The sequence below is a fragment of the Natrix helvetica genome (assembly GCF_964273705.1).
Source record: "Natrix helvetica genome assembly, chromosome: 9".
Classification (NCBI taxonomy): domain Eukaryota; kingdom Metazoa; phylum Chordata; class Lepidosauria; order Squamata; family Natricidae; genus Natrix; species Natrix helvetica.
Genome location: NC_138560.1, coordinates 26,241,111 through 26,364,623, shown reverse-complemented (window position 1 = coordinate 26,364,623; position 123,513 = coordinate 26,241,111). Strand labels below are relative to the sequence as shown.

Below are 123,513 nucleotides of genomic sequence, written 5' to 3'. Positions count from 1 at the left end.
GCCGTGTCTTGAATGAAAAAGCCTACATAAGGAGTCAAGCTGGACAATTTCAGTTTGGATTTTGTTTTGCATTATGCCATATCATGGTTTGTTAATTTAGAATGTGTTGAGAAAACTATAATTGGCTGGCCTTGCACAATACTTTAAGCCACAGACCATGATTAACAAAAAACAATTGCTAGGTTCAATTCACATATCATCCTAAAACCTAAATCAAAACCAAATCGCATCATGGCTTAGCATAATATATATGGCTTCCTGCCCACCTGCTTCAATTTAGAAAAGTCCATTTTATGTGTTTGGCCCTGAGGCTAAATGAATTATGCAGTTTCTGGAATTTTGACTATGTTGAGCAATTTGGGGGGCAACATTACATTTATTTTAAGACTTGCTATATACTCTTTTACGACAGATGCTGATATTTGCTGGCAAATATCAGCACACAACAGCTTTCTGCTGAGAGCTTTAGGACATCTCTTGACCCTAGACAGAAATAAGCCCTTCTCTGTTTAAGTAGTGCTTCTAGATAACTAGTAGCAGGGCAATCTCACAAACAAAGTATTGGCTTTGGGTCTATGACACTAGTAAAACTGTAGTTTGAAGCAATCTTGTCACCTAAATCTAAGACTTCTAAGGAAAGAGGAGGAGTCCTGCCTATTCATCAACGTCTTCCCTGCGCCAAAAAAGAGCTTTGAATGGATCCTGTTTGTGGAATTTTAGGAAGCACAGCAACCATCTTTGTCTTCTTTCTGGACTAAAAACCTACACTTTAGACACTGAATGTGAAAGATAAGGCCATCTCTTGACTGCATATGACAAAATATGCATTGCACAATCCCACTTCCAAGGAGTGGCTGCAATCGACTAGAACCTCCACTTTCCCAAGTACATTGCTCGCTTCAAGTGAAAATTCTGCAGTTGCCAATAGCAACTCAAAAGGCTATGTGGCTCTTCCCACAGAAAGGCTGTTAATTGCAAATCATTCTTGATGAAAGAGAAAATTGCTTTGCTATACGTGCAAAGGGAGCAATCAGAAATTAAAATTGAATTTTTAACATGGGATGTATCACCAGACAAGCTTGTTGCCTTCTGTCCTATGTGGAGGAGGAAAGACAAAGGGGCCATGAAGGAACCCTGAACAGGCAGGCAGGTTCTGGCCTGCAATCTCTGCCTTCTGGCAGGAAGCAAGGAGGGAAAGGGGCTCAGGATTCAATGCTACCCCCCTCTTTGCTCTTGCAAGTTGCTGCTTGCATTTGGCAAATATTGCTCATGTCAAAAAGAGTAGCATATTTTTCTGGGAAGTGAAAGGGAAATGGGGTGTTTCCTTGGGGGAAATGAAGAACAGAACTTTGGTCTATCATATGCGGCCCCACTTCTCTTCGGGCCACCATGTTGGTTGCCATGGGGAAATAGGTAACCTATCAAGCCGGCCTACCTCAGCAACCAAGAAAGAAACCACTTAACTCCATTTTGCAGAATTAAGAGTACTTTTACTGGTTATGAAAAGATAGTAACTGAGTAAAGCAAGATCTGAGGCAAAAGCGCGCGAAATCATACATATCAATTTGTGACCAGCCCCCTCCCTCTGGTAACCCTCATCCCATTGTCCAATCTGTAAATCCCTTAGGTGTCATGTGAGTTCCATCTTCAAGGAGCATCATCAGGTTGGTATGCAGGACGGTTGGCCTTGACCAACACCAAGCACTAATCTCCAGCATGCGCAGTAGACGGTGAGACCAAAACTCCCTTTTTACAATCTCTCCTGTACTAAAACTTCCCCTCCCAAATACCAGCGCCCCCTTCCCATTTCAATGGCAGCCAAAAGCAAATAGCAAAACAGAGGCTGACATGATGCACTTGCTCAATTGCACATTAAGGTGAACACCTGTCAAGGGAGAAAGGTCAACAATGCCACAGGGATGCCAGTGGGGAAAGCCATTCCTGGGACCCCAGACTGGACCTGCATTGCTGCAATCCAGCTAGGAGGCAACGGCTTCCAAGTGGGTTTTATCTTCCTCCTGTAGGCAGCTTGGTGGATGAGGGAAGCCATAGGACAAGAAGTTAAGGGAAGATGATCTAGTTGGTCTCAAAACAACCCTTTCCCCTTTTTTGTTTTGGTGCCTTCAAGTTGCTATTGACCCCTGGCAACTGCCTGAACAAGTCCCGGCAGTTTTCTTGGCAAGATTTCAAAAGAAATTTGCCATTGTCTGTTTCCTAAGGCTGATAAAGAGTGACTGGCATAGGATCCCCTGACTGGCTTTGTGCTTTGTGCTAAAGTGGATCTAGAACTTTTGGTCTCCCAATTTCTAGCTTGGTGCTTTAACCACCAGGAACCCTTTGCATTCTTAAAAATGAATGAAGGCCCCAAAGAGATTTGGTTTATGTTGATTGTATCTAGCGCTATTTACTCTATTAGAAATGAAAACTGAGCAATTTAAAAATATTTATTTTTTTGACTTGAGTCCACACTTTGAGAAGCACTGATCTAGGTAATAATAGTAATGCAGCCTTGTGAATGGTTTGACAGTGGTGAGAGAATTATTTGTTTAGCAGAGTGATGGCATTCGGGGGAAAAACTGTCCTTGTGTCTAGTTGCTCTGGGGTGCAGTGCTCCATAGCGTCGTTTTGAGGGTAGGAGTTGAAACAATTTATGTCCAGGATGTGAGGGGTCTGTAGATATTTTCCCAGCCCTCTTTTTGACTCGTACAGTATACAGGTCATCAGTGGAGGGCAGGTTAGTAGCCATTGCTTTTTCTGGGCCCTCTGAAGTCTCCGTCTGCCTTGTTGGGTTGCAGAGCCAAAACAGACAGTCATGGAGGTGCAGATGAGAGACTCAATGATTCCTCTGTAGAACAGAATCAGCAGCTCCTTGGGCAGTTTGAGCTTCCCGAGTTGGCACAGAAACAACATTCTTTGTTGTGCTTTTTTGATGACGCTTTTGATGTTAGGTGTCCATTTTAGGTCTTTTTTTTTCAATCAAATTTTTATTTTTTATATTCTTTATACATATCACTGCATGAATAGTGTGATAACTGGGTAACATACATTTCAGTACAAATAAACATAGTCTTAAATATTATATTTTATTTCCATTGTTTCATATTATACATGTCTTTTATTATCATCGTTCCTTCCTGAACCGTCTTTCTATCCTTTTGTATATCTTAATATCTTAATATATAATTATTATTTTTCCCAACTATTTTCTAGCCCTATTTCAACTCCCCCCCCTTTCATATCGCTATAATATTCAAAGATGTATTTTCCACCTATTTTGTTCATATTTCCTTAGTTAAATCAAAGTTCCATCCTTCATTCTCCCATTTTTTAATATCTCCTTATACAGGTTTTAGTATCAATCACAATCATTTATACATTTAGGGTATTTCTATTTATATTCTTTCCAGTTATTCAATACATATACTTCTATTAATACACATGTTTAGATTAATATATATATTTTAGGTCTTGAGATATGATAGAACCTAGAAATTTGAAGGTCTCTACTGTTGATCCTGGGTTGTCTAGTATTGTAAGAGGTGCTAGTATGGGAGGGTTTCTCCTAAAGTCTACCACCATTTCTACGGCTTTAGGTGTGTTCAGTTTCCAGATTGTTCCAGTTGCACCACGAGGCTAGTTGTTCAACCTCCCATCTGTATGCGGTTTCATTGTTGTCTCGATTGAGACCAATCACTGGTGTGGCCAATGAAAGCAGAACGTTTATTGCCTGTGATTTGGAAACTATTAGCTTAACATGGAATTCAGTTTTTTGGCAACTGTTATCACCTCTTGGCTCAGCTCCACAGTTCTTTCAAAAGTTGCCACTAAATTGTTCTGATCATAACTGGCATCAAAGTGGCGCAACCATCAGCTTTAAAATAAAAAGATCCTGTTAATTAAAACTGTAACTAAACAAAGTAGGTGGTGTTCTTGGCTAAGATAATGACATCAGGGCGAGGACTTTACCATAAGATACTGGACTGAAAAGTATATTTTTACCTTACTGTTGGATAACCTTGGAAAACAGCTGGCTTAAATATCATTACTTGAGTTCTGATATTTTTTCTGAATTAAGACCAGAGGTTTTTTTGATGAAGGGGCAGCGATTTGGTTCACTACTTCTTAAATCATAAGCGACACAGTACAGGACAGACTATAGTTACTGCAGTAACAGACTGGGCTAAACCAAAAACTATACAAATCCAACTATGGCTTGTTGTAATATATAAATTCACAGTCATTTTTACAGTTCAACTTTTGACAGCACTGTAAACTTTCTTGGGACAGACAGATAAGCAGGATTAAAAAAAAATATAATAATAAATTATAGTAAATTAACCATGCACATTTAACTGCTTGTAGAAATTCCAGTCTTTGGTAGAAGGACAAGGTCCCTGAACATGAACAGAATGCGCTCCCCTCCCACTGAGTAGTTAGGGTTCTCTGATTATTAAAATGTTCCTTATCAAATGATTAAAAAGAAGAAGAACAGAAAGAAGGAAGGGCTGCTGAAACATGCTTTCCAATTCAGGTTCAGTGTATAAGTATAAGTGTAATCTTTATTGTCATTGTACTTAAATACAACGAAATTGGTTTTAACCTCATTGGTGCAAAATTATAACAGAAACAAAAAAAGAAAGAAAAAGAAAAAAAAATAGCGTGTGCATGGAGTGATTGTGGTTGTATTTAAAAGTCTCACAGGCCAAGAACAGAAACTATCTTTAAACCTCTTTGTTCGGCTGGCTGTACTTTGGTGCAGTTCTGAAATGGCTTCTGTTGAAATGTCATAATACAAGTACTCCTCGACTTACAGCACTTGTTTAGCAACTGTTTGAAGTTACAGCAGCACTGAAAAAGTGACACAACCAGTCCTCGCACTTATGACCATTGTGGCATTCCCATGGTCATGTGATTAAAATTCAAGCATTTGTCAACTGGCATGTACTATGACAGGCTTTTTTGTAAATTGTTTTTTATTTTATTAACAGACAAAACAAAAAAATATAAAACCATCTTCCATTGCAAAGTGTGTGTCGGTTGGTTACAAGATTTCTGTGCAACCTTTCCATAGTCATCACTTACAATTCATATCAAATCACTTCTTTTTAAATCAAATATATTTATGTAACAAGTTCTCATGTCATCAATCCAGTATATATATATATATATATATATATATATATATATATATATATATATATATATATATATATATATATATATATATATATATATATATATATATATAGTGTTGTATTTGTACTGATAAATAAATAAAGGGAGACTAGGATAGATCTATTTCGAGCTAATTAGCTCTCATCAGCTAGCCATACCCTTACTGGGATTAGAACCCGGGGTGTATATATCTTAGGCAGGAGTCTTAACCACTAAGCCACGGGTTCTCTTCCTTATCAGTTGAGCCAGGGAAATAAGTATATATTTGTGTTACAACCCCTGGTATGCCTAAATAATTATAGTCAAATGAGGGTTTAATAATTATAAAAATATTATATATATATATATATATATATATATATATATATATATATATATATATATATATATATATATATATATATATATATATATATATATATATATATATAATATTTTTATAATTATTAAACCCTCATTTGACTATAATTGTTTTACATCCTTTTATATGAAATGTTCTAGATTTAAAGTAAAACTATGTAATCCTCCTAAAATCATCCAATAACATATCTTTATAACATGTTCTGAATAAAAATTAATTGTATTTAATAACAAAACTTTTAAACCTCCTCTCATAATCCTCATTTGCAGTTTACATAAAATTTCATATTATCAAACATTATATATATATATATATATATATATATATATATATATATATATATATATATATATATATATATATATACACACACACACACACACACACACACACATATATTATCATTATTAATCATTTATTTGACTATAACTATTATCACACCTTTTTATACATAATACTCTAAATTTAACTAAGTTTAATTTAATTTTATTATAAACTTTCATTTCATCAACCTGTATCTTTCCAGTAGTATTACAGTCTTATGTCTCTTGCCATTTGTAGCATTAGTATTCTGGTTACTTTCTTGGTAAGTCTTGTATGGACTTCTCTTTGCATGTTGCTCATTTGGTATCTTATGGAAAATCAAAACCTTTCCATCAGCTTGACTTTGGTTATCACTGGTGCTTCTGTCAAGATTTCTCTCCTTACTTCCATCAAGTTTTCTCTCTTTTCTTCTTCTATGCTTTGAAATCTGAGGTAGCATTCCAGTCCATCTATGTGCCCTTTCCATATTCCACTCTTGCCATTTCCAACCATGCTCAGTTTACTGTCAGTATCAACAATTTTCTTATCTCTTTGCTCATTTTTTTCTTCAATTTTAAGAACCGTATCCTCCACTTTCTTCATTTGATAAACATCCTCAATTTTTCCATCTATTTTTACTGTTCCGCTTTCTATATATTCCATTCTCTTCTCAATTTTCTCTGTTACTATTAATATTTTTTGAATTTCAGACATAATCATTTGCAATATTGAGATTTCTTTTTCATGTTGCGCCATTCTTCCAACTTGTAAACACTGCCAGTATGGCGTTCAAGGCTTTTTATTAGATTTCAAGCAAGTTCATTATAATCTTTCAAGTCAAGGCTTTGTCACTCCAGCCCAGCTGCTGATAATGCTCCCGAAGAGCACCTGTGTAAACAACCTGTGCTCTTCCCATTACAACTCTTCAGTAAACAAGCTGAAAAGCCTTGAAATGTAAATCAAACGATCAAAGAGAAAGAAGGAAAAAACAATGTTTCCAAGCCTCCAGCCTATAAGTGACAGTGTTATTTATTTTCCCTCTGTTGTTACAGCCCTCTTTATATTCCTCTTTATATTCCAAATTTAAGAAGAAAAATTCTTGAATAAAAAGAAAAACAGTCCAATCAAGCGTTGTAAAAAAAAGAATTTTTTAATTCTTAGGTATATAAAAAAATAAAAAGTAGAAGAAGAAAAACAAATCCGTCCAATTTAAAAAATAGGAAACATTTGTAAAAGTTCCATCCATAAAAAGAAAAATTAAAAAAAGATAACACACTGTTTAATATGACTTAATTTCGCTGCTTACTCTCTTCTGTCTTCAATTTTAATTTAGCTTTGATTTTTTTGGGGTAATCTCTTTTCTAATAATAAAATTTCCTCACCAATTCGACACACTTTCTCTTTCCGCTTTCCTTCCGTTCCGGAGCTGTCCCAACTGCAGCAGCTTCAATGGCTGTGTTTCTGTCATCAGAAAAAAGAGCTTCTCCTGGATCAATCAGGGACTTTGTGGTGTCCCTGAGATCAGCAGGACATACTCTTTTCTATCACCGTCTCTGCAGGACAGTTTAGGTCCAAAAGGACCATCCAGAAGCAGGAATATCGACTGTGAACTTGGAGCTCCAAGATCGTACGTCGTATCGTCGCGACATCAGCTCCTCCCCCTCATACTTATGACAGTTGAACCATCTCGGGATCATGTGATCCCCATTTATGACTTTCCCAGCTGGCTTTGGACAAGCAAAGTCAATGGGGGGAGCTGGACTTATTGAAACCCAGTGATTCACTTAACAACTGCAGTGATTTGCTTAACCATGACAAAGAGGTTGTAGAATCAGGTGTGATTCTCTTAACAACTGTTTCCCTAGCAATGAAAATTATGGTTCCAACTGTACTTGTAAGTCGAGGACTATCTATACAGTTTGTAGGTGTTGCCCATTGGGATCAATGGCGGGAAGGAGAATAAGGGCCCCTCTCTCTCGCTGTATCCAGCTCCGCTCCACTCTGAATGCTTGCATGGACAAGGTGACCTGGCTAATTAAAAACCCAGCAAGGGGGTTCAGCTAATATCCCAGAAGACAGCAAGGACATCAAAATCAAAATGACTGTGGTAGGATGGAAAACTCAGCCTGAACCTTAAATTTAGCCAAGATCAATGCATGGTTGCATATTTCTTTTTAAAAGTCAGAATTCAATATTCAAGGTTATACAATTGGAAATGCTTAGCTTGGGACAGCAGCTGAACATGAGTCATGAACCAAACATCTGATACTATCTTTAACCAAGCTAAGTTTTAAAAAGCTATTATGAGCCTTTTCAGGCCCTGGAATCAGCAAAGTTATGTGAATGGTGGAAAAAAGGCAGTGCAATTTTGCAATTTTAGCATGCATTACTGGAACCATAATGTTCACGTCCTAAGAAGTTATAGTTCCACTTTATTACGCATGAATGTGATTTCATAGGGAAAGTTGTTGGGTCCAATTTTCACTTCAAGAAGGGTGCAGACAGGTTGGAAGGGGTTCGGAGGAAGAGAAGACAGGTGCTTAGTCTTCTCAAATGAAATATGTATACAGCAGTGTTTCTCAACCTTGGCAGCTGTCAAGGCTGGCTGGTGAATCCTGGGAGTTGAAGTCGACACAGCTTAAAACTGTCAAGCCTGAGAAACACCTGGAGAAGAAATGGTTCTCCTTATGAGTACTCTTATGTAAAGGCTGATTTAGAGATGCTCACAACTGCACATAGGTGTTGCCGCACACTTATACTGAGAATGGGCTGATGGGCAAGCGTAGGTTGCAGATGGCTGCATTGGAACGTGAATGATAACATTTCAGAGAGTCGTCTCCACCAGAGAGCTGAGTAAAAAATGCAGGTGGGGGTTTCTAGGGGCACACTGACATTCTGCCTGAATCACCCTCTCTCATCGACTCTGGTTGCAGCCAGTTAGGAGATGGCTCAAGCAGCAGAACAACTGCACACAATTCCACCAGGACCCTGGATGTTGTTTCTGCAATTATGTGGGTTGAGGAAACCATTGCTAATAATCCAGATTAAACATCTGGCTGACTGTGCAATGAACTATAAGAAAGCAAAGATAGCAACAGTAGGGTGGAATGGTGAAACTCTGGAGCAGTGCTTGGACACCTTCAGCATTGACAAAATTCCCATCCGTCAGTTGCAAAAGGCAGCTTTACTGGAACAGCTTGGAACATCCCACAATAAGACCTTTAACACCATCAAACATCTGCTCATTAGCGTTACTAGGGAAAGACTTGATAGGTGGATAATACACAGTACTGGAATGTAAAGCCACCCAGCTCTAAAAAAAGGCTGTGTAGCTTGCAATATTTAAAAAGCAAACATGACCATCCAGACAAAACTGTCAATAAAACTGTAACAAAAGAGTCAACAAGAGCTGCCAGGGGAACTGAGCTAGCTCTTCCAGAGACCTCTGTCTGAAGGGTGGAAAGCACACATCTCTGTATCTCTCTCTCTCCTCCAATGGTAGGGGTGTGATGATGTGTGTATGCAAACTTCACTATCTTGTTCTTCCAGATATTTGACTAGGCTGCCATATTTAGATAAAGGCAGTGTTTGCACAGCAAGCCCAGGACTAATTTAACCATTTGGGTCTAATGATTAGAAGACACACACTGAATTCTAAAGAAATTACAAGTTGAGTTTGCACAACATCCTACACTAAAAGATACATTGTTGCTCACAATGTAGGGTGAGTACAGTGCAAAGGGAGGCAGAACTGTACATATTAGGTGTGTGTGTGTGTGAACTTTATCTGGGGAGAACCTAAAAGGGGAATTCCAGGGAATGTTGAGCACATCCCAAGCCAATTTTTTTAAAAAAAGGAAAACGTTGTAGGGGAAGAGAGGTAAATATTGTTAGGAATTGGAGTAGCAGTACCAGAATCGGAGAGCTGGAAGGGACCTCGGAGGTCTTCCAGTCCAACCTTCCGCACAAGCAGGAGACCCGCGACCGATCCAGACCAAGGGCTCCCTCCTCTCTTCCCTTCATCGCAAAGGGACCCGGAGCGCCGCACTCCAAAACCAACCATCCATCGCTGGACACGCACTCCTCCCACTCAACCACGCCCCCTTTCCTTTCCCGGCTGCCCAAGCAGCCCAGAGACACGGACAGGCACCAAGCGCTTCGGCTAACGTCACACGCATGCGCAAACCGCCCCACGGGTCAATCTCCCCGAGCCCTCCTCCGGGGCGAGCGCCTTGCCAGAAGGGCGGCCTGCTGGGCGGAGGAGGAGGGCGGTGCCGCGCTGTTTGCGCAGGCGTCGCGGCAGTTGGGCATCTCCGGCGAGGGCCGCTCCGCGCAGGCGCCGCGCCCGCTCCTTCCCGGCTCCCCTTTTCGTCAGAGGCGGCGCCGCTCAGGGCAGGAGAGCCGCAGCCGCCGCCGTTGCCGCGATGGGCTCGGAGAAGGACTCGGAGTCTCCGCGCCCGGCCTCCCTTCATGCTGCCGCGCCGCCGGCTAAGTGCCCGAAGGGCGGCGGCGGGGCCTCGGGGCCCGGAGGCGGCCGGGGCCGCCGCCGCCGCCTCCGCCTCCTAAGCTTCCAGAGCGTCTTCTCGGCCGCCGCCTCCGCCGCCTCGTCCTCCGGCGCAGGGGTCCGCCGCCGCCACCGCGCCAAAGCCAAGCCGGAGCCGCCGCCCGAGACGGGGCTGGAGGAGCGCGAGGCGGCGTCGGCGTCCGAGGAAGGCCTCCCGCCGCCAGCGCCGCCGCCCGCCTCGCCCACCGGCCCCGCCGCCGCCGCCGCCGCCTGCCCGGCGGAGAGCGACAGCGAGCCCGGGGCGGCGGGGCCCGAGGAGGACGGGGGGGCGCCGCCGCCGTCGGAGCTGGAGTGCCCGCTGTGCCTGGTGCGGCAGCCGGCGGGGAACGCGCCCCGCCTGCTCTCCTGCCCGCACCGCTCGTGCCATTCGTGCCTCCGGCAGTACCTGCGCATCGAGATCACCGAGTCGCGCGTCAACATCAGCTGCCCCGAGTGCAGCGAGCGGCTCAACCCGGCGGACATCCGCCTGCTGCTGCGCGACTCGCCCCAGCTGGTGGCCAAGTACGAGGAGTTCATGCTCCGCCGCTGCCTGGCCGCCGACCCGGACTGCCGCTGGTGCCCGGCCCCGGACTGCGGGTGAGGCTGCCGCCGGGGCGGGGAGGCTGGGAAGGGGCGGCGGTGGGCTAACCGGTGGGCCGTCTGCAGCAGCTGCGCACTGAGGTGAGCTGCCCGGTCTGGGTCCGCTTCATCTTCTGCTCTGGGGCGTCGCCTGATTTCCCAGCCTAGAAATTGAACTGAAAACGGGCGTTTCCAAGAAGTTTTATTAGTGTGGCTGCGTTTGTTTTCTTCCCGTGCAAAAGAGCGGTAGGAGCTCCTCTTTAAGGGATACGCGATTAAGCGCCGTTATTGTTTCTGTGTAGGCGGACAGAAATACTCTAGTAGTCGCTCCTTAAATCCCAGCTCTTTCCTTCTAGCCCTTTAAAGCGCCGGGAGTGGGTGGGTGTTGCTGCTGCTGCTGCCGCTTTTACCTGACAGAATTCTCCCTGAGGTGTGTAGTCATTGCCTCCAGCATTGACGCATCTGTGTATGGGCTCTCAGTGGCTTTCCCCAGTATCAGTCACTAAGGGAAGAGATGCTCGAGTGTGGGCTCTTTAATGTAGCCTAGTTAAAATAGTTACAATTTTGAAAGGGTTCTGTTTACTTGAACATTTCATCATTAGATATATGAACCGCAGTGCTTTATATATAAACCTGGTTTGCCCTTTTTGCTGGTGTTTAATTGGAGGAAAGGTAAGTATATCAAGTGACTCTTCAGAGTTGCTGAGATCAACCTAGGTTAGCAACATGATAGTTCCCACTAAGTAAGATAAATCCCTAAGAGATCTCATTATGGCAGCTTCCTTCCTTCCAGTGCCTATGATTTAAGTTGTTGGGGGGACTACATGGTAGTACTGAGACTGTGTACACAGAGATCCCATTAACAGACCAGGCGGTGTGGAATAATGTTTTAAGAGAAAGGTTGGGGAACTGGTGGTAGCTAGTGCCGAGGGATACTGTCTGATCATTATCCCAAAGATTTTTATCATTTAACAGCAAAGCCTATCTTAGAGGAATTGATGAACTAGGTCTTCAAGGGGGTAGGGATGCTATGTGGGATGAATAAGAATGGGCAGCCTTTTGGGGGGAGGAGGAGGAGGAGGAGATAAGTGAGAATTTCAGTGGATAGATAGGGTAAAGATGCCAAATGATTCTCAGCATGTCCTGTTTAGGGCGAGTTTGATGTTTTTTCCCTGCTTTGCTTTTAACACTAAAAAGGTAAAGGTTCCCCTCACACATATGTGCTAGTCGTTCCCCACTCTAGGGGGTGGTGCTCATCTCAGTTTCAAAGCCAAAGAGCCAGCGCTGTTCGAAGACATCTCATGTGGTCATGTGGCCGGCATGACTAAACATTGAGGGCAGATGGAATTTACCTTCCCACCAAAGGTTTTTCTACTTGCATTTGTTACGTGCTTTCGGACTGGTTGGCAGAAGCTGGACAAGTAATGGGAGCTACTCGGTTACGTGATGCTAGGGATTCGAACTGCCAAACTGCTGACGTTTCTGATCAACAAGCTCCGCGTCTTAGCCACTGAGCCACCAGGTCCCCCTGGTTTTAGGATTATGCTTAGTTAATTTTAATTTATCTATGGATTTGGTGTGCCCGTCTTCAAAATGGCTGGATATGAAGCCACTGATTTGCAGCTATTACTGTAGAAGGAAGGGATCTGAAAGGGGGGACTGTGGACTCTGGTTCTGTGTATCACCCATCCCTCATGTAAAGCTTAGTGCTTCCTTGTATAGAATTAGTTTTCAGCAAGCTCTTGATCAATTCGTTTATTGGTAAAATGGGTTTTATGAGGATTTTGTTTGAATTCTAGTGAAGAAAGGTATAAAATTGATGATTTAGAAGTGAAAGAGGACATGATGCTCAGTCAAAAGTGAGAAATTGCAATTAAATAAATAGAGTCATAATAGAACAAATGTTGTAAAACTGCTAGCAGACCAGAATGTGAATCATTGTGATTTGGTCAGTCCCAGAGTTGGAGAGTGAGAAATAGTCTACTCTTGGCACATTGTCAGAATGAAATCAACAAGGAGACTTTTGCTTTCAGTTCTGTTTTCTTTTAAATCAGCCTCCTTAGAGTTTCTCTGATGCAGAATTGAGGAAGTTCTTTGAGCTGAAGTTTCTTTGGGGGTTTCCTTTAAACTATGCAACTTAGTAGAAAGGATGAGGAGTTATTATTGTAATAAATAATAAATTACATTGCTAAATATAAATTATTAACTTAGATTCTGTAGGTTTCTGTCAAATTTACTCATGTTTTGTGAGCAGCATGGTTTAATAGCCAAAATTTACATTGCTTTTGGAAAAGTTTTGCTATCTAAATAATTCTAAGGTATTGAAGTTTTTCTTTGTTAAATTCTGTGGAATTTTGTAATCACTGTTTCCCGGATGTTCCTGAAATTGATGTTGAAATATCTGCAAACACTGTTTCCTTTATAGAAAATTTGAGGGATTTTACTAAATTCATACTTAATAGTGGTAATAGATTTCATGTTATACTACTGTAAAACAATATTTCTCCTAGTTGCAGGGATGTACTCTGAAGAAATGGCACCTGTTCCTTCATTCAGATGTTTATCTTTATATATTATCTTTATTTTTGGTCAAATCAAGGTAGCGTACATACAAAAGTCCCCTATCTCCTCTCTTCCCCACAGCCACCAACTTGGGAAATAGTTGGGACTGAAAGAGAATGTCAGGCCCAAATCATACCTATACTTCTGCAGTCCAAAATACATGGAGATAGTACTTATCATATTTTAAGTCAGAGTTTTGGAATAATGTATGGCAGCAATCCTAATATGCCGGTTCCATGAACATGGTATGCTGGTTAGCCTGGTGGTATGTGTGCATATATTTGTACGCTTTGAAGAGTAGCCTATGTGTGAAGGTGACAGTACATTGTCAGGGTCTCTGCTGCCTGAAGTATTAAGGTCTGTTTGTGTTGTTGCTGGGTTCCAGAAAATGCATCTGGTTTCTTCTCTGCTTATATATTTTATACAAAATCTTTGTTCCCAAGTTTCAGAAACTAGTTTCTCTCTGAATTACAGTGTAAACATATCCCAAGAAATACAGTATGGGGCAAACTGATGGCTTCTGCATTCCATCTTTGCTGTAAGCATCTTCATAAATTGGCAGACTTAGCCATTCTGCCTGGGAAGGTAAATTGCAGACCTAATGGCAAGAGTGTGTTTCCATGGCAATGCCGTCTTCTGCTGCACAGTGAGATCTGCATACAAATCTAAAAGTAGGTTTTTCTTTGTGGTCAGCTTGTATTACTGTCTAGTATTTATTGGGCTTTCCTTGCCAGAAATATGGACAATGTTCAGGGCACCAGAATAACATCTGCATTATTGCAGTTAAATGAGAAGAGCAGAACGTGGTGAGGCATAGATTATTCAGAAAGCTTGAAAAAAATGTAAGACTTTGTGAAGGAACACAAATTCAGAAAACAACCTCCACTCCCAGTACATGTAGGGATCCAGAATGGCAATATGCAGAATTGAGTTTCCTTTATCGACCTGGAATGCTAGCTGCTAGCGGGGTGAGAGAATAGAAATTAGATGGGAGAATGGAACAGACATATGGGTGGGGTGGGGTCTCCTGAATACGCGTTTCTTTGCAAAGTTTGAAATTTCTTTATGCCTTCTGATTTCTCTCTAATGTGAGCAGATGCTATTTTGGTTACATATCAGTCAGAAAAAGTGTTCCCTGTTAACATACAGAATTGCTCTTGTATTGCTTTAAGCTAGCAAGCTGGTTGTCTTTCAGTGCTACTGAGAGCTGAATGATCCATGCCTCCTCACCTTATTCGTATTCTCTTCTTCTTATTCATTATTTAGCTATTCTTAAACAAGACTGTTCTGAACTACTGTATTTTGTGTCCCAATTGTGCATTCTGTTCTAAAACCCGCAGTTCATAAAAAAGAATAAAAAAAACATATTGAGGTCTGCAGTATGGATCTGAAGCGGATGTGATAGAGACACAACTGAAATGTGTAATTTGGGCTATGTATGTGTTTAGCTGTTGAAATCCTACGGTAATATGGATCATCTGATCATAGGCAAGGTATGAGCAGTTAAATAATCCCTTTTTTATTCCTGAAAAAGCTAGAAAGTACGTCGTTTGTATAATACTCTGCCAATACAGTATACGCTGTCCACTGAACTCTGATTCTGAAATTCAAGACTTGTGAGGTAGTCATTGTTCTTCATACCTTAATGGCCTGAGATGACTAGAAGGGGATTAATTCTGTAACAGGGATTCTGGTGATAAGGTTTGGAGTATTTGTGCTGTTGTCTGTCTGTATCTGTTGAGAGATTAATGAGATTTGTGAAAAGGCTGTACAGAAGCCAGTCTGGATTCCAAACAACTGCTTACACAATATAGCTTTTTAAAAATGTTATTTTATTGAGGAATGGGATAGATATATTAAAAAAATGAGAATCCTGAATTTAAACAAGGTATGTAGAAGACACACTGCCAATACTTTCCCCTGTATTCCTAGTGCAATTTCAAGGATTTCCCTTTTGACTCGGGTAGGAGAAAGGCATTTTATGGTAAAGACCAAGTGTTTTTCTGAAATGTGTTTTATAATTTTTTAGATCTCTCCTAATGGTTTTTCTAGGGTGTGAACTCCCTGGATGCAATATCCAGATATAATTTGGGAGTGTCCCTTAAGATCAGAAAGCATATTCCATTTAATAACTTGCTTTTTGCCCTCATGCTTTACTAGTGTTGAGCTTCCTTGCCTATTAGAAATTCTAAGCCCTGCTTCATTTCTGCCTTTCTGCAAGCGTCTTGACAGGTCAATATGTGATGCTTAGCTTTAATGATTCTATGGGCAGGTTTCAGTTGCTTGAACTCCTACAGGATATGAGTCATATGGAATGTTGGGTTTTGTTGAAAGGTTGAAATGTTTGGGTTTTTTTGTCTGAGAGACCATAGTATGATCTGAATTACATGAGTGTTAATAATCGGAAGAATGAAGAACGTACCACTTGTGAGGTCTTGATCTTCTCACATGGATGCAGTTATAAGTGTATTAGCAGTTCTTCAAATAAGGCACAAAGCATTTTAATCAGCACCTTGATTTAGATTCACAAGTGTATTAATAACCAAGTCATACTAAGTCTGCGTAGTATGTCTCCAGCACTGCGTAAGTGGCTGCATTCTGGTTTAGATTTCTGATTACTTTTCAGTGTTAGTCACATATAACAGATATTGTGTGATATGGAGAAATTGTTAAGCTGGGATGTGGAGAGGCTGAGAACAATGGTGTGTTTTTTTTTGCTAGATAGCTGAGCACTTTAAACCGATAAAGGATGGTCTTAGCTGTCTTTTTTGCTGTGAGAAGCAGTCCCATTTAAAGGGTGTCAGTTGAAGATTAATGCCTCCAGAGCAGTGGTCCCCAACCTTTCTGGCACCAGGGACCAGTTTCTCATAGAAGACAATTTTCCCACGGATCAGGGGAGGGGATGGTTCTGTGTGCAACTAGATCCAGCACACATGCAGATGAAGCTTCAGTCACTCATCCTCTGGTTCCAAACAGACCACGGACTGGTATTGGTCTGCCTGCTGGCTGGGACCCATGCCCTAGAAGGCTGATTGATTACGTGCGATCAAATCAATTGTAGTTCTTAGCAATCACATAAGTAGATTTGGTCCTTCGGGTCTTCCAATGGTGCACCATTGCCACAACCATTGAGTAATAATTCACCTTGTGGCTGGTTGTTCTCCCCTTTCCTTCCACTTTCCCAGCATTAGAGCCTTCACCAGTGAGCCTGGCCTTGCAAGTGTGTCCAGAGTAAGAGAAGCAGGGCCATTTGTGCCTTGAGTGAGAACTCTGGGTTATTTGCTTGAAGATCTGTCTGCTTCAGTGGTGGGATTCAAAAATGTTTACTACTGGTTCTGTGGGTGTGGCTTTGTGGGCGTGGCAGGGGAAGGATACTGCAAAATCCCCATTCCCTCCCTATCAGCTGGGACTCGGGAGGCGGAGAATAGATGGGGGTGGGGCCATTTCTTCTACCTGGTTCTCCAGAACTGGTCAGGACCTGCTGAATCCCACCTCTGGTCTGCTTGTTCTCTTGGTTGTCCATGCTATTCTCAGGAGTCTTCTCCAACATCAAAGTTCAGAAGGGTCAATAGGTTTTCTTGGCATTTCATGTTTTCTCTGAGTCTCTTTCAAGTAGAATTCATGATGCCTACCGCTATCAGAATGCAACACATGTTCACTCTTGAAGAAGTAGCAGTGCTGAATTAGGTTACATTACTTGATTCTTGAAATGGCTGAGATACTTTTTCTGCCTCATTTTGCTAAAACCAAATTTGGTTTCACTAGTTTGTATAATTTCATGGTACAACTTATTGGGAATAAAGTCCACGGTACTGTAATCTCATAGCAGCTTCTAAAACTAACCAGTTTATCAATGTATCAGTTTTTATAGATCCCTCAATTGGAAACTCAATACATGCACACATGCATCCAACTTATAAATATTTTGATAGAAATGTAAACAATGAAATCAAGCCATAAAATACAGAAACATTTTAGCATAAAAATGTGCTAAATTGATATTTTAGAAAGCCAGTATCTATGTTTGATGAAAGCGGTAATATGATTGGTTGAATTAAAGGCAAAATTATATAGCATTCCCTCAATACATTAAATTTTAAAAGCTCTGTAGAAGGGATCAGCTTAATTTACTTCTAAATAGGCAATAACATCAGAGCTAGTCTTGTGTCTTAGACAAGGCCATTTATTTATTTATTTTATTTATTTCTTAGATTTTTAAACCGCCCCCTCTCCCAAAAAGGGACTCGGGGCGGTGTACAGTCAGTGCATAAAATACAGACATAACAATAAAATACATTTAAAATACATTAGAGGGGGAGATAGACTGTACAAGAAATAAATACCTAAAAACATCCCAATTAAAACCCCAAACCCAATTAAAATAAATCCCCGGGAGGTAAAACTAAGAAAGTGCCAAGCCAGCTGATTGAAATAGGTGAGTCTTTAACTTTTGACGGAAGGAACGGAGGTCAGTGGTAGTTCGAATATCAGGGGGGAGGTCGTTCCAGAGGGTTGGGCCCATCACAGAGAAGGACCTACTCCTAGGTGTCGCCCGCTGGCATTGCCTAGCGGACGGCACCAGGAGGAGCCCCTCCCTGTGTGAGCGGATAGGTCGCAGGGACGAGTGTGGTAGGATGCGATCCTGCAGATAACTAGGTCCTGTGCCATGGAGCGCTTTAAAGATGGTGATCAATACCTTGAAACGCACCCGGAAGGCCACAGGTAGCCAGTGCAGCTCGCGCAGGAGAGGTGTTACATGGGAGTAACGTGTACTCCCCATAATAACCCGCGCGGCTGCGTTCTGAACTAGCTGCAGTCTCCGGATGCGTCCCAAGGGAAGCCCCATGTAGAGAGCATTGCAGTAGTCCAGGCGAGACGTCACCAGCGCATGAGTGACCATGCGCAGGGCACTCCGGTCCAGTAGGGGGCGCAATTGGTGCACCAGGCGAACCTGGTGGAACGCCCCCCTTGCCACGGCTGCCACATGATCCTCCATTGACAGCCGGGCATCAAGGAGGACGCCCAAATTGCGCGCCCGCTCCACAGGGGACAGTTGTTCGCCCCCTATGGCCAGCGATGGAGTCAGCTGGCTGAACCGAGGTGCCGGTACCCACAGCCACTCTGTCTTGGAGGGGTTGAGTTTGAGTCTGTTGTCCCCCATCCAGACCCCGACGGCTTCCAAACACCGGGACATCACTTCGACAGCCTCGTTGGGGTGGTTTGGGGTTGAAATGTACAGCTGAGTATCATCAGCGTACAGGTGGTACTCAACCCCAAAACCACGGATGATCTCACCCAGCGGCTTCACATATGCGTTGAACAGGAGGGGCGAGAGGACCGACCCCTGCGGCACCCCACAAGTGAGTGGCCTCAGGGACGACCTCTGCCCCCCTGTCAACACACATTGCTTCCGGTCGGAGAGGTAGGAGCCGAACCACCGCAAAACGCTGCCTCCGACTCCCATCCCCTCCAACCGGCGCAATAGGATACCATGGTCGATGGTATCAAAAGCCGCCGAGAGGTCTAATAGGACCAGGATAGAGGAACAACCCCTATCTCTGGCCCTCCAGAGATCATCGACCAACGCGACCAAGGCCGTCTCAGTGCTGTGCCCGGGTCGGAAGCCGGACTGGCGTGGGTCTAGATAGTCGGATTCGTCCAGGTGTCGTGGAAATTGCTGCGCCACCACATTCTCAACAACCTTCGCCAAGAAGGGGAGGTTGGAGACTGGACGATAATTAGCTAGCTCCATTGGGTCGAGCGAAGGCCTCTTGAGCAAGGGTCTCACCACCGCCTCTTTCAAGGTGGTTGGTAAGTATCCCTCACCCAGTGAGGCGTTCACCAGGCCCAGGAGCCAGCCTCGTGTCACCTCCCAGGCTGCCAGCACCAGCCAGGAGGGGCACGGGTCCATTAAACATGTGGAGGGTCGCAGCCGTCCACGCAACCTGTCCAAATCCTCGGGGGCAACAGAGTCAAACTCCTCCCAGAATGGTCTCTCAAGACTCGCTGTTGGCGGCTCGTCTGGTCCACTGACGGAGGTCCACCCGCTCCGGATCTGATCGATTTTGTCCTGAAGATATTCCCCAAACTCCTCTGCTCTACCCTGTAAGGGTGTCTCCCGCCCCCCCTGTGACAAAAGGGAGCGGGTCACCCGAAACAGGGCGGCAGGGCGGTTATCCGCGGACGCAATACGGGCAGCACAATATCTACGTTTGGCCGCTCTTATTGCCACAAGGTAAGTCCGCAAATAGGCTCTTACCTGTGTTCGGTCAGATTCGGAGCGTGAGGACCTCCACCTGCTCTCTAGACGTCTCCTGTGGCGCTTCATCACCCTAAGCTCCTCAGTGAACCAAGGAGCCCGGGTGGGTCGATGCCGCAGGAGAGGTCGCAAAGGCGCAACCCGGTCCAAGGCCCCAGTCGTCGCCCTATTCCAGGCAGTCACTAGGTCCTCGGAGCGGGAGCGGGACAAGGCTACAGGTATTGGCCCAAGCTCCGTCTGGAATCTATCCGATTCCATCAGGCGCCTGGGGCGGTACCAGTTTATAGAGTCTGGTTCCGCCTCCTCGTGGTGGGGGATAGCGCCAGGGAAGTCCAGCCGGAGGGATGAGTGGTCTGACCATGACAGGGGCGTGATGACTAAATCCCCTATTCCCAGATCACTCGTCCACTGCTCAGATACAAAAATGAGGTCCAGTGTGTGGCCCCCTTCGTGAGTGGGGCCCTGCACTAATTGGGTCAGGTCCATGGTCGTCATGGAAGCCATGAACTCCCGCGCCACCTCAGAAGCCGCTCCCGCCGACGGCAAATTGAAGTCCCCCATGACCAGAAGTCTGGGAGTCTCAATTGCCGTCAATGAGATTAGCTCGAGGAGCTCGGGCAGGGCTGCTGATGCATAGCGAGGAGCCAAGTATACAATCAGCAAGCCCCACTGCCTCCCTGGGCCCCAGTTCACACCAAGGGACTCACACCCGGGTATCTGAGGGACAGTGAACTCCCTCGGCTCTAAACATTCCCGAATAACCACCGCCACCCCACCACCCTTACCCAGGGCCCGGGGCTGATGGAATGCCCGGAAACCTGGTGGGCACATTTCCACGAGGGGTAAACCACCCTCGTGGCCCAACCAGGTCTCTGTTATCCCCGCAAGGTCTAGCTCCCCCTCTGAGATCAACTCATTAATGAGGGGGGCCTTGTTGGTAACAGACCTTGCGTTGCAAAGCATCAGCCGCAGGCCCTGGCTCTGTAGCACCTGTCCACCTAGACTGCAGGGGTTGGTACAAGCGACCGGGCATAACCAGCAGCCATTGTTGTTCCATATTATGGAAGCAATTACTGAAAAAAATCTAGCCTCAATTTCCCCAACTTCTTGGTAATGGGGAAACTGCAAATAATTTTGTTCAAGATTCTCTTATTGATTCAAGTCATATAAAACATTATAGGTTAAAACCAGTATTACTTTAAATGGAATAAAATGTATTGGTAACCAGCATGAAGCCTATAGGACTGGTATAATGACAGTATGCTTATGGTGCCTAATTCCAATTAACATATTTACTTGTATCCCGTCTTTATTAATTTTACAAAATAACTCAAGGTAGTGAACCTTCGTCTTCCTATTTGCCGTATAATAACAACCTTCTGGGGATAGTTGGATTGAGAGCGAGTGACTGGCCCAAAGTCACACAGCTGACTTTCATGGCTAAGGCGGAAGTAGAACTCCTGGTCTCCCACTTTCTAGCCTGGTGCCCTAACTTCTAGACTAGGTGTGTCCAATCACTGGCCCATGGGCCACCTGCAGTCTTGGGCAGCTAGCAATGTGGCCTCACAATAAAATATTTAAATATTTACAATAAACAAATATTTTAAAAAGGAAGTTTGTTATTTATATAAATTAACTATATTATATATTTTATATATAATATACAATGACAACAATTTGCCTTAATGATGTTAAAGTGGAAATCAACATAGAACGAGGTGTATGATAAGGCGATACAATATCACCTATCCCAGTCATGGCTAACCTTTTTGTCCTTGCGTGCTGAAAGCGCGCGCACATGCCCACACCCATAATGCAATGTGCCCCACTGTGCATGCATTTGTGACACCAGGTGCATGCGTGCAACTCCCTGCATTCCCCCGCCCCCCACTCATGCACACAACCCCCCTCCCCCAGTGCTCTGTTTTCTGCGTAGCAACAGGCCTCCCTGAAGCCTTCTGCAACCAAAAACAGGCCTGTGTCATGCCCCTCCCCCTGTGCTCCCCCTTCACATGCACGTGCATCTCCCACATGTGTGGCACAGACCCGAAAATCAGCTGGTCGGCAGGAGGCGCATGTGAGCTGAAGGCTTCGTGTGCCACAGGTTCACCATCACGGACCTATCCTTTTCTCAGCCTCCCTTGAAGAAAAATTATGCAAACTAGACTGGGCAAAAGATGCAATAAAAACCAGTGGCACCTTTTGCAGATGATCACTTAAGATTTGCAGATGACGATGTTCTCTTCTCACAAGACCAAGAAGAGCTACAAAGACACAAGAACTGCACAAAGCAGGAGAACCATTTGGATTAAAAATAAACCTGTAAAAGAGTCAGGTTATGTTTCATAAATTTCCCAAAGAAAGAAAAACGTTTATATCTGGAGAAGTAGTCATAGTAGTCCGCTACACATACCTTGGTCTATGGATCTCAGTGGAAGGTGATACAATAAAGAAAATTAAACTGTGTGTTAAATGTGGTTGGTGGGTATTCAGCAAGCTGAGCGTGATTTTCAAGAACAACCTGCCTCCCCCTATGCCTGAAGAGAAAAGTTTTTGATCGGTGTGTGCTACCTGCTCTAACAGGCCAATGAAACATGGACACTAAAACCTCGCAATACAAAAGCTACGAGTGGTGCAAAGAGCCATGGAAAGAGCCATGCTCAGCATCACAAGACAAGATAGAAAGACATGCACATGGATTAGAAAACAAACCAAAGTACTGTATTTTTCCATGTATAAGATGCTATTTTTTCTTAAAAACATTTACTTGAAAATGGAGGGGCGTCTTATACACAGGAGGACGAGTGAAGGCATGGCCCATCCTGTCCTCCAGCTCTGCCTGGTGAGCTTCAACCTTATATGCAGCTCTATCATTCCTCTCTATTGTAGTTGTTTCCTGTATCACATTGCCACTCTAGGTTTCATCTCTATTGTTCCTGTGATGCATTTCCTGTTCTTGTATCACTCACTCTCTAATAAGATGGCTTCGGTACAGTGGTGGCTTGTAGTGTGCTTATTTACTCTACATGAAACATGGGGGTGTCCTACACATGGGGGTGTCTTAAAGATGGAAAAATACAGCATACAATATAATCGAGAGTCAAAGAATTGAAATGGAAATGGGCTGGTCACCTAGCAAGAAGAACGGATGGCAGGTGGACCAAGGCAGTCATAGAATGGATCCCACTTGATCAAAAGCATCCACGAAAGAGACCTAAAACAAGATGGATTGACAATATCAGCAAGTATTTATTGAGAGCTCAACTGAAGAAGGCTCAGGACCGCATTGGTTGGAAACAGGCAGAAGAGATCTGGTGATGAAAGTGTGAATTATTGTTGCAAGGTCCCTCTAGTCCAGGTAGGTCTGCACCTGGTGTACTAACTGGACAAAACTGAACAAAAGCCAGTGCCTCCATCTTCCCATCCACAGTTGCTGTGAATCCAGGAACACATGGCTTAATCTCTTGTGGATAGCATAGAACATAATGGTGATGAGCTGTTGGGAGTCCCTCATGATACCTTACCCTGAGCCAATAGATGACCTCTGCAAGGGTTGACAGTTACTGGGAAGAGAACTTTGGCACTCCATCCATAAAAGGCCATCCAAGAACAGGGGAACTCATACCATAGGCTTTTTCATTATTCAGACAAATATTCATTATTGCATAGATTATCTCCCAGATCCTGCCATCTCCCAACCTCTGGAAGAACAAGGAGAGACGGGTTTAAATGTCGGGAACATACAGATAGTCCTCAAATTACAACCATAATTGTCATTTCTGCTACTGAGAGAGACAGTTAAGTGACTTTTGCCCTATTTTATGACCTTTACTGCCACTGTTGTTAAGTGAATCACTGCAATCGTTAAGTGAATTTGGCTTTCCCATTGGCTTCGCCTGTCAGAAGATTGCAAAAGGGGATCACATGATCTTGAGATACAGCAACCGTCATAAATATGAGTCAGTTGCTAAGTGTCTGAATTTTGATCACGTGACTACGGGGATGCTGAAATGGTTGTAAGTATGGAAAATGATCGTAAGTTATTTTTTTCAGTGCCGTTATAACTTCAAAAGGTCACTAAATGAACTGCTTTAAGTCAAGGATTATCTGTACAAGTGTCCATTTCACTTCAGTACAGGCTCCATCCAGCTAATGCCAAAAGTAGCTGACCAAACATGAGCAACTTTATCAGCAAAATACCCTAGAAATGATCGTAAGTTGCTGGATGGGACATCTGGCCTTTCTCTACTCGGAAAGGAATTTGCTGTGAAGGCCGGAGAGGGGCGGGCAATTTCATTCAAACCAGGGAGTGTTTTGGCTAGATGTTAGGCCCTCCACATTCAAATGTCTATTAACAGCTGGTCTCAAATAAACCCAAGGTCTGCAGTATGCAGTTCAGGAGGTTGGGGTTGAGATGACCTTAGCTGCCAACCTCTTAAATGCAGTAGTTAGTCACTGAGCATCAATAGGCAAGGCCACCTGGATCAGAATCTCAAGGAGAAATTGCCCTGGATGACAGCGGGCAGTGTGGACAATACACTAGCAGAATCCTCCGCTTATTCCTACAGCAGGACCTCATGCCTGGTCTCCTCAAGAATATGAATCCTAGCCATGGGCAAAGTGTCTATGTAGACCAATGCCATTCACTTCCCTCTAGCATTGAAGGGAGGGACCTGAAACCCAGGATAGATCTGAGAGGCCTGTATAGACACTCTTGCTGAACCAGATCTCAGCAGGGTGCCAGGTCTGCCCATTCATCTTTTGAATCAGATTGTGGAGAAGTGCCCTCTTATTACCAATGGGTCTTGTGTTCCCCCTTGCCAACCTTAAGCCAAGGTTGCTAGCGTTGGACCTAATGATAAGGCAAACACTTTTCTCAATTTCCTATTGTCTTAACTTCTAAATCAGATTGACCGTTGAGGACCAGGCCATCTCTGTAGTGGCCTTTTTCTCTTCCTTACTTTCTCAGGGAATATGGTTGTGTGCCCCCCCCCCCCCCCGCAGGCCTTGGCATTTAAGAACATACCCACACTCCTTAGTAGTATTTTTCTTGTGTCATTCTATGGCTTCATTCATGTTGTTATTCTAATGTTTTATTGCTCAGGGAACATTTTAATATACTGTTGGCTTTTTTTAAATTTAAAATAATTATATAGTTTGTATTTAAATATAATCAAACTGATCTTTTAATTTTGTTCATTGCTGTAAGTGAGCAGACTACAGAAAGATAGCTTAGATAGGTAACAAATATCAAATAAGATTTTATCAGAGAGGTTTTTCTCAATTTAGGAAATTGCAAAGGATAATTTTTAAAATATTCTTTTCATAGTTCTTGAGTTTTAACTAGCTGATAGAAAAAAATGGGACTTAAGTATTCATTGGTTCTGTATTGGATTACTGTTTAATTTGTTGAAAAGATGCTCAGGGAAGCTTAGAAATTACCAGCTGGCAAAATCAGCCCCAGATGAGCAGTGATGTCACCCAGAGACTTAAGAACTGAAGGAGCGTTCCTTTCCTAAATTAAAATCAAGCTATAGAGGCCCCTTTCAAAGAGGTGCCTTAGAGCACGTGGCAGCATCCAAGAAACGTCTCTTTTCACTCTTCCTTTAGTTCTAGGCATGCAGGGCTCTTTTTAAGCCTGTTCCCCATTACCGTATTTCCTTCTCCGGCTTTCTCCTAGTCTTGCAGCTGCTGCCCCTCAGGGCTTCACCAAGAAGTGATTTCTCCTGTCCTCCTACAGGTCCCAAAGCAAAATCTCTTCCAAGTGATTAGCATATTTCTGGCAAAAATATGTTTTACATTTGAACTTGCAGTAAGATTCAGGAACAAAAGGTTTTTTTCCTTTAAGGTGGGATGGTTAGCAGAATTGTACCAATTGTGCTCACTGCACCTTCTTAGGTGTTTGTATGGGGATTGCTGCCCTGCTACAGACTTAAGTTGATTTTTCTCATGCTTAATTTCCTGCAGATGCATCCGTTTCTATGTTGAATTCAGAAATGAACTTTCTTTGTTGTGGGAGAGTATCTTAAATTCTGGGTCACCTTCCTTTGAGTTAAATAATATCTCCAAAATCCAAGTCAAAACCAACAAAAGTGTGGAAAACTAATGACAGCAGCAGACAATTCCATGTGCAAGGCCATTAGGGTCTCCGAGCTACTATTCCATCAGGGCCATTATTGTGAATGAGGGGTGAAATTCCCCAATGGGACCAGCCCACCTCACCAGCACCAGCGGAAGACGCCTGCTCTGGAGCTTCTCCGCTAAGGAATCCCAGCAGGCAGGCTGAAGGAGAGATGCCTTTTCTGCTCTGGCCCCATCCCTGGGTATCATTTTGCCACTGGAGATGAGAACTGCTGCCAACCTTTTGGTCTTCTGGGCGGGTAATTAAAACTGGGCTTTGCTGGGTGTGTTGGGCCTCCGAGGGGAGCGCTCACCACTGGAGATGGTTGATAGGATAAGAAGACCTCGTCTTAATCTGTGTAGTTTTGATATTTCAATTATTTTTCTACTTATTTTATAATTTGTAATCTGTCCAGAGTCACCTTAATAGGGGCGAGGGACAGCATAAAATAAAATAAATAATTAGGGCATTAAGGAAATGAGATGTACGGCAGTTTGGCTTAAATAAAACATGGGTGGACTAGGCTAGACTATCTTACTGTGGAATTGAGAAATATATTTGTCCTATATTGCAGTATGACTTCTCCTCAAGGTTCTGCTCTTTCTTAACTGACCTGCACTCTTCTTGCTTCTTAGTTATGCTGTTATTGCCTATGGATGTGCCAGCTGCCCTAAACTGACTTGTGAGAGAGAAGGTTGCCAGACTGAGTTTTGCTATCATTGCAAGCAGATATGGCACCCCAACCAAACCTGCGACATGGCCCGCCAGCAGAGAGCGCAGACTCTGCGGGTAAGGACAAAGCACACCTCAGGCCTCAGTTACGGACAAGAGTCTGGTCCAGGTATGTATTTGAGAGCTCCTTGGTCATTGCTCCTGTGAAGGTGATCAGAGAGTTGATCCTGATGTAGTCAGGCATCTCCAGCAACACTCATGGGCAGGATGTATATGTGCGGTATAATCTTCCAGGCAAGAACTTTGGTGTTCCTGAGCTTTTATTTCCACGCTTGTTCTCCTGGTTGACAGTTACGAGCAGAGACCGAGTCAGATTTCTGAAGGAGATTCCCCTGATATTATGAGAGTGGAAACAAAACCTTTTGTGAAAAAAGTTGCTCATTAATGCATATAATTTTTCTTGATGAATGGCATCAAACATGCAATCTTGAATTCCATGGAAGAAAGTTATTTATTAGGTACATTTAAATCAGAGATGGGTTGCTGCCAGTTCGGCCAAACCGGTTGTGGCGGCGGCGGTGGGAGGTTCCGCCCACCCACCCAGATGCTTCTGTGCATACACAGAAACCTCTGCGCAGAAGCGTTGCACGAGCGAACCGGCAGTAAAGCGGTTAGCAACCCACCACTGATTTAAATAAATACTGGGTTGAAGCTCCCTTTCTTTTTACTTCTCAGTTCGTTATTGTGCTAAAGTGTCTCTATCTACTTAGAATGCCTCTTACCAGAGCTTTTGAGGAGCACATTAGGATGAACTGGGCAGTGAGGATGTTCTAAAAACCCAGATCTTTTAGTTATTACCGGTTTCCACCTGTTCCATTAAATTGGGCAGGAGGAGCCTGCTCTTGATCCATCTATTAGGGGTTGTTCTTAGGTCTTGGACTCAGGAACTGGGCCTTTTCTGCTGTGTCTGCCCTCTGGAAAACTCCACTGCCCAAGGTTTGATTGGCCCCAACTCTGCTCACCCCTTGGGAAGCTTGGAAGGCCTGGCTCTTTTCAGAGGCCTGGGTTCCAGGAAAATAACCAAGCCACTTTGTGTTTGTTAGCTGGGAGTAGATGTATTTTTAATATACCTTCTGTTTATATTGTATTTTAATTTCTACTAATCTCTCAGGATTATGTTGGTGAGATGGGTGACCATTTCATCATCCATCATCCATCATCATTTTAGCCATTGCCTATCCAACCTGTGCGATCCTGACCTCAATATAAATAAATAGCAGCAATATAATTGTCTGGGTGGATGGAGATTTCCTCATATTGTATGTACTTCTCCATAATATATTCGATTCATTGGATGGAGCTGCAAAGGAGGGGAAATCCACAACAGTCTATTACAGATAGTCCTCGACTTACAATGATAATTGAGCCAAAATTTTCTGTTGCTAAGTGAAACATTTGTCAAGTGAATTTTGCCCCATTTCCTTCCCACAGTTATTAAGTGAATCACTGCAACTATTAGCCGTTTTATACCAGGCTAAATATACCCCTGTAGCCAAATGCTCTGTTTTCCTTTTATGATGGTGTTTCCACAGAGGTGGACCTCTCAGATCTTTCTTAATGAGCACCAGGTGGATGGCTGCCCAGCCCTTCTCTCTTGCAGCCTTGTCAAATATATCAGAACCACCTGGAGGAATAATTTGTTAGACACAGGATAGTCTTCGAATGAGTAAGGCTTGCTCCTCGGTACTGTCAAGCTCAGTGTTTTGGGCTTTCAAATGATGCAAGCCCCACTTCCCTGTTCAGAAAGGGGTGTGCCAGAAAAAGTAGAAGGATTCCTCCTCTTCTTTCTTAAAATGAGGCAGCTGATTAAGTTTTGGTTCCTTACTGGAATCTCCTTAATGTGCAGAATTAAGAAGCTGACTAGTTTTCTTTCACTTTTGCAGCCGATGACATCAAGCCATGTCCCCGCTGCAGTGCCTACATTATCAAAATGAACGATGGCAGCTGCAATCACATGACCTGCGCTGTATGTGGCTGCGAGTTCTGTTGGCTGTGTATGAAGGAAATCTCTGATTTGCATTACCTCAGGTAATTTGGTTGGAGAGCCTCTTGTTTTGTTTCGCTAGCTGATCATTGCACCATTGGCATTGTTGTATGGACAGCAAAGTGATCCCAAGGGTTGTATTCTTTCATTCAGAAATTAAAACTTTGGGAGACGACAATGCTGGGACGGGGAGCTACTTGGCTCCTCTGAACACCCTTTCAGCCCTTTGGGAAAATGGATTTGATAGAACCCTTGTAGCCTATGTGTGACTCTGAATACCTGAATTCTCTGTGAAATCTCTTGCAGTCCTTCTGGTTGTACCTTCTGGGGCAAAAAGCCATGGAGCCGTAAGAAGAAGATTCTATGGCAACTGGGAACGTTGATTGGTGCCCCCGTAGGGATTTCTCTGATTGCTGGCATTGCTATCCCAGCCATGGTCATTGGAATCCCTGTTTACGTTGGGAGGAAGGTAAGTGTGAGCAGAGGTACAAGGGGGCATTTTATAAGCCCTACGGAGCGTATCTAATGAAAAGGAACATTGCGGTCAGCTTTTGCCTTGAAGGCATAGAGAAGGTTTGATGTTCACGAAAAACGGGTCATAGGTAAACTCAACGCTTGGGGCAGGAACGAGCTGTCTGTTAATTCCATATACATTTAATTAATGATTAAAAAGGGAACATCGCTGCAAGTTTTTGTGATACTATTGTTTGCTACGCTGAGCTGATGTGGATATAGTGATATTTTGATCTCTTCCGGGTACTTCAACCTTTTTTCTTTTTCCAGAGATACAGTGCATGTGTCTTTGGTTCTTCGGGAGTGTATAAAGAGCATCTCTGTATTGATAATCTTTTCCAGGTTTAATTCTTATTTATTATTGATTTTTTTGTGCACCAGATTCACAGCAGATACGAGGGAAAGAAGACTTCCAAGCATAAGAGGAATTTAGCTATCACGGGTGGGGTAACCTTGTCTGTGATCGCATCCCCTGTCATTGCTGCGGTCAGTGTTGGTAAGATCAATTTCTCTTCTCAAGTACGTGCTGGGGGGCCTGGGCTTTTCTCTGGCAGTTGTTTTCAGAGGGGCTGATCCCTGAGCCAGCACAGAAGTTCTAGATCTGAATTACAGACAAGACTGTTTAAAATTCAGATGCAGTTCTGCGGAGCAGTTGCAATTCATAGGCTTAAAGGGGTTTTTCATATTTTTCTGGGGGAAGAATTACCCTGTGTGCCTACATTCCTAGTCAGGGCATCTGACTGTTTTTATGGGGCCATCACTGACAATTTCATTAGCCGAGTCAGAGGAACATTCCTGTTGAGCTTTCCCCGTTTTTTGATAATTCAGATGGCTTCTGTACAGTTTCATTGGCAGAAATTATAGTGGGATTACACTGGTTGGTAGGGAATACGTTTAAAGTGCTACAAAATAGTTTTAGACTAGAATAGAGCTGGAAGGGACCTTGGAGGTCTTCTTCTCCAGCCCCCTGCTCAAGCAGGAGATCCTATACCACTTCAGACAAGTGACTGTCCACTGTGTCCAGTCTCTTCTTAAAAAACTCCAGTGATGAAGCACCCACAAGAGGTTGAAGGCAAGCTGTTAATTGTCCTCACTCTTAGGACGTTTCTCCTTAATTCCAGGTTAGTTTTTGATTAGTTTCCAATCATTATTCTGTACAGGATGAGTGCAATTGCTACTGTATTCGCTTGAGGAAAGAAACCAGTATGGATGGGCTCAAGAGTTCTCCTATTTTCAGTTATTTTGGTAAATCCTACTCTTTGCCTTGGAGAACACTCACCTTCTCTTTTGTAAGATTTCAGTAGGAATTCAACCAGGACCCCCTTGGCCTCTTCCCCCAACTGCACCGTCTCCTGATTCTGCTTCACCCTCTCTCGATATCTTTCTTTGGGCCTGCTGGGAGTTTTTCCGGTTTCCAATGCTGCTTTTCATGCCTGCCCTTTGGGGCAAGAGGTCAGAAGCGAGTCACTGCTCGGGTGTGGTGTTCCTGAGCAGGCTCAGTCTCTAGAACAGAGCAGGCAACCTCTCCACAACCAGGAAAGCCTTCTATTAGGGCAAAGCAGTGACCTCTCTGAATGGGCAGACCTTGGTGTTGTAATGTAATGGCTGGGGAATGCCTATTAAGCCTAAAAAGAGGCCTAGCTTATTTGACAGAATTGCCAAGAAACACAAGTGTGTGTTTGTGTATGTTGTTCAGTGGTTTTGCCTGACAGTGTAATTTCTCGAACAACAAAAGCAGGTTCCGGGACTGCGTACGCTTCATGGCCTGGGGTTGGCTGCTCCTTCTCTGGGCAAACCTGAAGAGCAACTTTGAAAAATGTGACAAGGAGGAATTTTGCCATGTTCCTCCTTTGCCTCAATCAGAAACTCATTGCAGATTCATTATTTTGTCTTGATTTAATAAATTGTTTTCTGTATGACCAGTTTAGAAAGAGGCAATTTATAATTATTTTATATTGTCATAAGATATAGATTAAAGTTACATTTTAAAGTTCAGTTTCTCTTTCAATTTGAACTTCTGTGAACAAGGAAGTGGATAGAATTAAACCAGCCTCACTGATTTAATGTGCTGATTAAACGATAGGAACTGGAAGAGGTGGCAGCTTTTGAACCTAGGTCATTCAATCTAAAAACATAATACAAAAGTGCATTTATTTTTTTGGCACAGCTATGGTCAAAAGAGAAAGTCTAGTTGCCAGAACCAGACATCAGAAGTCTGAAGTTGGTACCAGCGATAAACAGTTCATACCGTAGGAAGCAGCGGAGCCATTGCTGCTTGGAAGGCAGTTAAGTGGCAGACCCTGTTTATTTTTGCCATGTGAGCCCCCACCAGGCAGGTCTGTCAACCTGTGAAAACTAATCAACAGCTGGTGCCGTTTCTGTGGCTGGGAGCTCGAGGCTTCCCCACAACCAATTCCAGATTAGGGACTATCTCTCGGGAAATGTTTGGCTGCTACCATGCTCTCTTCTTGCAGGAGCCAATGGAAACCCATGGCATTTATGAAGTAGCCAAGGGTTCTGGTTAGTTGGCACACCTGATTTTTAAAGTAAATTTTGTTTATATCTTATTTTGTTTATTTTTAGTTGTTTTGTTTGTTTAAAAATAATATGAGGATAAAAGTTAGTTAACCAAATATTTTTTCTAAACTGTGGGTAATGATAGCATTAATAGTTTCAGAATTAAAACACAGCATTTGTTTTAAAAGTGACAGATTCTGCCTACCTTAAAATTGCAACTAGATTTCTTCTAGTAAAAATTTCAATAAGAATAAATATAATTTATGAAGACCTGGCATTGGCACCGGGATGATTCTTGATGGGACCGATGCACACTTCTTGGGTAACTGAGCTAATGGTGGTGTGAAGCCGACTGGCTCCGTCCCGACTGCAGGCCTAGCACATAGCTGCCATTTGTGGCTTGGGTGGTTAGCTTGCTGTTTTTTTTTTTAAAAAATAATCTCCTGCCATTATCACATAACAGTGTGTGTTTTCTGAAATTCAGTTTTTTATCAATTAAGATTTCACCTTCTATCTGCAAACAGCCAAGCCCCCCCCCCCCCCCAAAAAAAAAAGTATAGTAACATCTATCATGCTTCTCACTTCCAAGGCAATCCGGTCTCCAGGCGTAAATACTGTGGAAGGTCTTATTGGAGGCTTTCTTGCTTAACTTAGTCTTCCAAGGCAGCGTTCCCCAACCTTTCCAGTTTGGCAGTCCAGTCGGGGGTGGGGGAAGGTTTTGTGTAAGGGGCAGGAAGCTCGCGCACCCACCACTTGCATGAGTGGGGCTGCGCGTGTACCCGTGCCAGCCTGCCACTCACATGCCCCAGTTGAGAATAGGCCTCTGCTTATAGGTTGGGGACCCCAGTTCTAAGGCTTTGGTGATGCAAGAAGCCTCGTGTTCCAAGTCTACCACTACTAATCAGCCAGTTGGAGTACCACATTTAGACAGGAGACAAATGGAAGGGAGAGGGGACTGAGACCTTATTGCAGTGCAGGTACTCCACCCCATGAGAACTTTCCCACCTTTGGTATTCCTAGTCCAGTTATGGTCACATCTCTACAGGCAAAAAACTCAAAAGGACCTTCGGCCTTTATGACCGTCTGGCAATATTCTGTGCAGGAAAGCAGAGACGGACACACATTTGCCAGCCAAAAACCTCTCTCCCATATAAGATAGCAAGATAGTGTATAAGGTACACCCTCAGGGCAAGTCACATGACAGACTGAATTGCAGTCTACCTGAATACCTTATGTGGACAATTGGTAACAACTGCCGAGGTGCACTATTTTGGATGGAAAAGCCTTTTCTTTCCTGTAGGATTCTTGCTGTTTATTGATCTGCAGCCTTTGTCCCTAGGTATTGGTGTCCCTATCATGTTGGCCTATGTGTATGGAGTAGTCCCCATTTCTTTGTGCCGAGGAGGAGGTTGTGGTGTCAGCACAGCCAATGGAAAAGGGGTTAAAATTGAGTTTGATGAAGATGATGGGCCAATTACAGGTAAAGAAGTAGTCTAATCTTGGGAGGGGGGGGACACTTGGGAACCAGGAGGGCAGTACTGGAGAGTTCTATGAGCAGCTTTGGATGGGTGAGGTCATTCTTACACAGTGAATTTGTAAAGACAAGTAGAGAGTTCTTACTATGCAGGTAAAGCATCTTCCACATTTTTTAACACCTCCACAAAAATATTTCTAAATTGCCCACTTACAGCTCTCCGGTACTTCTTTATTTACTTGATTTATATAACCACCCATCTCACCTTCATGTGACACTAGGTGGCTTTACAATAAAACAAAGAAAACAAAATAAAAGCACACAGCAGCTGGGCCCATCTAATCCATTCCCCACAGAGGCAGGAAACAGGCTCTTAACACCACCCCCCCCCCCCCCCAGGCCCCAGCCTCAAGCACAAAGCCAGTATTTTACCTCTTGGGGTGTAATTCCAGCCAGTTCCTCTTTTAAAGTAAGGGGGCTTCTGCCTCACCGCCTTCCTTTTTGTGCTGCTTCACCACCTTCTTCTTGCTTAGTGGCAGACGCTTGGAGGGCACTCAAGAACCCCAGCATTGGTGAGAGCAGTATTGAAGGGCTGACGAGTGTTTTGAGCACCAGCGGAAGCCCCACCGATGGGCTCAGCGTCATGCAGGGCAACTACAGTGAAACAGCCAGCTTTGCCGCACTCTCCGGAGGCACGCTAAGCGGTGGAGTCCTTTTAGGAGGGAAAGGAAAATACAGCAGGTAAATATTCATGCTTGCTGAAGTGTGTGTGTGTGGGGGGGGGGCAGGTATGTGTTGCAGGAGCATGGAATCTGGGACCTCACATAGGTGGCAGATATGACTTTGATTCTGTTGTACAGCACCTAACGTAACTAGACCATGATATAACAGCCATGAATAGCACTGAAGTGGCTACTTTCCCTGTGCACCGCTTGGTGAGTCCAAGCAATGGGTGGTTTCAGTCTGGTTGCCCTGGGACTGAGAAACTTTTTTTCTTCCTGACCACGCCTCCTGGGGTGGCTACTCCTCCAGAAATTTTTCTCAGTCCGCCCGCTCGGATTAGAGAACCAGAAGGCTTTTGCAGTTTACTCTTAAACTGGTTCAGGGGCGAGAGCTGGTCCTGAGCCCAATGTTTATGACCATTTTTTCTCTGCTCCCCAAGTAAAATGCAGACTGCTGGGGAGAGGGGGAGTGGACGATGCGTCTTAGGATGAAAGAAGGAAAGGCAAAGTTCATCCAAATGGATAATGTGACATTCAGGTGGATGTCTCCACTCATGGTTTTCATGTGAACAGAAGCACATTCCACCTCCGTTAGGTGGGTTTAAGGAGACATCCTTATGCCACTTTCCTTCTCTTGGTCAGGCTTGAAGTGCAGGCTGATGTGCAGAAAGAAATCTTTCCAAAGGATTCGGTCAGCCTCGGAGCCATCAGTGACAATGCGAGCACCCGAGCCATGGCAGGCTCCATCATCAGTTCCTACAACCCCCAGGACAGGTGAGCCAATCGGGGGAGGTAAAAATCTGTCCTCTTTAGAGAGAGCTCTTCTACAACTTGGTTTTGTCAAAAAGGCATTCTTGTTTTTGCTATGTTTGGCTAGAAAGCAAATGCTGATTCTAATGTCTGTGTTTTGAAGATTCCTAAATCCTGCAAGTCAGTTAAAATTTGAGAAAGTTCCCTAAAACTATGTGGTGGTTCAGATGCTGGTATATATTTCATTACTCTGTCCTTTAGTTTAATGTCATTGCACATCATACAACGGAATGAAATACCATTTTCAGGGTACATTATAATTATAAAAATAAAAACACACACATCCTTCACATTCTATACAATTGAAATTGAAAACCCTGATATTGTATTAATATTGCACTATACCGTAGAATTCAATATAGTTACTGCTCTGGGACAGAAGCTGTTTTTCAGCCTATTTGTCCTTGTTTTTATTGTCCTGTACCGTCTGCCAGATGGTAATAGTTCAAAAATAGGCTGTCCAGGATGAGATGGATCTTTAAGACTCTTTTGAACTTTCTTAAGGCAGCTGGAGCTATCAAGCTCTTCCAAAGAGGGGAGAGGGCAGCCAATGACCCTCTGGGCAATGACGTTGACCCTCTAGAGCTCTGTCCTATCTGCCACTGTGCAATTGGCAAACCAGACACAGGTGCAGTAAGTTAAAATAGTCTCTATGGTGCAACGGTAGTAGGAGGTCATCAGCAGTTTTCCACTCAGTTGTTGTTTCCTGAGAAGTCTCAGGTCGTATCATCTCTGCTGGGCCCCTTTGACCAGGGCTTCAGTGTGAGCACCCCAGGCCAGGTCCTCCTTTTATGACCACGCCCAGAAACCTAAAACTGGCCACTTGCTCCACTCGGTCTCCATTGATAAGCAAAGGCTGGATGTCTGATCTGTTCCTTCTGTAGTCCACTGTAAGCTCCTTGGTCTTATTGGTGCTAAGGACCAAGTTATTGTTCCACGAAAGCAACTGGTCAACCGCATCTGAGTAGGCAAACTCATCCCCCCCAGAGATGAATCCCACCACTGAGTATCATCTGCAAATTTAGTATTACTAGTGTGAGTGCACATAAAGAGTATAGAGTAAGGGACTCAACACACAACCCTGTACCAGTGTTAAGAATAAGAGCTGAAGAGATACGATTACCTAATCTGACCCTCTGAGAGCAGCCAGACAGGAAATCCATAATCCAAAGGCAGATTGAATAGGAAAGTCCAAGATCCAGAGGACACTAGTCTATGTGAAAGTATTGTGTTAAATGCAGAGCTAAAATCTTTCTGCAAAATCTTAAGAGAAATAGCGTAATTTGAATGAGCCATTCAGCTGCAAGACTTCCTGTAGTAGGAAGGGCTGTGCATAGGGGAGAAGGGAACTCTGCATGGGGGGCTCCCCCCACCCCCCATTGTGTGGTGGCCAGGCCTGAAAGCGTGGAATACGCAGGTCAGCCAATAACTCCCGCCTGGTGCGAAAGGGGGGGATTTGGATTGAGGCCTCAGCTGGTGTTTGTGGATAGCAGATAAAAGGTTGGTGATGACATGTTTGCTCCCCAGCCAGAGGATGGAAAGAGTTGCCCTCTCTTTGAAAGCTACGGTGCCAGGGCGAAAGGGAATCCACCTGGCCTGTTTCTGCTAAATTAGGCTTCCATGCCCTGGGAGGCTTTGATAGCGGGAGGCAGTTGATGTGCACTGCTCCCTATCACATTTTATGTGGGGGGGGGCACACTCACTTTTGCCCACTTCCTGCCTCTCATCACATTAGCATTTGTGTCCCAGGATAAGACAAGTTCATTGTGGTAACATGGAGCTTCACACGGCGCACTTTTCCCACAGAGAGTGCAACAACATGGAAATCCAGGTGGACATAGAGACCAAGCCCAGCCATTATCAGCTTGTTAGTGGAAGCAGCACCGAGGATTCCCTCCATGTCCCGACCCAAATGGCAGAAAATGAGGAGGAGGAGGAGGAGGAGGAGGAAGAAGAAGAGGAGCAATTGTGCAACCACCAAAGCTGTGAGCAGAAGGACTGTGTGGCCAGCAAAACCTGGGATATCACTCTGGCGCAGCCTGAGAGCATCCGCAGTGACCTGGAGAGCTCGGACAGCCAATCCGATGATGTGCCCGACATCACCCTGGATGAATGTGATTCCCCCTTTCCCCAGACGGCTGCCTGCCTCCACCCCCCCAGTGCCAGAGGGGCTGGGAGCCCAAGTGCCCGCATTGGCCACTGTGCCCAAGCAGACGGACACCGGCCAGAGGAGAGAACACTGGAGTGCCTTGAGGCCCGAGGGTGAAGCCCCCCCCCCCCCCCCCCCGGCTTTTGCTCCTGGTTCCCCGGGTGACTTCCCTGACCCGGACTCTGGGTACATGGCTTTTCTTACCTGAGGATAAAAGCTTGGTTTTCTTTTTTTATTTATTGATTTAAGCGCTTGGTGATGCTCAGTGAGTTCTGTAAGAGTGTACATAAATGTGTGCGTGTATATCGTATGTTTGCCAAACACGCCTAAAGAATGCCTTTAATAAATATTCCTCTTCCATTCTCATTGGATCCTCTTTGCCCAGTGAATCTCTCTGGGTTTTCCCATAGGCCCTTCTCTCCTCCTGAAGCTCATTCCTTCAAGCCCCCCCCCCCCATCCCTCCCAGGCCGGGTGGCCCCCAGGCCAGCACTGCTGCTTTGGAGCCTGAGCGGCAGGCAGCCTTCCCGTAAGGCTTGGCGTCAGCGCATGGGCAAGTGCTGCCCTCTAGAGGACTTTGCTCCTTGGGGTCAGGTGCCTTCTTTGGACAGGGATCCAACAGGACCCTGGGGCTGGGTTGGGGCAGGGGATCTAGGGCCTCTAGAGCAGGGGTGGATTTCATCGAGGGCTGCATCAGGGTGGTTTTTGATCTGGGGTGGGGGGCAGAGGGACGTGGTCAGCTCGATGTGACTCGTGTCGGGGGTGCCTATGGTGGCCCAAGCGCTCTGCCAAAGGGTTCCCGAGCTCCATTTTCGGCTGCGATGGCTTCCTGCAACCCTCTGCCAGCAAAAATGGAAGCTTGAGAGGGCCACCCACAGCCCCCCTGAGCTCTGTTTTCCCTGGCAGAGGCACCACGGGGCCATCCTTTGCTATTGCCAGGGCGGCCAGGCGGGCCAGGTCTAAGCACCCCGTGGGCAGGATCCGGCCCCTGGGCCTTGAGTTTGACACCCCCGCTCTAGAGGGTTTGGAGGAATTAGAGGGCAACAGATTGCCTATTCCTCTTGCCTGGGATTCCCTGTTTTCAGATTTGGAGACTGGAATCGCCTAACAGGTTAATCCTGAAACTGTTGATGTATTCGCCCAAACCAGTAACACCTTAGAGGCCTACAAAGGGAGGGACACAACATTCTAAGACAAAAGCTGGATTTCAGTAAGCTGCAAGTGTTTTAACCTCATTTCATCCTGTATGAATTCAGCTATAAGTAATACAAATATTTAAAATACATGTGCTCCTGACTTTTAGCCGCAGAAAGGAGGAATATTTCAGAAGGTTACATGAAGTGCAAGAAGGGAAAAGATTTATGTTGTGGAACTATCATATAATGAGCACGTGCGTTCAGTTTCCACTTTTTTCTAAATACTTTTTGCTCCCTCCAAAAAGGGTAGGAATATGGAGCCAAGGAATAGGCCCTTTGCTTTTTAACTCCCAGGTACTGCTAAATAGCATAAAATAAATGTTTGTTAGAAAGAGCAAAGAGTGAAGAGATGGTGCAACACTTTAGCAAGCTCTGAGGTCCCATTTTCTTCCCCCTTTTCTTTGTCCTGGAATAAGAGGGCATTGTTCCTCATCCACTTCTTCAGTTAAACCTGTCATTACGAGGAGGGCTGCTTAGATCAAGAAGATGTATCTCTTGGATGTTGTGAAGGACAAGCACAGATATTGAAGGGAACCAAGAGGTGCAGTTCATTCTTTCAGAAGGATGCATATATTACAAAGTTCGAATGTTGAAAATATCTTGTCTATAAAGAAGAATTGTATGCTAGCATCTTTCTGCAGGGAGTTTGTGGTGGGTATTTCAAAACTTAATATTTCCATCTCAATACAGGAGAATATTACCGTGTTTCCCCGAAAATACGACAGGGTCTTATATTTTTTTGACCCACGAAATATGGCCTTGAGCTTATTAAAGGGGAGGGCTTATTGTTTTTGGGTTGCTGGGCGGCTGCTCCCTTGCGACCGGGCTCCCGAAGAGCTGGGCACAGCCTCAGGGTCGAATGGCTGCGTTGCGCTGTTGCAGCAGTAACACGGCAGCCATGAGGTGACCACGCTTGCGAGCAGCTGCCCGGCAACCCCCCTTTCCAGCTGGGCACAGCGTCGCTGACCGACCTAGCAGTACCGGGAAGACACCAAGCAACGCGAGCGCCTTTGCCCCCACCTCGTTCCCGTGGCTTGGCGCCTTCGGGATACCACTAGGTCGGCGAGCGGTGCTCTGCCTGGCCAGAGGGGGGGATTGCCCAGGGGGCTTGTTTTCGGGGGGGGCGCTAATATTTTTGCCCACCCGAAATATGTGGCAAGGCTTTAGTTTCAGGACAGGTTGTATTTTGGGGGAAACACGGTAGTAGCTCTGGTTTGAACTGGGAGGTCCTTTATACTCTCTGAGCTTGGTGATTTTCTTGCAGATGTTTCATTACCCGAATTAAGTAACCATGCTAATGAAGCTTAAAGAGCAACAAGGACCCCTCACGACCATCACATCCCAAATGGTACCAAGTCATTGGCTCTGAGCCCGAAGGCCCCAAGGCTGTAGACCCCCTGCTCAGAACAGGAATCCAATATCTGGACTCCAGAGAAGGAGTCATTCTCCCTGCCAGGCTGCTCTTCCTGCTAGGGAACGTTTCCTTCAGAATCTCTCTCTTCTAACTTCCATTCATTACTCCGTGGTTCTATTTTGAAATGACAGGCCCCTTTTGAGGCCCTCCTTTGCTAGCGTCTGCCACCAAACCATCACTGCTCCATGTTCTTGAACCCCACAGGGAATGTTCGATCGCCCTCGGCTTCTCAGTCCCTTCAAATGGAGCCCTCCAATGTCATCCCATTGCTTAATATTCTGTGCCTTCCTCCTAGCTCTGAAGAGGAAAGTGTTCAAGAAGAGGAGCTATGGATTTCCCAGAAGGAACTGGAAAAGGTTTGCCTCCCAAGGGATGCTGGGATAATTAAATTTCTTCTCCCATTTTCCTTTCAGGGGAAAGATCTGCCCATGGCTTTTGGCTCAAAATAAATCAGTTGCTTCTGGACAAGACACTACTGGGAGATCCCAGCACTGTAAAATAGACTACGAATTTTAAAAAACAATATTGGTGGAAGAGAACAAGCCTCTTGTTTATTTATTTATTTATTAAATTTTCTCTTGCATGCTGTTGACATAAAAAATTACATGGGGATCACCCTGAAGTTCAAGGGAGATTTTACTTTTAAAAGTACCCAGGAAGTTGTACTTTTTATATTATAAAATATGTTTTATAGGTCAAGCAGATAAAATCTATTTAAAAGTATATACAGCACTGTAAAAAAAAAGCCTAAACCTGGCTTTTCAGTCTTCAGCTGGTGGTCTGGGGGAAAATTTTGGTGGTCTGCAGAAAAATTATTTGCATTTTTATATTGCACTAAATACTATTTATCTTTTTAAAAAATCACATTAGTGGTCTGTGGGACTCACAATTATGAATTTAGTGGTCCCTGAGGTCCGAAACGTTGGTGACCCCTGGCCTAAACAACGGCATAGCAAACAATCAGGAACAGCAATAAAGTAGAAGTAACTACAGTATAAAATACCAATAGATGTTCTGAAAATAATCTCAATGGGCTGTTTGCATCCCGTCCCTCCACAGACTGGATGCCAGCGTGGCTGCCGGGGCATCTGGAAAAGGACTTCTGGCAAACAGCTGGGGCCTTTGGGGCAAAAGACTGATTTTAACAGCTGTCTGGATTTCCCCAGCCTTTGGCTCCTTAGACGAAATGGCACCAAGCGTGGCTAACTTCTGAAAGCTGTGGGTGGGGAGGCCTTGAAAGACTGGATGGGAGACCACCAGGTCAGCCCAGGACCAGGAGCCAGACTCCAGAAAGATGCCCCACAGGCCCAAAAGCTGCAGAGGAGGATCAGCCAAAAGGAAAGGGGACTTTTTCACGCCTCCTATCTGACTCTCCCGGGGTTCCTCCTCCTCCTTCCGCCTTCCTCGGCCCGGCAACTTTGTCGCGGCCCTTCAGGTCCCAGGATCCCCCGGAGAGCGAGGGTGGCGTTTGCCTAGCGCAGGGTTGCCCCGGCTGAGGCTGGCTGGCTTCCCGCGGCCCCCTTGGCCGAAAGCAGCCGGAGGGCGGACTCGGCAAAGCGAGGCTCCGCAACGGCGGCTAAGGGGCTGCTTGGGGGGCCTTCGGCTTCCCCCGCCTGGACCCCAAACCCGCCCCCGGCCCGGCCTCCTCTGTTTCCCCGCGGTCGCCTGGCCCGGGGCGCGCCCAGCACGGCGGCGGCGGCGGCGGCAGGAGGGAGCGGCTGGGCCGGGTGGGGCCGGCAGGTGAGTCACGTCTGCCGCTCGCGGAGGCCGAAGGTGGAGCCGCGCCTTTTGTTCGGGGCCCGCCGGCCAAAGAGGAAGGGGCGAAGGGCCGGAGCGGGAGGAGCAGGTACCCGAGCGCCACGGAGCCGGGACAGGTGGCCGGGAGAGGCGCGCCGTTCTCGGGGCTCCTGCAGCGGCCACGGCGCGGCCAGGCGGGGGCTGAGCGGCGCCCGTCCCAGCGGGGGTGGCCCGACTTCCGCACGGCCCCCGGGGGTCGCCTGGGCGAGGGGAGTCCCGCGGCGCCCGCTCCCTCCGGCCGAGGGGAGGCGGGGGGTGGGCGGCCGCCGTTGGGGGCCCGATCGGCCTTCCAGAGGCCTTTTCCGCGGGGCCGCCCGGCCCCTGCCCGGCCCCGGGGCTCTTGGGGAAAAGCGGGCGCTGGGCGTGCTTGGCATTCCGGCGGGGGAGGAAAGGGACTGGAAATTGGGCAGACCCCTCTTCCCCCCCCCCCCCCGCTGGCTGCCTCGCAAGCGGGCTTTGGGGGCCACTCAGGCTCCGAGTTGGGGGGGGGCTCCTTCCAGGCTCAGCTCCGGGGTTCGGAAGTCCGGGGTGCTGAAATTAGAAATCAGATTTAGGTTTATTGATGCAACGAAAAGCACATGGCCGTGCATAGCATCTCTGTCTTTTAGCACATTAGGACGAGTTTGAATGAGTATTTCCAGCATACATTTCGCTGGTCTTACATTTGTAATTGGGAGATCATGCAGAGCAGGGGGACAAATGTAAGCGTTGCAATATGAAAAGTTCTTATGCGTTAAACCCCAGGAGAGTGTTGGGAGAAAGTGGTTAGTTAATGAAAATGTTTGCTCTGTCAAAACAAAATTATCTTTATTTACTATTTTGGTTAACACCAAAAAATGCAAACAGCCTTTTCCAAATATGGTTATTTTTGTTATAGTTATCTTTTTTAACACTTACTGGGAGCAATTCTGCTACAAACAACCTTTCTGTACATTCCTGTAAAAGGAATTTACAGACAGGTCTATGCTTGATTTATTTAGTATAATTCTTTTCAATCCAATAATGAAAATGGATAGGGGCCAGACTGCAAAACCGTTCATGTAAATGACTCTCTGAAGAAATATTCCTATATTTCTGAAATATGAAATATTCGGTTCCATATTGAACTGAATATGGAAAAGTCATGCGCATCATCTAAAAATGATCTAGACAAACTTTCCATAACTAGAAAATTTTAAAGGCTCTCTCTTTCTCTGTCTCTGTCTCTCTCTGTCTCTCTCTCTCTCTCTCTGTCTCTCTCTCTCTCTCACACACACACACACCTATTTGTCCCGGAGAAATTTAAAGTCAGGTGAACAAAAGAGATGGGAATTCAGCTGCCCAACCAGATTTTGGAGAAGCAGAGTCCCTGCATCATGGCCCAAGAGGGCCAGTTGTATTCCAAACAGCCTCTCTTTCTCCCCCCCCCCCACCTTGTAGCTTGTGTAGATTTATGGGCTCTTCTGGCCTCATTCATTCTGCTGTTTAAGCAATGGCTAATCTTTAAAGGAAGGCCCTGGTTCTTTCCCAAAGGAAACACTACCTTATCCACTTCCTTATGGCCCCTGGCTCAACCTGTGGGAGATACGTTGGCTGGGGGAGCAACTGCCCATCCCTGCTGAGCCCATGGCACCACTTCCCCAGTATTGTCATGGAAGAGATGCTGCAGGGTATATGACCCAGGCACAGCCAGGACCACAGACCCCTCCCCTCGCCAAGTTCTGTGTTCCTTCTGAAGAAGGAAGAAGATGGGGCATCTTCCTTCTCCTGAACAACAGCCAAGTGAAAACTCACAGAAGTTAATTAAAAGCTGTAAGATAAAGAGATAGGTAGGTTCATGGGAAGGGACTCAAGAGTAGGGTTGATCTGGTGTAGGAGTGGGAGAACCGGTTGCCTTCCGGTGTTCTAAACTTCATCTCTCTCTATATCTCCCGGTTGGCCAACTGACCAGGGTGATGGGAACTGCAGTTCAGCTGCATCTACAGGGTCAGACCTTATCTACCTGAGCCACGGCTGTCCAAAAGCTTTTGCCCACCTTCTTGGTCCTGGCTGGGCTTGCAGCTGTTTTTCCATCAGGATGCTTGAATCAGCTTAGATCCCAAGTTTCTAGTGTCAGTCCCACTAGGCCAGTGCTTCTCAATTATTTTCTGTCATGCCCCCCCCAGGAAGAAGAAAACATTTCGCGCCCCCCCCCCCCGCGTGACTGTAAATAGTATCATTTGTCTATAAAATTGTTATAAGTACACCTCTGCATAACATAGCACACCGGTCTTTCCTCGTCTCCCACCATAGTCACATGCTTTCTTTCCTCTTTCCCTCTTACTTGTCTATCCTTCCTTCCACCCTCCCTTCCTCCCTCCCTCCTTCCCTGCCTCCCTTCCAGTTCCCTCCTTCCTCTTTCCTCCTGCCTGCCTGCCTTCTTTCCCTCCTGCTTATCTATGCTTCCTTCCTTCCTTGCACCTCCCTCCCTTCTGCCTGCCTGCCTTCTTTCCTCTTTCCCTATCCTCCTATCCTTCCTTTCTCCCTCCCTCCTTCCCTGCCTCCCTTCCAGTTCCCTCCTTCCTCTTTCCTCCTGCCTGCCTGCCTTCTTTCCCTCCTGCTTATCTATGCTTCCTTCCTTCCTTGCACCTCCCTCCCTTCTGCCTGCCTGCCTTCTTTCCTCTTTCCCTATCCTCCTATCCTTCCTTTCTCCCTCCCTCCTTCCCTGCCTCCCTTCCAGTTCCCTCCTTCCTCTTTCCTCCTGCCTGCCTGCCTTCTTTCCCTCCTGCTTATCTATGCTTCCTTCCTTCCTTGCACCTCCCTCCCTTCTGCCTGCCTGCCTTCTTTCCTCCTTCCCTATCCTCCTATCCTTCCTTTCTCCCTCCCTCCTTCCCTGCCTCCCTTCCAGTTCCCTCCTTCCTCTTTCCTCCTGCCTGCCTGCCTTCTTTCCCTCCTGCTTATCTATGCTTCCTTCCTTCCTTGCACCTCCCTCCCTTCTGCCTGCCTGCCTTCTTTCCTCTTTCCCTATCCTCCTATCCTTCCTTTCTCCCTCCCTCCTTCCCTGCCTCCCTTCCAGTTTCATTCTTCCCTCCTTCCTTCTGCCTCCTTCCTGCCTGCTTGCCTTCTTTCCTCTTTCCCTCCTGCGTGTCTGCTTTTCTTTCCTTCCTTCCACCTCCCTTCTGCCCTTCTTCCCTCCCTCCCTGCCAGCAGCTCCTCCAGCATCCCAGCTGGAAGCAGCAGCACAACAGTCGCCGTTACCAGGGGCGAAGGGGTGGCGGTGGCAAGATCGGGCGACCGCCGCCCCTTTGTCCCTTCCCCAACAGCGGCTGTTGCGCTTCCGCTTCCAGATGGAATGCTGGCAGTGGAGCTGCTGGCGGGGAGGCGAGCTACGCGGTGGCGAAGACTGGCGGTCCCATGCTTCCCTCCCTCCCACCCCCGCCCGAGCAGGCTTCTTGCACAGCTCCAGCCCGCGGCTCCAATGAAAATCCAGTCCGAAGTGCTGCCACTTCCAGGCGGGATATATTATGCCTCGCCCACGCCTTCGCCGCCGTTGCACCCAGATGGAAAGGGAGCCTTCGCGCCCCCCTTTACAGAGCCTCGCGCCCCCCCAGGGGGGGCGCGCCCCACTATTTGAGAACCGCTGCACTAGGCAGACCAGGCCAGAAACTCTTCTCCACAGGAAAGCCAGATCAAGATCATGTAAATCATAACAGAATTTTGCAAGTCTGACTGGGGTTCTCCTCCCCTCCTGCTTGCACCCAGTAAATCAGGAAGGCATTTACCTTTTGACTATTATCTTGCTTCCCAGGACTTCTTTAATTCTTTATTGTTTCTTAGCCGAGATAATGCTTCTGGCATATTTCTGTCAGGGAACAGCTCCTTTTCTCTGCACATCTAGCAGCATCAGAGCATTTACCATAGCTTGCTTTTTAAAGCTTACCCTAAATTGCATTTACAGACCTTTTTTTGTTTTAATCAGTCTAAAATATTTGATGTTCCCTGAAATTTGGCCAAATCATTTGTAACTAAGCTGAGAAGAGCAGTCCTAGTATAAATTGTTAGGGGGAAAACATCTGGACAGATTCCATTATACGACGTCCCCGCTATTAATGTTTTCGGCAGCTTTACTGACCTATCGGAAGCCCCCTCACGTATCCCAGATTGCCTTAATTCACAGAGGAGCCTTTGGGGAGGGATTTTGACAAGTAAGTCCAAGTAAACTATGTTCCTCGGATGATCTCTGTTGGTAGCTCCCTCCTCACTTTGTTCTCCGAGATCTGTGAGATGTGACTTTCCTCCAACATATTTTCACCATGTTTCCAACCCTTAGGATGATCATCTGAAAGTGAAATCCTCCTTGTAGCTGAGGTTGCTTCAGAAAAGAGTTAGGGAGAGAGGGAGGGGGGGAGGGAAGGAAGGAAGGAGTCAGCAAAGCTTAGAGAGTTGCGTGATGAGGAGCACCAGGGGGAGATGCTTCCCAGAGGGATAAGGTTGGCCCCTGCATTAGGAACAGAGATGCCTCTTGCACTTGACTCAGCAGGCCTGCTCTTGCTATGTAAAACTTCACATTGTGCAGTGTGTCTAGTTCTCTCCTCCTTTCTTGTGGTGAAAACTGTGTGCTGGAACAAATGTGTTTCTTTCTCAGATATGATTGACACCAGCAGCTCCCAGAAACTCTTGATGAAAACAGGACTCATACTGATTGTCATTGGTCACCTGAACTTCATTTCGGGAGCCCTGGTCAATGGGACGGTCTTGCGCCACATTGCCAACCCCCAAGATACCATTTCGTTGCAGTATGCCATTTCTAACATCATTTTGGCCATCTCGGCCATGTTGGTAGGTAGCTTGGTTTATACGATACGGAGGGATTGGTGGAAGGACCAACCGGTCCATCTCCCCGTTCTGCTGTCTTGCAGAATCAGGCTTGGCCCGCAGGGTGTACCAGAGGCAAGCTCATTCTTCCCCCTAGATGATGCAGGGTCCCCTGGATAAGTTAGCTCCCAATCAAAAATGTCAGATGCAAATAATTATCACTTCAACTGCCATACTTTACTACTTTAAAGTCAGAAACAGAGCAAAAATCAGTTACTGGTTCTGATGGGCACCCACAAAATAAGTGCCGTCTGATCTTCTTCCTCTCTTAATGAGAATGTTGGGAATTGTGCCAAATGTGGTACTAATGTGTTGTGACTGAAGTTGGAATGATTCTGCAGTAGCAAAAGGCAAGCGTGATTCCAAAGCTATTCCCTTGCCAGAGATTTCAAATTCCTTCGAATAATAGAACAATCACTTTAGATCTTGGAATCATCAAAACTAATTCCTGCAAAGTCATCAGCTGTTCTCAATTTGCTAGAATTCTATCTTGAAGACAACATCTGGAGGGGGGAATTGCATCACCGTACTGTAATCTGCTGTTGCTGCTGGTCTTTGCGTGGGGGTAATTTCCTGGTTTTCCCTTTACAGACAATAACCTGTGGAATAGCAGCCGTTGTGCTTTCCAGATACATGTCCCAAAAACCACTGGTAAGCAACCTTGTCCCTGTGGCAGTTTGGAGCAGAAATCCCTGCAGTCAGAAAATGAGCTAGATTCCTGGATAAGAACTCCGTAATAGGCTAGACCCCCAACGGTTTGCAGACGCTCTTGCTAACTCTGTTAGGAAAGAATGGATTAACCTTGAGCCTCATTTTTTTCTCCTTACCACACCTTCACCACACCCACAATCTTCTTATCTTCAGGGTCATCAGGCTCTTCGCTCCCTGTTCCACCCAAGAGCAGGCAATAACTCCATAAAATGATGCTTTAAGTAAACAGCTTTCCCAGCTATGGAGGGTATTTTTGTAGTTCCCTTATACATTTTTTATTGGGAAGGAACTATAAGTGGGCCTTTGCATGTAGCTCTGCTTGGTTTATGTACTATATTTTGAAATGCCCAGTAAGGAGAGTTTTTTAGGCAGACTACAAAACTGTTTAATATAAATGCCTCTACAAATAGAATAAGAAAAACAATGAATTAAAATATAGGGAAGTCATATGGAAGATGTGCAATTATCTAACATCTATCTATGCAAATTATTTCCCTAAAATGCAAATTCTAAATGCTGCTGTAGTGGAAAATTTTGCACAGAATTGTGTCACTTATGTAACAATGCACTAATTAAACTATCCAAAATGCAGATCAATATCCAGGAAGCATAAAAATCATCCTGAAAGGCTTCCTTCCATTCTGCAATAGTTTCCTTAAGAAACATTCAGTTTGCCATTATCCACGCTGGAAGAGCTTGTGCCATTTCTGGCAGGATGATTGATTGATTGATTGATTGATTGATTACATTTATTATAGCTGCCTGCTCCAAAACTTTAGTTTGCTGGGGAAGATTTTCTTCATTCTGTGAACATGAAGCCCTTTAGATCAAGGTTTCTTAGCCAACATGGGGGACAGCTCAAAATTGGTAAGATTGGGGAAAAAACTTGCTTTAAATGGCTTGGACACCAGTTCCCAGGTCTCCTTCCTTCCATTTGTGTTGGACTCCATTTCCTAGAATTTACAGTCCGAGGACTGTTGGAATCGAAACCCAAGACATTTGGGAGGTATCACATGTAACATCCTTTGAAATTCTCAAATGGCATTCATAATATTGCTTGCTTCTAGTTCAGCTGGGTTCACACATGAGGTGGACTTGACTTCTCTTCCCCAAACTTCAAGTGACTTCTGAATTATTCTGAGTTCGACCTCTGTCTATAGAAAGCCGTTTTGCCAGTTTCACCTAGGTCTCTATCACTCTATGTTCACTTCACAAACTGAACCCAAAATAAAGAAGCCATATTTTAACATAGCAGGGGTGGGTTCCTATTGGCTGCACAACTGGTTTGCTTCAGGCGCGTGCGCAGTTTAGCCAAAAGGGAACTTCCACATTGCAAACAAAGAAAGGAGCAAGGGAAACAGCTGAGCAATTCAATCTGCCACCACTGATCAGCTGGACTTCAGAAGCAGAAATGAAGGTCAGTTTAACTCAGGGGCAGGTGGGTGGGCGGGTGGGCGGGCCCACTTTTATGGAAACAGAGAACCGGTTCGCTCTCGGCTTGCAGTCAGCACTAACGGTTTGGCCAAACCAGTCCGAACCGGTAGGAACCCACCACTGTAACATCGTATGTTGTGTATTGTATGAATTTGGAAAGTTGCATTAATTTTGTGAAGTGGCTAAGCTAATTGTTTTAACACTGAAGCAGAAAGGATTAAGGTTTTGTGTAATGAGTGAACCCATCCATTGTATTTTGTAAGCTCTGGCCTGTGGCTTATCGTCTTTTCTGAATCCTCCTGCTCCCTATATCTTTTGTGGCAGCCCCTGCCCTCTGGAAGGTTGGGAGGTTAGGTGCCCCGTGAGATTGGTATTGTGGAGTGTTTATGCGTTTGTCCTCAGCAACTGTTGGTTATTCTGTTGATAAATTTTTCCTGTTGTTTCCTGGTGACTTCCCAGAGTTCTATCTGGGAGACGGAGGAGCTTATCAAACCAATGTAAGAATAAAATAAATAAATGTAACGGTCAGTGTGTGGTCTTGCTAGCCAAAGGAGGATTCGCACCAGAGCTCCCGAGTTCTCTCTCTTTGCAGGCATGGGCTGTTTTCTCCCTCTGCATCAGCAGCAGCCTCCTCTCGCTCTTCTGCCTGGTGGGGCTGGCGGTGGCCATTGGCCTAACCTTTGCCAACAAGGGCCATGCCTTTCTGTCCCTCTGCACCTTTGCTGACATGGAGATCATTCAGATCACCCACGAGTGCCCCTTCGACCCCACGGGGATCTATGTAAGTCTGCCAAAAGGGACCCAGAGCTCCTGCTGCCAGAAGGCGGCTGTGGTGGGGAAGGGGTTTCTCTAGAACCGGGGGCTTCATCTCCCTGAAGTGGCTCCCAGGGGAAAAGGCTCAGCAATACTTTGGGGGTGTCATTTCTGCACTGCAATTGGGTTGCTCAGCCCCCTGGACAGGATGGCTCATCCTTGGTGGCTGGAAGTTGGCCTGGGTGGGTGGCTCCATCAGTTGAGCTGAAAGTGGGTGGACGTATTTCTGACCTTCCCTTCCCTCTCCTCAGAGTTCTGCCCTGGTCCTCTGGGGGATCTCCTTTCTCTTGGACTCCGTGGAGATCATCTTCAGCATCCGCTGCTTTCTTATCACTCTTACGATCCTGAACTTGAAGCTTTGTCGCAGGGGGAAGCGCAAGAAGAAGGTAAATCTCCCCCCCCCGCGCCCCGGTCCCTGCAGAGTTGGAGGAGGACAGTTGGGGAAAAAGAAGAGAGGGCTTCCTAGGGCCCACCGGATCCAGCCCAGGTCCTTCTCCGTGCTTTGGAGAAAGGCCTATTACACGCTTCCACTCCCTTCTTCCCCTTCGCAATACGCAGCCAAATTGCCGCATTCGGTTTGTGGCCAAAGACTGGGGGCTTCTTCATGTTGAGACCCAGAGCACTTCCCCAGAAGGCCTCATGCTGGGTTTCTGCAGGATCTGATTATGCATCTATCAGGCATTCTGGTTTAGATCTGAGCCTTTGAGGCTTTTGAAGCAGGCTTTAGTAGTCAGGCCAGATTTAAATAATTGGTTGTTTGCCCCCTACTCATCAATTTGCATCTCATTAAATCTGGCCTTACCAAAAATACCTGTTGACAACAGGCCAGGGGCTCCACTGCTGCTGACTTGACTCAGGCAGGGAGGTCAGCAGAGGAAGGGCAGGGACCGGGGTCAGCCTCGCGGTCCTTCATGGTTAGGAGGGAAAGCAAAGATTTCCCTAAAAATACGCATCGGCTGAAACACCAAGACGCAAATGAGGAGAGGCTGGCTTGACACCAATGGGGGGAGGGGTACAGGTCGTCCTTTACTTACGACCACAATTGGCATCAGAGTTTCTGTGGCTAAGCAAGGTGGATGTTGGGTGGGTCAGGCTGGATTGTGCAATCTTTCTGCTACAGTTGTTAAGTGAATCGCATTGTCTTTAAGTGAGTCCATCCTCCCCATTGGCTTTGCTTGTCAGAAGCCGATCGGGAAGGCCGCAAATGGGGACCACGTGACCCCGGGAAGCTTCTGCCATTGGAAATGCAGGCCAGTTGCCAAACAGCCGAATTCTGACTGCAAGACTGTATGGGTGCTGCAATAGTTGTTGAGTTGCAAGAGCTGGTTGTAAGTCACTTTTCTCGGTGGTGTTGTAACTTCAGTCGCTTAGTGAATGATTGTAAATCGGGGAGTGCTTGTGTGTCAACATTTGCAAGGGGGGGGGGGCTGGACCCTCTTGTCATTTCAGTGCAAGGCAGGGTGTCAGTTGCAGCAGTGTGGCTGCCTCTTGCAGACTTTGATTCTGGATGCCGTTCATGTGCCCTGCGAGAGTCGTTAATGGGTAGGAGAGGCACAGCTGCAGGTCATCTCCAAGTCCTACCTAGTACGTTGGCCGGAGCCAATCCCCAGAGCCACCCTAGATGCTTGTGTCCTGCAGTGGGGTGGGGGGAAGGGGGGAAAGGGTTGGCCTCCCTTTTGACTGATGGCACTGCCTTGCTTTAAAGATCTCGCTGGCGTTCGTCACCGCCCAGAGCAGAGACTCCCGCGAGGGACAGGATCTGCTGAGGATGGAGCGCTTGGGCGTTGTGCAGCTGTAGAGGCCAAGCGTGTCGCTCAGAGGAGCCTGGCAGGCGAAACCCTCACGGACTCTTCTGTGGCACCTTCCCGACCGTCCCTGGTCAGTGTCACCATCTGACTTCCCTGACCGCTGGGAGGGCTGGAGCCTGCCGAGAGAAATGGCTGAGGTCTGCTGCCGCGGCTTCTTCCAAGCAATGGACCCTCTTGTGTTTATGCATTTCTCCCGCTCGTCCTCTGGACGAGGTTTCTAGCTCTGACTTCTCAAACGAGGCCGTGAGCTCTTCCTCTTGTATTCTGATGCACACATGCGCCTACCCTCATGTGTGGCTCTCCTAGGATGGGCAGGCTGCAGGTTGCAACATTACTGGAACATCTGGACGGAACCCGGTGTTCTCTTCAGGGGGGGCCAATGATGCTCTGGGTCGTTCTCAGGAGCAAAGTCACCCAGAGTGACGGGAGCCTGGTGGCCAGAGAAGAGGCTCCAGAGAGGACGGACCTCTCTGACATGTTGCTTTCACTAAGTTTGTATTTTGCTATCACAGCTTAAATAGGGACTGAAAACCTCTAGTCGTTTCCATTGAAAACCATGGGAAACAGCCTTTAGATTATTGGTTTGTTGACAAAACTGCAAATCCTCCCTCGCTTTGCTTATATCTGTAAATATGCAAATCTACTGAAATAATGGATTGGGGGGGGGGGGCAATGGATCAACCAGCTGCAAAGGAGGCAGATTGGGGAGGTCTCAGCTGGCGTCCTGGGGAAGAGAGATGCCAGGCCAGTTTGAGCCCCAGAGGCTCCCTGGGGGGAGGGGGGAATGTTGGTCCAGCAATATACTCTCAGCCAACCTACCTCACAGGGTTGTTGTGGGGAATGCCAGGAGGATGGAGTACTATTTTCTGCCTTAAACCCTTGGGCCAAAGATGGAATAAAGATCTAACCAATGAATTGAAAGAACTGGCAGAGACCCGGGACTTCCTTTCCTGCTGGCTTCTGAGTTCCTTCTCAGCTTCCCACCCTCTGCAGCTTGCAGGCCGTTCCCTCATTTGAGCTTCTGGGGGTTCGTTCACAGGGAACAAGGCCGTCCATGTACGCTGCTGCTTGAAGAGCCGGGAGCCCAAATGCAGAGCCGCCTCTGGGACTGCAGCGCTAGAATTCCAGCATCCTGGAAAAGCTTCCATAGGCGCCTTTCTCTCATCAAGGGCTCCCGTTTGACCCAGAGGGGCCTCATCATCTCTAGAAGGCTTCATAATTTGCTCTGATGCTTCTCTCCAAACTCTGGTCCTCCCTATTACAGATCCTGTCCTCTCGGCCATCGCCTGACGCTGGTAGTCCAAAAATCAGGGAGGGTGGGTGGGTAATGTATGGTTGTGGGGGGCCCTTGCGAGCAAGAAAGCTGGCTGGCACCCAGAGAGCAGGGCTTCTGCCCAATTCTGCCAGATGGGAGGCCTGGGCTTTGGTGCCCTGCCTGCCCCCCTTGGCTTCAGGAAATGGGGAGGAGCTCAGTGGCTGAAAGGGGAGGGAGGGCAGGGGCCTTTGACTGGATGGCTGTGGCCGCCATCTGGGCTTTCTGACATCCCTGCCTGATGGACAGCCTCTGCAGGAAGGCCGGAGTCTGAGTGGGGGCCCACGGCTCCCCCAGTCCCGGTCCTGGATGTTCCTCTGGGAAGTGTTACCCTCAGCAGGGAGGCTGCAGCCAGGAGACGATGCAGCTGGAGAGCTCTGGCTAGGCTAAAACCCTGCACGAAGGTGTACATCCACTCCAGGAAGCTCACACTTGCACCCCCGGCCACCTTCCCTAAGAAGCAGGGGGGAGGCAGGCAAAACCATTTAACCACCATGGGGTGGGGGGCACAAGTTACCACCCAGCAACATCATGGCTTCTTTGGTCCCTCCCAAAGCGAGCGGCAATAAATCAGAGAATTTGGCTCTGTAATTTGGGAGGAAATGAACTTTGAGTGGACATCCAAGCACAAAAGAAATCTGCAGGCTGTGATTCTTTCGCGGCTGCGTTGGGATCGTTTTATAATGAAAAGCAGGTAAGACAATCAACAAATAATTCTACACATACATTTTTCACACCAAGCTCTGGTTGGCAGCTTCTGCATGCTGGTCTCTTCCCCCCTCTGGGCTCAGCCCCTCCGCTGCTCCCAAAGCTTTGGGGGTGCTGTGTCCCTTGGAGGGGGGGGGGCTGGGCTATCGAATGCACCCTGGGTGAGATACACCCCTCCTCCCCCTCTGCTGCAAACCAGAATCAAACGGGCTGGCATGGGGGGGGGGGGGGTGTCTGCTGCAGCTGGGGCAGAAGGTGGGGGTGTGTGGCTGTGAGTCTTTGTGGAGGGGTCTGCTCTGGGCTGCGGAAGGTGAGCTAAGGTCATTTGCATTCAATGGCACTGAATGTAGATCGAAGCTGGGCAGGAACAAAATGCTTTGGACCTCGGGGGGGGCTTCTCTGCTCCTGGGAAGGAAGGAAGGGAGGGAGGGAGGAAGGAAGGAAGATGCTTGCGTTGGAAGGAGCAGAAGCAGCCCTCCCCCCAAGCACTTTTGACGGCTGCCCAGCCTTAAGGGTGCTTATCCAAATGATCCTCAGCATTACACAGACCCTGCTTGGAAATGCCAGATTTGCTCCACTGAGGGCCTCCTAAATAATGCAAAGCAGAGACTTGCACTTCGTGTACATAACTGATCTGGCTTAGTGCCATTTTAATAATTTATTATGCTAATCTATTAAATTTATACGCTGCCCGACCGGGAGTTGTCCAGGCATACGCCGGGGTCCCTCTCGGTGGCCTTTCGATTTCATTGGCATTTGCAACCGGAGCCTCAGGCTACAGACCTTACTTTCGCCAGCAAAAGCTGCTCTCGCACTCGGAGCCCTGCAGTGGGAATACGAGTGGGCCGTGAGCCAGCAGCAGGCGAGCGCCCCCTTCGGCTGTCCCCAACCTGGGGGGAGGGACAGAAGACCAGCTGGTCCTCAGACTCCGGCTTTGCCCTCCCCCCCCTCAAGTGCACCCCATGTCGTGTCACATTCACACCAAGCTACAGTGTTGAGGGGGGAGGAGGAAAAGGAAAGATATCTGTGAGTCGGAAGAAAATTCAGTCGACTGGCAGGGGCTCCTCGCTTCGATGTCCAAGCAGGAACGGGAGGAGGCTGGTGACTTCCTCGGAGACGCCCGGTGAACGTGGGTGCTGCCTGGGGAGGTGGGCTCACCCAGAGCCTCCTGGGCAGTGGGGAGGTGCTCAGAACTGGGAGGCACTGCTGGGATCGCACTGCAGCAGCCTCACGATGGAGGGGTCGCTCTTGGCACCTTTGATGAACTCCTCCAGGGACAGTTTGCCTGGAAAGGAGAAAGGGGGGTGCTGTCAGGCACAGCAAAGGAAGGGGGGGCTGCCAGCCCCAGATGGGCAGAATTCCCAGAAGGGACCCCTGGGAGAGCCTGCTTGCTTCCGTCTTCCCTGAGAGTTTTCTATTGCCCAACAGCCTCTCTGGGCCCTCCATCCTCACCTGACGTTCCAGCCCTCCTTGGGCCAAGCTCATCTACCGTGCCTTTTGATCAAGGATTCCTGCAAAGGTGCGTCGTGGTTTGACCAGAGCTTCAGCAGAGCTAGCATGGGATCCCCCCGCCCCCCTTCTCAGGTGTCAATGAGGTTTTCCTGTCAAACTCCCTATGCTGATGTCTTGCCTTTCAGCTGCCCATCTCATCCTTCCAGGCTGGCCTGGGCTCTTCCCGACACAGACGAAGAGCTTGTGGGCATGTGAGCGGCCAGCCTCGGCCCCTGGTGAAGGTGGGCGCTTAGGGAGCCCTCCAGGGACAGAGAAGGGGGCTCAAGGGGAAGTGGAGGTGGGGCTGCAGCTGCACCACTCAGTGGCCGAGCGCCTGGCAGGTGGTCACATGGCTGTCAGAACTCTGGAACCAGGTCATAAATACCGTTGGGGAGTGGGGTGTCTGTTGCAACTTTGAATGGACGCTAAGCAACCGGTCATTAGCCAAGGACCACCTGCTGTACCAGTGTTTCTCAACCGTGGTCACTTCGCTCATGATGTAGTTCCACCACTCAGACCCCTTTGCCGTCCTGGTGGCCCCTCACGGCATGGTTTTCTGGAGGGAGGGGGCCAAGGGTGGGTGGGCATCCTGGGCAGGGAGCAGCTGGCCTGGCATTGGGAAGCGGTCAACATTTCCTCCGGATGACCTCTTGGTGAGAAGGAGGGAGCTGCTCTGGATGAAACCTGCTACCAGCCAAGGCCAGAAGTGGAGCTCCGTCCCTCTGAAGGAGGATCAAGGCTTTCAATAAATACCCGAAAGGTGAAAAGTGCTGACTCAGTTGCACAATCTTTGGTGGCAGAGAACGGAGCAGAAAAGCTGCTCCTTGATTTCTACCAATGGGATATTTGGTGGGGATGATTTCAGCCCCTGGGCTCTAACCCACTACCAAGCCCTCCCCTGTTGGAAACCGGGCTGCAGGAGTGACGGGTAAGCGCCAATGCATGTGGTTGCTTTGCTTGTCGGAAGCGGGCAGAGAAGGTGGCGCCTGGCAATTGCAGGACTCTGCAACCGCCGTAAGCACTTGCCCATTGCCATGCGTCCATTTCAATCATGTGACCATGGGGAGGCTGAGACAGTCATAAGGCCGAGGACCAGTGGTAAGTCACTTTTTTTAGTGCCGCTGTAACCTTGAGTGGCTGCTAAAAGAATATGGTTGTAAGGTGAGGAATACCCGCAGCATCAAACGCCTTCTTTTACCCGTCCGTTATTTTAGGCCTGTTTCTGCCCCGAGGCCCTTCTCTTGACCTGCGGGAGGGGCGATATGCTTCCTCACCCCCATCATTTGGGTCTCTCTTTAAGGTGGGGGAGCAGCAGAGTCATCTCCCCACATTACAGACCCAGCTGGCTGAAACGCCCATCCGTCTCCCTTGAGCAGCTGCAGAGGCAGAGGGGGTGGCTGGCTGGGCCTGGCCAGGGAAGACTGCCCACCATGGGGGAGGGGGGCATGTCAAAACAATCACAATAGGTCACAATTGTAGCCCCCTCCCCTTGGTAGTAGTAACTCAAGCTTTTTGATCAGGAGGGATGGGCCAGATTTACATTGGCCTAAAGGCAACGGTGGCTCAGTGGCTATAAGAAAGGTCAGCAGTTGGGCGGTTCGAATCCCCAGCGCCGTGTAAATGGCAAGAGCTCCCGTGACTTGTCCCAGCTTCTGCCAACCTAGCAGTTTGAAAGCATGTAAAAATGCAAGTAGAAAAATAGGAACCACCTTTGGTGCGAAGGTAACAGCATTCCCTCCGCCTTTGATTCATGCTGGCCACATGACCACGGAGACGTCTTCGGACAGCGCTGGCTCTTTGGCTTTCAAACGGAGATGAGCACGGCCCCCTAGAGTCGGAAACAACTAGCACAGATGTGCGAGGGGAACCTTACCTTTAAAGCAGCGGGCCCCAAACTTTCTGGCTTAGCAGCCCAGGCCAGCACCGGGAGGGGGGGAGGGTGTGTGTGAGTGGCAGGCATCCACGCACAGCTCCATTTGTGTGTGTGGCAGGTGCGTGTGCCCTCCACTTGTGCAAATGGAGCACACGCAAGGGCTAGTGCCCTCTGCTCACGCAAATGCCTGCTGCTCGCACAAGTAGAGCTTCACACATGCTGCTTGCCCGTCTCTCCTGCGGCCCAGTTTCAAGTAGGTGGTGGCCCAGTAGTTGGTCACAGCCCTGATGGTTTGGGCCACACTCTTGACTTTTGTGCCTGCCTGCCGATTCCCTGCCTCCCAGGCAAAAGGAGGGCCCTGTCAGTGCAACCTTAGGATGCCAACTGCAATCCTTGGCCTCTTCCAAAATTGGGAAATCTGACAGAAAAACTTTTCAGCCCAGCCAATTTCTTGCCGCTTCAGCCCACAGTTCCCAGGGAGGCGCAAAGGACTCCCCAGGTGGAGAAGACCCCTCACTGGATGCGGCTGAGCTCCTAATGCTGGAATGCCACGGCTGCTTTTAAGCGGGCAGATCTTGTTGGGCCCATGGCTGCCTCTGGATCTCTGCACACAATGAGAGAATGCGGCAAACCAAACTCTTATGCAGGTATCCTCGACTTACAACCACAAAAAAGGCCGTAAAATGAATCATAAAGTGGTGCAGTTGTTAAGCAAGGCATTGCGCAACCACACCTTATTTTGTGACCTTTTGGGGGGAGGTTTTTAAGCGAGGCATTGCGTGAATGCAACCTGCAACCCTCTGGGCAGCTTTCCCATCGACTTTGTCTGTTGGAAGCTTGCAAATGCTGCAACAGCCATGAACACATGTGGGTTTCCAGGCACCCAAATTGTGACCATGTGACCATGAAGAGCCAGTGAAGTCGGCTGAGGACCGGTTGATGCGTCACTTTTTCCAGCACTCTTTTGACTTTGAATTGTTTGAATAAATGGGTGGATGTGAGTTGAGGATTACCTCTCTTGGGTGCAGACGTGCTGACTTCTGGAGCAGGATGGCAGAGGCCGAGCCCACCACCAGGAGGGGCAGCCACCCCTCAGCCTGGAAGATGGGGTGGAAAAAGAGGCCCCCAGGCCCAAGGCCATTCCCGGCTGCCTTTCCTGCTTCTGCTTTTGCAGGAAGGGGACATTTACAGTACACTTCGGATGCCCACTGAGCCCAGACCCTCATCCCCCTCTGGCTTCCTCCAATGGGCAGGGCCATTCATTGCTCTGAGCACCCGGGCATTTTCCTGCAAGAAGCCTAACATATGCTGGGCAGTGATGCAAAAGTAACCTACACGATCTTTTTTTAAGGGCGGCATCTGATTATTTTTCTTATTCTTCATCAAATGTAATATGCTTGTGTTGGAAGGAAGGAAGGAAGGAAGGAAGGGAGGGAGGGAGGGAGGAAGGAAGGAAGGAAAGAAAGAAAGACAGAGGGAAAGGAAGAGAAAGAAAGAGACACATAGAAAAAGGAATGAAAGAAGGAAGGAAGGAAGGAAAGAAAGACAAAGGGAAAGAAAGAGAAAGAAAGAGACACATAGAAGAAGCAAGGAAAGAAAGAAAGAGACACATAGAAGAAGGAAGGAAGGAAAGAAAGAAAGACAGAGGGAAAAGAAGAAAAAGAAAGAAACACATGGAAGGAAGGAAGGAAGGAAAGACAGGGAAAGGAAGAGAAAGAGAAAGAAAGACACAGGAAAAGGGAAGGAAGGAAAGTAAGACAAAGAGAAAGGAAGAGAAAGAAAGAGACACATAGAAGAAGGAAGGAAGGAAAGACAGGGAAAGGAAGAGAAAGAGAAAGAAAGACACAGGAAAAGGGAAGGAAGGAAAGTAAGACAAAGAGAAAGGAAGAGAAAGAAAGAGACACATAGAAGAAGGAAGGAAGGAAAGAAAGAAAAAGGGAAAGGAAGAGAAAGAGAAAGCAAGAGACATATAGAAGAAGCAAGGAAAGAAAGAAAGACAGAGGGAAAGGAAGAAAAAGAAAGAAACACATGAAGGAAGGAAGGAAGGAAGGAAAGACAGGGAAAGGAAGAGAAAGAGAAAGAAAGACACAGGAAAAGGGAAGGAAGGAAAGTAAGACAAAGAGAAAGGAAGAGAAAGAAAAAGAAAGAGAAAGAGACACATAGAAAAGGGAAGGAAGGAAAGAAAGAAAGACAAAGGGAAAGGAAGAGAAAGAAAGAGACACATAGAAGGAAGGAAGGCTATATTAAGGTAAAATGCTAGAAATGACTAGCCAGCAGTGCCTCCCTCTTGTCCAGCCTGACAGAGCTGTGGGGCAACCCCCCCCCCCAACCCCTTGTCACTGTATTTAATCAGCTTTCCTGCCTTCTTGCTTAAAAGCTCTGGATTTACTGATGCGCTTGTGTCTTAATCTCTCTGTCTCCTCATTTACCATCATTATTGGTATCCATCTGTCGAAAGATTTTTTCCGTCCGTTTCTCGGGGGTTGATTCATCATCTGGCATCTTCATCACTGATGAGACCATTTTGTAGATAGCCTGGAGAAAAGGAGGAACAGCAGCAAAGTCTGTAGAGGATTCGACCCCACAAGCTTCCCATGACGCGAAACGGGCCTTGCACCGAATGAGGCCGGAGGGGGGCATCCCTGCTGCACGCCCGCAGGTAAGCCTGGCCTATTGGGGCGATCTGCTGGCCAGTTGGCAGCCTCACTTTGGATCTACAACCTCTGCCTCTACTCTTGACATGGGCAATCGTGACCCCTCTATCCCACCTACCCATCTCAACACGCTTCTCCCTTCCAATAAATTGGTTTGCAACTCCCACTGCTTATCCCAGTATGGAAACGGAAAACGAGAGAAAAATTCAATATTCTTCGGTATTACAGGTAGTCCTCAACTTACGAACATAATTGACCCCAAAATTTATTACTAAGCAAGACAGTTGAGTTTTGCCACATTTTATGACTTTTCTTGTCACAGTTAAGTGCATCACTGCAGTTACTAAGTTAGTAACCCAGTTGTTGAGTGAATCTGGCTTCCCCTTGGACTTTGCTTGTCAGAAGGTTGCAAAAAGTGATCACGTGACTCCTGGACACTGCAACGGTCATAAGTATGAGTCGGTTGTCAAGCATCTGAATGTAAATCATGTGTCCGTGGAGATGCTGCAATGATCATGTAAAAACAGTCAACAGTCTCTTTTTTCAGTGCTGTTGTAACTTTGAACAGTCACTAAATGATAAATTGAAGTCTACCAGTATTAGAAATACATTTTTCTTGCAGTTGTTGCTGTTAAATTGTCTATGTGCAATTTGGAAAATAAAATGTTCCTTATGAATGTTACAGTCTTATTGTGCCTGGGAAATTAACAGATTAACAGAGTTGGAACAGACCTTGCAGGTCATCTAGTCCAAACAGGAGCATCTACACCAGGGGTGTCAAACTCAAGGCCCGTGGGCTGGATGTGGCCTGCAGGGTGCTTAAATCCAGCCCATGGGGCCGGCCTGGAAATATCAAAGGACTGGCCCGTGGTGCCTCTGTGGCCAAAAACACGTTGCCTAGTTCGTTTTTGGCCGGCAGAATGCTGCTGGAGGCCAGGGAGGCCAAAATGGGGCTGCGTGGGGCATACACGTGCCCCCTTTTGGCTGGCAGGGTGATGCGGGAGGCGTCTGTCCTGTATCCCCACCACCCTGCTGGCCTGCAGAGGAGAACTACAATGCTGATCCAGTCTTTGAAGAAATTTAGTTTGATATCCCTGCCCTACACCATTTCTGACAAATGGCAGTCCAATCTCTTCTTGAAAGCCTCCAGTGATGAAGCTCCCACAACTTCTGTTCCATGGGTTGATTGTTCTCACTGTCAGAAAGTTCCTCCTTCTTTCCATGTTGAATTTCTCCTTGGTCAGTTTCCATCCATTGTTCCTTGTTTCACCTTCAGGTGCCTTGGAAAACAGCTTGACTCCCCTCCTCTCTGTGGCAGCCCTTTAAATATTAGAACACTGCCATCATGTCTCCCCTGGTCCTTTTCTCTAGACTAGCCATGCCCAGTTCCTGCAATCGTTCATCGTATGTTTTAGCCTCCAGTCCCCTCATCACCCTGGTTGCTCTTCTCTGCACTTTTTCTAGAGTCTCAACATATTTTTTATAGTGCAGGGTCCAAAACTGATGCAGTATTCTAGGTGTGGTTTTACTAAGGCTTTTATAGAGTGGTATTAGTAGCTCTCTTGATCTTGATTGAATCCCTCTGTTAATGCAACTTAGGATTGCATTGGCCTTTTTGGCTGCCACTGCACACTACTGGCTCATATTTGATTGTCCACTAAGACTCCAAGATCCCCCCCACAGTCACTGCTATTAAGCCTGGTTTCACCCAGTCTATGTGTGTCCTTTTGGCTTTTCTTGCTTTTCTCTACGTTGAATTTCACTGTGTTAGCTAGGGCCCAGTGTTGACGTTGGTCAAGATCCATCTGGTTTTTCAGCCTATCATCTGGGGTTTGGGCTATTCCTGCCACAAATGGATGATAATACCTGAGTTATGACAGTAATGGGAGCATCACAATTGTAACCCATGATGGTTGCAAAGCAGGTTGGTCACGTGATTGACCTGATTTTAGGACTCCCTTTGAAGTAGATGTTAAGCAAACTGCACAGTTGTTGTGAACCTATAGTTCGCCTTAGGTGCAATTTTGCCAAAACCCGGAAGTAACTGCCAGTTTTCGTCAAAACCTTCGTAAAACAAGGTCACCTGATTAGGAGACACTGCAAACGTCTGCAAATGTGATCCTGGCACCCGATGTCCAGTCATGTGATCACAGGCTGACTGTCTGAGCTTCGAATCCGGGTTGTAAGCACCCCTCAGGCCCATGAAAACTCTGAATGGTTGCTAAAGCTACTTGTCCTAAGTCCATGCCTACCTGTACGGTCTTTTCTAAACCAGCCTGACTCCTTTGAAGACACTGATGACTAGACTTCCCATCATCCCCAGCCAGCCCGGTTGTTGTTATTCTATAGGGAGAAGATGTGGTCATCCCCGCTCTGGAGACCAAAGGCGGAAAGGCGCTCTCAGCCTGTTGGCTTTTGTCTCTCTCCCTGCCCCGAGAGGGCTTCCTCCTCTCCTTTCCTGCTCCAGGGGCTGAGAAAGATGCATTTACCATCGGCCAGTCTGGTTCTCTGGGCCCCCAGGGAGCTCGGGAGAGATCTGATGGAGCAGAAGCCCTTTTTTCCTGCAATCTTCAGCCACTCTGTTATTTGCCAGCAGAGCGTGGCTGAATACATTGACAATCCGTGTGCACAACTTGATAGCTGGGCTGTTAACAATAGAAGGGGAGTCAACCCGAATGGCAGCAGACAGCTCAAGCAGGCTGAGCCTCTGGGAAAAGCAACGGTCCACAGAGTAGCGCGAGGACAAGACTGGGCAGCCAAAAATAAACCTTTTGTTCAAATGAACCCAAATGGAACACTTCGGAGACACACATTTCCAGAGGGTAATGGCCGAATTAAGATGGTGACTGTGGTTGCAGCTGCACCTCTTTTTAGATGCAATGCATTTTATGTGCAATGCCCTTTTTGGAGGGTATCCTGCAATCATCCTTGGTGACAAACCAAAACAGTAACAGTGAGGATAGCCAGCATGATGGGCTTGCAGTGTTGACCAACGTCCAGCAGAGGGCACTACAGATATGGGCAGGAATAAGAGAGTAAAATGGAAAGTGAGACCAGGAGCTCCACCTACCCATCCCTTCTGGCTGGTCTTCTGGGACTCAACTCAGAACTTCTATGCTGGACGCTGAAAGGAAAGCAGCAAGTCTGTCTGCCAGCTGCTTTTGAATGGCCAGGGGCATCTGGGCTACTCCGTGGCAATAAATCCAATGCCCTGATTGTGAACTGGGCAAATTTATTAATGGCACTCACAAATGTATTTAGCCAGGGAGAGACCCAGCAGATGCATCCACACAGCATGCAAGAGAGACCTTCAGTGTGGTAGGAATCCAGCATATTTGATTTGCTTACTATTTGGTGGATTATGGAAATTCAGACCACTCAACTCCCAAATTGACACAGCCACTGAATGATTGATTCTCTGGGCCATTCAGTGTCCTTCCTTGGCTGACTCAAAATTATAATCCAAACTTGGGACTTGTCTGAACTGGAGAGCCATCTGCAAAACAACGAGTGCCCAGTGGTTTCCAGGAGACCTCCATGTCCAAGAATGCCCCACTGAGACTCACGAGCTTTCTTAGAAAACTGAAAGGACGGGCAACCCTTGCCTTTTGTTTTCTCTGGAACTGTGCCCATGTGCCCCGATAAAGGGCAAAGGGAAGCAGGGACGGTGGCAATCAGGAAGGGCAGATCCTTCAAAGCCACGCTTTGCAAACAGTTTGGGTGGTCATTATGGGAAGGACAAGCCACCTTCAACTACAGGTTCCCAAGGTTCCCACCCCAATGCTGCCACCTCCCCCCCTCAAAAAAACCTTCCCCTTTTCAACTTCACATGGATGCAAAGAGGTGCCAGTCCCAGACTTCATCTTGGTGTGTTTCGCAATGTCCACTCAAATGCTTTAGACCTGTAAAACAAGAATCTGATACAGAAGCCCCTCCGTTTCCATCTACCTGCACTAAGAAGGCTTTTTTTGGTCTTCCTCATCACTATTAAAATTCAGTTACAACCCACAGTCCAAAAGATTCACAGCCGACTTGCAGCAATCTGAATTATTTCTGGCATTCCCCAGAAATCTACCAGTAGCTGCCTTAGCTTAGATGCGATCAAAATCAACAAATTGTATCTCAGCGTGGAATAAAAAAGAATCCATAAATTGAATTTGACTTTCAAAGCATCTCTGCTCATCTTCCGGGCAGGTGGGGGAATATTCACAGAAGATACTGTTTTTAGAAAACAACAAAACATGTTTTTCTTCTGGAAAATATCACCAAGGAAAGGTTCGTTGATGCAACATTGTTCACAATGTATTAAACTGCATGCTTGGCACCGTGTGCACTAACGGTGCTTTATTCAGTAAACCAGCCCTAAGCAAATTATAGCTTAAAGCACGGGTCCTCAAACTACGGCCCGGGGGCCACATGTGGCCCATCAAAGCCATTAATCCGGCCCGCACAGGACCACGAGGCTGCCCCGCCCACATCACCCCAACCACCCTTCGGCCAAGCAGAGGACTTACCTCCAGGAGCCCCGCGGGCTGGAACTGAAAGGTAAGGCCAACAATTTTGGCTTGCAAAGACACTCTGGAGGCAGGGGAGGTGGAAAAAAGGGGATGCACAGACACCCCAGGAGGCCAAAAAAAGGTGAAAACGGCCTGTTTTCCCCCTCCCCTGCCTCCAGAAGATAGATAAAGAGAGAGACAGAGAGAGGGGGGAGAGAGGGAGGGAGGGAGGGAGGGAGGGAGGGAGAGATATTTCTGAAGCTCCTTGTGGCTGAGATTTGCTAAAACAAATTAAAGTTTAATTTGTGTGCAATGTTTAATGGATTGTTAAATTGGCCGCACCCACCTAGTCACATGACCTAGCCATGCCCATCCAGTTACATGACCACCTAGCCACGCCCACCTACCCAGTCCGCCCCCCCAACAATCTGAGAGACTGTGAATTGGCCCCGTTTAAAACGTTTTGAGGCCCCCTGGCTTCACGTGATGCTTCTGTCATCCCTGTTCCTACCTGGGAATCAGTTCTGGAAGCTGCCAATGCCCAGAGATATAACCTTGGACCCTTTGCAAGTCTTCTCCATTCTGCATGTGCATAAACTGAATCTCTACTGCCTGCAAAAGCCCATTTGAGGGAGCAGAAGAGAACTATAGGGGAGCGAGAACACGAGTGCCCTTTACTTTCCCCCCCAATTCCCTTTCTCCAATCTGCCCCCCTCTGCCCCCAGCTCTGCCTCCGCCCAATGCAACCTGCATTTAGGGAGCCCCCAGGGGCGAAGGAGGCGGGGCTTTCCTTCCGAGCCAATGAAGAGTCTCAGGGGTATCCAAAGACATTTTTTCCAGGGAATTTCTAGATGGCTCTGCTGCCTCCCACACTCAGCATCCTGTTCTCCCACGCAGCTTCTGCTTCTCCTTTCATTCCCCAGAAGTCTTGAAGGAAGGAACGGCAGAAGAGCCGCATCCCCCTCAGCCGACAGGGCTGGCACCTCTGCAATGGAAGCAGCCAGGGGCAAAACAGCCGAGAGGGAGAACAAAACCTCTGCAGCACCCACCCACCTCTTCTGACCCGCTCCGGCTCAGCCTGAAAGCTAAAAGCTTTAATCAGTTTAATTGCTAGATTAACAGCACATTTAAGATTAGTTACCCTTTGCAGACTGGATTTTCCCACTCAGTAATTAGGGTCCCCGCTTTAATCACTTCACTCAGTTGATTAATTGTGGTGGAGAAGATCTTGTGTGTGTGTGTGTGTGTGAAATGACAATGTTAAGAACCAGGATGGCCAACTTCAGGGCCCCTTCACTGATGGCGTCTGTTTTAGCTGCATATGGGGTTCCCGGAAGTCAGGAAGATGCTGTTTTGAAAGGACAAGATTCGAAAATTAGGCCAAAAAGGGCTATGAATTCCTCAGTTCTTCTCACCATTCATCCTTTCCCCTTTCATCTTGACTGCAGCAGCTGCCCAGAGCTTGGGGGAAGGAGGGAAGGAGGGAGGGAGGGAGGGAGGGAATGGGTGAGCCCTACAGTGTAATTTATGATGTCATGACTGCCAGTTCACTGAACCTTCATGCCCCGTGTTGAGTTCGCATAACGTGTTAAATTTTACTATGCCTCTTTTAAAAACTAGCAACCCGCACCCCCGTATTTCAGGCTTGCAATCCTCTGGGGGTTGGGATGCTATGGGTGTTTGCATCTTGCCGTCAGCCTTATGCTAAAAGCTGTCGAAAGATGCCTCCCTGGCCGGCTCAGAGATCTGGGCCTCTGACTTCAGCTCTAGCAACCCATGAGGATTCCGCTATTGTGGGTTGGCAAAAGAGATCAGCCAAGGTTTCTCTTGGGAGGTGTCAGGACTTTGCTGGGGGAGAAGGAGGACTGGGGGCTCACCTGGACAATCTCCAGCATCTCTTCCTTGCTGATGTAGCCGTTGCCATCCAGGTCGTACATGCTAAATGCCCACATCAGCTTCTGCTCCAATTTCCCCCGGGAAGTGACGCTCAGCGCGATGATGAACTCTCGGAAGTCGATGGTGCCGTCGCCATTGGTGTCAAAAGTGCGGAAGACGTGCTCGGCAAACTTGGAGGCGTCCCCGTAAGGGAAGAAGTTGGCATAGATTTTCTTGAACTCCTCCACGTTGAGGATGCCCGTGGGGCAGTCTTTCAGGAAGCCCTTGTACCACTCCTGGAGCTCCAGGTCGGAGAATTCGGTGTTCTCCCGCAGGTCTTGGAGCATTTCTGGACGCAGCTTGCTGTTCTGCTTCCCCATGACTGAAGCGGGTTGCGAGCTGAAACACGAGGCACAAAGAGAGCCTTGGCATCAACTAGGCCCACAAACCTGGCCATTTCTCTGGCCGACTCTCCAGGGGAACCCCACGCAGGTTGCACGCTTGTTTATACGGACTTTTGTGGGCAGCATTGAGTGCTAGAAATTTGCTTCAGGGTTTTAAAATGTAATGTGGATGTTCAACAACTCAGCTCTGTGCTCTGTGAAGTCACAGGACACAGAACAAGGCCAGGAAATATGAGAATTCCTGTTTCTGTTAGATTATCAAATGTGCTTTGAAAAAAGCAAGAAGGGACATCGCAACTCTTTGAAAGGCTAAAACCGCTATGTCTGATCCATCGATTTTGGTGCTTTGGAGGAAAAACACACAGCATCTTCCTCCAGCAGAAAATACCTCTACCTCCTCCCCCATTCTGGAGAAGAAACTTCAACGCATCCTCCACAAAATACACCCTGGCTCTCCCTCCAGCAAGGAAGGGTGTTTGTTTTACTCAGAATTTTCACAGGCAGTTCGTGACTTGGGAATGCAAAAGAAATCAGTGTGGATGAATAAAAATGCAGTCGAATAGAAACGGCCAGAAGCAAGCTCTCACCATGGCATCAGAAGCAGCGGCAGCAAAATTAATAGAAATATTTTATGCAAGGCACATCTCAGGCTTACCAAAATAAAGCCGTCTTGGCTTCATGCCCGAGAGAACCCAGCAGCCCGACCTGGCCAGGATTGCTGGGCTCCCACTAAACTGACCATCCTGGCCACTTCCTGCCCCAGGAGACTCACAGACCAGAGTCTGAACCAGCCCCAAACCCTTCAAAGCTGTAGGTTCCTGGGGACCCAACTGCAGGTTTGGGGGTGGGGTGGGGGGGCCTCCCCACTGCATCCACAGCTATGTGAATCCATCCTGTATAGAATTTAGTCTTCATGGCTAAAATGGATCCATTCGGTTTTAAAGTTTGCTGGATGATCCAAAGGATTCCTTTGCAACCATGTTTCTCAGCCTCAGCAGTTTTAAGATATATCAACTTCAACTCCCAGAATTCACACATCTTAAAATTGCTGAGATTGCAAAACACCGATCTGGAAGGACAGATGTCATATCCCCTCCCTCCCAAAAGGATACAAATACACATATTAATTCAGAAGATTTTAAAGTTCAATTGAAACCAGAAACTTTTTGGACTAGTGGATAAGTAACTAGAAAAGCCATAGAACTTTGTTTTTATGTATGGTAACTGCAGTGGCAGCATTAAAGAAAAGGCTCAATCCTACCCACAGTGGAGGAAGGGTTGGCGAAGATGGAAGAACTTGAGTTGGCCTTGATCAGAGAAAACACAATATCTACACTGATGGCTGACTGGAAACTCTTATAATCCTTTTGCATGAAACAGAAAAAAAAATGCATTAATGATTTGTGGTTTTGATTAGGAGAAAACACTGGATAATAGGAAAAAAAGTGAGCTTTTTTGTAATCATAGAATAAGAGAAAATTTTGTACATTGTATCTATATTTGCTGCAAAGGAAATTGGAAGCTTCTATTTCTTTTTTGTTCCTTCTTTCTGAATATTCCCTTCCTTCTTTCTTTCTTTTTCTTTCTCTCCCTCTCTCTGTCTTTATCCAGAGAAATGCTAGATATTTTTTTTGGGTTGGTGATGCAAAACATTTGTGGACTCATTGATTCATTTGATTTGGTCTTATGAGAGTTTGACACCTTTTTAAAATAATACTGTATGTACAACAATGGACAAATATTTAATTATTTTTTTTCAGTCATTAACCCTGCTATAGCTGGTCCTTGACTTATGACCACTTGGCTAGCGACTGTTTAAAGTTATGAGGGACTTCTGCAAGGCTACTCACCTCTTAGTTCCAATGATCCCCCCTCCCCCCCCACGGTCATGGGGCTGCATTTTGGGCGCCCCTCAACTGGCCCTCATTTATGGTCACTTGCAGCACCCAGTGGTAACATGACCACAATTTGACAAAAACTGATGTTTACTTTGGGTTCTCGATAAAAATGCCTCACAGTGAACAATGGCTTCACATTACGACCGCTGCATGCACTTAATGACTGCTGCTAAAAAGGCTGTAAAATTGGGTTGACCCACTTTATGACTATCCTGTCTAGCTGTATAACATACGGCATTGCCAAGTTCTGTGCAGCATTGCTCAAAATTGGTTGGGTGGTGACTTGTGTTATAAACTGGATTTAATGGGCTCCCAGTTTGCCACATTAGAATGTCTTGTAACTTGATACCCTTCCACATAGAAGCCTTTATACTCCCCTAAATCTTAGCAGTTAAAGAAGGTGAGCTTGTCAGTTGAAAAGCCTGCAGCCCAGGTTTGAGACCTGAGCGCCATGCGATGGGTTGAGCTCCAGCTCCTACCAACCTAGCAGTTCAAAAGCATGCAAGTGTGAGTAGATAAATAAGTACAACTTTGGTGTGGATGTAATAGCATTCCGTGCACCTCCGGCATACAGTCATGGTGGCCACATGACCACAGAAATGTTTTCGGAACCCGCTGGCTCCCTTGGCTAGGAAACAGAGTTAAGCACTCCCCCCCCCTTTAGAATCAGACACGACAGGGAATCCCTTCCCTTTTCTACATGATCATCCAATCCCTTTTTATATACTTTCAGTTTTCAATTCATGTATATTTTATGTCTTCTAGCATTTTATAGGGGTTTTTTATATTTATATTTTTACTGCACCTCACCTTCTTTAAACTGGTCTGTAACTTTTATAAAGATCTGAACATTAGAAAGGTTAATTTCGTAGCAAATTTTATCCCCAAACTTTGAAATTTGGCTGTATGGAATTACAGCTGTATCAGGCAGAGGTTACTGCTAAGAAAATTGCTTTAAGAAACTGGAAAAGTAGTATTATTCCCAGTTTTGGAAAAGAACCAGATATTCTAAAAGGTGCTTTTTCAAGACTTTCTTGTCTTTCTTTGAAGATGTTTTACTTCTCATCCAAGAAGTTTCTTCAGCTCTTCAAAGAAAAAGAAGGAACTCCACTTGCCTCTTGAAAAAGCACCTTTGGGACAACCTTGACCTGGATGACAGAAAATCTCCATAGACAACCAGGTTTCCTGTTATTTTGGAACAACAGTGTTGTTTAATTTCTTTTAACTTCTCTATATTGCTCATTATATTATTTATTTACAGGTAACCCTTGACTTAAAACCATTCTGTCCATGATTAACCAAAAGTACCGGTATACTTTACTAAAGCCAAAGTGAGTACAGAAGAAGCAAAGAAGGATCTGAGTTTTCCGTGTGCAAAGTGTTACAAGGGATAGCCAACTTTCCCTTGTTCTTGGCCAACACACATACACACACACACTTATCACTGACTGTCCTATTAGGTGTTAACAAATTGTTTAAGTAATGGTCCCCTCATTTCTTCCCTCTAAGCCAGGCAGGCAGAGTTCTGATGGGGTGAAGCTAGAATCTGTAGCTTTCTCTCTTTAAGGGGCAGAGGCTATTCTTTCCTAATGAAGGGGACCAGAGGCTGCTCCGCTGCCTTCAGTGGTGTGTTAGCCATTAAGCAGACTAAGCATGTGCTTAGGGCACTAGGCCCAAAGGGGGCACCACAAAGTTGAGAAAGAAAAAAAACCCAATGAAGATTTGTACAGTGTATACAAAGTAGGGGCATCAAGTTTTGTCAGTGCTTAAGGCACCAGTGAGCCTTGATCCGCCACTGGCTGCCTTGAAAAACAATTTGCAATAGCTAATTAAAAGGGTTGGTGGACATAGAACATAGAATAACAGAATAGGAAGGTGCCTAGGAGGTCCTCTAGTCCAACCTCAGGCAAGAGACCCTGTAGTACCATTCCGAACAAATGGCTGTCCACTCTTCTTGAAAGCCTCCAATGATGGAGCACCCACAACCTCTGAAGGCAAAGGTTGGTTTTCATTGTCAGAAATTGTTCTGTCAGGAAATTTCTCCTTAGTTCTAGGATGGTTCTCTCCTTGATTAGTTTCCATCCATTGCTTTCCATCCTGACTTCTGGAGCTATGGGAGATAGGTTGATCCCCCCACTTCTTTATGGCACCCCTCAAGTATTGGGACACTGCTATCCTGTCGCCAGTACGCCTTCTTTTCATTAGACTAGACATACCCACTTTCTGCCACTGTTCATGTTTTAGCCTCTAGGCTCCTAATCATCTTTGTTGCTCTGTGGATTTTTTTCTGGGAAAAATACCTTAGGCAAGCTGTGCTTTTTGTCATTGAGTAATTTGCATCGGAACTTTGCAAGTTGCGATCACTAACAAATCTGCTGGGGAAAATCACACAGGAAACATTCCCATTTCCTAAACATTCTCTCTGCTCTTGGTATCCATTCATTACTATTCAACAATATACATACTTCAGAAAAGTGAAGCACTAAAAATATTCCATTCACCTTATTGGGAGCTGAATTGCAAGAAGACCAAAAAACTTATCTTTAATATAAGTACTGTAAATAAAAAGTATAAAACTTGAACAAACATTATATATAATCTATGAATAACAAACTAGCAAACAGCCATAAAGTTATATTGAAGTAAGATGGGTGGTCTGTAAATGTTATAAATATGTGAAATAAAATAGTGATAAAACTAACCAGAAATATGATGTGTACTGTAAAAAGAATAAAGGGAAAGGGAAAAAAAAACATTTTTCTATCTCCCCACAATACAAAAGTAGCTATTATGTATTAACTACATCTACAGTAGTTAGGTTCAAATTTTTAACTTATACCCTGACTCTTGACTACACAAGATTTTGCCCTTGCGGTGATGGGGGCCAAGAGTTGGCAAATTTGGTTGCCAGTCCTTGAGGGATGTCCCTGCAGGAGCCTCCCACCCCACCTCTTTGCAGAGATTTGTGGGAGAAGAGCCCCACCATGCGCACCTAAAAGGCCGCCGGTCACTTTTTTTGGTTGGCCATGGCTCTTTCGTTGCCCTAATCCTTCATCACATTCCGGAATGGAGAAGCGTCCACCTTGCGTCCTCGCAGGTTGTTGTTGTCTCATTTGGACTCATCAGCAAAACCATTGCATAACACCAAGGATGGTGGGGGGGGGGGTTGGGGGTTGGAGAGGGAGATGGAAAGCTTTGCTTCTCCTGCGCTGACCAGCTTTCTGATTCTTTGGGGAAGGGAGAAAACGCAGCCTTTCCCAGCACATTCACTTCCTCTCCATCAATTTCTCTCAGCAGCTGTTGCACTGCCTTTCATAAAAGCTCAGCTGTGCTAGCCCAGCACAACGAGCTCCACAGGCCAGTCCCCAAATCTTGATCTCCTCAACAAAAGGGCGCTTTAAAAGCAACATTTGCCTTTGATTAGGCTAAGGGGTGTGTGTCTGGGGGGGGGTTGCCTACCCATCCAGAACAGAAATGGGAAATGGGCCCCAGTGCCAATCCCAGACAACTGCCCAGCTCCCACCCTCCTGTGCCACAACTTCCCTTTAGAGCACTTGTTAGAGTGGGGGATTCTGGGAAATGTGCGTGCAGCATGTGTCCACAATGCTCAACTCCGCCTTGCCTCCAGTGGGGCTCGAAGCAGAACCGACTGGAGAGAACATTTTGCTGCCGGTAGCTCAGCTTTCCGAAAGGAGGTCACGGACTGATTGCAAATCTGCTCTGGATTTGTGGTATTTCAGAAATTAGCCTCCTGTCCGTGGAGATAAGAAGACAGAGGACATTTTGTGCCACTTGGCTCCTCTGCCAGTTTCTGGCTTTCTGACCACAGAGTGCGAAGCACTTAGAAACATGATTACAATGTGCCATTAATGTCAGATGTATACTAGATTATTTATTTATTTCTATCCCGTTTTTATTATTGTGTGTGTGTGTGTGTGTGTGTGTGTGTGTGTGTGTGTGAGAGAGAGAGAGAGAGAGAGAGAGAGAGAGAGATTTCGCTGTCATGTCTAAAGCAGGACTAGAATTCACTGACTCCTGATTGGGAGTGACCATCTGGATGTTTCTGACCATACCCTGTGGATGAGCATTGCCTTCTGGTTATCAGTTTTGAAAAAAAAAATGATCTAGCTGCCAGCATTTTCTTTTGCCTGACCCTTCCTCACAATCATCTGCATTTGATAGTTTGCAAACTATTTGCCTAGTTTACAAGTAATCTTCAACTTATGGCTAGCTGCTTAGCAACTGAAGGTATGACTAACCTGAAAAAGAGCATTTAGGGCCCTCTCTACCATCACATGTCCGACTTTGAGCACTTAGCAACACAATGCTCCAACACTGGAAGTTTTTAAGAAAAGGTTGGATAACCATTTGTCTGAAATGCTATAGGGGTCTCCTGCCTGAGTAGGGAAGACCTCCAAGGTCCCTTCCAACTCTGTTATTCTATTCTATTCCATGCCATGCCATTCTAACTGCATTTAGGGCCGTTTGCCGTGTCCCACAGTCATGTGACCACATTTTATAACACTTTTGCTGAAAACTAGCCCTTGTGATTTTCAAGGAAGCCATGCCCACGGTGAAGCATTGGTTTGCTTAGCCACCATGGCATTTGCTTTATAGCCATGGCATTCACTGCAAAAAAGGACTCAAGATCAGGTCAGTCAGGGGATTGACCTGTTTTATAATCGTTACGATTGGTGTTTTGTTGCTGTTGCTCTTATCAAATAATTGGTATCCTGATTCCAATGTAATGGAGAGTATTGCCCACCTGGCAGCCCAGATCACTTGTGAGGGATCTGTCAAGGGTGTCCCACCTAAAGGATCTTTTCTTGGGAGTTGCCCTTTGCTGCTTGTTCTGCTGCAAGAGCCCCTCTGAGGGACAGTGAGGAGGGATTTCAGCAGGGAATCCACAAGTGGGGTCAAAACAGACATGCAATGCACATAAAAAAAACAAACATGAGCTTAGCTTGCATCATGGTGTGGGGTGGCCACCATTTTGCTCTTTTAAAATCATCCCTTGCAGATAATCCTGGATGCAAGAAAAGGAAGGGATGAAAAGGGGAATGGCGGAAGGCGCCCAATTGAGTGGAGATGGCAAAAGCCCCCCATTCCGGAAGCTGTTTCAAAGTTGAGAGGTTGGAAGCCCAGGCAACGTTTCTTATTGGAGGCAAAGCAAAAATGGCCCTGGCTTCTCCAGCCTGAAAGACTTTCCGCAGCGTCTCCGTCCAGGCCTTCCCCCGTTGCAAAATCCTGCTCTAGGAAAGGGTGGGAGCATGGCTCCCCACTCACCCAGGCAGCAGATGGGCGCCCTGATGGCCAAGGCCTGAAAATAGCAGCCAGGAGAACAAGACAGGCAGAACTTTCACCTGGAATGTTAGCCGAAGACAGGGGGCTAAAGCGCATGCCCCCCTCCCCTGGGCACCTGGGAATAGACTCATCCATTTCACCCTATGAAGCCCCCTCTATAATGGCCCCTGGATCTACCTGCTTTCGGAGTGGAACCGGAGACATGCTGCGCAAAGCCTGGGGGGGGGCTTGGGGGGGGGGAACAGTGGGCTCCAGCTGGACATTAACACAAGGTTGCAACCACCACCATGATTTTTTGACCCTTCCCAAGGTCCCTGCACAGGAATTCCGTAGAGAGGGATTGCAAAAGGGAAGGGATGACTGTGGGACCAGTGGGGTTTGGGCTGGTCCACACAAGGAGCTTCTCCCGATCCACTGGGAGCCCATTTCCACTGCAGCTACTATTCAGTTTACAAGCAGCCCAAGGGATCCTCGGAACAGGAATTCCCTCCCCTAAACAGGGGAAACCGCCCAACCCCAAATGCTCAACTGGGGAACATCTGAGGCAGTTGCTGGAGGAGGCCCCTTTCCAGGCCCAGCCAGAGGAAGGCCCGGTGGCTGGACCCCCATCCTAGGCAAGAGGCGGCTTTCCTGTCAGCTGCTCACTGCTCTTTTTCAGCCAGAGGTGCTGCTGAAGGTCCAGTGCAGAATTTCTGAGTCTGCTGCCGTTCAGGAACCGCTTTCCCCAAAGATGCATCTCTTTCACTCCCAGGAAATGCAAGGCGACATCAAAAGGGGCTTTCCCTTCTCCAGGCAGGCATTTTTCTGAAAGCTCAAACCCAGGGATGCTCCAGCTGTAACCACTGGCCGTGAGCCTCTGTAGGCACAGGACTGGCCACCATTGGAGACCGGAGGCTGAGCCAGGTGAGGCTGGAGTTTAAGCGACCATGAGGTGTGTTCAAAGTCAAGCTTCTGGCTTTGGAGTCCAGAGACTGCAAGAGACCCAGCCACCAGAGGAAAAAAGAATGGGATACTGAACCTTCAGTGACAGATGTCAGTCTCAGCCATCTAGGTCACAGTTGTCCCAAAGATGCTTTTTCAAGAGGCAGCTGGACTTTCTGGTTTTCCTTTTGAAAACGTTTCACTTCTTATCCAAGAAGCTTCTTTAGCTCTCAGAAGTGAAACGTTTTCAAAAGGAAAACCAGAAAGTCCAGCTGCCTCTTGAAAAAGCATCTTTGGGACAACTGTGACCTAGATGGCTGAGACTGACATCTGTCACTGAAGGTTCAATATCCCATTCTTTTTTCCTCTGGTGGCTGGGTCTCTTGCAGTCTCTGGACTCCAAAGCCAGAAGCTTGACTTTGAACACACCTCATGGTCGCTTAAACTCCAGCCTCACCTGGCTCAGCCTCCGGTCTCCAATGGTGGCCAGTCCTGTGCCTACAGAGGCTCACGGCCAGTGGTTACAGGGACTTCAGTGACAGAGTTTGATAACAGAGAGTTTGGAGCTGCAAGTAAAGGAAGTCCTTCTCTCTGAAAACCAGCAGCCCCCCTCCCCCGGTCACCCAAACAGTTGCCCTGGAAGAGGGAGGGCTCTCCAAAACCACTGACCCCCTAGAGGTCTGGGCTGATTGGATTCTGGGTTTTCTAAACTCATTTTGGAGGGGGAGGTTTGGGTTGTATCATGAGGGCAGGTGAGTGGTCGTTGGGGGAAGCCCAGGTTGGCCCCACCCTGGAAGAAAGCTGAGAAGATCACTTTGTGGAGTTCTTGTGTTAAGTGGGTCACCTCCCTTTTGAGAAACCTTTTTGCAGCAGAAAAAGGCAAGACTGGAGAGAGGGGGGGGGAGGGAGGGGAAGCGCTGCTGCTTCATTAATATTTTACTTTCCCTCCCTGCAGCCTGTCTGTAATTGCAGTCCAAATGACCAAGGAGTTAATCCAAAGAGCAATGAAGGATGCTGTGATTTTGAACAGCCTGGCGGTCCAGATTCCCTGGCATCCCAGCTCCCCCCCCCAACCATCCACCCTGCCTGGTGCCCGACTCTCTCTTTCAGCAAAAGATTTGCTCTTTTTGCTCTAGCATCCAGTATTGGCAGAGGGGTTTCCCTCCACAGGCAGATATCCTGAGTTTGGTTCCCCAGCTGCGCCATGAATGTCCGAGGGGGGCCTGCTTGCTTGCCTCTGCACCAGCCCCTTGCATCCAAACTGGTCCCCTTTGGTCCCCACTGCTCTAAGGCCCACGTGGCCTTTCTAGCCCAGGGAGAGCAGACTGAGGCAAAGGCTTCGTTTGCCCTTTTCCTTTCACCCTTAGTCAAAAGGCTCCAGTGGTGTTTCTCCACCTGGTCCATGTCTTCACAGAACCAATCATCCCTTCAGAGTGTATCAGATATCCTAGACAGGCCCCTTCGCACGCTTGACTTTTCAACCGTCGCTGCTCCAAAGAGGACACAGAAGCGCCTCTCTGACCCTGCACAGCTGATCCAACATCTAGATCGTTCTCAGTATTCAAGACACAGGTTGCTCCCTCCTTAGGATGCAGCCTACCTGGCTCTCTTCCAGCCTTCGCCCACAGAAGAGGAACTAGAGGGAAGCAATCTGGGCACTGAAAAGTGAGAATTCATGCCAAGTGGCAGCAAACGGTGGCAATATGCCAGATCTGCTCCCCTCATATCTTCTTCTCTCCTCATCAAGTGCACATCCTCCACTTAGGATGGGAATAAGTCAAAAATCAGGCCAAGAAAGAGGTGCTACCAGTTGCTGAGAGTTTTCCCAGGGTGAAAGAGGGGAGATGCCCTGAGAGCAGGCAAATCAGAAGTCCTGGGATCAGGCTTGGGGCCATCCTCACAGCCTCCTCTGCTTCCCCAGGATGAGCAGTGGCATGTCACCCGCTCAAAATGCCACACACACACACACACCCCAGCCGTTGGCACAACACAGGACAAGTCAAACACACTTTTCTTTGCCAGGGTGTGGAAAATAGTAGTCGCTCAAAAATTTATACATCAGTAAAAAGTTCTCCTTCTCCTTGGCTTTTTAGTTACATCACCAAATAAATTTCTAAAAGATTATTTCTACTATACAAAAGTTCCTCTGGATCAAAATATTGTTCATGGATGTATAAGATGTCATCTCATCTTAGAGGTGCAAATGTAATATCCCCCCCGATATTAGAACTACTACCGACTTCCGCTCCTTCTGACAAAAACTTAAGACTCACCTGTTCCGACTAGCCGGCCTGGCCCACTTATAGTTCTACTCTTCCTCCTGGCGGATATTTTATTTGGGATAGCTTTTAAGGTTAATGTTTTTAACTTTTTAAATTTTCTAAAATTTTTAATTTAACTTAACTAAATTGTACAGGGAATTTCTACTACCTCCTCCAGTCCTATGTTTAATTTATTTATTGTATACTTAAAACATGTATATTTAATGTCTAACCATTTTAATATGACTGTACACCGCCCCGAGTCTCTTTTGAGAGAGGGGCGATCTAGAAATCCAATAAAGTTAAGTTAAGTTAAGTTAATTTATTTATTCTGAAATTATTGTGTCTGGGAGGGGGGGATTTTTAAAGCTTCTGTTTAGCTTTTGTTTGCTTTCTTTCTTGTATTCTTTTAAACAAATCTCTGGTGTTTTATTCATGCAGTTTAAATAAATCCATTAAAGTGTTTCTCGGTCTGAAACATTTATGAAATGCCTTGTCACAAAACTCATCCTGGTGCATATCAATACTTTTTTTAAGCAGGCAGGGGCTGATTAGAGTTGTAGTCCAACAAAACTGGAGCTATTAAATTCTAGACAGCTCCTTTCCTTTCTCCTTAAGGAGAAAACCGAGGTTAGTTTATATGTCTCTCAAATTTGCAGAATACTTCCTTTCATAATTTGTTCAGTTTTTCTAAGAAAATGGTATCCAAATTGTTTATGCTCTTTCTCAATTTTTCAATACCAATTTGTGTTCTGCTTTTCTCCAACTGTCTGTGGTTAGAATGGGGGGGGGGAGATGACTTTAATTTCTAGGGGAAAGAATGTCTAAATTCTACACTGAGTGACTTTTAAAATTTTGGTGGTGCCTTAATTTCTCCTTCATCTAAGAAAGTGGGCATGAATATTTATGGCACTTGAAAGCATAAACAAGTCGAAGATCCTCGAATCCCTGGCAATGTTTCTCCTCTTTTCTGAAACCAAGACATGAACGTAATAATTTATGGAAAAACAGAGGCAGTTCCTTGATTAACAGAAACTCTGGCCATTCAAAGCATCCTTCAGCACTAGGATGGAGCTGGAAGGACCCAAAATAAAGATCCAGCTGTGTGCAACTATTTTCTTCCCCAATTCTGCATCTCTCCAACTAAAGCCAGAAAGATGAGGATGAAGACTATCCTTTAAATAAGAAATGTTAATGGTCTCACTTTCTTACCTGAGTAAGCATAATTAATGCAAAAGGGAAATACATTAAAGTTGGACTGCAATTCTTTCATTTCTGGTGGAAACGAGGAGGCAGCATTGGCTCCTTCAGAAACATTGTCCCCCTGGGAGTGGAGAGAAGACCTGAGGGAATAGTTACTTCAAGATGCTGGTCTTTCCCCTGAAGCCCATTTGAAATTGCCCTCCAAAATTTTTACCCACCAACATGTAGCCATTCCTATTCAAGGAAGTTGATTTCAGGAAGAATTCACTCCAAATGAAACATCAAATTATTACTGCTGCCTAATGTCAAACCAAACTCTTTCCCCCCTTTCAGGAAGCCCAAGGCAGAAAGAAGAGCAGAAGAAGATTCTTTGGTTATGCCATTCCAGAAGCTTTATCTGCATGAAAAGGTCATGCATGAAATCAAAGGCCTCCAGCTCCTTCTCACCCATGCACCTACTTCAGGACCAGCCAAAGTCAGCAGGTGTTGCAACCTGGTTGAAAGCCAATAAAGGAGGGAGGGAGGGTCCATCTACCAGACTTTTTCAAGGGTGCAATATATTGTATGATGATAGAATCCTAGGGCTGACGATGACCGTGGAGGGTGGGTGGGTGTACCTGCAGCTACGGGGCTAACGGTTGCCATCCATTTTGTGACAATCCAACAGAACCCTGGGCAGCACATGAATAAAGCCAATGGTGTGAAGGAGTTCGGGATTTCCCCTGCTGCAGGTCACTTTCATGGTGAAACTCTAGAGCCCCTCCCCCAACCCCGAATAGTCTTTTTCTTGAGCCAAATGTCTCCAGATGCAAATGGCTCCAGAGGGCTTTTGCTGCACACCTTTTCCAGTATGAGGCAAGGACAACATATGGTCTCACAACCACACTGTCAATTTCATTTCTCTCCTTTCTCCAAGGAGCCTCAGAGGTTGCCTACATTCCCAGCAATTGCAGAACCCAACTGGGTCCTCTGAAGAGTTCTGGGCAGTGGTCATCACCAATGGGTCCTTCAGGGTGAGGGACGTGGCCATTATGCCTTAGTGGGCATGGTCATTGTCGGGAGAATTACTGCCTCTGGGACTGCTTGCAGGGGAGAAGTGACTGGATGGGAATCCCAGGGCAAAAACAAGACAAATGTAATAAGGAAATCACAAACGTACAGACTCCTTTTCCAATCCATCTAAGCTGAAGTCCTCCCTGCCTCTTGCACAGAGAACACATTCAACTGATAGATAAATACCAGGCACAGCACTAGCAGAGCCAGCAGGAGAGACTACAAGCCCTTTGGAGCAGGGGTTTCAATCCATTGGGGCTGACACAGCTGATGGGAGAAGGGCGAGACCTGGCTAGTCTCAGAAGGAAATGGGGAGGGGGAGGCGGCTGAAGGCCAGGCTAGGGAATCAGAGAGGAGGAGGTGAAAAGGCAGGTAGGTTTCACTGAAGCTACCAAGAAAACTGCTTCAGCTGTCCACGAAAGGCAAGGAACCCAGCTTTTCCCTCTTCACCCTGCAAAACGCCCCACGCACAAGTGCCATATTGTAATAGAAACAGCCATGGAAACTCCAGAGGACTGGGGTGGAAGGCTGGGGGTGGGGTGGGAGCAAAGGATGCCTTCAGGAGCATCCAGGAACTGGTCCCACCAGCAGCTCCCCCCCCTTCTCCCTGCCATGATCCCTGATCTTTGCTGGGTAGGGAGGCTCTCTGTCCAGATCCAGCTGTGGCTGCTGATCCTGGGCAGGCAAGCGCAGGGGGAGGGGGATCTTACTCCCCTTCTTTGGGCAGTTCCACCGGCAGGGGGGAGATGAGCATGCCCCCCCCGCGGGTTCTCCCCAGCAGGCAGCACAGGGCCACAAGCGGCGCTGAAGGGGCTCTCCCTCACCTGCTCTCCCAGGGAATGGCTGCCCAGGGGCAGGGAGGGGGCAGCCCATTGCAGCTGGAGTCGCCACCGGTGTGGGGGGGGGGGATTAGCACGCATCTCTTTGTGTGCAGTGGAGAATCGCTGCTCCTCCCGGCCCCCAGTTCAACTTTCCACCCATCCCCAGGACAGGCAGCCGTAGCAGAGTCCCCGCGGAGGGCGGCAGATCTCCCCTACCCCCCTGCCCCAGGGATCTCTGCAAAGGCGTCCCCCGCAGTCCCCGGGGGGACAGCCAGCCACCCGCTTCCTCTCGGGCAGGGGCAGCAGCGGCCAACGCCAGCGGGGCACCTTGCGAGGCGCCGCTCCCGCCCCTTCGGCCGGTGTGGCGGCGGAGGTGGGCAGTCGGGGGTCTCCCGTCCCTCCTCAACCACACTGTCAATTTCAGTTCTCTCCTTTCTCCAAGGAGCCTCAGAGGTTGCGGCCCCCGTTCCCTGCGCTGCTTCCTGCAGCGATCCTAGGAAAGCGCTCTCCCCAACCAAGGCGGGGGGGGGGGTGTCGGGGGACGGGAGGGGGCGTCGGGGGACGGGAGGGGGCCGCAGTCTGGAGCACGCTGCCTCTTTCGCGCGCTCCGACGGGGCCATCCCCGGGTGAAGGCGCCCCCCGCCAACTGCAGCTCCTCCTGGCCGGTGTGCCGAGAGCGGAGCGCGCCGCCTCCCCGCGCGATCTACCTGACCAAGGCTGGGATATCCCGATGACCGCGACGGCTGCTAAGCGAGCGCCAGCCACTCCTGCCGCATCTTCCGCCGCCTCCTTACAAGCGCTGGAGCCGGAGCGGCACGCGCTGCCCACCCGGGCTGCTGGGCGGGGGCGAGAAGGAGGGGCTCGTGCAAAGGCGGGAGGGGGAGGGGGAGGAGGTCCCTGCAGCTCCCCCCGGCGGGGCTCCCCGGAATCTCCCCTCCCGCCAAGCCCGCCCCGCCCAGGGAGTTCCGAGCCCGCCGGGGCTGCGCCCTCCTTCCCCGCCCAGCGAAGGCGCCGCTGGGCGCAGACCTGCCCCGGAGCGCCCCCCTCCCTGCGGCCTGGGGTGGTACAGTCCGGGGGGGACGGAGCGGGCCGCCCCCCTCATGACTCCGAGGAAGACTTGCCCTTTCCTCGCCCGCGGGAGGTCCGAGTGGCCGGAGGCGGGAGGGCGAGCGGGAGCGCGAAGGTCGGCCAGGAGGCGCGCCGAGTCCCGGCAAAGAAACCGCAGCCCAGGGGGGACGACGCCCTTCCCCGCCGGGCAAAGAGGCTCCTTCGCCGGATCCCGCCCCCCGGCCCCCACGGCCTTTGGCCAGGCTCTCCGGGCGGGCCCCGAGCGAGTCCGTGGAGGATTGGGCGCTTCTGCCTGTGGCGCGAGCCGCTTGGTCCGCCCAGGGTGGCTGCCGTTCCCCTCGCCCGACGTCGGCAGCGGGGTTGGCTTCTCGGGAAGGGCCGGTGGCGCTGCGTAGTGGGCGGCTGTCGACTAACGCTAAACCGGGAGTAAAACGCCGCCGCCACTAAAACTGGTGAAATGGAGGGGCCAGCAGGGTTGGGGCACGCCTGGCATGTTCCCAAGGGCAGCGCCGCAGCTGAAAAGGCCCTCCGGGGTCGACCAGGTGGGCTCTCTCACAGGGGGGGGGCTGGCTCCTGCCTCATCTGCCCCTACAGGTAGGCACCACTTGGAGAGACGGTCCGGAGCCATGAAGGCCTTTCCAGGTAACAGCCAGGCCCTTGAGTTGCACCTGGAAGCCCAGAGCAGGGGGGTCCCTGAATGGCTGCCCCTCGGCCTTTGGCCTAAAGTGACTATAGATCTTGAATTGCAATCAGAATTGGGACCATAAGGTCTGTGGCTAAATGATGTGGCCATTGTGAATCATACCTGATTTTATGACCCTTTTTTTGCCACAGTTGTTAAGTGAATCGCTGCTGTCTTAAGCAAATCAGTTGGTCAAGTTTTGGACATGATCAGGTTTTGATCATGTGACTGCAAGGATGCTGTGATGGTCGTAAGTGTAAGGACAGGCTGTAGGTCACTGTTTTCAGGGCATTCATAACTTCAATTGAATCCACACAAATGACGAAACATGGAACAAAACGCTCTTGACTTGCTTAGCAATGGAAATTTCAGGCTCAATTACGGTATTAGGTCAAGGACTACCTGTACTTTTGTAGTCATCATTAAACTTCAGAATATGGAACAATTGGGATTTAATTCCACTCGCCCTTTTCTCACTGAGCTTATTTTGATCCGCATCAATCCTGTCAGGATGATGATAGTCCAAGCAGACTTTCTAAATTACCTGTTCAAAAAAATCTACAGGACTTCTGCCAAGCTACCAGGCAGGAAAGGCTGGTTGTGATGGGATAAATTTAAGCATGGGTGTCCTTTTGTTCCACCAAGCCTCTTCCTCTCCTTTTCTCTTCTATTTCCCAGAAGAGCCTGGGTGTTTGTGTGCCAGGCATGGGGGGCCCTTGGTGGTGAATGCTGGGGCCCCTGTGCTCTAGCCACAAACCAGTGTTGGCCCCGAAGGACAGATGGGATGTCTAAGCTGCTCGTGACTTGAAACCAGGATTGTGTGGGGAGGGAAGAAGGAGAGAGAGGAGAGAGATGTCAGGCCTGTAGTTATGTTTCTTTTAGGATCTCTGGCCTGCCACACTTTCTATGCTGTTTCATTAGTGTAGTAGTTGGGAGGGGAGAATAGAAAGGAGTAGATTTGTGGAATGTGTTGTTGTCATTCTTTCTAGAAGCCCAAGGTCATCTTTTGTCTCCGCACCTTGACACCTGACCGGAACCAGCGGGGTGGAGATGCCAGCGTGGAAGAAGAAGGTTGGACCATGTGATGGATTTATGGGTGTGGGCATAAGATCATGAACTTTCAACTGGGTGGAATCCCAGGAAGCAAATCAGAGTTGGAATTCCACAGATGTGCTAAGATGTCTGACTTATTAAATTGGAACTTTAAGGAAAGTTTTGCCTTGGACTCTGATTTAATTCTGCATGATACTTGGAACGCTGACATTATTCCAACTCTCCCTTTAAAATAAATCATCAGCACCCCCCTCGCATGGTGGGGCTGGTGAAGGGGTGCTGAAATCCCAACGCTGACCAGGTCAGCGTAAAATATCAGCAAACAATTATGGGTAAGCTTTTTGAGATAAGAAGCTGAGATGAGACGCTTCTCTGCAAATCTTCAAAGGAGAAGGAATTCCTGTTTAAGATTTATAGCATCTGGGAAGAGGCACAGCCTGAGGGGGTTGGAACGGAAGGGGCTGGAAAGGCTTTTTCTACACCCGACTAGAGGATGGCCAGAAGATGAAATGAATGGAGATCCCAGCCACCCTCACACAATCATCTCTGATGGGCTTCCTGGGCCATTTCGGACAACTAAACGTGAGTGCATGCTCCCCCTCCTTCCCCCAGCCAAGGCTTGGGGGAAAAAAAACGAGTGGGGATTTTGACTCCTTCCAAACAGCGATAAATGAAATGACTCATTACCCTGCAACTGAGTTGAAGACAGATTCCTTATCAAAATGGGAAATTCAACCCAGCCAGCAAGAAGGGATTTGGCCAGCATCTTTCACTTGCCAGCCACCGCAAATTGGGCTGCAGCTTGTGAATGAAGCACCACAAAATTGGGCTTTCTTCCCAGAGTATGGATGGAAAAGATGCCAATGGGCACCTACTTGGCCATCAGCATGGGAAAATCCTCCAAGCCAGCAGAGGGGGCCTTGGCACATAACCCCCCCTGCCAGCCATCGTTGGTTGGACTGCAACCTGTGAATCAGGCAACCCCGGGATGGGTCTTAACCCCAGGTCATGGATGGGAGAGATGTCAATGGGCACCTGCTCTCCCTCAGCAGATGACACCATGGCAGATAACTGGGCAGTGGCCAACCGAGGGATTGACCTCCCCACCGGTTCCAGTCTCCCCTACAATGCCCCAACAGGTTCTTACCCCACCTTCCTACAGAGAAGCAATCTCCACAATGGAAGAAGGGATTACCAAAGGGAGGGCTGCAGGATGGATGGCAGGACCATGTGCACCTGCAATGCCCCAACAGGTTCTTACCCCACCTTCCTACAGAGAGGGGTTCTCAACAATGGAAGAAGGGTTTACCAAGGGGGAAGCTGCAGGATGGATAGCAGAACAACGTGAAGAGGCTTAAGGTGACGAAGTTTAGATATGTAACTAGGTTCCTTCCTTTATGGGGGGCCAATAAAATGCCACCATTGCTGTCAACTTGGCCACAGAGCGTCAGAGTGCTTGGCTCCTGCCCCAGTGCCACAAACGTGCGCACCAACCGCCACGGCGGTAAAGAGAAGGCCCAGGATGCCACAAGAAAAGAGTCATCTGGGCCACCAACCTCTGGAAGAGGACCCCCAACTTAAGGTGACGAAGAGTCCTACCAAGGGGAGGCCTCGGAGGAGGAAAAGGGCAAACAACCTCTGGAAGAGGATCCCCAACCTAAGGTGACAAAGAGTCCTACCAATGGGGAGGCCTCGGAGGAGGAAAATGCCGCAGTTGTGGACACCAGTTGCACTCGATGCTTAATCAGCATGTCGATTGTCAAGCAACTAGGCATATGCACAAGACCTCTAGCCTGTCCCATTCGGGTTGAGCAGGTAGATGGAATGCTAATTGGAGGGGCCCCGGCCACGCTAATAACTGAACTTGTGAAGTTACAAGTTGGCTGCCACTATGAGCTTCTCAGATTCATTGTGGCTCCAGAGATGCCAGAAAAATAATCTTGGGGCTTGCATGGCTTGACAAGTGGAAGCTGACGATAAAGTGGGAAGACGGTGGTAGGAAATTGATGATTGTGGTTGAGCCGCTACCACCGGAGGAGGAAAAGGGCCAACAACCTCTGGAAGAGGATCCCCAACTTAAGGTGACGAAGAGTCCTACCAAGGGGGAGGCCTCGGAGGAGGAAAAGCCCAATCAACTGCCGGAGAAGTCCCCTGGACTGCTACAACGAGTGGCCAGCCCTAACCGACCATGGGAAGAGGTCGCAATGGACTTCATCGTGGAACTCCCAGACAGCAGTGGGAACAGAGTAATCTGGACAGTCATTGATTTGGTTTCCAAGCAGGCGCACTTCATCGCTTGCTCAGGATTGCCATCTGCAAACAAATTAGCGAAAATGTTTGTGAAACACATTTATCACCTGCACAGAGTACCCAAGAGGATCATTTCAGACCACAGAGTCCAGTTGACAGCCAAGTTCTGGAGAGAGGTCCTGAGGTCCATTGGGTCCATACAAGAACTGAGTTCAGAGGTTCATCCCAGCATGAACTGTGCAGCAGAGAGAGCCAATACGGTGGTGGAACAATACATCCGCTGTTATGTGGACTATCAGCAAGACAACTGGTTGGACTTGCTACCCTGCGCCGAAGTGGCATACAACGATGCGGTCCACAGCAGCACTGGATTTTCTCCTTTCCAGATTACCAGTGGCATGGAATTTGTTGCCATGCCTGAGTTGCCTAGATAACCTCCCTCCTCCATGTCTTTGAATGTATTGATGGATACGCTAAAGAAAGGATGTGAGAATGCGAAGAAGGCTCTAGCAGATGCGGCAGATGCCTACAAGAAGCAAGCTGATAAACATCGCTTGCTCCAACCCCCCCTTTCGTGTGGGGGACAAAGTTTTTGTATCTACCAAATACATAAGATTAAGAATGCCTAGTAAGGGATTTGGTCCAAAATTTCTAGGTCCATCCCCAATAGTGAGGATAGTTAACCCAGTTACAGTTCGACTCAGACTACCCAGAAGTCTAGGGAAAATTGACCCAGAATTTCAATGTAGCTTGTTGAACCCAGTAATTGGGTCTTGCATAAGAGCATCCACGCAAGCTTTCTCTCCTCCTGTAATGATAGAAGGGGAAACACAATTTGAGATGGAAAAAATCGTAGACTCCAGGCTGAATAGGGGTCGTTTACAGTACTTAGTGCACTGGAAGGGTTACCCTTTGTCTGAAACTACTTGGGCAAAAAGTGGGGACCTAAAAGTGGAGAAGTTAGTAAAACAATTCCATGAGAAGTTTCCCGATAGGCCTGGGGGAGGAGGAGGTGGTTAATTTTGTTATGTTAACTTTTATGTTATTCTCTTTACAGGAAATGTTTTTCTTTTGAGGAGAGGCCGCCTGTCAGGCCTGTAGTTATGTTTCTTTTAGGATCTTTGGCCTGCCACGCTTTCTATTATTTTCCTATGCTGTTTCATTAGTGTAGTAGTTGGGAGGGGGGAATAGAAAGGAGTAGATTTGTGGAATGTGTTGTTGTCATTCTTTCTAGAAGCCCAAGGTCATCTTTTGTCTCCGCACCTTGACAACTGACCTGAACCAGCGGGGTGGAGTTGTCAGGGTTGAAGAAGATGATTGGACCATGTGATGGATTTATGGGTGTGGGCATAAGATCATGAACTTTCAACTGGGTGGAATCCCAGGAAGCTCGTCAGAATTGGGATTCCACAGATGTGCTAAGATGTCTGACTTATTAAATTGGAACTTTAAGGAAATTTTGCCTTGGATTCTGATTTAATTCTGCATGATACTTGGAACGCTGACAAGAGTCACATCTCAACTCTACGTTGTACCAAAAAGCATCGGTCAGCAAAGTAAAACAAATGCCCTTTTTCCAGTCTGGATAAAAACAGAAACTTTCAGAGGAACTACAGAAATAGAGATCCCTGGGGAGGTGGGTCTTGACACGACATGCAATCTTGGGGCTCCAGGATTGCTGTCGATATCTCTGTTGCTGGACGGTCCTTTTTGGATCTAAACCGTTCTAAAGGAACGGTGATAGAGAAGGGCATGTCCTGCTGATCACAGGGGCATCGCAAAGCCTCTGATTGATCCAGGGAAAGCTCTTTTTGCCGGCTACAAGAGAACCAGTCAAAATGGCTGCAGAAGGTTGGGACAGTCTTCTGAAACAGAAGCAGAACAGGAGAGAAAGTGTGTCAAAACGTTGAGAAAAGTCTTTATTATTAGAGAAGAGAAAACCCAAAAGACTTAGAGTTAAAATAAAATTGAAGACAGAAGGAAACAAGTGGCAAATTAACCCTGGTTTAAAACTATTATGTTATCTTTTCCACTTTAATTTTGTTTGTTTTCTATGGATGGACTTTTTACAAATGCCTCTTACTTTTAAACTGGACTGGTCTTTTTTTCCCCTTCTTCCTCTATACTTTTCCCATTTTTTGTATTTGTGGATTAAAAGCCTCTTTCCTCGCAAGGCTTGGCTGGATCGTAATCTTTAAACAATTTTTTCTCTCTTCCGGAGTTCGGAGCTTAGAAAAGAGAGGCAAAAACAGAGGGAAAAGATGTAACACTACCATCTAGAGGCTAGAGGCTTGGCAACATCTGATATTACAAAGCTATTGGCTTTGTTTACTGAAAGGGTCAGTGGAAAATGTTTTGTTTGTACAGGTGTTTCTTTGAAGGAAAGAGAAAACTTTGGCCTGAAAAACTTCACTGAATTTGTTTGAAACCTAGCAAAAGCCTTGGATGTTTTAGTGGCAGTGTTTATAACTTGGAAAAATGGTGCAATATGAAAAGAAAAGGAACTAACATTGCAAAAAATTATGTTAGAAATTCAAAAAGTCTTAATAATCACAGAGAGAATTGAAAAGGGACTTGAAATTATAAATCAAAATACAGAAAGTACGGAGGGAAGAGTTGAGAATACTTATAAAACAATGATGAAATTTGAGGACAGAGTTCAAAAAATCACAGAGACATATGAAAGTGATAAGAAAATTGTTGACACTGACAGCAAATCGAATGCAGAGGAAAATGATAAGTGCGAAATACAGAAAGGAGAGATCGATGAACTGGAACTCTATCTCAGATGTCAAAACATAGATGAAGAAGGAGGAGAAAATTTGGCAGAAAAATGAATTTTGGCAGAAGCACCAGTGATAACAAAAGTCAAGCTGATGAAAGGAACAGATGGAGGGTTTCGAATCCTTATAAGATATCCAATGAACAACAAGTTGTCAAGAGAAGTCCACATAAGACTTATCAAGAAAACACTTAGAATACAGATCCTACAAATGGCAAGAGATATTGGACTGCACTATTTCTGGAAGGATACAGGATGATGAAATGAAATGTTACAATAAAATTTAATTAAATGTAGTTAAACTTTGAGTACTATGTACAAGATAAAGTAATAATAGCTATAGTCAAATAAATGATCAATAATGATAAAGCATTTATATATACTAGATTGATAATATGAAATTTTATACAAACTGTAAGTGAGGATGATGGAGATGATGTTGAAAAGCCTTTTTATAAAAGATAAATAATTCTATATAGAATAGAATATAAAGATGTAATATCATTGGATGATTTCAAGATGATGTAATGAAATACCATAATATAAACTTACTTCAAATTTAATATGCCTCATATAAAAAGGATGTAATAATAGCTATGCTTAATGGATGTTTAACAATTATAACAATTTGTATACATGTATATTAGGTTGATGATACTAATAATGGAAAAATATGGAATTGAAAATTATTAGGGAATGTTAATGCTAAAATAATAGAATGATTTAGAATAGGATATTAAAAAATCTTTATTATTGGATATAGTGAAGATGATATAATGAATCATAATATAAATGGATACATATTTAGAATACCTTGTTTAAAATGGGGAAACAATAGTGATAAGCAAACAAATGAAGTATAATATTAATGTATACAAAGATATTTGATTGACAATATGTGATTTTTGATAAAGCTCCAGTGATGACTATGGAAAGGATGCAGAAAGACCTTGTAACCAATCAACACACTGTATGCAGTTGAAGAGGTTTTTATGTTTTATGTTTTGTGTGTTTGTGTTTGTTTGAAAAAATTTTTTTTATTAAAATGAAAAAAAGAAAGAAATAGAGATGCCTGAACTAAACCCAGAAGGCACCTGGCTGGACCACCTTGCATGATTTGGCTGGGAGATGCTTCAGAATGGGATCACTTGGCATTGAAGAACGTGCACAGCGCAGTCAAAGAACAGATTGGTGCTCAATAAAAAGCCACACAGTTCAAGCAGCTCTGTGGTCTGATGGCCAAGCGGCTGCTCAGCAGCTCCGGTGCTTTTGAGGGCTCAGCAGGCCTGAATTTGTCGGTTCTTGCAACCAGTCCGGTTGCTTCATGTTACAGGTTGTCCTCAGCTTGCAACAATTTGTTTACCCACCATTCAAAGTTGCAACAACATTGGAAAAAGTCACTTATGCCCCACCCTCGCTCTTATGATGTTCACAGCATCCCCACAGTCATGCGATCAAAATTCAGGTGCTTGGCAACTGGATTTATTTTCAAAAGTCGCAGCGTCCCAGGTCATGTGATTGTCATAGTGACTTTCCCAGCCAGCTTCCGACAGGGAAAGTCAAGGGAGAGAATCAGATTCACTTAATAACCAACTACCATAATTCACTTAATGATCATGACAAAAAAGGTCATAAAATGGGGCATGTCTCACTTAACAACTGCCTTGCTTAGAAATGGACATTCCAGTCCCAGTTGTGGTCTTAAGCTGAGGACTACCTGTACTCCTTCTGTATGTTGGACTTATAGACCTCCCCATTTTTCTCTGTATGATTTCAAGGCAGCCTGAAAATAAATGCAAAAACTATCAAACTACAAAGAGATCGTGAAAGTAGTAGAGTTCAAAGCAATCTCTTTCTAAAACAAATGTCATCTGTTTGAATTGAAAGGACTTCTCCCATAGCAAGGTGAGGCCACAGAGGGCCTATGTTTTATTTGAACAATTGGGGGTTTTCCTCACCCAGGTGTGGAACTATATGCAAGAGTATGGAGCAGACCTGGCTACCGAAACAGCCCAGGTCAGGCCCGTGACTTTGGCCCTGGAAGGCGTTGCAGCAGAGTGCATTGCAGCAGGCGTTGCAGCAGAGTCCCACCACAATGACGATGCACCCAAGCTCTGAAATTTCTGTTCATGATGGCCTTGCGCAATCAATTTGAAGACCCACTTGCCCAACGCAAAGCACAAACCTGCATCAAAACCATCAACCAGGGTTGCAGAAGGTTGGCAGCCTACAACCAAGAGTTCTGTGATCTGGCCTTCTGACTCACTGATTGGCCAGAAGTCATCATGATAGAATGCTTCCAAGATGGGCTCAATAATGACATATACCCGTGATGGCGAACCTATGGCACGCGTGCCACAAGTGGCACGTGGAGCCATTTGTCAGGGCACGCGAGGCGCTGCCCTGTCAGCTGGCCAGCACGCATGCGCGCGCTGGCCAGCTGAGTTCACCTTTGTAAAAGCTATTTTTCGCCTTCCCCAGGCTCCAGAGGCTTTATAGGAGCCTGGGGAGGGCAAAAAGAGCCCCCCCGAAGGCTTCAGGGACCGTCCCTGAAGCCTTCGGAACACTTAAAACCACCCGGGTTGCTCGGAGGGTCGTTTTAAGCTTTCCAAAGGCTTCAGGGACTGTCCGAGGCTTCCCTGATGCCTTCGGAGCGCTTAAAACGACCCTCCGAGCAACCCGGAAGTCACTTCCGGTTTGCTCGGAGGGTGGTTTTAAGCGCTCTGAAGGCTTCAGGGAAGCCTCTGGACAGTCCCTGAAGCCTCCGGAGGGCCTCCGGGGGGTCGGGAGAGGCGCTCTTCACCTCCCCAGGCTCCTATAAAGCCCCTGGAGCCTGGGGAGGGCAAAAAAAACATGTAAAAATGGGGGTGGGTCACGTGTTGTGCGCGCATGTGCACTGGGGGGATCGCGTATTGCATTATGGGTGCAGCACACCCGCACTCGACCCCCCTGCGCTCCCCCCACTTGTGGCACGTGAGCCAGAAAAGGTTCACCATCACTGACATATACAATACCTGCATCTCACAGGGAGCCCTCCATAGTTTCCGCAGTGGTACATATTAGCCGAGGAGGTAGAAATCAATCTGACCATGTCCCGCAGCTGCAATGGCCACAGATGGCACCATTCACCCACCTCCGAAAGACGCTCTGAGCGTGCCTGGATGCAATCTCTGCCCCAAGCACTGACCAACAGGATGCTTCAAGGGTGGGAAGAAAGAGTACCACACTGCCAACTTGCAAAAGTAACCCCAAAACCCAGCCATGATGCCAGGAAGAAGGTGGGAAAGTCCACCCTGAGACATTGTGAAATGGCACTGGAGGGAGTTGGAGTTGTTGAGTTTTCTCCACTGCCCGACTACGGAGATTGGGGAACTCTAAATACCCCAGAGAACAGTGACACTGACACCGACTCTGACTCCAACCCTTGGTCAGTTGCCCTGTGAACCCCGTCACCATCCCAGTCGAACTGAATGTGCTGTCATCAGACACCCCGGGGAAGCTGTTGGCTTTACTGGACTCAGAATGTATCAGATGTCTGGTGAGCCCTGAAGTAATGGAGAAACTGAGGCTGAGGTTCTGACAGCTGAAAGTACCTATAGCATTCTGCCAACTAGGTGGTACCATGGCCAGGGAAACCCCGGCTTACTTTATAATGGAGCTGGTGGAGGTGCAGATGGGAAGGACTCTAAGCGTTATTGTGGCTCTGGGAATGGAGAGACCCCTCTTGCTGGAGCTGGCATGGCTTCAAAGGTGGAACCCATACATTAACTGGTGGTTAAAGATCCGAGGGGGGAGAAACAGAGGAAACCTTTCCCCTGGAAAACTAGTAGCCCGAACTTTGGGGCACAATGGAATTGGCCGCTGTGCACAGAATCAACCAAAGGGGACCCAAGAATCCCCAAGGAATATTGGGACCTGAGGGACGTCTTTAAGCGAGAAGGGGTCTGATACACTCTCATCTTACTGACTATGCCATTGAGATCCTCCCCAGAGCAAAACTGCCAAAACCTAAGCTGTACTCCATGACTCCGTGCATTTATAGAAAAAATCAATGCGGGTTCATTCATCCGGCCAAACCCTAGGTAGCTGCCCTGATTTTGTTCCAAGAAAAGAAAGATGGCTTCCTCTGCTTGTGCATGGATTGTCATAGGCTTAACGCAGTTTGTGTGGAAAGTTTACCCCTTGCCACTCATGAAGGATATGTTAGACCACCTAGCCAACAGAAAGATTTTTACAAAACTGGACTTACGTGACACTTACTACCATGTCAGGATTAAGGAGGGAGATGAGTGGAAAAAGCCTTTAACTGCCCCCTGGGGTGCTTCTACTTCAAGGTGTATCCCTGGAGCTCTGGTTGTATTCATGAGCTAATAAACGAAGTCCTACATGAACACCTATATAAAGGGGTGCTGGTGTAACTGGATGACGTTCTGATTTACACTGAGACAAGGGACAAAAATGTTAAACTCCTGCAAGCAGTGTTAAAGAAACTGTGGGCAGCAGAGATGCACTCTAAACTCTCCAAATGCAAATTCCATCAGGACAAAATCAAATACCTGTGATATCAGATCTCACATGAGGGGGTGGAGATGGACCCAGAAAAGGTAAAAGCAGTACTAAGGTGGGTCCCCAAGTGGGAGCCCTCTCACACAAGGAACCAACTCCAATGCTTCCTAGGGCTCACAAACTTTTACTGGCAGTTTATGTCCTCCTTTGCACAAGTTCATGAACGTATTAAAAACGAAAGGGGAGGGAAAGCCCAAGCCTAGTCAACCCTTGAAGTGGACTATGGAGTGCCAGGCAGCCTTCAAGAAATTAAGTGGCTGTGCGCAGCAGCCTACACTTCCAAAAACCTAACAGACACAGAATGAACGTGGGCAGTGTGGGAAAAGGAGGCTTATGCAGTTCGCATATGTGCATTGCTAACTTGGCGGCACTTCCTCGAGGGTCTCAACAGCCATTTGAAGTGTGGACAGACCACAAGAACCTGAAAGCTTTGAAAGCCCCACAGAAGCTATTCCCTAAACAAGCCCGCTGGGCACAGTATTTCAATCAGTTTCATTTTACCCTGCGCTACATCCTGGAGGGGAAAACCTTGTAGTAGATGCCTTGTCTGCACTACCACAATGCAACAGCACCAGACCCGCAATAGTACAATCGGTTATTCCGGCAAACCAATTGGCAGCAGCAGTAACGGTAACAGTAAGCAGCAGTAAAGCTCCTTGGAAAACCGAGCCTGACATTTCCTGTGAAATGCTAGACAAACTGATGTTAAAAGATGATGAATTGTTGAAAGCTCACAAAGACCTGTGTACCCAGGCTAGCCTGAGTAGGGGCAAAATTATATGTACCTGCCCCCCTGTGAGCAATGGTTTTACAAACTTGCCATGATTCAAAAGCAGCAAGACAATTTAGTCAAGAGGCAATTTTGATGGCCATCCCTCAAAAAAGACATTGAGAGCTACAGTGGGGCAAAAAAGTATTTAGTCAACTACTAATTGTGCAAGTTCTCCCACTTAAAAAGATGAGAGAGGCCTGTAATTGGCATCATAGGTAGACCTCAACTATATGAGACAAAATATAAAAAAAAGACCAAACAATCACATTGGCTGATTTGGAAAGAATTTATTTGTAAATTATGGTGGAAAATAAGTATTTGGTCACCTACAAACAAGCAAGATTTCTGGCTCTCACAGACCTGTACCTTCTTCTTTAGGAGGCTCCTCTGTCCTGCACTCATTACCTGTATCAATGGCAACTGTTTGAACTTGTTATCAGTATAAAAGACACCTGTCCACAACCTCAAACAGTCACACTCCAAACTCCACTATGGTGAAGACCAAAGAATTGTCAAAGGACACCAGAAACAAAATTGTAGACCTGCACCAGGCTGGGAAGACTGAATCTGCAATAGGCAAGCAGCTTGGTGTGAACAAATCAACTGTGGGAGCAATAATTAGAAAATGGAAGACATACAAGACCACTGATAATCTCCCTCGATCTGGGGCTCCACGCAAGATCTCACCCCGTGGGGTCAAAATGATCCCAAGAACGGTGAGCAAAAATCCCAGGATCACACGGGGGGACCTAGTGAATGACCTGCAGAGAGCTGGGACCAATGTAACAAAGGCTACCATCAGTAACACACTTCGCCGCCAGGGACTCAGATCCTGCAGTGCCAGACATGTCCCCCTGCTTAAGCCAGTCTATGTCCAGGCCCATCTGAAGTTTGCTAGAGAGCATTTGGATGATCCAGAAGAGGATTGGGAGAATGTCATATGATCAGATGAAACTAAAATAGAACTGTTTGGTAGAAACACAACTCGTCGTGTTTGGAGGAGAGAGAATACTGAGTTGCATCCAAAGAACACCATACCTACTGTGAAGCATGGGAGTGGCAACATCATGCTTTGGGGCTGTTTCTCTGCAAAGGGACCAGGACGACTGATCCGTGTACAGGACAGAATGAATGGGGCAATGTATCATGAGATTTTGAGTGCAAACCTCCTTCCATCAGCAAGGGCATTGAAGATGAAACGTGGCTGGGTCTTTCAACATGACAATGATTCCAAACATACCACCCGGGCAACGAAGGAGTGGCTTCGTAAGAAGCATTTCAAGGTCCTGGAGTGGCCTAGCCAGTCTCCAGATCTCAACCCCATAGAAAACCTTTGGAGGGAGTTGAAAGTCCGTGTTGCCCAGCGACAGCCCCAAAACATCACTGCTCTAGAGGAGATCTGCATGGAGGAATGGGCCAACATACCAGCAACAGTGTGTGCCAACCTTGTGAAGACTTACAGAAAACGTTTGACCTCTGTCATTGCCAACAAAGGATATATAACGAAATATTGAGATGAACTTTTGATATTGACCAAATACTTATTTTCCACCATAATTTACAAATAAATTATTTCCAAATCAGCCAATGTTATAGTTTGGTTTTTTTTTTTACATTTTGTCTCTCATGGTTGAGGTCTACCTATGATGCCAATTACAGGCCTCTCTCATCTTTTTAAGTGGGAGAACTTGCACAATTGGTCGCTGACTAAATACTTTTTTGCCACACTGTATGTGGCCAGGTGCCCAGTCTATGGCTTGGGAAAAAGACAGCCAGGGAAGTCCATGGGACTACTGCAACTGGTGTGAACCCCCATGCACCTTGGAAGGCAATCTCTATGGACTTTATAGTAGAACTGCCGTGAGTTGGGTCGTTATGGACTTATTCTCCAAACAAGTCCACTTCATTCCATGTCCAAAGATCCCATAGCTTTCGCTCTAGCCAAAGGTTTATATGACACGTTTATAAGCTTCATGCCATCCCTGATCATATTATTTCAGATCAGGGGGTACAATTCCCTTTGCAGTTCTGGCACAAATTTTTGAAACTGATGGGAACCACCCAAGGCTTAAGCTCCTCCCATCACCCCCAAACAAATGGGGGGTGTAAGAGAGCCAATTCAATACTGGAACAATACCTGAGATGCTATCAACAAGATAATTGGAGTGACCTCCTGCCATTTGCAGAGATGGCATATAATAATTCAGTGCATAGCAACACAGGGTTTTACTCCCTTTAAGGTAGCCTTGGCCAGCACTTTATTGGGATTTCTGAGCTACCTCTGGAAAAACCCCTGAAACCCTTCATTACTAGAGTGGATACAACAACTGCAAAACACGTGACCAGTAGCTCACAAAGCACTAGAGGAAGCACAAGAAGCCTACAAGCAGTAAGCCAATAAAAAATGTGCCAAGCCAAAATAATTTTTTTGGTTAAATTTTTTATTGGTTTTTTAAAAATTTTACATAGGAAAAAGGGTAAAAGGTTATGGAACATTTTGGCAGCTACATCGTGCGGGGGGGAGGAGAAGCCCCCCCGGGCCTCGCAACTTTTACAAAAAGAAGAATAGAAAACTATGAACATTTACATAGATATTAGCAGTTTTAAGTTTAACACCAAATTATCAGTATGTTTCAATCATTTTACTTTTGTCACTTCCTTAAAAATACATTGTAACAACATTTGAAATAGTGTTTCAATTCACTTTTGTGATCTGAGTCTTCTTGTTGTCTCCTCTCCTCCCCGCCCCCGTCCACTGGCAGAGCCTCAGCCCCTCCCTGCTTTGTATCTTGTGTAGGATCCCCCACATCACCTAATAGAGCAGTATGTTTTTTCATGAAAGTGTCTGCTTCCGCAACTGTGTTAATTCTAATTCTACTGCCCTCCCAAAAAATCAACATGCCTTCTGGTAACAGCCACCTAAACCAGATCCCATTATTATATAATTTTTTTGTTAAGAAGGTATATTTCCTTCTCTTATCTCTTACTTTCTTTGGGATCTGCTTAAGAATGGCTATGTCTTTATCCTTATATTTTAATGGTCCTCCCCTTTGAGCTCCTAGAACCTCATCTCTTTTGGTTTTTCTAAGAAATTTAACATGAACTTCCCTTGGGACATTATGTGTTCTTGCATAGGCTGAGTTAATCCTATAAATCAGGTCAATATCCCACCCAAGCTGTTGTTTATCTCTATTGATATATTCTGCTAACATTGTGGTCATAATCTCTTTAAGATCTTCGTTCTCAACTTCTGGTAAATTTTGAAACCTAAGAAAAAAAGACATCCTTTCAAATTCCGTTTTTATCATATGATTCTCAAATTCTATATTCCCCCCTTGGATTGCCTCCAGGCCGCTCCTCATCCCAACCGCACCCTCCTCCAATACACCTATCCGCTGCTTGTTCTGTGCAGTTTTTTGTTGTGTCTCTCTGAGCTGATCATTTAAGTCCTGCAACTGTTTTTTCATTTCGTCCTGTCCCTTTAAGAGAACCTGAAGCATCTGTTGAGTAGAGAAATCCTTTGAGCTCTCTTCAGGGGCTTTAGGTTGTAGAAAAGACCCCAGCTGTGACTGGTGGGCAATGGGACTGGATGTAGAAGATGTTGGGGCTGATGAGGCCTTTCCAGATGGTAATTTTTTTGGACCTATCATGAAGCTCGGAGATAGTTATTGTTCTATACAGGGAATGATGTCCGTAGGAAAGCACAGCTGGTAGAGGCCACCAGGTAGGCAAGTCCAGAGGAGAATAAGTTGTTTAATTCAAGACCAAAACAGATGGGTGGATCAAAACATTCCAAATCCAGGGAGAAAGTTTGTTTGAAGAGGCTCCTGGAGATCTCTGGGGTGGAAATTAAATCAAGGCAAACAAAGTCTTTCAAGGGAGGAGTCTCATGCTCACAGACAAAGAAGGAGGAGGAAGTGAGCCATCTTGGCTCAGCCAGCACCAGTGGTGAGGAAACAGCAAAATCAGAATTTCCATAAATAGCTTAGAGAAGAATCAGTTCAAACATCCTTTCTCTCAGTTGTAGTCAAAAGAGAAATAAAAAGAAGTTTTCTTTTCCTTTCCCCCCCATTAGTTAAGGGAAATGAAAGTATTTTAAACTTTTTAAAACTTTCTCTCTCTCCCTCGCAAGGGAGAGATTTTCCAAGTGCCACTTTTCTGAGGGGGGTGGAAATTCCCTCCCCCTTCCACTTTTGACTCCTTCACTGGTTGAAACAAAGTCCAGAAAAAAAACCTGCAAGACAGTCAATAAGGTTTTAAACTGTATGAGACCCGGGGGAAGCGCCCACCTCACTGCGCTTCAGCTGCTGCATTCAAATTAGTCATTTCCTTCCTGGCTGCGCTCGGCGAAGCGCACATTGGGATTCCATGCGCTCCCTGCGCTCCACGGCTCCTGGGGCAAGGCTGGAGACCCCCCCACGGCCGCCACCGTTCCAGGGGGTCCTAGCGAGCCGCACCTACAGCAGGGCGCCACTCCAAGGCACCCTGTGCTCCCCTAGGATCCAGGGGAGCCCACCGAGGCAGTGAGAAGGCAGAAGCACGCGTTTGTCACCTTCGGCTGCCGGAAGTCATCCCCAAGCCAAAATAATTTAAAGTGGAAGATAGAATATATATTTCCACAAAGTATAAAAAATCCACCCAGCAATTCAAAAAGTTGGGCTCTAAATATATAAGTCCCTTCCCTATCAGTAAAGTCATCAACCCAATCACAGTACAATTAGTACTGCCAAGGAAAAGAGTCCACCCCATGTTTCATTGTAGTCTACAGAGACCAGAAATCACCTCTCCACTTTGCCCACCTCCTCCCATACCACCCCTTCCTATTTTCATAGAGGGGGAGCAAGACTTTGAGGTGAAAGAAATCTTGGACTCTTAAAAACACTGTCAGAGTGCAATATTTAATTGTATGAAAACATTTCTTGGCCTTACAGTCCAAATGGGTTAGCGGACATCAAATTGAAGCTGTTAAACTTCTATATTCCTTCCACCAGAAATACTCTTTTTTTAATTAAAAATTTTAAATAAATTTTACAATTATCACCCCACTTATCCTTCCCTCTTCCCGCCCGCCCTCCCTCCCCCCGCCCTCCCTCCCCCCGCCCTCCCAGAGCAAAATACAGGATATAAACATTTAACAACCATACGCTAACATAAGCTAACTAATTTTAACATGTTACTATTCTTGTGCTTTAACTCTCCCTTTATTAAACTAACTTTGAATAAATTGTAACATTCTTTATGCCTTCATTCATAAGCTAACTGAAATTTTTTAGTCCGGTATTTGTTTTGAATATAGTCAATCCATCTTGTCCAATCCATCTTGTACTTCTCATCTGAGTGATCCTTCAGATACGCTGAAATTTTGGCCATCTCTGCTAAGTTTGCTACTTTTAACGTCCATTCTTGGATAGTGGGCAACTCTTCCTTCTTCCAGTATTGCGCCACCAACAATCTTGCTGCCGTCGTTAGGTTCAAGATCAGATTAGTCTCTATGACAGTACAGTCTGAAACTATGCCTAACAAAAACAACTGGGGTGTGAACTTTATCCTCTTTTTCAAAATATTTTGAATAACCCACCATATTTTTATCCAAAATGCTTTAACTTTTTTACAAGTCCACCAAATATGGTAGTACGTGGCACCAACACAGTCACATCTCTAACATTTAGATTGTAGATTCGGATACATACAGGCTAGTCTTTTTGGATCTAAATGCCATCTATACAGTATCTTGTAGAAATTCTCTCTCAAGTTCTGAGCTTGTGTAAATTTTACATTTCTTACCCAAATCTCTTCCCATGTTTCCATCATTATTGGTTCTTCAAAATTTGTGCCCATTTTATCATACAATCTTTAACTAATTATGTTTCTGAGTCTATTTCTATCAATACATTATACAGCCATTTTATGTGCATTTGACTCTGGTCCCTGATTTGTTTTATCCAGTTACCCTCATTTTGGATAATACCGGATTTCTGGTCTTTTTTCCATCTAGCCTGTAACTGACCATACTGAAACCAGGTCTGAATTACCCTTTCATCTCTAAATGCATTCAAAGATTTCAACTGCAGTGCACCTCTATCCATACTAAGGAGTTCTGCATATGTAGTTACATCTTATTTTTGTTCTATACTTATGTTCTCTATAGCGTGTCTAGGCACCCCCCACATAGGTATCTTGTCGTTTAGCCTATCTTGATATTTTTTCCAGACAGGCAGTAAGGCATTCCTTAAAATATGACTTTTAAAGATCTTGTCGGCCTTTTTGTGTCGTATATTAAATAAGCATGCCAGCCATATACCAAATCATAACCCTCAATATTCAATATTCTATCCTCTGTTAAGTTGATCCAATCGCTGACTGTTGCTAAAACTACTGCTTCATAGTATAATTTTAAATTGGGCATTTTTAAGCCTCCTCTTTCACGTATGTCTTGCATTATTTTAAGTTTTATTCTCGGTTTCTTTCCTGCCCAAACAAAATTGTTAATACCTTTCTGCCATTCCTCCAAATTTGCGTCTTTTTTAAGTATTGGTATCATTTGGAAGAAGAATAGAAACTTGGGCAAAACATTCATTTTAACTGCAGCTATCCTTCCCAACAAAGACAATTGTAATTTTTTCCAATTATTCATTTCTATCTGTATTTTATGCCATAATGGTTCATTATTGTAGTTATATAATTTCCCATTTGAAGTTGTAATATAAATTCCTAAATATTTAATCTTTTTTACCATCTCACATCTTGTTACCCTTTCTAATTCTTTTTTTTTTAGTTCGTAGTCATATTTTTAGCTATCATCTTTGTCTTCCCTAGATTTACTTTGAACCCAGATACTTGACCATATTGATTAATTATATTCATTAGACCTGTAACTGATTCCCCTGGCTAGGTTAAAGTTACAACCAAGTCATCCGCACATGCTCTTACTCTGTATTCATAGTGCCTAATCTTAATTCCTTGTAGTTCGTCAGACCCGCGTATTCTGTTCAATAACAATTCCAGGATTAAGATAAACAATAATGGAGACAAGGGACACCCCTGTCTTGTTCCTTTTACAATTTTAAAAGATTCTGTTAAGCCTCCATTAACTATAATTTGTGCTGTCTGTTTCTGGTATATTGCTTTGATAGATTGCATGAAATTCTCTCCGAACTGCATCTTTTGTAGTATTTTTATTAAAAATTGCCAATTGACTTGGTCAAATGCTTTCTCCGCATCTAAGAATAGAAGCACTGCCGAGACTTGATTATAATTTCCCAAATATTCCATTATATTAATGATTTGTCTTACATTACTTTTCATTTGCCTTCCCTGTATAAAACCAGACTGATCATTGTGAATCATTTGTTGCGCAATTGGCATTAACCTGTTTACCAATATTTTAGCAAAGATTTTGTAATCTGTATTAAGTAATGAAATAGGCCTGTAGTTTTTTGGCTGGGTAGGATCCTGTTCCTCTTTTGGAATCAATGAAATAAAAGCTGTTTTCCAAGATGGTGGGACCCCACCTTCCATTTGAATTTTATTAAATAGTTCCCTAAGAGGTTCCACCATTTCTAGTTGTAATTTTTTATAATAAACTGCTGTCAAGCCATCTGTGCCAGGCGCTTTGCCGATTTTTAACTGCTTAATTGCCAGGAAGATTTCCTCTGTAGTTACAAGTTGATTCAATCTTCCCCTTTGCTCATCTGTAAGTATAGGAATTTTCTTTTCTCCAAATATCGGTCTATGTCTGACCCTTGTATTTTGTCACCAGCATACAATCTGGTGTAAAATTCTAAAAAAGTCTTTTTAATCATATCCTGTTGAAAAACTTCTTTCCCTTTATATTTTACTTTCTCTATATTACGGGATCTTTGTTTTTTCCTTAACATATATGCTAACCATCGATCTGGTTTATTGGCATTACAAAAAGTGTTATGTTTAGCATATAGAAAATTAGTGGCTGTCTGGTCTGACATTAACATATTGAACTGCCCTCGCAATAAAGTAATTATCTCTTTTGTCTTCTTATCATCTGGTTTAGACATTAACTCCTGCTCTTTTTTTAAAATCTCTTCCTCTAATTCCCTTTGTTTCTCCCTTTGTCTACGCCTATGAACATTATTCACATTTATTAAAACACCTCTCATGTATGCTTTACTTGCATCCCAAACCATTTCCATTGATATCCCCTTATGCATATTAAAAGCAAAATATTCTTTCAATAGTTTTTTACATTCCGTAACATTTTTCTCATATCTAAATAGATTTTCATTTAATCTACAAGACCTCCTGGGTCAGTATCCATATTCAAGTTCCATCCAGATCAGGTTGTGATCTGTTAAAGTTCTCGGGCATATCTTTCTTCTTTACCCTGGAAAAAAAATCATTTGTAATTAGTATAAAATCAATTCTGGAAAGGGATTGGCGCCTATCAGAAAAAAAAGTGAAATCCCGTTCTTTAACATTCCGTTCTCTCCAGATGTCCCTCAATTCAAAGTCATCCATCATATCAAAAAAGATTTTGTTTGTGTTTGGGTATTTTGCAAAAGCCTCTTCTTGTCTTGAACAGGATCCAGTACTCCATCCCAATCGCCCAGTAAAATGCAGGATCTGTAACTCCATTGTGTTAGTTTGGTGTGAAGCAACTTATAAAATTTTTCTTGTTGTTGATTGGGAGCATATACTCCTGTTAAGAGTATTTTCTTTCCTTCTATTAATAGTTCAATCGCGATATATCTACCTTGAGGACCTGCTTCAATTAATTCAGCCTTTAAGTCTTTTCTTAAATATATGACTATACCATTTTTCTTCTCCGGAGCAGATGCTACAAAATGCCATCACAGTCTTGCTTTCATCAAGTATTTCTGATCCTGTGTTCTAATGTGTGTTTCTTGTAAGCAAATTACATCATTTTTAAATTGTTTCAAGTAGTGAAATATTTTTTTCCTTTTTTGTGGAGAGTTTAAGCCATTGACATTCCATGTTCGAAATTTAATTGTCATCTTTAGCACGCTGAAGCTTTTTAAGAGCTGCCTGGAAATCTTGCTGGGATTTCACCTTCGGTCTAGCTCCTCCCACTGCTTCTGTGCTCATGTTTATATTATCTTGGATTGTCATCTGGGCTTGTTGAGACTTTAATTCTTGTTCTTTACATTTAGTAGCCACACGGGTTTGTCTCTGTTCCATAATTTCTTCTGTTTCCTGCAGCAAACTCACAACCCCAATTTGTGCCTGATTATCTTGCTGCCTGGGGTCCTCTGTCTCTTTTTTTTCTTTGGGAGCTGGAGATGGAGGGCATCCTGCCTTTAGTACTATGCTATAGAAATCTTTTGCCTTCCAGACAGAGTTAAGGCGATGTCTTTCTCCCAGGTAGTTCACCACCAATCCGGCTGGGGTCTCCCATCTATATTGAATCTGGCACTTTCTAAGTTCGTCCACTAGAAATTCATAGTCCTTTCTAGATCTCAGCATTTTGAGGGGGATTTCCTTCAGTACTATCACATCTTGACCTGCCACTTGCAGTTTGTTTTTATAGGTTGCTTGCAATATTTCATTCCTAATTTTCCTGGTGACAAAATAGATAACGATATCTCTTGGCAGTTGTCTTTGTCTGGCAATCCATGAATTAACGCGGTAAATTTTGTCAATTTGCCAGACGCATTCGGCCTTTGGCTCCCCAGTTAATTGAGCAAGAGCGTCTGCAAAAATCTCTCTTAAATCTTCTTGGCTATGTTCCTTCAACCCCCTTATCCTCAGGGCAAATCCCATTGTTCTATATTGCATCATCGTAAGCTCCGCCTCCAACTTATCAATTTTAATTTGTGCCTCCACAAGTTTGTTGTCCAACTTTGAATACAAAGGCTAATAAGCCTCATTAATTTCTTCCACCTTCTCATCGAGAGATGCTACGTAGCCAAATAATCCTTTAAGTGCCTCAACTATATCCTCCCTTATCTCTTGGTTACGTGTTTGGATTAAATCCTTAATTCCAGATATTTCATCAGAGACATCTTTAAAGGCACTTGTAATTTTCCCCTCCAAGACAACTGCCTGTTCTTTTAATGCATTTTGTAAGTTATTTTGTAAAGCCTCCAGTGTCAGGGTTTGTGATTGTGTTTCCACCGGAGGTAGTAAAGATTGCAACTTTGAGGATTGCACTAGCGAACTGCCTGCACTTTTTAAAGCATTGAATTTTGCCTGCTTAGAGGCCATTTCAAAATATTCAAATCAAGCTTTTAATCAACCAATTTGTTCAGTCCAAAAAGTCCACCTATTCTTTGAAGTCTTCCAGCAGCACTAACAGGCACTTAACAAGTGCTAATCAGCTTTCTGCTTCACTTTCGTTTTCAACACACCCTTTATTATTCCGGCGCCATTTTTTAAAAAAAGTTCCCTTTATTACAGAAAGAGATATAATCTACGGAGTTAAGGCTTGTACTTGCAATTTGGTGACCTCCTGGTTTGCTCTGCCTGCTTCTTATTCAGATGTAGAATAAACTTTGAAATTGCAGGTGTGGACGCTGCCTTTTGTTTCTGCAAAGGCAGAAGCGTCCCAAGATGAGGAGATTGTCGGGCTTCCTGGGGAGTTCACACCCTTCACACCACAAATTGCTTCTGGGGCCGCTGGGCGCCTCTACCCTATGCCAGACAGCTCACCTCCCCCCTTTTCCTGAGGGTGAGGTTTTCAAACTGCTGGACAGCTGATTTATGCTATCCTAGCTGCTTGTTACTCAAACACGGGCTGGCGTTCCCGAGGGGGCATCCTCCAAGGCCAGCGGCACCACCGGAAGTACTCTTAACAAACCCCAAATGCCCAAAATTGTTCGAATGGCCACTTGCACTGTTCTTTTCTTCCTTTTCCAGGGCTAACGCCTTTAAAAAAAAAAGGGGGGGGGGAAATGTCAGCTGCCTATCTTCATTTTCTTTGAAGCTCACTAACAACCGCCATAACCAGGAGGGAGGGAACATTTGAGAGGGGAGGAGCATTTGAGGTGTAAAAGAATGCTGTGGGAAATTGGGGAGTATGGATACTAACAGGAACCAGGGGTGCCAAACCAAGCCATCTTCCTGGAAGGAGTTTACAGTGGTGCCTGAGGCGCCAGATTCCCAAAAATCAGAATAAGACCTGATTGGACTACTCTCATGGGGGGGGGTGTTGAGGGTTTTGGACACTGGAGATTTCTTTCAATATATGATTTCCATGTGGTTTTCCTTCAGAGCTTGATTCACTCATACTGCACTCAGCATCTCTAGTAAAAGGACCTTTTCTCTAACACCTGTGGAGTCAAGGGTTGAACAAGCTGTGGCCAGACTGACATGTGGCTTTCCGGAATCAATGGATCACCAAAGCTTCTCATTCAACCCCTGAATGATGAATGATGTAGATGATATAAATTAGGTCATTTGCACAATGATATAATATGCCCATGACGTCACAGCTCCTCATGGAATGCATGAAAACCAGACCCAGTTGATGCTCTTCGGACTCAACATGGGTCTCCCCTCTGCCTGCAGGCCCTTATTTGGTTCTTGTGGGGCAAAAAGGAAGAGCTGTCTCCCCAGGTGACCCCTTTCCCATTTTCAGATCTATTTTAATCCTTTACTACTTGATTGACAGCTCCAGGCTTGACGCAGAGCAATCTGAAAGCTTCCCCTTTCAGTTTCAAGTCTTCTGTAAAAGCCAGTTAATCTTTCAGAACTATTGGAGCTTCCGTGTGTGCATGTGTGAGAGAGGGAGAGAGAGAGAGAAGGAGAGAGGGAGAATAGCCAGGAGTGCAAGAAAGAGGCAAAATGTTTAGCCCCACAGTAATCTTTTTTAATCTTGGCAACTTTCAGATAATTCCTGGGGTTCTGGGGAGTCTACTGCCCTACATAAACCAAGGGAGCAGATTTGATCCTTCAGAGTGAACAAGGGCCTCCAGCCTCTTATAAAGTTCTTGGAAGGCTTGTCCAAAAAAAAAAAAAAAAAGAAATATTCCTGATATTTCAGGGATATTGAAAATCACCACTGAGCTCCCAAAGGAATCCATAAGAGTTAGGGTTCCTTTAGAAGGGTGCCCACCTGCTCAGAGTCCTGAAAAAAGATGGGAGAGTGCCCATAAAATGCTGCCCAGATGCCAAATGTGTGCAGGGAACACATTTTATCACGAAAAGTCTGAGCCACCCTGGAGGAAGTTCAGAGCAGCAGACTAAAGATCTAGTAGACCTCCAAGGCGACTTCCAACTCTATTGTTTTATGTTCTAGAATCTGGCTAATATATGGTGAGTGATGCTGCTGACTTCATGTCCTGCTTCTCTCTAAGCTTCCTCTCCCTCACTCCCAGGGATGAAATGCTACCGGTTTGGACTGGTTTGCCTGAACCGGTAGTAAAAAGAATGCTACCGGTTCGCCCAAACTGATATTTCCGAAGATCAGCTGTGACGCACAATTTATATTACCTAGCGCAATTTAAATTACCTAGAAAGCAGGATTTTCTGCTTTCTAGCTAAACTAAATCACATGGCAAAGCGGATTCCCCCCCAGGTTCTACTTACCTTTGCAGGTATGCTCAGTAGCTCCGCCCACCCACCCAGACTGTCAACAGAAAATAACTAATTGGTTACATTTTGATAATGAAAGCTACGTTTGCCAAAGTTGGCTGCCGAACAAAGAAGAGAGGAATTTGGAATGTGTAACGCGTGCGCAATAAATCACTTTCAGATAAGAACCTTTTTTTGTTTTATGACCTGCGCAATAAAGCTTTCTTAGTTTAACTCTTGAGTGTCAGTTTAGGCAGTTCAGGCCTAGCAAACCTTTTAACATCGTGACACCCCTTCTTTTGCTAGTCTGGGCTGACATCATCAAATCATCAATTAAGGCACATCTTCTTTCGCAGATATTCGTGTTGATTTGCGGCGAGTGGTTTGTTAAGCATGTCTGCGATCTGATCATGTGTAGAAACATATTGCAATTTAACAAAACCTTGCTTAACTAATTGCTTTGTGTTTTGATAACGAATGTCAATGTGTCTGGACCTAGAACCTGTGAAATGTGACTCAGAAATATAAACAACAGATACATTATCTTCCATCACGGTGATTGGTCGAATCGGACGTGTCCAGATATCTGTGATCAAAGCATCAAACCACGTTAGAGAATTACAAGCATCTGAAACACAAGCATATTCAGCTTCAGTAGATGAACATGAAACAAAACTCTGTTTTCTCACTTGCCAGTAAACAGGACAACCATTTAGGAACATCATGTAACCAGAAGTGCTTTTGCGTGACTTCTTGTCGCTCGCCCAGTCGGCGTCGGCAAAACAAATCAACTTTGGTTGATCAGTGTGTGTTGGTTCTAGCAATAACTTCATGTGCTTAGTGTGTTTCAGGTATTTCAACAACTTCTTAATGCATGACCAATGAAATTGTGTTGCCTTACCTACGTGTCGTGATAAAAGATTAACACTAAGTGCGATGTCAGGTCTGGTCCAACTACTAATGTATAATAGTGAACCAATGACTGAATGATAAAGTGTTTGATCCTCGAACTCAGGACTCGGTTCATGTGTTAAGTTGTGAAAATCTGTTTGCATGGGTGTCTTTGTTGTGCTAGCATCTTTCATGTTGCAATGATGTAGAATGTGGTCAATTTTCTCTTCTTGTGAAAGACTGAACCCCTTCTGTGTCTTTTCAATTTGAACACCTAAATAAGTGCTAATGTGTCCTAAAGATTTTAGTGTGAAGTATCTCTGCAAACTTTTGGCAAAAATCTCACTCATTTTCTTATTTGGACCAATATAAACAATATCATCAACATAAACAAGAATTATCTCATATGCATTGTTAGATCTTTTTGTGAACACGCATTCATCAGTTTCGGACTTAATAAAGCCCATTGAATTTAGTTTGTCAGTGAGACATAAATACCACATTAAACCTGACTGTTTCAGACCATAAAGACTTTTGTTCAGGAACCAGGTATCCCCTTCTTGCTTTCGGAATCCTGGAGGGCTTCTCACGTAGATCTCTTCATCTAGGTCTGCATGTAGATAAGCTGTGTCCACATCAAATTGAAAAACTTCTAAACCAAGAATAGTTGCAGTGGTTAAAGCAATTTTTACACTTTCAGTTCTGACTGTTGGTGAGTAAGTGTTTGTGTAGTCCTCAGGATAACGTTGAGCGAAACCCTGAGCTACCAGTCTGGCTTTGTATAAAGACTCACCATTCGGTTTCTTCTTGATTCTGTAGACCCATCGGGTGCCAATGACTTTCTTATTTGCTGGAGGTTTTGCAGGTGTGAATACATTAAGTTTCTTTAAACTGTCCATTTCATCCTGCATTGCATCATACCATTTGTCTTGTTCTGAATCAGGAAGCTGTTTGATTTGTGTGAATGTCTCTGGAGGAAGAGTAACGTTGCAAATCAAAGGTACTGGTGTTTTTGTCAGTTGCCATGAATAACGTTGTGGAGGGATTCCTTTTGTGGCCCTCTTGGAGCGTCTAGGAACAACAGACCAGTCTTCTTCTTCTTCTTCATCATCATCCTCGTCCTCACGTTCGTCGCTAGCATCAGCATCCGCGGCTTGAGAAGACGGAACATCAGGTTGTGAAGAACTGGTAGAAGGAATATCTGCCTGCGAATTATCATCAGGCTGCCTGGCATCTGGAACACCATCTCTAGGAAAATAAACTTCAGGATCATTGGAATGAATCCTGGACCAGTCAATATCTTCCTCAAAATTAGCAGATTGTGAAATGACAATCACATGTTTAGTATCAATGAATTTGTACCATTTTGAATTATCATCAATACCCATAAATCTCAGTCTCTTTGGTCCTTGAGTTATAGGAGTGTTCACCATAGCATATGAACCAAAAATGTGGAGGTTCTTGAGATTAGGCTTGTAGCCATACAGCATGTAGAAAGGAGTTTGATTGATTACACTGCTCCAAGTACGGTTGACAATGTAATTTGCATATTTGATTGCTTCACCCCAGTATGCGTTACTGAGATTGGCATCTTCTAGAAGACAACGCATCATGGTTTGTAGAACCCCTTGTCTTCTTTCTACGACTCCGTTATGAGCCGGTGTATATGGAGCAGATGTCTGATGAAGAATTCCATTCTTACGCATCCAGTCCTGGAAACGCTGAGACATGAATTCTGCACCACGGTCACTCTGGATTCTGGCGATGCGAACTTGGTATTGTGTAGAAACAAACGCTGCAAAGTCTTTAAAGATCTGAAAGGTCTCAGATTTCTCTCTCATAGGATATACAAATCCATATCTAGAATGATTATCTACAATTGTTAAAAAATACTTTCTGCCACCAAGTGTTGGTGGGAAAGGACCCACTATGTCAGTGTGTACCAAATCAAAAATGCGTGTTGACCGGCGTGTAGCGTGTTTGGGAATTGCAGCCGCCTTGGATTTAGCCTTTTTGCAAACCGCACAATCCAAAAACACCTTACACCCCTTTAGATCCAAACCTTTTGCGAACTCCGGCATCTTTCTAAGAACACGGAAACTGGCATGCCCCAATCTTCTGTGCCACTTGTGAATACACCTGGAATGCAAAGGTTTACCAGTTAGTGAATTCTCAACATTAACAGTTTCATGAGGACCCTCAGGCTTACTCTGAGCAATCTGTTTCTGTTTTCTTTGTTTGTTGGCTTTAGGAGCCTTTGGCACAGTAACGCTTTCTCTCTCTGGGACAACTCTCTCTGGGTCTGCGTTGTGCCTTTTTGGAGTTTGCATACTTGCCTGTGCTTGCCCTTTAGGCTTTGGCTTTAAGTAATAAACACCACCAATCAGCATGGTTTCAGCAACAATATCACCATCTTTAACTAAGTAACTTGCTTTTTCGAGGTGGTGAACCTGGAACTTTAACTCTCTAGACAAGTGACTTTGACTAAGCAAATTACTGGTTGCTGAAGGTATGTAATAAACATCAGGGATGTGTGTATCGAGCTCTTCAATGTAAACAGTTCCTTTTTCCATAACCTTGCAAGTGTGGTTGGTGAAGGAATACAGTTCTCGATACTCGGGCTCTGGTTCGCCCATCTCTGTGAAAAGTTCCCTTCTGTGGGTAACGTGCACAGCTGCTCCACTATCTAAAGTCCACAAAAGACGTCTGTCGAACTTTGGATCAGGTTGTGGAACGTTGGTTATGGCCAGTGTTGCAAGCGGAGCTTGTGGATCACGCCTTGGACCACGACGGCCTTGTCTTCCGCCTCTACCTCTGCCTCTGGAATCTGTTCCTCTGGGCTGGTACGTGGCAGGAGCTGGAACTCGTTGGGGACAATCCCGGGTGTCATGTCCCACACGGTTGCAGGTGTAGCATTTTGGCATCCTTGGAGTGTAGCCTCTTCCTCGGAAGGGACGTCTGGCTGGAGCCTTTGATGCTGGGGGCCGTTGCAGATGTGGGGTAGCTAACCTGATAGCTTCGTCTTCCACTAAAAGTCTGCAAACGTGGTTAACTGTGCGTTGAGCAATAGGCATGTAGTTAATCTTTGCAACAGCATCTTTCCATTCATAATTCAATGAGTTAATGATGATGCTAATCATTTGGATATCATCGATTACATGGCCATTTTGTCTCAATTCACTTCTCATTCTTTTCAGTTTGGTCAAATGTCCACCAATTCGTTCACCAGGTTTCAACTTCGAACCATGGAACTCAGACATGAGCAAACATGAAGATTCAATTGAAACGGGCCTGTAGCAATCTTCCAAAATAGCCCATATTTCTTGGGCAGTTGCATCAGGTGGAAAGATACCTTGGATCTCAATTTCCATTGACATGAGTAAAGTCGTGATTGCTCTGTTTTCGAGGTTTCTTATTGCAGGCGTCCACGGTGGAGGAGGAGGATTAAAAATCATGGAATGTGTGCCTTCTCTTCGAAGCAAGAGCGCAATTTCACTGACCCAGGCTTTATAATTCTCTCCTGACTCCTTTAATTTGGACTCACCAGTCAAGGGGGTGACTGTGAATACCTGCTGAGGAATGATTTGTTGCTCTGGTTGCAAAGCTGGTTGTTGAACCAGGGGATGCTGGGGTTGCATCATTGGCCTTTGCGTGGCAACATCAAATTGGCTTCCTCGAATTCGCCTTTGGCTTTGCCTTTTTCCATCTAGGGAGAATTCCACACCGCCAGGGGGTGTTGAAGACTTAACCTTTGGAGACAAAGTTTTGGCTTCTAAAGGACTCATAGCTAATTCTTTAAAACTCATCACCTTTTGCTGTAATGATTTTTCTCTGCCAGCAGATGGCAGTGCAGCTTCACTTCTTGACTGCAGCCCTCTATACATGGCCTGAAGTTCAATTGACTCAAAGGGACCACGTGACCTCGGTGACGTGTACATGTCTCTTTGTTCTAATTGACCAATGAACTCTGTGGGGTGTGTCTTAGGCTGTTGTTTTGAAGAAGACAAGATGGCGTCCTCAGACATTTTGGGAGTGGGGGAGCTTCTTCTACTTCGCCTTATCTCCTCAAAACACACTCTCGCCTCCCTAACATATCTTTCTAAACGTTCTATTTGATCAAGATAGCTTTGCATTTCTTGCTCACCATCTGGGGAGATGTTATAAAATCTGCTTTCTGCGTGGGAGGATTTTTTTTGTGCCGGCAGTTGCCATTCATCAATCGTTTGATAATCTGCGAGGGTCTGGGAATGGAGTGGCTCTGGCAGAGTGGGAAGTTTTGGCTTGGCCCCCAAAAATTCATAATCTCCTGGAGATATTTTAGAAGGAGGAACCACTGACCTCGTTTCGTGGATGTCGCGTCCTGTAGCTCCTTCTCCCATATTTGGCTCGGCACCTGAAGGAATTTGTTGTTCCTGAAGCACGTTTTGATCTTGCTTCTCTGTGTCCGAGGGAGCCTCCTTGTCAGAGGAAGCTGATCCATCTGTGCTCGCCCCATCTTTCTTTTTCTTTCTCTTCTTCGACATGGCTAATTAGGCTTAGTCGGTTATCTTTAGATAGCATGAAGGGAAAATACAGCCATAAATTGTAGTCATCTCAGCTTGTATCATCAAAAGCCAAAACTCTGCTACCAAGTTGTCAGGGGAAAAAAACACCCTGTTGGAGATCAATGGACCATGGCTGATTCCCTTCCGCATATCTTTTGAGATATTGAGAAAAATAAGTCTTTAAACTTTAATAATAAAATAATAAAAGTAAATGAAACAGAAAATAACTAATTGGTTACATTTTGATAATGAAAGCTACGTTTGCCAAAGTTGGCTGCCGAACAAAGAAGAGAGGAATTTGGAATGTGTAACGCGTGCGCAATAAATCACTTTCAGATAAGAACCTTTTTTTGTTTTATGACCTGCGCAATAAAGCTTTCTTAGTTTAACTCTTGAGTGTCAGTTTAGGCAGTTCAGGCCTAGCAAACCTTTTAACATCGTGACAGGGCAGAGACTCATCAGACCCTGGGGGAAGCAACTGATCCCTTGTGGGTTAGAGATTTGCCTATGGGACTTCCGGTTGTTCCACGAACGTCGTCGGCAGGCTTTTTCTGAGCTTGTCAGATCAATAGGCTGTAAAGGTGTTTTTTTAAGATCTTTAACGCCTTGGACACTCTTAAATTCTTGGAATTTATGAGGGAGAGATTCAGCTGTCGGGTTGAGCCACTTGTGTAGCCCTCCAGAAAGATTTATAGCCTCTGGAGTACGGCAAGGAGAGCCCCCCTTTGCAGTTGTTGCATTCCCCGGTCTTTTGATATCCTCTGCTAATGTTTTAGTGGAGCAAGACGCCGGGAACAGCCTTAACTTCTAACAACATCTCAAGAAGGAAGGAAGACTCTTGTAAGTATTTTAAGTTTTAAGTGGGGGAAATTTTTTTTAAAAAAAGAACGCTACTGCTGAGTTTGAGAGGCGTGGGCTTATAACAAAGGATTCAAAATGGCGTTGATTTATAGTTGAAAACCTAAAGAAAATGAAAGCTAATTGCTTGCTGACAGCCGGGGCTGAAGCGGCTGAAATAGCTATTAACAACTTCTAAGTCAGTTTACATAACCTGACCTACTTGGAAGAGTATTTTGTAAGAAAGCTGGGAAGAACTGTCCTCCTTTTTTTCTGTTAAATATGGCAACGGATCAAGGGACGGTTCCCCCAGCCGCTACAATGAATCTCCAGGACTTGAAGGATTTTATAGGCAAAGAACTTAAAGAGATTAAACAAATGGTCCAGGACACTATAAAAAGGTCCGATCAAATTGATAAAAATATGCAAGCTATTGCGACGGGATTATCAGAGGTGGTTCTTAAGGTGGACAGCAAGATTGAGCAATTAGTCGTGGACTTGGAAACCAAAACGAAAGAAACAGATTTGAAATTTGTGGAAATGGAAGGGAATATGCAAAGGATGGATAATGAGATTATTATGATACAATTTAGATCTATGGAGTTTGCTATCAGACTTAGGGGCATAAGAGAAAACTCTAGAGAGGACTTAAGAAAAGTTTGTGCAGGCGCTCTGGCTACGTTATTAAAAATGGATGACCCCAGTGAGATTTCAGCTAAGATTGACAAAATTTACAGAGTAAATTCACGCATAGCATCACAAAGGCAACTACCGAGAGATGTTGTGATATACTTTACTGAGAGATATTTCAGAAATGACATCTTGCAGAAGTCTCTTTACTCCGCCCTTCAAATAGATGGGCATATGATTGGTGTTTTTAAGGAGCTCCCGCCAGCGATGTTAAAGTTCAGAAGGGATTTTGGATTTTTGGTAGCTGAGCTGAAGAAGAGAGAGATACAATATAGGTGGGATGTTCCAATTGGTGTTATATTCAGGTATCAAGGGGTAAGATATCGTTTGAATACAATAGATAAAGCTAGAGACTTTTATTATGAAATACTCAAGGAAAGTGTAACCCCCCCCCCCCCCCACGTACATCTACACCAACACCAGCAGATTTGAATGTCTCAGAGCAGAGGCTGTTTGAAAAAGAGTCAGACAAACAAAGAAAGCAGTTGCAAAAAGAGAAGGAGGTGCAGGGTGCTGTAGGTGGATTTTGAGTGGACCCCTCTGGATCTCTGTTGAGCTCCTTCTTGGAAGAAGGACCGTCTAAGACTCTCATTGAAATGCCGATACTTAAACCTGTGGAACAACGTGTTACTAGATCCGCGACTAGACAAATGCTAGAATCTCACAAGCAGGGGGACCCCCAAATTCAATGTGCTAAGAAAGAAGTTAAGAAGCAAACCGGAGCCATGGGAAAAGCCGGGCCGAAAATTAGTCTTGTGGAGAGAGATCTTCAGCAAATGCTTTCAACGCTCCAGATCAGACCCAAAGATGCTTAAGCTATTATCCTGGAATGTGAATGGATTGAACTCTCCACAAAAAAGGAAAAAAAATTTTTATTATTTGAAGCAATTTAATAATGATGTTGTTTGTCTTCAAGAGACCCATATTAGGCTACAAGACCAGAAGTACTTAGCGAATTCAAAATTGGGAACACTGTATGCTGCCTCTAATTTGGTAAAGAAAAATGGAGTGGTGATATATATAAACAAAAGATTCCCAACCAAGGTTATAGAGGCAGACGACAGTGGTAGATATATAGCAATTGAACTTGATACAGACTTTGGTGCTATTTTGGTTGTAGGAATTTATGCACCTAATCAACAACAAGAAAGTTTTTACAAGATGCTTCATTTAAAAATCTTAGATTGGAATTTTAAGAGTATTTTAATTATGGGGAACTGGAATGGAGTGATTTCGCCAAGGATAGATAAGAGAACAACAACCAAATTCATTACCAAACTACCAAAGGCTTTTTTTGACCTACAAGATGACTTGAAATTAAAAGATGTTTGGAGGATACAGCATCTAAATGAGATGGACTTTTCTTTTTACTCAGATAGACATAAATCCTTTTCAAGGATTGATTTCCTTTTGTTAACACCGGATTTACTTCCTAAAGCTAAGAAAGCCAAGATATTCTCCAGGACACTTACTGACCATAGCCCGGTGTGGTTACAAATTGAGTTAGGGAAGAGGCCAAGAAGGTCTTGGAGAGTAAATGAAAATTTATTTAGATATGAAAAAAATGTTGATGAACTTAAAAAACACATGAAGGAATTTTTCAGTTTTAATATGAATAAGGGTACTCCCATTGAAACAGTTTGGGATGCAAGTAAAGCTTACATGCGTGGGGTCCTGATACATATGAATTTCAAACATAAACAAATTAGACAGAAAAGGAGAATGGAATTGGAAGATGAAATAAAAAGTAAGGAACAGTTACTTATAGTAAACCCGAAAGACGAGGTGCTCCAGATGGCGCTAAAGCTGTTGAAAGATCAATTTCAAATGCTTATAGCAGAACAAACAGCAACTAACTTACAATTTGCTAAACATAACACCTTTGCTAACGCTAATAAACCTGGTAGGTGGTTGGCTTATACTTTGAGAAAGAATACGAATGACAGAATTATTGATAGAATTGAGTATGGAGGGAAGACGGTATATCAACAAGATTTGATTAAAAAATCATTTGTGGACTATTATGCTAAGCTATATGTACAGGATAATATACAGAACAAGTCAGTAGATGATTTTTTGGAAGGAAAAAGGGTTACTAAGATATCTGTGCTTCAAAAGGCAAATTTGGAACGTCTGATAACTGCTGATGAGATTACTTTAGCTATAAATCAACTTAAACTAGCTAAGGCTCCAGGGACTGATGGTTTGACTGCAATGTACTATAAAACTTTACAACTGGAAATGATTGAATATCTTACACAACTATTTTGTAATATACAGCAAGGAGGTAAAATACCCTCCTCATGGAAAGCGGCTTTTATCTCATTGATACCTAAAGACAAAGAGGGCCCTAAGAAACCAGAGGATTACAGGTCGATATCTCTTCTGAACACAGATTATAAAATATTTGCTAAGGTACTAGCCAACAAATTGATGCCAGTTATCCAAGAGATTATTCATCATGATCAAGCAGGATTTATTGAATGCAGACACATGAAGGAGAATGTAAGGCAACTCATAGATTTAATTGACTATCTTGATAAGAATAAGCAGATCTCTGCAGTGCTGGTCTTCTTGGATGCAGAGAAGGCCTTTGATCGAGTGAATTGGAACTTTCTAAACAAGACTTTGGAAAAGATGGATATGGGACCATGACTTCGGCAGGCGATTGGAGCAATTTATCAGCAACAAAATGCACAACTTATTATTAATGGAAATTTGTCAACAACCTTCGAGATACAAAAAGGCACAAGACAAGGTTGCCCATTATCCCCATTGTTATTTATTTTAACTTTGGAAGTCTTGTTGAACGCAATTCGGGACTCAAAATCCTTAGATGGCATAACTATCAGGCAAAAGGAATACAGAACTAGAGCATTTGCCGACGATCTGGTTGTTACCCTTTCACATCCTTTGAAGTCAATAATCCAGATGAAAAATATTATAGTAGAATTTGGCATGGTGTCTGGGTTTAGACTAAATCAAAACAAAACGAAAATGATGGTTAAAAACATGACAGTGACTCAAAGAAAGAGACTTGTAAGTTTAGCAGCTTTGAAATAGTCTCTAAGGTCAAATATTTAGGAATACAAATCGCAGAATCAAACACAAAACTTTTCTTAAATAATTATGAAGTGTTGTGGCAAAAGATACAGAAAGATCTTGAAGTATGGAAAAAGTTACAATTGTCCTTGCTTGGAAGGATCTCAGCAATTAAAATGAACATTCTACCTAGATTTATCTTTTTATTCCAGATGATACCGGTGCTTAAATCAGATAAAACTTTGTTAAATTGGCAAGCAACATTAAATAAATTTGTTTGGAAGGAGAAAAAACCGAGAGTAAAGATGAAGATTATACAAGATACTCACGAAAGAGGCGGCCTTAGACTCCCAAACCTTTGATTGTACTATGAAGCTGCAGTATTAACGCATGTAGCAGATTGGTTTGGGAAAACAAAAATGGAATTGCTGAATATAGAAGGCCATGATCTTGTTCTGGGATGGCATGCATATCTTTTTTATGAAGATAGGGTGGATAAAGTGTTTAACAATCATGTTCTCCGAAGTGCCTTGATGAGAATATGGAAGAAGCACCGGCCCAATTGGGATTATAAAATACCGCTTTGGTTGGATCTTGCAGACACCATGGGGATTATGAATATTAAATCACTCGGGGGTTGTTTATATAAAGATGTGCTTATTGCTGATGGGGACGAATGGAAGTTAAAAACTTTGGAACAACTGTTGGAAGAAAGAATTATTTTAAATTGGTTACATTATATACAGCTACAGAAGAGATGGGAAGAAGATCGTAGGGTCGGTTTTATGGATAAAGAAGTGGAACTGATCAAGCAGATAAAAGAGACTGGCCCAAAACAAGTTAAAAGAATATATAATGTACTGTTAGAAAGAGATTCAGAAAGTGAACTGGTTAAGGATTGTATGATTAAATGGGCTCAGAATTTTGGTGAAGTGGTTATGTTGGAAACGTGGGAAAAAATATGGGTTCAGAATGTTAAATATACACAGTCACAGAATTTAAGGGAGAACTTTTATAAAATGTTTTACAGATGGTATTTAGATCCTAAAAAATTATCATGTATGTACCCAAATGTTCAACCAAAATGTTGGAGATGCGGGTGCCTAGATGCTACCTTTTTTCATGTATGGTGGACCTGCAACAAGGTTAAAGCTTTTTGGATAAAAATATGGTGGGTTATGCAAAATGTATTGAAGAAAAGAATACAATTTACTCCGCAAATGTTTTTATTGGGTATAGCTAAGGATTTTACTAAAGGGGGAACAAAATTGGTTTTGTATATGGTCACAGCAGCTAGGTTGTTGATTGCGCAACATTGGAAAAATATTTTTTACCGACAATTGGTCAATGGACTCAGAAGGTGGCGGGGTTCGCCGAAATGGCAAAAATTTCAGCTTTTTTAAAAGATCAGAAGCAGGAGAATTATACACAGGAATGGGTAAAATGGATTGATTATATACAGAATAAATACCAGACTAGGAGGTATTATGTAGCCTTTAGGTAAGAATGTTTAGACTGATAGATGATCAGAGTAAACAATACATGGGATGCTTGGAATTGTTAGAGTGGTGTATAGCGGAAGTCAGGGGGGGTTTGAGTGGGAGGTGGGGGTGGGCTAGGGTGGAGGGGGGGTAATATATATGTATAAATAAACTAGAAGATGGGATTAATGAAATATTGTTATTTTAAGAGAAATTTATATTATGATTTATATATGTTAAATTAACTTAGAAGATGGGATTAATGGGCTATTGTTACTTTAAGAGAAACTTATATTGTGATTGTTGGGAGGAGAGGGGGTACAATATGTGAACGAGTAATCTACTTTAAGACAGGGGGAGGGGAGGGGGTAAAGTATTTGGTATAATATTTGAATGAGAAATTTTGGGGGGGGTTGGGGGGAGGGGAGGGGGCATAGTATCTGTATGTGATTTATACTGTATGGTGGGGGGGTTAAAAGGGGAAAAATTTGTTTGTATAAAACTTTTTCAATAAAAATAAATAAAAAAAAGAGATTTGCCTATGAATCGGAGTCGGAGCGTCAGCCACCAACATGGCTGACAAGATGCTGGCTTTTTGTCAAAATAAGTTTGGAACAGGAGGAGACCGGGAGAGATGATAGACCTGGTAAGAGAATTTTTCTAACCCACAACTATAAATTAAACCTGGAAAAGGCAAATAAATTTTGAGAACATAAATAATATTGATGGTCAGATTGGGACTTTATTTTTCTCCTAAAAGAAAAGGAAGAAAGGAAGGTGGAGGGTGGTAACACCAGCCCCCCCTGAAGTTTTTTATTTGAAATGCTTTCGAACAGAAGAATAGGAAGCAGTGCAGTGACAAACCCATACAATTATAAACGTTAAATCTGGCTTTGGATCTTAAACAGAAACCAATACTTTTACTTTGTTTGAATTCCTTCCAGCTAAAATAATCAAGAAAAAAGTACATTTTCTTCTGAACCCACTCAATATAAAACTCTACTTTGGTTTTGGATTTCAAATAGAAACCAAATATTTTGAAGGATTTACTTTGCTTTGAAGCAACTCCAAAAAATCAAGAAAAAATGTTTCTTTTTCTCTGATAACAGATAACCTAATCTTGACTATGTGGGAAGTTTTAACTAACCAACTACCATAAATCAGAAGTTGCAAGAGCAGGAGGCAAAAGAGACACGTACCCGAATCTGGCTCTTTATAAGTTTGTTCTAATTGATATGTTTTAAGCAGCTGTGGCTGATCAGAGATGGAAGGTGACAAGAGGAAGAATTATTACAGAGATAAGAACTGGAAAATGCTAGGTTTTTTTTCTTTTCTTCCCTCCTTCATCTTTTTATTTTACTGCAAAAGATTAAGATGGCACTTCCGGTCCTGCAGCAGCTAAAATTTAAGGTAGACCAGAGCCTCAAAATAAGACTTTGTATAACTAACTGCAACTTTGGAACTGGATATTAAAGAAGAACAAAAGACCAAGATGGCTCCCATCATTCTCCCCTACAGCAGTGGAAGTGGGCAAATTTAAGGTGGACCAGAACTTTGAAATAAGAAATGTATAGCTAATTCTAACTTTGGAACTGGACATCATGGAAAGCTGGGAATTTGAAGAACTATGTAAAATTATTAAAAATATGCATAAATCATTAAAATCAAGCCTAAATAGAATTCTGAACCCAGAGAAGTAAATAACTAAAGAAGAATCCAAAGAATAAGGGGGGGCAAGGGGGGCAAAGTAATGAAGGAGTAGAAACGGAGGGAAATAAAAGGCAGACAAAAAACATTGGTTTTGGCAGTGGTATGGGGAAAACTGTAAAAGGGGGAGTTGTTCCAACAAAAGGGAACAAAAAGCAGACAAAAGAGTTTGAGGCTGTTAGTGGCATAAGGGAAATTAAAGTGGAGGCTTGGCCCCAACCAAGAGAAATAAAAAACATCCTTTTGGTGGCAACCTGGGGAAAGTTGGGGAGAGTGGATGTGTCGAAGCAAAGAGAAGGGATAGGGCAGGAGCAGAGAAGTGGGACAAAAGACTTAACTAGGAAAACATTAGACAACCAGAAATTTTTATGTGGAAAAATATAAACTAAGATAAGGGTTATATTCCTAAATATGACAATAAAATGGAGTTGCTAATTGATTATGTAATAATGGAAAGATAATCAAGCAAAGGTTGAAATATATGGAATATGGACAAATATGATATTGATGTGGGGAGATTGTGAAAAATATGACAATAAAATGGAGTTGCTAACTGGTTGAATATAATAATGGAAATATAAGTAAACAAATGTTGAAATATATGGAATATGGATAAATATGAAACTGATATGGGGAGGTGGTAAAGCAGAGGTTTGCCATTCACTTTTATACATGATTGAACTGTGGTGAATTGACTGAAAACGACAATAAAAGGACAACTAAGCATGGGCTAAAATATATGAAACATGGATATACATAGAACTTTTAAGATGATGAAATAAAGCGAGATGTTCACCACTTGTTATTCTATACAATAGATTAAGGGAATTGAGCAAGGTTTGCCATTCATAGACAACTAAAAGGTAATCTAATCCAAGGCATGGAAAAATTGGAGAGGGACCATGAAATACACATAATGGAAAACTATTGAGACTTAAAGGCAGAATTACAAATTGCGGGTGCATAAGGATGTGTAATTATATAAAGATATATAATATAAAGATAATGATGAGAATAGCTGGGAATTGTAACCAGATCTACATCTCGGCCAAAATTAGGCTAGGAGGGGGGCCCTTAAAAGTACAATAACTATATATTTATACCTTTTTGTTCTACTTTTCTTTTTTTTTAAAGGAGGAGAATATATGTTTAAAATTAAATATGTATATTGAAAAGGAACTATAAATACCATCAACATAAAATGTAGCTTGCTCAGAAGCTGAAATACACCAAGCAAATGAGAGGAAGAGTGGGGAAGAAAAGGAGAATAGGAGAGAGGGTAGGAGGGGGGAAGAGAAGGAGAGAAAGGAGGAGTGGAAAGGAGGGAGAGGAGTAGGAGAGAGAAGGGGAAGTAGAGAAGGGAAGGATGAGAGAGGGAAGAAAGGGGGTAGGGAGGGGGATGAGAGAGGGAGAAGAAAGTGAAGGCACAAATATAGTGTATGGAGAGCAGAAGAGCTAATAACTGATTTTTTTTTCTGGTGAGTTGATGGTAAGATGAATTGATGTAAACATTTAATAATACAATACAATGTTGGCTATGTAATAGTATACATGTGTTATATGTTATGAAAATGAAAAATAAAAAACTTCATGAAGGAAAAAAAAAGGCGGCAGCTCAAATGACATAAATTCCTTTGGCTTTTTGTGCTTAGAGACTGCCAAAGGTGGGTAAAGATCCTCATGGGACCCCACTGGCAGATCCTGCAGCATCTCTCCCTCCCTTCCTCCACCCCCAAAATCTGCAGGTATGCTCTGAGGTTGCCATGGCAGCTGCGGAGGAATTTCTCCAACTCGGCGTCCTGATCTTCTCCTGGATTTTGCAGGGCAGGCAAGTTTTCACAAGTGCTGATTTCTCGTAGCACCCATGCTGGAGAAGCTCTCTCCCGACAATGGAAGTGGGGATCAAGCAACACCTTTTGTCAGGTATCAGGACAGGTGCAGCCAGGATTACTTTCCTACTTTCTGAAGGGCAAAGAAAGGCCTGGGCTTTTGCAATCACCAGCACAGAACCGCAGGATCAAGCAGAAACAGTGGAGCGACCCTTCCCAGAGAGTTCCCATTAATTATTTTAAAGTGGCCAGTCTGGGGCCGCAGCTCCTTCTCCCCGGGCCCTGCTGCTGACAAGGATGGCATTCAACCCTCCTTGAAGGGCGGCACCTTCTCCACCCCTCCTCATACCCACATCATCTGGTCCTGGCAGTATTGCCAATTCTAAAAGAGGCCAGGCCTCCCTGGGAACATCTGCAAACCTTCCTTGCTGTCATCCAAAGCCAGTTCAGCTCAAATTTTAATTGAGTAATCAGTCAGCTGCAGTTGATGGCAAAGATGGATTTGTTCATTTGTAGAAGTTGATTAATTTTACAGCCATTCATTTAGCAACTGTTTGAAGTTACAACTGCATTGGAAAAAGTATTACAACTGGCCCTCACCTGCAACCATTTTCTCGGACATTTATTTGTGCCAGTGATATCATTCTCACAGTCCAAAGAACCAACTTCAGTGATCTCCAGAAGCTGACCACTCCAAAAAATGGTGCCTCCAACCAACGCAACCCCCCACCCCCGAAGTAGCCACATTCCACCTCAGCAACGGGTACGCAAATCACCAGCTCTGAGCAAAGTCCTGGAACTCTAGACCCCTTAGAAGTGCTTCTTTCCAATGGAAATTCTATGTTGAACCAGAATAATTATTTTAAAATGTGGAGTGGGATAGTATCTGATGTAGACAGATGGGAAAACCTACATTTGTCACTGATGTAAAGAATTTATGTTGTTAAAATGAATGTCTTACTCAGACTGCTATTTCTCTTTCAGACTATACTGATTTAGATCAAAGGCCTCCCTTTTAAACAATGGCAGGAGGAGATTTCCACATTTATCTGGCAAAACAAAAAACCAAGAGCTAAATATAAACTTTTACAAGATGCAAAAGAAAGGGGAGGCCTCGGTTTGCCTGACCTTAGATTGTCCTGTGATGCCTGTTGTTTGGGATGGTTGAAAGACTGGATAGCTCTGCAGAAGCAAAGGCTGTTAGACCTTGAAGGCCTTGATTTGGGTGCCTCCCCCCCATTTATGGTATGACAAGGCAGAGATTAACCCAGGTGTTAAGAACCATTTTATTAAGCAGCCAATCAGGCGTACATGGCAGAAGTATAAAAGGAGAGTGGCTACTAAGGTACCATTGTGGATATCTTCCCCTGAAACACTTTGATGGAAAAGAGATGTTATAGCTGAGTCCACATGGATGACATTGCATGATCTATTGATACTGGAAGAAGAGGAACCCAAGATAAAAATGATGCCCAAAGAGGTGAACATGTGTTCCTACAAAGCCACAGACCTTCCCTTGAGCATCCCCTGGGGGGGGGGGGAAGGAAAATTCAGGCAAGTGATGGAGATTGGTGGTGGAAATGTCTGCTGTATTTCTTTCTCTGCTACTCAGCTCTCTCTCTCTCTCTCTCTCTCTCTCTCTCTCACACACACACACACACACACAAAGATCAGCTTCCTCTGCAGGCTCCTCCTTTGGTATATCAACCCTCTCTTCCATTAGATATGCTGCTCTTCACTCCAGCACTCCGGAAGGCAAAGAGGTTTTATGACACCATGGTGGGGTGGGGGGAGAGGGGAACAAGGGGAAATTGAATCTGGGAGCAGCTGGAAGGGCGGTTTGTGGAAGGCTGATCCAGGCAGGGAGGAGAGGAATTGGGGGATTTGAAAACGGAGGGATTAATTGCAAATGCTCAGATAAAGCAGATCTGCGCTCAAAAGCCCAGTTAAGCCCCTAACAAGGTTTCTTGGAAGACAAAGCCCTTTGTGATGTCAGATGGGAAGCGGACACTTTGGGGTGGGGGGTCCAGGGAGAAGCTGAGAGCCCATCCCAAATTGAAACCTCAATTCTGCTTTCCCTAAAGGTAAACAGACAGATTCTCTGGGAGGCAGGAGGGGCTCATGTAGGTCCAGAAATCAGCCCGTGTCAGGTTTTCACATGCACCTCACAGATGCCACACAATAATGCTTCGATCCCAGTGCCACCACCTTGACATTTTCTGTCCTGGAATTTTGCTAAAATACAGACTGCAACATTGAGTCCCTTAGTGACTGCTGCAAAAAAGGTAGGCAAATCAGGCGCCGTCACTTGATGGCCTGCTTAACCACCACCACGACTTAGAACTGCAATTGTGGGCTCAGTTATGGTCACAAATTGAGGACTACCTGCACCAGAGGCGGGTTCCAATTGCTAGGCAAGTGGGCCTTTCCAGAGGGCGTCGGAGGAAGCCCCTCGCAGGAGGTGGAGCGCTGGGCCCATCAACTGATAAGAAGTGGGACCGTTGGCCTTCTTAGCCCTTCCTCTGGCTTCTCTTCTTTGGTCTAGGTGCGACTGAATACAGCTTTGTCTGGAGTCTAATCCCATAGAGCAGGGGTCCCTGTTAAGTAAGTAAGCTCCCCGTTAGGAGAGCGAGTGTGCAGAGAAGCGTAATGAGAGTGGTATGGAAGAACACGCACAAACTAGCATACAGGGACACCGAATAGTATAAAATATAGTATTTTACTGTTGTGACCCTGTTGTGACCCAGCAGGAGCCGTTGGAGCTGCAACCAGACTCCGACGACAAGGGGTCTGATGAGTCGGCTCTGGAAGATGTGGAGGACCCTGGACAGGCTCCACAAAATGTCCCGCTCTATGTACCCACAGGGCCCCTCCGTGTACTTGTTCTCTCCCAGTGTCATGACAATCCAGCGGCGGGACATTTTGGCCTGTTTAAGACTTTAAACCTGGTCTTCTGTATTTTCTGGTGGCCCCGCTTATGACATGACGTGCAGTTGCACGTCACGTCATGTGTGCAGTGTCGACAGGCCAAGTCAGTGACAGGAGCTCCTCCAGGCTTGTTGCAGCCATTGCCGACCCCAGACAGACCCTGGGGAGCCATGTCCATGGACTTCCTGACAGAGCTGCCTCCATCATCAGATTTTACCATGGTCCTCATGGTGGTTGGCATGCTCACCAAGATGGCGCATTTCATCCCATTGGAGATTGCCAGCAGCCCTCACCACTGCCCGCATGTTCATCCAGCATGTCTTCCGGCTGCACAGCTACCCGACCGGGTCGTGTCAGACTGTGGGACACAATTCACAGCCCAATTTTGGAAAGGGCTGATGGTGGCTCTAGAGGTCCAGGTTTCTTTGTCCTTGGCGCACCATCCTGAAACCGATGGGGAGACGGAGGCGGTGATTGGGATCCTGGAACAATACCTGCGCTGCTTCGTGAATCAGCAGCAGAACAACTGGGCAGAGTACCTGGCCATGGCGTAGTTTGCGTTTAACAACTTGCAGCACAGATGACAACTCTCCACACGGATGATGCCCTTTATGGATAACATCGGGTATCACCCTCGCTTTTTCCCTCTCACCCCAGTGGACTCCCCGGTCCCCGCAGCGCAGGACTTCCTCTGTGAGCTCCAGACGGTCCACCAAGTGGTGTGCTGCTATCTGAATCAGGCAAAGGAGGACTACAAAAGGGTGGCAGATAAGTCTTAATATGCGGTGCCGGAGTTGGCTGT

At 45.5% G+C, this 123,513-nt stretch overlaps 3 protein-coding genes across 6 annotated transcripts; 2 read left to right on the top strand and 1 right to left on the bottom strand.

The window, feature by feature from the left end:
- Nucleotides 1–10,154: 10,154 nt before the first annotated feature.
- On the top strand, nt 10,155–37,175 carry RNF19B (ring finger protein 19B). Its single transcript, XM_081962150.1, has 9 exons — nt 10,155–10,979; nt 26,539–26,744; nt 28,519–28,663; nt 28,926–29,088; nt 29,514–29,628; nt 32,989–33,129; nt 33,657–33,864; nt 34,488–34,619; nt 36,462–37,175. Exons 1-9 carry the CDS (start codon nt 10,264–10,266, stop codon nt 36,919–36,921), a joined length of 2,286 nt encoding a protein of 761 aa, XP_081818276.1. The 5' UTR covers nt 10,155–10,263; the 3' UTR covers nt 36,922–37,175.
- Nucleotides 37,176–40,842: 3,667 nt separating this feature from the next.
- Nucleotides 40,843–51,732, top strand: TMEM54 (transmembrane protein 54). Of its 3 annotated transcripts, none has more exons than XR_014176208.1 (7): nt 40,843–41,152; nt 45,813–46,006; nt 46,634–46,693; nt 48,780–48,968; nt 49,252–49,386; nt 50,183–50,584; nt 50,706–51,732. XR_014176208.1 is itself a non-coding variant. In XM_081962825.1 (6 exons), the coding sequence occupies exons 2-6, from the start codon at nt 45,815–45,817 to the stop codon at nt 50,796–50,798; spliced, it is 669 nt and encodes a 222-aa protein (XP_081818951.1). In that variant the 5' UTR covers nt 40,851–41,258; nt 45,813–45,814; the 3' UTR covers nt 50,799–51,732. The 3 variants fall into 3 exon arrangements, 1 of the variants encoding a protein (XP_081818951.1); XR_014176209.1 differs by having other exon boundaries at nt 40,844–41,258; XM_081962825.1 differs by lacking the exon at nt 50,183–50,584 and having other exon boundaries at nt 40,851–41,258.
- Nucleotides 51,733–52,769: 1,037 nt separating this feature from the next.
- On the bottom strand, nt 52,770–80,001 carry HPCA (hippocalcin). Of its 2 annotated transcripts, none has more exons than XM_081961842.1 (4): nt 79,790–80,001; nt 65,220–65,616; nt 58,622–58,727; nt 52,770–54,113 (listed from the first exon to the last, which is right to left on the bottom strand). In XM_081961842.1, the coding sequence occupies exons 2-4, from the start codon at nt 65,595–65,597 to the stop codon at nt 54,016–54,018; spliced, it is 582 nt and encodes a 193-aa protein (XP_081817968.1). In that variant the 5' UTR covers nt 65,598–65,616; nt 79,790–80,001; the 3' UTR covers nt 52,770–54,015. The 2 variants fall into 2 exon arrangements, with proteins under 2 accessions (XP_081817968.1, XP_081817969.1); XM_081961843.1 differs by lacking the exon at nt 79,790–80,001 and adding an exon at nt 66,883–68,462.
- Between the last annotated feature and the right edge of the window lie 43,512 nt (nt 80,002–123,513).

Excerpts from the sequence above, each read along its gene's own strand:
- RNF19B (XM_081962150.1), top strand. The coding sequence starts at position 10,264 with ATGGGCTCGGAGAAGGACTCGGAGTCTCCGCGCCCGGCCTCCCTTCAT. Across the intron at positions 29,089-29,513 it reads CTGTTTACGTTGGGAGGAAG|ATTCACAGCAGATACGAGGG; the intron begins GTAAGTGTGAGC and ends TTTGTGCACCAG. Across the intron at positions 33,130-33,656 it reads AGATGATGGGCCAATTACAG|TGGCAGACGCTTGGAGGGCA; the intron begins GTAAAGAAGTAG and ends CTTCTTGCTTAG.
- TMEM54 (XM_081962825.1), top strand. The coding sequence starts at position 45,815 with ATGATTGACACCAGCAGCTCCCAGAAACTCTTGATGAAAACAGGACTC. Across the intron at positions 46,007-46,633 it reads TGGCCATCTCGGCCATGTTG|ACAATAACCTGTGGAATAGC; the intron begins GTAGGTAGCTTG and ends TTCCCTTTACAG. Across the intron at positions 46,694-48,779 it reads ACATGTCCCAAAAACCACTG|GCATGGGCTGTTTTCTCCCT; the intron begins GTAAGCAACCTT and ends CTCTCTTTGCAG.
- HPCA (XM_081961842.1), bottom strand. The coding sequence starts at position 65,597 with ATGGGGAAGCAGAACAGCAAGCTGCGTCCAGAAATGCTCCAAGACCTG. Across the intron at positions 58,728-65,219 it reads AGATGCTGGAGATTGTCCAG|GCTATCTACAAAATGGTCTC; the intron begins GTGAGCCCCCAG and ends CCTTTTCTCCAG. Across the intron at positions 54,114-58,621 it reads GATGGATACCAATAATGATG|GCAAACTGTCCCTGGAGGAG; the intron begins GTAAATGAGGAG and ends TCTCCTTTCCAG.